Consider the following 143,119-nt stretch of genomic DNA (forward strand, 5'->3'; position numbering starts at 1 on the left):
GTCTACAAACTAAAACTACGAGCTAATGGTACCATTAATCGTTACAAGGCCCGCCTAGTAGCCAAGGGGTACACACAAGTTGAGGGACATGACTATCATGATACCTATGCACCTATTGCTAAACAGGTTACTCTTAGGTGCATACTTGCTCTTGGTGTCATCAAATGTTGGGAATTACATCCATTAGATGTCACCAATGCCATCTTACATGGTGACTTGGCTAACAAGATTTACATGAACCTTTCCTCCAAGGATTCTCATGCAAGGTAAAAACAAACTTTGTAAACTTCAAAAAGTCCTTATATGGATTTAACAAGAATCCCGTTATTAGTTTGAGAAGTTTGCTACTGCTCTCAAAGAGTATGGTTTCAAGCAATTTGTGGCTGGCAAATTACTCATTGTTCACATCCACCCAATCGGACTCCTATGTTGTGGTGCTTGTTTTATGTTGATGATAAAGTAATTGTGTGGAAATGATACTGCTCGAATCAATGATATCAAGACCTATCTTCATGGATGTTTTCATCTCAAAGATCTTGGTCATCTTCAGTATTTTCTCGGACTTGAGATCACATGCACCTCTTCTGGGATTTTTGTATGACAACATAAATATGTTGTTGACATCATAACCAAGACAGGAATGGTAGACTACAAAGTTGCTTCACACCCTATGGAAAAACAATGCCAAATTGTTGACACGGACAATCCTCTCTTAGATGATCCCTCACAATACAAGCATCTAGTCGGTTGACTTGTGTATCTGACCATAACTTGACCTGAGCTCACTTATCTTGTCTATATGCTATCTCAATTTTTTGCATGCTCCTCGTGAAGAACATTTACAGGCAGTTCGTCACATTGTGCGATATATAAAGGCCAATACTAGTCAAGGCATTTTTTTCCCAGCCTTTGTTGATTCTTTCCTCAAGGCATATTGTGATTCTGATTGGGCCACTTTTCCTCTCACATGGTGCTCAACCACCAGCTACGTCACTATGCTTGGCTCTTCACTTCTCTCATGGAAGACAAAGAAACAGGTTATAGTTTCTTGTTCTTCTGTTGAAGCTGAATACCGCGCCATGGTGGTGGTTACCAGTGAATTAGTGTGGCTGAAAAACATACTCCAAGATCTTGGTATTATAATTAACTATCAAATCCAACTCTTTTGTGACATTCAAGCGGCTATTCACATTGCCAATAATCCCATATTCCATGAACGAACTAAACATATTTACGTTGATTGCCACTTTGTTGGGTTCAGAACAAAGAAATTCAATTATGTCATCTCTCCACAAAATATTGTAGTCTGCTGATATCCTCACTAAGGCCTTGGGCGCTTACCAGTTTCAGTTCCTTTTACACAAGTGGGGCATTTCACGAGTGCCAACAGGGGGGTATTCGAGAATACTCGAAGAACATTCCAAGAATTTTGAGAATTCCCATGTGGGTTAAGTCGGTGATTATTGTGTATATATGCATATATGTGTATATTCATGTAAATGAAAATCATTCTGAAGTTTTTCTTTTACCCATCCCATTTTTTCAGGTGGTAAAAGACGGGAAGCCCTCTCCTCCTTCGGTTCAGACTGCTCTATCTCTTTCTTCTTCGTTTAATTTTTTAATGTTTAATAGGAAAAGGGTGTTTGACATCCGTTAACATTCTTTGCACTTACGACATTTACACATGATCCATGCTTATATGGAATCCTGCGATTGAATGATCAAGAACTTGTGCGTCCTTGAATCCTGCAATTGAATTCCGAACTCATTCAATCCACGGACAGAGTCGCTCAATGGACTACTGGTAGGGACAGAAAGATGGCCTTCGATTAATGAGTTTCATGAATCATGAATTCATGACCTAAACCAGTAGTCAATGAATTTTTGGAGTGTAGACATTTCAACCCTTTTCCTCCGGACGTTGAAGAGACCCTTCTATTCTTAGATGGTTACCAGATTACAACTTGGATTGGAATTTGAACCATTCCATTATTCAAGTCATAGGCATTGAAGAATCTGAACCTTTCTAGCACAACTACCTAGAGTCCTGGATTCAGGAGACTGGAAACCGGAATCAGGTAATAGGCATTCACAATGACTAACAATGTTCTAACTTGAAAGATAATCAGATAAGTTGCCAAAAAACAAAAAATTTGGCACCCGGAGAACTTATTATACAATTATTGATTTCTTTCCTAAAACAAAAAACTGATCTCAATTGTTTGATATGAAATTATATAATATAGTTATGTACAACGCAATCGGCCCGCAGTCTAGTTTTCATCTACGCCAAGACAAATTTCATGAGGCAGCAAGGACGAAGAAGCTTATAAAAACAAATTTCCCATTCCTGACATTCCATTAAAATGACAGCAACATCGCTAAGCAAATAAAGAACAAGACAACAATTTATCTAAATCCTAGACTAAGAAGTCTGTGTCTGTTAATTCCAGGACCTTGTGGGCACCTATTGGTTTTACACCTGGCCGGAATGCACTTCCTTCAATATACCTGCATCCAAATAGCAGAGTTAAAACCCATGTACCATGTCCGTAAACTGTGGTTTTAGGGCATGTTTGGGAGGGCTTAGATTTATATGTAGCTGCTTCAAAGAAGGCTAACGGGAGAGGATTGTATAAAGAGCTGCGATGACCAAAATTGGCTATCAGCATTCTTTTCACCAAACATTGCTTATAGGCAATGCCAAAAGCCACACAGCATAAAAGCCCTTCCAAACAAGCACTTAAAAAAGTCCAGTTGGCCGGGTTTTAGTTAAAACTTGAAAGGGGAAACTCACATTTCTTTTAAGAAAGGATGTTTATAGAAGGCATCTGGAATCCTCCCTGAAAATTGGTTGTGATCCAAATACCTGAAATTCCATCAAGAAATTATCAAGTCAGAAATTTTAAGAAAATTCCATGCAACGTCTAATAGATAATATGTATAAGTTGCACATTATAATCATATCCACATAAATAGGGATGCTCATTAAAAACCGAAAAACCAAACTGAACCAATGAAACCAAACCAAAAAATCCATTAACCAAACTGACCGGTATATATATAAATATATATAATATATTATAAATATGAAAAATCGAAGAACCGAACCAATCAACCGGTTAACCGATTTTTCGATTTGGTTTTGGTTTGCAGTTTTCCAAAAACCAAAGGAACAGTTCAGTTTGGAAAAAAGAAAGGCCCACAGTTTGGTTAACCAAACCATGAGCACCCCAACACATAAAGATGAGAAGGATTGCTTAAGAGTCTGACACTAAACTCAACCACACTTTCCTTCCACACCTCTCTGCAAATAAGCACTGCATATATTTTTGGTTGTCTACAAAATAAAGTCAAATAGTATGGTTTAACATGAGGGTGCCCAGTGCCCCTGAACTACGACTCCAAAACCCTGTAACCCTGCTCCCATTGTTTATGGGATTACAGTTTGGAAGCACCTCTGCCCTTAAAGCAGTGAACATCAAGTTAGAGAGCAACCATATAATCTGATTGTGTATCAGATTCTTATTGTCATCAACCAAAAGAGTTAACATCACTTCAGTATTTAAATATAATTATGATTAATGAATTATTAGTAGCAATTGAAAACAAAGTAGCAGCGAAATATGCATGCAAAAACTATAGCTTATTATAACCAAGAAACCAAGAATATTTTTTACATGACACGGACACAACATATGAATCCCACAGCAGGTAGAATAATGGAGGATGGGCACACCATTCAAACTCTACCCAGATAGTGAAATATATGCATTAATTGATCATTATTAGTAACAATAATAGCTAGGTATGTAAATGGGTCAGATTGGATCAAAGTCTGCCTATATTTGAATCCAATCCTAACAATGTCCGTATTCAAATTGGATCCAGATTTTGATTAGATTCAGATTGGAGTCAAGTATTATATATCATTAATAAGTTAAACTAAAATTTGGCCAAAATATTACATTTTATTCATAAAATGAATTACACATGACTTAGATATTATATACTATTAATACAATGATTTAAAAATAACTTCAAAGACATTTGAACTTGTAAGGCTTCAAAAAAAATATGATATTTAAGCCAATTTTACATAACTTTATATAGGCATATGCATATACGTACTAAATTACTAACATTGTCAGACTTGGATTTTAGTGATTGGGGTAGTACTATTAATACAATGATTTAAAAATAACTTCAATGACATTTGAACTTGTAAGGCTTCAAAAAAAATATGATATTTAAGCCAATTTTACATAACTTTATATAGGCATATGCATATACGTACTAAATTACTAACATTGTCAGACTTGGATTTTAGTGATTGGGGTAGATCCAGATCAAGTAGATCTGATTTTTTGGCATACAAATCTAGTTCAATCAAATCCAATTTAAAATTAGGTCTCAAATAATCAGGTATTAGTTGACAACCCTAACAATGGCTAAAAATAACATGCAGTCAAGACACCATACTGGAAAGAAGGTTTTCATCAGTGCAATAGGTTTTAAGCAGCCAATACCCGTCTATGCCCATTATGTACAAGATGGTTTAGACACAGAAGTCAATAGATTGTATACTAATATTCTAATTTGCAGTCCCTTCTATGGATCAGTTGCCCCTTCATTCTTCTTTCCTTTCTTTTCATGGCTGACCATCCAGAAGTTTGGACAGTCGGGGTATGTCTTGATCAGGAAATTACAAGAAACCCCTTACAAGAGGGTGTATTAGAAGCAGCTAAGAAATGTAGAGCATTGGTAGGTGAGGGTGCATTAGAAGTGGCTAAGAAACGTAAAGCATTGTCAGGCAAGATCCTCCCACCTTGATGTATCCATACTCAAACAAGACACTGAGCCTGAAAGTGTAAGTAGATTAAGATACAGAGAAAAAGACTTACAAGTAAGTTAATCGAGGAATATGGGCAACTCCTGAAGGAATTGTTCCAGACATCTTATTGTAAGATAGATACCTATTATCAAAACAGTAATTAGCTTTCTAATCTTAGCATAGCTAGAAAATCAATGAAATATAGCTATGAAAGGCACACCAAGTAGATATATGAGTTAGTATACTTACAAAATTTCCAAGTTAGTCAAGTTTGCAAGTTGTGCTGGTATTCCTCCAGTCAAAAAGTTGTTATTTATGTACCTAGAATACAGAATTAAAATTCTCAGATGTCAATTCAATAAGAGTCAATACTATGAAAGGAAAAGATGACAAGCCTATCACAAGGAATGAACATACAGATTACGCAAAGCAGGAAAACTTCCTTCAAAACGAATGAGCTCCCTTATGGTGCCCACCAAATGATTATTACCAACATCCCTGCAATTCAAAGGTATATCATGAACTAGCATCTGCTGAACTAGTAACAGATACAACAAAAAGAGGGATAGTTAATAGATAGAAAATTGGACCATTCAGGTAAACTTAGCAAAAGGACAGTGAATTATTACAAGTGCCGAAGATTTTGCAGTGTGCCCAACTCTGGCGGGATTCTCCCTGTAAAATGATTTTCATGAAGATAGAGATAACGAAGCTCAGGCAGATTTGCAAGCTCCTTAGGTATTTCCCCTTTGAAACTATTGAAGCTCAGGTGCCTGCCCAAATTTTATTTAAATAATCATTAAAATAGTAAATGGATTATATAAGAATGAGTGGCTTTGTTAAAACATCCTAACATGAACTGAGATTACTTACAGATGTGTCAGTTTCTTTAGTTCACCAATTTCAGGAGGAATGACATCTTGTAGCTTATTCCACCTTAAATTACTGAAAATGACCACAAGAAAACCATAAACACAAGTAGTTAAAGATGAACAAAACAAAAATAAGAAAAATATCAACAGCTTCAGAAAAAAAACAAAAAAAACAAAAAACTCCCAAAAGACCAGAGTTAAATTGTTGGCAGCAAACATTAGAGGCTTATGAAGATATGAAATGATGCATCTAGACAATTATGGTATTGCAAAATGAGAACTTGAGGTGTGCATGGAATAATGCAAAAAACTATGAACATAAAGCAACATGTCCTTGCTGTCATCTAGAAAATCCAATGTATATTAGATATCACAAGGGAAAACTGAGCTTGTGGATTGTATCAAGTTCAATGAGTTCTTAACCCATTGGCCTACTTATCATCAGTTACTTGTCAGGTCAAGTTCTCACATTCTAAAATTACATTTCTAAGCAGACAAGCAGTGAACATTTAAGAAAGAGTACCAGATTGACTCCGTCATATGGATTACATTAATAATTATCTTAAAACCCGCGTTGCATGGACACCCCCACCTTTGAAGGGGACTAGCGAGTCGACACATGACCATGAGTCAACTTGTGTCTAATTCTCCAAAATACATGTAGAACTCACTACAATGCAAATCAGGTAGATTTACCAAAATGCCCACCATCTTCAAATTATGAATCATCCCTTTAAATGCCTCCATTAATAGTGGTCCAACCATTTAAGTTGTCTAATAGGGCACTCTGGTATGTGTACTATCCAATTTACACATAATTTATGATCCATTGCTTATTGAATCTTTTCCGATTAACACCAAAATTAGGAAAACGATAAAAAAACAACTACTGTGGTCATGTGGCAAATAGGCAGGGGCTATGAGTTTAACTTGTCAGTTGTAAAAGTAATTCAACTATTTAAATTATTCTGATTATATAGTTCTATGAATATTAGAAATAATATTCAAAATATAATATTTAATATATAATAAAAGATTATTTATGTGAGATGTGTCCAAAATTCCTACTTTTTTGGGTTCACCAAATCAGACTTCTGGAAATCGATTCTAACTCCTGTGTCCAAGTCCATGCAACACTGCTTAAAGCTAGCAAGATATTTTTCATTTCGTTCAGATAAAGCAAGGTAATGTTAATATAAGGAAAGAACACCACCCAAAGCCATATAAAGCCCCAGAAAACCATGGCTGTTAAGCTAGTGCACCATTTTGAACATCTTAGAACCTACTTCAAATTTCCATCAATGAGATAAAAACAAGGAGTTGTATCAAGCATATCAGGATTCTTGGGAAGGGTAGTTTTTTGGTTTTTCATGCTGGGTTGGTCTTCCTTTTACTTTATTGAGGGTAACTTCTTATCATCTTCCTCTGTAATTTTATTTTCTTATTGAATGAATTTTATTTTTTATTTATCTTCAAATAAAAAGCCCACAATGTATAAATTTTATGCCATCATCATGAACACAAAGTGACACCGAAGAACTTGTTCTACCATCAAAATAAATCAATAATAAAAAAGAAAAGAAACATAAAACTCAAACAGTTTGGTCAATATAATTATTTCTAATGAATGAAGATGGCAAAGAGGGCAGAAATTTACAGAATTCTAAGATTTTTCAGACGTCCAATTTGAGGAGGGATTGGCCCAGTCAACTTGTTATTATGGAGATCCCTGTCATTTAAACATAATCAACAGGTCAAGCAACTTTTGAAGAAAAACCAGTTTGAATGGACAAAAACAGCATTATATTTCTTGATTGCACTTCTATAAGTTTTTTCCTTACAGATGAATTCCATGATATGATTTTCCTCAACATAAGTACACTTCCAGTTGGGAGAGGATAAAAGCTAAAAGAGTATATTTTCAAGAAATAGATGTTATGTTGTCATAGTAACCACTTAAGAAGCAGTTAGAAAATATCTCTCCAGCAATGTTAAAACTCTTTCTGATCATATAATCTTTTAATTGTTGATTCTCTTCATATTATAAGCACTTTTCACAAAAAAGTTCTTGCTGCTTGCAATTAACAGGAAAACCAAATACATGGATATTCATGTGGGAGGAAACCAAATACTAAAACATTTGCAGAGATCATCAGAATAAGAACAGCATAACATCCTAAATCATGTGCAGAATCAATTATTGTAGTTGTAGAACATTCCAAACAATCAGAAGGCAAAGATAACACAAGCAGGCACCACTAAGCACATGAAAGGATTTGGAATCAACCACCAGAAGACCAATGAGATGAAGGGCACTTACAGCCTTGTCAGTTCCAACAGATTGGTTACAGCAGTGGGAAAAGGCCCAACAATTGAGACTGCATACACTTCACTGCAATGGAAGAACATTCATAGTAAAGATCAGAAGCCAAATATCCACACTCAGAACTCTAATATCTAATACCACTCAAAACTTAGAACTTTTTTGCCAGCTAATTATTCCCTTGCATACTGATCGCTGATTCAAAACAATATCGGTCATGTAATATAATATTTCCAACCCTGCTATGCTTCCTTAAATTTATAAATTAATCATTTTGCTTGAAAATGTAAAAGAGTGAGCAAGATAACTAGATGAGAAAAGGGTGTCTTATTGGAGTAAAGAACCTCCCAGAAAAGGGAACTAACGGGCATAAAGAAACCAATTACAAAATAGTCCTACATCCCCCAGAAACATGCATGTAATTGGGAACATTGATAATGTAAAAGAGTTCCACTTACAGTTCTGTTACAACCCTATAGCCACCCTGTGTCGAACATGTGATCCCGGACCAAGGTGGTAGGTCACCATCTCCACAAGGGTCGTCTCCTATCCACGCGTAGACTACTCTCCACCCAAGAGATGACTTGATTTCATTCAAGGCTTTCACTGCAACCGGAGTATCATTTTCAACTCAATTATAATTTACAACAAAGCTCTTTGAAGATAATAAAAACCACTGCAGCTTTCATTTAAATGTTAATGAACAAATCCACCAAAAAGATACTCTACTTAACCAGGCTCAATTGTAGTTAACAAGCAGAAGAGAACTCAATTGAGATTCAACCCCGACGACCAAACACACACAATTCTAAGTTTCAACTTAAGAATCAGTTAAGAACAAAACCATAAGAAAACTGTACGCAACATAGTAATCCTTAATCTTCAAATCTAGTTCCTAGTTGAAAAATCTCACATGCCATAAACAAATCCTAGAAATCTAAGTTTCCATCTTCAACTTCCAGTACAAAAAAAAAAGGACAGAATAAAATCCTTAGATATCACGACTACTGAAGGATACAATTACAGAAAAAATAAGGAAAAAAAAAAAAAATTTAACCACCGTTTCTTAAAGTTCGATCTTCGACTCGACAGTCAAATGCACCATTATAACCGGAGAACTATCCTAATTGACAGCTTAGCCCAACGAAATTAAGGTAGAAGGATCTGAATATACCGTCTCTCTTTAGGGTTTTGCAGTGAATGACGCTAAGTAACAAGGAAAGAAAGCATAGTAAAGTAAATGCCGATGGAGACGCCATTCTGGGATCTCTGAGCAGAAAAACCAAAACAGGGAGCAGATCAAACAAATTATTTGCCGATTTCGAGATCCAAAAAGCACATTGCGGATCTGCTAAATCTCTTCTGTTCTACGCTAATTTTCCCTCGTTGCTTCTCAGTTCTCACTCTCTACAACAAAAACATAATTGTTTAAACCTTGAAAAAAATAAACAGCCGAGAAGAAAGAAAAACTGAACTTTTCTGTGTTTTCAACCTCTCAGCGAAAATACTCTGACAGAATTACCCGCAGTTTTGAGGAGAACCGTGCACGGGACGGGAGTTGTTCACCTGTTTGAACTGATACTTGGAGGAACCGTCCAACCTAGGTGTAATTTACACGGGGCAAGTGTGGTAAGTTGGGCGCCCACCTCTTCATGGTCCTACCAAGATGTCCTCCTAATCAATGTACCAAATGAAAAGATGAAACAGAAGATACTCAAAGTCAAAACAATAAGGCTACAAGAAAGAGCGACACCAGCAAATATTTCAGCGACCCGGATGTGCTGTGGGGCATTGTGGGTGTTGCCCCACAACACATCCCGACCTTGTATTGGGAATATCTCCCAATGATAAGTGATGAGACATTAATGGAAGATATTCCTAATACAAGGTCGGGATGTAGAGAATTGTGGGGCGCAGATGTGAACTCGACTCCATTCCCATTTCCAGATCTCCGCTACAAGCCTTTATAAAGGCTACAAGCAGCCAGATACTTTACCATCTATATAAGCTGACCGATTTAGGACGGCTTTCGACAATGGCTTCTTGGGCTGGTCAGTTGAAAATTTAAGCTATATTTGCTAAAAAATTAGAGCCGACTTTCTGATGAAATTCTTAAACTAGCTTTTGCAGAGCAGCTCAGTTACATAGACTTACATGAGGTGGCTTCTGTGAAGCTAGATTTAGTAGCTTGTGGCTTCTGTGAAGCTTATATTTAGTAGCTTCTTTAAAGGGAATCAATGTTGCAAGCCTGCAACCCGATATGTGCCGGCCCCATATCCCTAGGCCATGCTAGGTTTGGGTTATGAGGCCCACAGCTACAGTCCACACAGGACTGGTGTGATGTACAGACTTTGTTAGGAATGGCAATAGGGCTGATTCGGGGCGGGGGATCATATTTTCTGTCTCCGACCCCGATTCTGAAATTAATCCTATTCTCATTTTCAATATTTGTTGGGGATAAAATTTGTCCTCCATTCCCGATCCTCAATGGAGATGGGTTTCCACGTAGGAATGGCAATAGGGGAGGGCGGGGACGGGGAGTCTCTCCCCATCCTCGTCCCCACGAAAATTCCCATCCCCGTCCCTACTAACAGGGATCCCCATTCTCCATAATTTTTTATAATGTCAACCATTTTATTTCTGTTTTCAATTTTATTTAAAAAATTAAAAACAAAATAATTAAATTTATAATCCTATTAGAAAATATTCAACCATATTTTTAAAAATATTAATATATAGATGTATGTGTGGATATATACATATATATTAGTAGGGATCCCATGGGGGTGGGGATTGGGGTCCCCGTAGGGCTGGGAGTGCTCTCCCCGTCCCCACTAACAGGATGAAATTTTCTCCATCCTCGTCCCCATGGGGAGAAAAATCATCCCCATCCCCGCCCCATTTGGGGGGATCCCCACGGGGATCGGGGAAATGGGAAAAATTGTCATATCTATTCCCATGAAACCCAAATCCCCAAAATTTTTTTAGATAACAATATTTTTTGAAAAATAAATAAAAACCTAAATTATAAATAATGTTTTAATATATAAAAATAATATAATAATATACAATATAAATAACATTTAATATATATATATATATATTTATAATTGGGATCGAGGTGGGGTGGGGACCTCAATCCACATCCTATCGTGGATCGGAAAAATTGCCATCCCTATACTTTGTTAAGCAATACTGACGAAAGGAGTCTTATGACATTTATCCATGGATTTTGTTAAATGAAACTGAATCAAAATGAACCCTATGACACTCATGATTGAATTAAGCCTATGTAAATCAAACTTTTTGGGGTTTTGAATGTCGTGCAATGCATGGAAACTCTACTATCAACTGTTATGATGGAAGGAAAGAAGAAATAATTGAAAAAATCCTAGTTAATTTAAACCAACAACTGAGAAAAATCCAAAATAAATATATTAGCAACTTATTATTAATTAACTAAATAAGCATATGAATGATCTACTTAAGTTACTTAAATAGGTCAAATTAGAGGGGAGGTTGGTCAAGCTACAGGGATGGCTTATATAAATTAGATTGTCTTCATTTATATCAAAGTTTTGTTTAGAAAATTTTTTAGTTAATTACTACTAATTAGGAACAGCAATAGAACAGGTTTCAGTGGAAACCATATTCTCCCCATCCTTGTCCCCGACCCTTATCGAGGAGAAAAATGAATTTCCATCAACAATCTTCAATGGATGGAGAATGATTTTCCATCAAGGGGTTCAAATCCTCATTTTTTTTTTAATTAAAAGCTTGTTTTAGGGTAAAAGATTTACTTACAAGAAAGAAAAAAAAGCATTAATACAAATTGATTTAGCACTTAACTAACACAAAAGTAACCAACATGACATGAAAAATTGATATTTATCCAATATTTGTAATGGCATGTCGTCATTACGTAGAACTGTTTTCAAAATTTGATATTCCAAGGTTGGGATGGGGTGGGGACTTCACTCCCCATCTCAGATCAAGTCATCCCGATTAACAATTTTTTATTAATTTGTATTTTTTGTTAATTTTAAATGACTTTACATTTAATTATAAAATAAACAATTGTTGTTTTATTAATAAAATTTAAAAATTAATTTTAGAACTTAAAAAAATTAAATTTGATCAAATTTAAGTGGGTTTTAAATTATTGATATTTAATTATAAATTAACAATTGTAAATGGATTTAACAAATTTAATATACATTAATAATTAAATTTGATAGTTACAAATAATTATAAAATAACTATTAATAATTTATAATATTTAATTATAAATTAAATTTTATAAAGTTATTAATTATTGTTTTATTTTTAAATGGACTTAAAAATAATTATAAAATTAATAATTGCTGTTTTATTAATAAAATTTAGAAATAATTATAAGGCAATTAGATAACTAACCGATCTAGTTTAAGTAATTTATGCTAACTTTATTAGTTTGTTCAAATCTAATTTAAATAATTGACAATCTAAGATAATTAATTAATTAACTTATGGGATTTACTTATTAATCTAACTTTATTAAATTTATTATAAATTAGTACAATATCTAAGTAATTTAATTAATTTACGTTAACTCGATAGTTGGTTGACAATATAAGTTAAGTGAAATTGTTTTAAACGAAATCTAATTTAAGTTATTGGGTTGTGGGTTTTTGGGCTAACCCTCGTCATTAAATTTTGGGCCCAACAAACAAATTTGAGTTATTGGGTTGAGCCTCGTCAATCGTCATTAAATTATTGAGCCCAACAAACAAATGGAAGTTATTGGGTTGACCGGTTGAAGGAGAACATGGTCAATGAACTCGGACTCTGTTCAAAAACAGTGAGAAACAGGGGATTTAATGTTGAATGAGAACACATTCTTTGAGTATAGAAAAGATGATGCAGGTAATGAAGTTCTCAAAACAGGAGCATCAAGCAGTGAGTTTAGGGAAGAAAAGAAAGTCGGATTTAGGGAAAAAAAAAAAGAGGGAGGAAAATTTTGTAAGCATTATGGCAAGGTTCCAAAGGAAGTAGTATTCTTATTGTTTGTTTTTAGATGTATTTGATTATTAATATGCTAAGCTTGTAATGTTCTTACAAGATGCAGCTATCGCCAATTTAGGGCTTTAATTGGATCAGGTTCAACTACATCCAATGGTCCAATCCCAATCAGACCTCTATTCCCATAAATCAAATGGAGCCTTAGATTAAATTCAAACCCGACCTATTTTAAATTCCAGTTTATTGAAATGGTCCATTTTGATTTTAAATTATTTGATTGAGCGGAATTAGAATTACATTTTCATTCCTGCTTGAACCAAATAAACAATAGGAATAGACCATTCTGATTCTGATTCTGATTCTGATTCTAATGAATATACCCATTTCAATTTGAAGTTCAATTATGACTATAAATCAAATGGACCCTAAATTTACTTTGTCGTCATTATAATAAATTAATAAATTAATCTTAAAATGTTTTAAAATTTTAATAACTTTAAACGTATACAAGACTTAGACGATGTGGATCTAATCTATTTTATATATTTATTATATACATAACAAAGTACATAAATTACTTTTACTTTCGTATTTTTGCTATGAAAAATAGTTTAGGTAAAAAAATTATAAAGTATGTTTTACAAAACAGAAGCACCACTTCCCGTTTGGTAAAAGCATACTAAGAGTCATGTGATTCAGCTGATCTTACATGTGACTGGTTTTGAGCAACAGTGAACAATGTGATTCCGATGAAGAAGTAGCAGTGTCACCAACATATTGTGCTTCCGATGGGTTTGGTGGTCGAAGATAGACGACGACAGAAGGTCTACGGCTTGAAAACAACGGGCAAATGGGGAATCTTCGATCGAGGGGTTTTATCAAAAGGGTGGTTACACGTGACCACCATTCGCACGAAATGGAAACACAACTTCACCAAAAGCACGAAATAACGAAAGCAGAATTCATGCTTTTGGGGGTTTTCTATTTTTTAAAAATATATGAAAGTAGTAAGTATATATAGTGATTTTCGTACTTTCATATTTTTAAAAGTATAAAAATATTTTATAAAAGTTTATCCAAACAGGGCCTAATTTTTTCAAATTTTTTAGGACTGAATTCGGGTTCGGCTACGGGCAACGGCAATTGGCAGATGACAAATCGATAACAGGGGCAAAGAGGTCATTTTAGGGAAGCGTGTAGATATTGAAACTTTCCAATCCCATCGGCGTGAAGGAGAGCAGTAAAGAACCTGATCCTCTTTCTATCTATAGTCTATAGACGAAACTGTTGGACAGACAGATACTATTATTATCAATCTCCCATTCTCCCGCTAAGCCGGCCCTCTGTTCCGATCAGTGCCAAAGCCAAAGCTCTCTGTATTTGCAATGACCACAGCGGCTTCAGCCCCTTCGAGAGCTGAAGTTCTCTCTCTCTTCCGTTCTTTATTACGAGTTGCTCGACAATTCTCCGATTACAATATCAGAGAGTACACTAAGCGGAGAACGATCGACTCCTTCCGTCAGAATCGCGACCTAGCGGATCCTTCGACAATTTCGTCGGCCTTTTCTGATGGGAAATCTCAACTCGAAGTAGCGAGAAGACAGGCGGTCGTTTATTCATTATACGCGCCGAGAGTTAAGAGCGTCATGGAGATCGAGCATCGATGAAGAACTTTTTTGGTACTTGTAGCAGTTGATAGTTGATACCAATTTGAAGAACTTATTCTCTAGGTTCGTTTATCTCAACGGTATTTGATGTGATCCATTTTAAGGAAAACGCTGTTTTTTTTTTTTCCATTAATTTTGGGTTTCGGAATATGTAGTGTAGTCCTGTAGGACTATCGTACTGGTCTATAAAACTTTGCTGATTTTTGGGGTTTTACCCACTAGCTCGAATGTTTTTTTTTTGTTGATACTCATTGAGGAGAGAATCTAAACCTAATTTATTTCTTTGTTTGTTGTTGTCATTACTATTAATTGATTTCCGTTCAGTACTATGTGAATTTCAGTGTTAAGATTACTGGCGTGCATACAAATTTCTTATGGATTTCGAGTGTCTTGGATGAAATGAAATGGTTTGGTAGTTTGCGGCAATTTGAGTGTGCTTGCTAGGTCAAATAAAATAGGGAATTGGTTATCACATTGTACGATTTTCTTTAATCTGTGGTTGGGCGCATGTTTTACTGATTTAATTGGTCATGCACGTTGATATGATGGACATTCATGTTCATTTATTTATTTGTTTGTTTTTTTATTTTATGAGTTTATAAGCTTCAGTGATAAAATACATGTGGCCTCATAATTAATGGGGGATATGACCCCTGATAGAGTGGAACAGGATTTCTGTAGCAACGCCATATACTTTGGGACGAGGTTCTGTCTGGTTCAGTTTATTAAAAAAATAGTGTAAGATTACTTCGTTTGATTATGGTTCTCTCAGCAAAGTTGGTCATTCTTATTATAGAGGTTTTGAGATGTATTTATTGCCTAGGTTCACGCTGTTATTTATCAACAATTTTAAGTTTAAAGGCAGAGATTTTTTTTAGTCTAACATTAGTACTCCTAAAGCACCATAACTTTTCCCTACATGTTAGTGCTGAAGCTGGTTAACCCTAATTTGCTAATCCTTGATCTAAGAAGTGTGGACATTTTTTTGAAAGAAAAAGAGTGTGGAAATTGGACCAACCCTGGGGTCAGTCTTAGGGGTTCAAGTTCAACAACTTGGATTGGGCTATGGTTGACTTCAACCCGGACTAACTTGCACCCCTACTCAAAAGTAGTGGTGGGTTGGCTAACAGGAAGCAGTGTAAAATTGTGGCTGTGTAGATATGCAATGAAGAAAATTAGAAGCTTGAGATGTGAAATGAAAATCAAATTTTCCCAAGAGCAGCTAACTGTTTGATGGCAGGGGTCAATAATTCCACCCCCCCAAGAAACAGTTGTTAGTACAAGTAGTGTGAATAGTTAGGTGGCTGATGCCAGCTCACATTGGGAGATGCCTGACATGTAATTTAATTTTGTAATTCTTTTGTCATAATCAATAAAGTTTACTTTTACCAATCAAGAAATGTAAACCCTGTTTTTGTTTTTTTAGTTGATAGTTTTATACAGACATTTAATTTTGTTTTTAGTCATATATTGGAGAAAAGGGGTAATGGGTGATAACAACAAAATAAATCTTAGTGTTCTTTTCCTGCTAGTGAGAGAGTAATTCTTTAAATTTTAATAATAAACTGTTAGTCACTTGTCTTGGAATTTTGAGTGCCAAAAAAATGGTTAGGTAATTTCATTTGGTTGATCTCTCTCTCTCTCTCTCTCTCTCTCTCTAACACACGCACACACATACACACGCATGCACACATACACACGTTCCCACATAAATACCATATATGTGATAAGCTATGAAGAATGGGAATGGGTCTTCCTCTCATCATGGTTCAAAGTATCGATACACCCCAATATGCTGGAAGGGGTATATTGACACTTTGAACCATGGTCATGTTTTTTTCTTTTAGTTTTTTTTTTCTTCCAAAATTCCACAGAAAGCCTTGTTTTTATGTATATTTGAAAGAAGGTAAAGTATATTTGTATTTCTAAGTAAGGAGAGGGATAAGATCCCTATACTGACCTACTGTACAGCTCAGAGTGTATCACAAAAAGCTTTAAAAAAGTATACTAAGTACAGAGGGAAAAGAGATAAGCTGCTATGGTGAAACAAAACACTTGAAGTCATGAAGTCTATTCTAATCAATTAGGGTCACTGGATCAAGCAGAGCTTTAATTGCATTGTTTCTTCAAGCCTTGAAAAAAGGTCATTTGGAGATTAGCCTATGTCATTAGAAAGATTGGGGACCTGACCTCTATGATTGATATATGCCTTTCTTGCATTTTGAGTTCGATGAATTCTAGAGTTCACTCAGTAAAAGTGTCAATATTCTATGAGAAAGTTCTGTGTTGTGAGGTTGACGATCCTTTGGCTTAAAAAGAAAGTTTTTGCTTATGTGTTTTATGGAATGTTTTTTTAGTAATTTTAGAATTTGTAACTGCAATTTCTAGAATTCATGGCATGTCTGGTATATTTGATTATTAGAAGTATAACAGTTAGGAGGAGCTTTTGCTTGTTGTAATGGTAAAAAATAGAAGTGTAACAGGGTTACATCAATTATTATTGTACATGTATATTCATTGGCATTCCCCACCTTTCAACTATTTTTTTTTTCTCTGTAACTATCATTACCATTTTATGACGGAGATCTGTAGAAAAATGAATCCAAACTCTAGCAATACTAGAAACAACTTCTTGCAACTTAGCTTTTCACAGGTATAGAAGGTAATTGCATATTTTCATGTGTTATTTGGAATTTTCTTGGTCCGTGCATGAGGAGGGGAGTTGGGGGAGCCAGGGGTAAGGTACTGTTGAATGTAGAATTCAGGGAATCTCAGGGAACATTGATATCCTCGTGGAGTTAAAGCATTTCTGGATGAGAATGTTATTGTAAAGGGAGATGTTGATGGCCTGTGGAGCCATAGGCACAAAATAAGGGAGTGATGGTGAAAGGGGATTTGAAAACAATTGTAATCTGGTTGAAGGGAGATATGGATGGCCCTTGGAGCCCTAGGCACAAAATGAGGGAAAAAGATCATTATGTCTGAGGTACAATCAGAAATTTGTTGGGTTCCGAGGTCACCTAACTCACTGCTGGTTTCCTTGCCTGAGAAGGGGTAGATAGTGAGAATTTAAGGTGGGGAGAATACCCCCTGGGGTAAGCTGCAAGTGGTCTGGGGAGGGGCTCTTGATGGAGCATGTCGGTTTGTTCTCATTGTTGTGCTCAGTTTGTTTGCAGTGCAAACTTCATTTGCACTGGTGTAAATGCACGGGAGTACAAACAGATTGAGTGTAAATTCTAATTTACTTTTACTCTAGATTTCACTTTGTTTTATTTGTTTATGAGAATTAGAATAGGAAGTAAAACGAAAGGGTCCCTACTTTATATGAAAAAGAATGGAGATAAAAGGGTTATTTGTTTAGAGTGACTGTGAGGTAGGAAGTAAGATGATATGGTCACCACTTTATATGAGAGAGAATTGAGACAGGAGGAAGGTGGTATAAATTTTGCATCAGTTTTTGAAATGCAAAATTTGACTGCTAATGGGTGCATATGAGACGAAAAGTACAAATTTCGTATCAATTAGGAGTACAAATCATAGTTACAAAGAGATGTTAAAATGAACCGAATGCAAAATTTGTATTTGAACAAACAGAGCCTTATGTTACATCATCCCTTCTACAGTTCTACTCCCTCAAGGGTCTGCTTAGGAGGGCTGAACTTTGGTTCAACTGCTTTGAAGAAGCTACTAGAGTCTTGTAAGGACTATGGAGAGCCATCTAAATGGCTGTATGATGAACAAATTTGGCTCCTCATATTTTTAACCAAAATTTGACTTTCTAGGTGGGCCCAACCTTGCAATTCCAAAATCCACAACGTGAAAGACATCCCAAATGGGCACTATATACTACCTTTTTTCTTGAAAAAAATAAAAAAGTGTCATTCTTATGATGAATCAGTGAAGGATGTGTTTTTTCCATGGTGATTTCAAGGATGATATTGAAAAAGTGTGTCATTCTTTAATGGAGAGATGTATCATTGATGGTTGAAAAGTTGGAAAGCAGCTAGGAAATCTTTGTGCATGATACCGTTGTTGTGAACTCAAACGTGTTCAGTTTCAACAAAACCATAGAAAATGGATTTAGCTATTTTGTTGAATAAGATCTACAATGAATGCATCTGGATACGCCACTTTGTATCTATGTTTCAAAGGGGTCACTTTGTTTTTGATGCTAAAGTAAGGCAAAAGCCGCAAAGCAGATATTACTCTCTGTCAAAGTCAAACACTGAGTACTGTATATTTTGCAACACTATATAAGATTTGAGTAATTGAAAAACTCATCCGAAAGAAAAAAAAAAAAGGAATAAGACTTAGAATTTGACTATATATTAAAATTAATGTTCCTGTCTGTTGGCTTTCAGGGTCAGTTTATTCCACTTCAACATATATATATTTTTTTGATCAATAACTTCAACATATTCATCATTCATGTAGTTCTTATGCAGTTTTCCTTTTTGTTGGGTTTGTCGTTTTGTTTCTCTAGTCTCTACCAAATTTCTAATTTCAATTCGGAATTTCGGATGGCTTGCTTGCTGTGTTGCCCAAAGTTATATCGCTTGCTATACCTGGTAGGCATCTAGAGAGTGTGGGTAGCAGGTCCGGTCTCAAGATGATCTTATGAACACAATTACCCATATAGCAATTAGCAAGTCGATGATCTTATGAACACAGTCATCCAGGATGGTCAGAATCCACAACTCGAAGGAGAATGCTCTGCTCCACATGTAAGTAGGAAGAAGGTTTCTCAGTTTTGATGCTGTGAACCCACTCTTCAAGACTCAGAATCCTGTACCTGGTTAGGACTCTGGCCAACTGAAATGGGCTTCAGTGCTCACACCGTTCGCAGTCTTTACAGCTTTGCATTAAGAATATCTCCCCACGAAAAGGGGATATTCCCAATGCACGGCTGTGAAAGGCTGTGCGAACAGTGTGAACACCGAAGCCCATCTCTGGGCCTCTGGCTAACTACTCCGACGTATACTTGGGGAGTAGATTACTTAGCTCATCTTGGTATATCAGGAATTGGTTCTTTTATATCATTACAAAGAGTAGTATTATTTTACGACTAACACTTGAACTACCCCGTCATGTACTTTGTAAGTTTGTAGGATGTAGTCTGTAGCTGTAGGTACTCACTCACTCTTAAAATCGCTACTATTGAGAGAAGAATAACAGTGTGCAAATGAAGTGGGACCATCAACTTAAACCAACCCGATTTTGTTTCTATGGTTTCTTCTTCTTCTTCTTGTGGGGGGAATGGTTGACCTTGGGAGTGGTTGGTTTGAAGCCTATCTGCATCCGTATTCATATTTGCATATTCCAACAGGACTACAGGAGAGCACCAACTCATTGATCACTACTGGCCTATGGATCCAAGAATTACCCAACATTGAATTGGTGGAGTTACCACTTACCTTTGTGTGGTTCGGATCCATGAACGATGATAAAACTCAGGGCCCATTATTTACTTTTTTTCCCCCTGTTTGGGCATTACAGTGTCCTCTGTATTCATTCATGGCTCACACACGGGTTTACTAAATGCGACACCGACTGTACCACCTAATGTTATTCTCGTCACTTTGGACTTGCAGGCAAACTTAATTTCCTGGTAACATGAGCATTATGGAACTAAACTCTAAGGGTCTGTTTGGTTTACAGTCAAAATTGGAATCGGAATCGGAACAGTTTATTCCTTTTACCTGTTTGGTTATTGGAATTGGAGTCAGAATTGGCTGGAATGAGTTCTCATTCCCAGAATCCCAAGGAAGGGAGAAGGAATGGTCATTTCCTCATATGGGAGAATTCCATTCCACCAGAAATGGGAATATGGGATTTTGATTTCACCCAGCCAAACAGTTGGAATCGAAATGGACAAATCCAGACCTCTATTCCATTGAAATACAAATAAGTGAACCAACAAGCAAGGTTAATTAAATTTTGAATGACCTACTTCATCCCAACAAAGAAATTTTGATGAAAAACCAAAAATTAGTAAGTGGGGAGAGAGAGAGAAATGGTCAACAACAATGGGGGTCTATTGCAAGCAAGGAAAATGTCAATTCATATTCATAAATACACAAAAGAAAAAAGAAGAGAAAATGAGGCATGGTTATATTGAATGCAGATGGAGATTGCACCGCTAGAAGGCTAAAAAAGCCGATGTGTCAAGTTTCATGGAGTAAAGATCTGATGGGAACGCTGTCCTTGAGTAACCGTGAGATGAGAATTGAGAACCCTCCCGTGCTAGCTATTACATTATTTCATTCGCCCTAAAAAGTTCAGACAACAACAAAGAAAATTAGTAAACTTTTCTATTCTGAGATAATGACACACATATACACGCCAGCGTTCTCACGGGCCACGCAATGAGAGCGTTCACATCTGATCTTCCTGCTTAATGAAACTCATGGGCTTTCTCTACAACTCCCAAAAACAACAAGGGGAACAAGAAAGAAAAGAAGAGGAAAATTAAAACGAGAATGGAAGGAGTTAGTCCCACTAAATATAATTGACATCTCTCTTACCAAAAACTTCTTCCCTGTCGCCGGTTGACTGCGGCCACCGAAGATCTTCTGCCTTCTCTGCTAAAACAAATAAGATTAAACCCGCAACTCATATATTAATTCCACGATAGCTTCCAAGAAATGGATAGAAAGAAGAAACGTTGTAGCCAAATTTACAGACGGAAAACTCCAAAGTCAAATGTCGCCGTTTAAGTGAATGGTATGGATTAATTCTTCAGTTGTGCAGGGGGTTAGGCCCAGTGGGTACGAGTCGCTTCTCCACGCCGTATCTTGGATCGATTTCGTCATTAAGTGGTGACGGTGGCGGTGGCTGGCGGTGGAGTCTTTTGGGTTGGAAGCAAAGAGAAGGTGGGTATCGTTGTGAGGAGAAAGAATTGCACCCATGGCCATGGTGGCGACGGGAATGGTGGTGGGTCGAATGAGGTTCCAGCAACGCTGCGCTGCAGAATTTAACTCTTGGTGTCATGGAGAGGAGAAGGACGATGAAGACGACAAAGAGGCAGAAGCCACCAGAGGTGATGGTTGAAGTGGGGGGGCTCTTCATGCCGTGTAATATCTTTTCAAGCAATTGAAAACTCGAAAGAAAGATTGATTAGGAGACAGACAGAAGGGTCAAAGGGAGAAAAAGACTGGGCTGAGACGGAGAGTTGGAGAAGAAAGAGATGAGACGAAGGGAGGGAAGGAGGTGTCAGGTACTCAGGTGGTGATGATTTTATTTAACACAGCAGCACACAGGGCAACAAGAGACCCATGAACAGGTAGTAATTGCCCAGAAACCAACGCCAATTCTCTCTCTCCTCTCTCATCAACAAATTAATAAACCATGGAGATCTCTTTCCGTCATGACCGTTGGATTGGAATAAGTGTGTTTGTGGGTGGGCCCAACTTGCTCATTCCAATCCAACGGTTCTTAAGGGGCAGCTCCATACCTCCGTCGTACTTCCACGTCGTTATTACCTGTCACTATTCACTGGTTTTTACCTAGGACATCAACTGACACAAACTAAGACCATGTTCTGTAATTCTGATTCCTGCAAAAAGTCTGTGGAATTGGAAATGCCATCTGTGGACTTTTCTGTAGTCCACGTCTGAGATTAATCACAAGTTCACAACCACCACTGAGATCTGAGATTGATTGGACGGCTGTAATCGTCTAGTTGGTTTCTCATTTCTGGATGCCGGTTGGAGGGTCGCTAACTCGCTACTCGCCTAAGCAAAAAATCTGCCCATGCTTATGATGGATTGGACTTTGGAGAGGGGCCCAGCCGAGATTAGGATTTAGGAATACCATATTGAATGGGCCTAGGCTCAAGATGAAGCCCATCGACCTGTTGGGTCAAACCGTCAACGTGCAAACAAACCCAGAAGGGGACAAGCCGAAGTTTCTGAACTGTAGCTGCCCAGTGGACAGTGGAGGTCAATCGAAAAGCCGGCCGAGCTTTGCTTTCACTGGTTTTAGAGTTGACCTCGAACCGAACCCAAGTACGAAGCCAAAGTCCAAGCCCAACTACTACGGTTGGGGCATTGGGCCGTGGGTGGGTCCCTTGTTTTATTTTGAATGGTGGAAACCCAGATCACAGTTGGAAGTGGTGTTAGTGGCTGTGGGCCAAAGTGAGGGAAGGCGACCCGTGATCTTTGAAGGAGAAGGAGAGGAGGCCATTTAACATTTAATATTTATGCATGCACGCGTTGTACATGGCGCTGCGCTGGGAGTGTTGGAATTAATGGACTGAAGCCGAACATTACTTGTTTTCGTTCCCAATAATTAGATGAATAGAAGCCAATTGGTTGTTTGGGAGGAATTTGAATGCGGAATCAGAGGAAATGAATTTCTCTCAAAATTTCAAACCAATTTTGCTACTTCTTCTGCCTTGAAAATTTTCTGCTGGTACTCGATATGTATTGAGCAGTGACCTTTAAAGCGGTCATGTGGAAGTCATGAGGGTGGATTTTGGGCCACCCATCTGGGAGACATCCGAAGTCACGTTTATTTGGGTGTAGGGATTGGGTTGTGATGCCTTGACCCGAGTTGGATTTGGGTTTTACTGTGGGCCTGTTGCCACCTGTCAGGTCATGATGTTCTACATATATACAGAGAAATCGAGTTGGGGTCTGTATCGGGTTGAACCCTATAAGGTCACACGGGTTCAGAAAGTTAGTGATGAAGCACAATCCGGCCGATCTTAGCTGTCAACAATCTTGCCTCTGAACCGGGTGGCAGGGACCTGAAACGGAGGGAGAAGAGAAGCTCCGGGGAGAACCCGGCGTAAGGGCTCCGAAGCTCAAGTTAGAGTCTTTCAAAGGTAAGATAGACCAGATAGCGCAAAAGTTAGCATACCTCGTTCCTGGGGGGTAGGAGCCTTTTATAACCACCTCGTGCACTCACTTTCAGGCTTCCGTCAGATCGGGCATGATTACTTCTGGACTCCTGCCAGTTCGGATGTTGTTTCCTCTGGCAGGACAGAACCGCCACTGCTCCTTTTGTCGGAGCCATCTCTGCGGCTAGTAACGACGGTGGCAGGTGGCGGTAGCAGGAGGCCGTTTGAAGTGCGGCTGTCAGGCGTCAGATCCCAAATCAGTCAGGTGCGTCGCCCTTGGATACGGACGTCTTTGGCGTCAGGTACGTTTGGTCAGCCTGGTGTTTCGGAAGCGAAGTGTTGGAGTGGCGAGTGAGATGTCTTGAGTTCGGTTTGGGGAGTGTTCCGAGCTGCCATGGGCCAGCTCGGGTCATAGCTTTGTGAGGCTTGGGGCCCAATAAAGTTCGTGCTCCTTGCAGGGAGCTCGGGTTCTCAGTAGGGAGCTCGGGTTCTTAAAAGGGAGCCCGCTCTTAATAGGGAGCTCGAACTCCCAATAGGGAGCTCGGTCTCTTGGTAGGGAGCTCGGGCTCCTAGTAGAGCGGTCTGGAGTTCAGGCTCAGTAGTGAGCTTGGACTTGCTTTTGGTGCTCGTTTCGGGCGCTCTACTGCCCCGAGTTGCTTGTTTTTGCTACGTGTCGGGTGATTGTGAGGTCGGGCCAAATTTCCCTTCATCAATTGCCCCCCACTCCCCGCGGCAAGGGTCCTGTCTTGGCGCGGGGAGTTCGTAAGGTAGCAGGAGGGTTTTGGTCCGTGCTGAGGGCGCTCGCTTTAATTTGATTTTCGAAAGAGGGCGCGTGTTTGGGAGACGTGACGGCAGTCGTTTGAGAGTTGGGCTGCAGACGCTTTTATTACGAGGAGACGTGCGCCAACACCTCGTCAGTTTCGAGAAGGTGCGTGCTGACACCCGTCCTTTGACAGGACGTGCACGACGCCTCGTCAGTTTTGGAAAGACGTGCGCTGATTGGCCTCGGAAGACGTGCGGTTTAGCGCAGCTGTGGGCCGTTGGATTGGCTTCGATCTGGGCCGTCGCTTTCCGGCCGCTGTGGATATAAATAGCGTGCGGGGGGGGCCCATCCTTGCTACTGTTGTACCTCTTGAGCTCGCGCCTAAGTTTCAGTTCGCGTCTAGGCTCTTCAGCTCGCGTCCCAGGTTCCTTTCTTGTTCGAGCTTTCGTGGTCTACTTCAGTCTTCTTCCCGGGTGAGTGCTTTTGGAATCCCATTCCATTTTCTGATGTCTAGTTCGGAGGGTTCAAACTGTTCAAGCGGGTCTGATGTAGGTTCTACAAACCAATTTGCGTCCCCCGGTAGTTCAAGTGAGCCCGATGTAGGTTCTGAGGAAGGGGTTGAGCCTACAGCCCGAGGTGCTTCGGGTAGGTCGGCGTCCACCTCCCGTCGTGGCCGGGTTGTAGATCAGTTCGGCCCTTCGACTATGATGCCTGAGGGACTTCAATCCCTCATAGACTACTACTACTTGCCCGGGGAGCACGCCTACTTCATCCCTATGGGTAGCTTCCCTGGGGAACACGGTCCTGATGAGATCGTGATTTTCCGGGAACAGCTTGCTGCGGGGCTGCGACTGCCTTTTCATCCTCTTCTTGTCGAGGTTCTAAACCACTTCGGTGTGACGGTCGGCCAGCTTCACCCGAACTCCATTAGGAATTTAGTGGGGACGATCTCCTTATTTTGTGACGAGAACTTTCCTTTGGATCTAGAGATTTTCTCCTCTATTTTAGTGTTGAAAAAGCAAGCGGGCATACTACCCGTCTCCTCGCCTAGGCTTCAAGCTCTTACACGGATTCCCTAATAAAGTCCCGGCGTGGAAGCGGGACTATTTCGGGGTGCGAAGTGCGCTGGGGTGGCCGTTTCAGACCGGCTGGGGGATGGTCACTCCCGACTCCGGTGTCACACTCGATAAGGAGACGGCGAAGGGCCTCCGGCAATGGGCGCGGCTTGGGCTGGAGTGTCAACGGTATCTGACGGAGGCCAAGCTTATTGCTGCGGGCCTGAGTTCGGGTAGGTTCTTTCCCTAGCGATCCTGTCTTGCTCTTCTTTTACGTCTTACTGATGCCGAACTCCTTTTCGCAGGTACGATGGACTCTCGAGGGACCCGAGGTGGGCACTTGTTCCAGGGCATGAAGAGGAGAAAACGGGTGGCTAAGCGAGCTCGCGCCGAACCACCCCAGGGTGCGGAGCCCAAGGTGCCGGACTATTCGGCGAAAGAGCCCGAGATGGTTCCTCCTATGCAGGAGCCGGCGGGGGCTCCTTATGCCGAAACTACACACACAGGGCCTCCCGCTTACTCCGAGTCTGCCCATACGCGAGCTGGGCCATCGGGCTCGGAGGCCCCGGGGGACTTCAGGAGCGTGCTGTCGCCTGTTCATGCTCTTCAACGGAGTAAGGAGGCGATGTTTCCCGAGGAAGTTGCGGTGTGGACCGAGCTCCCTCTGCACCAAGTGGCCTGCCGTGCCGTTACTCATGCTATGGTGGTAAGTGCTCCCTTCTTTGGAGTTCGACTTTTATTCTTCTATTCGTTCCTTTGATCCCGTTTTCCTTTGACAGGTGAACTCTTCTATTCACGCCTTAGCGAACCAGGTGGAGAGATGCTCGAGGCAGGCGCGAGCTGCCGAGGAGACTGCTCGTGCTGTTGAGGCTGCTGCTCGCCTCAGAGAGATGCCGAGGCCATGGGAGTGGTGGTGAAGCATATGGTGGAATTGAAGCTAGACCTGTAGCACCAGGTCGAGTATCTTCAGGAGGATATCAGGGAGAGGACTCAAATCTTCTCTCAAGGCATCGAAGACACGAAGAAGAAAGCTGTTAGTGATTATATTGCTTCGCCGGATTTCGATGATCTGATGGTGGACTCCTATAGGAGGGGTTTCAAAATAAGCCGGTGGATGATCCGGAATACGTACCCCGAGCTCGATACCAGTGCCATATCCACTTCGCGCATTACTCAAGAGATGGCTAATGCTGCGGATGCCGAACCGGACTCCGAGGGGGAGGCAGGTCCTTCGGGTGTTGTCGAAGTGGCTTCTGATAATGATGAAGTAGCCCCTAGCTTGTAATGGCTTTTTTTTTTCTTGAATGTACACCTCTATCTGAAATGAAATGACTTTTTGTTCAAGTGCTGGTTGTCCTGTCTTCGAGCTGCGTTTTTTGCCGAACTGACCATTTCGGTCCTTCAGTTCGTTTTCTGACACCTTTATCTGAAATGAAATGGCTTTTTGTTTCTGGTTGTCCTGTCTTCGAGCTGCGTTTTTTGCCGAACTGACCATTTCGGTCCTTCAGTTCGTTTTCTACCTAGGCTTCGGGGTACTTGCCTTGGTAGTTTATAGGTAGTATCTTCTTAAGTTGACGACGTTCCATGCTCGGGGTACTTGTTTTCCTTCTAGGGTTCCGAGCTCGTATGCTCCCCCACCGAGTGCTTTCATTACTCTGTAGGGTCCTTCCCAGTTTGGTCCAAGTTTCCCTACGCCGGGTTCGGGCACCATGACCTTACGGAGAACCAAGTCGCCGACACGGAAGTTCCTCTTCTTTACTCGCGCGTTATAATACCGAGCTACCTTTTGTTGGTAGGCCGCAGTTCGGATGTGCGCGAGGTCTCTCACTTCGTCCAGTAGGTCGAGGTTGGTGCGTAACTCGCCCTCGTTTGTCTGTTCGTTGTATGCTTCTAGTCGCAACGTAGGCACTTCGATTTCCGCCGGGATCACCGCCTCGGTGCCGTAGGTGAGGTTGAAGGGGGTCTCTCTTGTGGCGGTTTTTTCCGTGGTTCGGTGAGCCCATAGAACACTTGGTAGTTCGTCTGCCCACAAACCTTTGGCTCGGTCTAGTCGTGCTTTCAGTCCGCGGAGGATGGCTCTGTTCATTACTTCTGTTTGGCCATTTGCCTGCGGGTGTGCGACCGACGTGAAGTTCTAACTAATTCCCATATTTTGGCACCATTCTTGGAACTTGATATCTTCGAACTGTTTGCCGTTGTCGGAGATCAGTACCCGAGGTAGCCCGAAGCGACATACAATGTTCTTCCAAAAGAAGTTTTGTATGTTTCGGGCTGTAACTATTGCTAGGGGTTCAGCTTCTATCCACTTTGTGAAGTAATCTACTGCCACCACTAGGAATTTTCTCCCGCCTGTCGCTGGTGGGAATGGCCCTAGGAGGTCGATGCCCCATTGGGCGAAGGGCCATGGGCTGGCAAGGTATTTGAGGTCGGCAGCGGGCTGATGGTGGATGTTGGCATGCTTCTGACACTTGTCGCATTTTCTGACGAGCTCGATTGCCTCTGTCTTCATCATTGGCCAGTAGTATCCTTGTCGAAGTGCTTTTTGGGCGAGGGCTCTGCCCCCCAGGTGTCTGCCGCACAAGCCTTCATGGGTGTCGCGGAGTACCAACTCGGTTTCGGCTGGGCGCAAGCATCGCAGGTAGGGGAGCGTGTAGGATCGTCGGTACAACCGTTTGTCTATCATGACGTATTTGGCTGCCTGGCGCTGCACCCTCTTGGCTGCGTTGCGGTCCGCGGGGAGGGTTCCGTCTAGCAGGAAGCTCGTGAGTGGGTTGATCCAGCTCGGCTCTGCTTCAGTGACGGGAGCGACCTCTTCTGCCCCACCGAGAATGCTGGGCCGAGGTAAGTCCTCTACGTACACGGTTCTCCTAGTGTTGTGGCTCGTGCTAGCTAGTCGGGAAAGGGCGTCGGCCTCAGCGTTCTCTGACCTCGGGATTTGCTTGATGAAGTGTGACTGGAAGTTGAGCAGAGCCTCCTTTACTTTTGCCAAATATGCAATCATTGTGAGCTCGCGCGCTTCGTATTCGCCTATAACTTGGTTGACCACGAGCTGGGAATCACTACAGATAACCATGTGCTTTGCTCCAACCTTGCGCGCTAGGTTTAGCCCGGCTATCAGTGCCTCGTACTCCGCCTCGTTGTTGGATGCCGCGAACTCAAAGCGTAGTGCGTATTCCAGTTTTGTTCCGCTCGGGCCGCGTAGCACTATTCCAGCCCCGCTGCCTTGTTGGTTCGAGGAGCCATCTACGTGAAGGATCCAGGGCTCCTCATCCCAGTTCGCGCTTGGTCTAACCAGGAGGGATGCCACACTGGCTGCTACTTCACGGGGTTCGGACTCGTTTGGCTTGGGAGCTCCGAGTTCGCCCGAACTGGGGATCTCGGGCTCGACCGGCTCAGGGGCTTCGAGGCTAAACGTGCATTCTGCGATAAAATCTGCCAAGGCTTGGGCCTTAATGGCAGTTCTTGGCTTGTATTGGAGGTCGTACTCGCTGAGTTCGATGGCCCACTTCGTCAGTCTGCCGGAAACCTCGGGTTTGAGTAAAACTTATCTCAGAGGTTTGTCGGTCAGGACGATGACGGTGTGAGCCTGGAAGTACGGGCGGAGTTTCCGTGCTGCTATCACCAGTGCGTATGCTAGCTTTTCTATCTGCGGGTACCTTGTCTCTGCTCCCTGCAAGATTTTACTAACATAATATATGGGTCGTTGGACCCGGTCTGCCTCCTTTACTAGTACCGAACTGACCACCTCGTCACTAGCCGAGAGGTACAGTTCTAAGACTTCGCCTTCCTTGGGCCGAGCTAAGGTTGGCACACTGGCAAGGTAACCTTTTAGCTCGTCAAATGCAAGCTGGCAGTCTTGGGTCCATTCGAACCCTTTGCCTTTGATTGCTTTGAAGAAGGGTAGGCAGCGATCTGCCGACTTGGACATGAAGGGGCTTAGAGCAGCTATGCGGCCGTTTAGCCTCTGAACTTCTTTTACTTTCCGAGGCGGTCTCATATCTAGGATGGCTTTTATCTTGTCCGGGTTGGCCTCGATACCGCGCCGATTGACGACGTAGCCTAGGAATTTGCCCGAGGTGACGCCAAAGACACATTTGTTGGGGTTCAATTTCATGCTAAACTGATGCAGGATTTGGAAGACAGAGTCCAAGTCTTTTATTAGTTCTTGTGAAAACCGTGTCTTGACGACCATGTCGTCTACATAACACTCTATCTTTGTGCCAATCAGGGGCCGAAACAGCCTATTTACAAGTCTTTGGAAGGTCGCCCCGGCATTTTTTAACCCGAAGGGCATGACCTTGTAACAGTATAGACCGAACTCGGTTATGAAGCTGGTTTTTTCCTCGTCAGACTGGTCCATCCGGATTTGGTTGTAGCCTGAGTAGGCATCCAGGAAGCTTAGCAATTCATGTCCCGAGGTCGCATCCACTAGGCGGTCGATCCTAGGAAGGGGGAAGCAGTCTTTCGGGCAAGCTCGGTTCAGGTCGGTGTAGTCGACGCACATGCGCCACTTGCCGTTCGTCTTTTTCACCAGCACAGGGTTGGCCACCCAGCTCGGGTAATGGACTTCCCTAATGAAGTCTGCCTCGAGGAGCTTCTCGACTTCCTCGTCGACCGCCTTCCAGCGCTCTGGGGCTAAGTTCCGTTTCTTTTGTCTAACGGGTCTGACTAAAGGGTCAGTGTTAAGTTTGTGAGTTATAAGACCAGGGTCAATACCGGGCATATCGGCCGTGGACCATGCAAAAATGTCTAAATTTTGAAGTAAAAAACTTACCAATTCGGTCCGTAGGGGTTCTTCAACGGAAGCACCGATCTGGAGTGTGCGAGCTAGGTCCGTAGGCGAGGTTGGGATCGCGACTGTTTCCTCTGTGGGCGAGGCTCGCTCTTCGCCTTGTTCCGCGGGCCGCTCCAGATCGAGGTCGCCGGCCGCCTTGGTCTTTCCCTTTAGGGCGGCAACGTAGCAGTTGTGGGACTCGAGCTGGTCGCCCCGCACTACCCCCACACCGAAGTCCGTAGGGAACTTCATGGCCAAATAGTAGGTGGAGACCACCGCCCGCAGGATATGCGTGATTGGCCGCCCTATTATGGCATTGTATGGGGAGGGGGTCGCGACCACCAGGAAGTCGTGGTTGTGTCTGACCGCACAAGGCCACGTGTTGACTTCCATAGGCACCGTTATTTTTCCAAGGGGCCTGACTTCCTCTCCGCTGAAGCCCACCAGGGGAGTGCTTGCGGGCTTTAGTTCGCTCCTCGGCAGCTGTAGCCGATCAAACGCCGATTTGAAGAGGATGTCCGCCGAGCTGCCCGAATCTACGAGTACGCGCCTAACCTCGAAGTCGCTGATCCTTAGTTTAATGACAAGCGCGTCATCGTGAGGGTAGCGAACTCCTCGCGCGTCGTCTTCTGTGAAGAGGATTGGCTCTTCGGTCTTTGGCCTTTTCGGAGGGTTCCGCTCCTCGAGGACCGCTTCGCGAACTGAAGTCCGGGCTGCCGCCGATGTACACCCCGCTACCACCGAACCTCCCACAATTACATGGATGGTTCCCCGAATTGGCCTTTCTGCCGGAGGCTGTCGCTGCATCGGTTCGGCAGGCCTGCTGCTAGTTTCGGGGGCGTCCTTTTCGTGCTCGCCTGGCCGATCCGCTTTATTGCTATTATTGTTGTGCTGTACAAAGTTTCTTAAGTATCCGCGACGAATGAGCCCCTCTATTTCGTCTCGGAGGTTATTGCACTGCTCGGTACTGTGACCATGGTCCCTATGGAAACTACAATACAAATTCTTGTTTCTTTCGTTTGGATTTCCCTTTAGGCGAGGTGGCCATTTCACGTACGGGGCGTCCTTAATCGTCATTAAGATCTTGGTCCGCCTCGTGTTCAGTGGCATGTAATCAGTCCGAACTGGCAGGGGAGCTCGGAACGACTAGTTCGGTTTTGGGTCCTGGGCCGGGTTTTTTCGGTCGGCTGAGTTAGAGGGCTCGCCATCCCTCTTTCTTTTCTCGTTTCCGCCCTCGGTTCGTTGGTTGATTTCCTCCTCCGTCCTCATGAACTTGTCCGCGAGCTTGAGGAACTCGGCCACGGTCGCGGGCTGGTTGGCTACCATGTGCCATTTGAACTCCTTGTGTGTCACCCCTCTTTTTGCTGCGGCGAGCTGCACCGCGGGGTCTAACCGCGGTATCTGTAAGCATGCTTCATTGAATCATTTGATGTAGCCCCGTATGGGTTCTCCTTCCCTTTGGACTACCCCGAAGATGCTTTCCTCTGCTCTGGGGCACCGTTTGCTGGTGACAAAGTGTGCAGTGAAGACCTGCACGAACTGAGCCCAACACTTTATCGACCCGGGGGCCAGGTTCCTATACCAAGTGCGGGCTACCCCCTTGAGGGTGGTGGTGAAAGCCACGCACATGCATGATTCGCTGGCTCTGGCGAGGTGCATTTGGGACTGGAAAGCGTCAACGTGGTCGTTGGGGTCGAAGGACCCGTCATACTTGTCTAGAGGTGGGAGCTTGAAATCTCTGGGCAAGGGGACTGCCAGGAGTTCTGACGCGAGGGGGGAAGGAACTGAGAGAATCGGGGCAACTCCTACCTCGTCCGAGCTCGTCTCGCCTTTGTCTCTGAGCTCTGACAGGACGCGGGTGGCGGTTCGTCGACCTCGACGGCGCCTTCGCTGCTGAGTGGGCCTTGTACTGGCGCTGCTGGCCTCCGTGTTGCCGAGCTCGATGGGCCCGGAGTGCTGGTAGTCCGCTGCTGCCAGTGCGCCGAATCGGTTTACCACGAGTGGGAACTCCGGTTTGGAGCCCCGAGGTGCCGATCTCGCGGGCGAGGTTCCCGACCCGCCTGCGAGCTACGAGGCGGGGATGACTTTTCTTTCTCTCCGGCCTAGGGACGAGGCCTGGCTGTTTGGGGGGTTCTGGGGCCTGGAGGCCTTTCCTTGGAGGCGCCCATCCTGCGGAGAGGCCTTGACCGGCTTCGGAGTAGGGTGGCGAGGTGGAAGTAGTTGTTGGTTCGGTGGCAGTTGGGGGAACTGCTGTTGATAGTGATACTGGGAGAGGTTGTGCAACACTTGGTGCCGGTGGAGCTAGTGTTGCTGGAATTGTTGCATCTGGGCTTGCATTGCCCGCATGCACTGCATTAGGTCGTCCAACCGATTTTGGCTAGCTGCCAGGGGGACGACGGTTGGTTCAGTGAAGGTAGTCTTGATGGGGAGAGGAAAGGGGATGTTTGTGGCAGGTAGGTTTACAGGCGCCACTGCTTGTGGCATATTCAGATTGGGAATTCCGTCCACCGAGAGGGGGATGGTGAACTACCCAACACACACCACGGGAACTTGAGGCTGTTCCCCGGTGGTGTTTGTCTATGTGCCGCATCCGGCGTTGCTGGAGGAGGCCATGAGTATTGAGTTTTTCAAAGAAGAAGAAAGGGGTATGAAAGTTTTGGAGGGAGGCCTTTTGAAGTGTTCCCACAGACGGTGCCAATTGATGAAGCACAATCCGGCCGATCTTAGCTGTCAACAATCTTGCCTCTGAACCGGGTGGCAGGGACCTGAAACGGAGGGAGAAGAGAAGCTCCGGGGAGAACCCGGCGTAAGGGCTCCGAAGCTCAAGTTAGAGTCTTTCAAAGGCAAGATAGACCAAATAGCGCAAAAGTTAGCATACCTCGTTCCTGGGGGGTAGGAGCCTTTTATAACCACCTCGCGCACTCACTTCCAGGCTTCCGTCAGATCGGGCATGATTACTTCTGGACTCCTACCAGTTCGGATGTCGTTTCCTCTGGCCGGACAGAACCGCCACTTCTCCTTTTGTCGGAGCCGTCTCTGCGGCTAGTAACGACGATGGCAGGTGGCGGTAGCAGGAGGCCGTTTGAAGTGCGGCTGTCAGGCGTCAGATCCCAAATCAGTCAGGTGCGTTGCCCTTGGATACGGACGTCTTTGGCGTCAGGTACGTTTGGTCAGCCTGGTGTTTCGGAAGCGAAGTGTTGGAGTGGCGAGCGAGATGTCTTGAGTTCGGTTTGGGGAGTGTTCCGAGCTGCCATGGGCCAGCTCGGGTCACAGCTTTGTGAGGCTTGGGGCCCAATAAAGTTCGTGCTCCTTGCAGGGAGCTCGGGTTCTTAAATGGGAGCCCGTTCTTAATAGGGAGCTCGAACTCCCAGTAGGGAGCTCGAACTCCCAGTAGGGAGCTCGGTCTCTTGGTAGGGAGCTCGGGCTCCTAGTAGAGCGGTCTGGAGTTCGGGCTCAGTAGTGAGCTTGGACTTGCTTTCGGTGCTCGCTTCGGGCGCTCTACTGCCCCGAGTTACTTGTTTTTGCTACGTGTCGGATGATTGCGAGGTCGGGCCAAATTCCCCTTCATCATTTAGGTTGGGTCAAAAACATCTCAAGGTCTGGCCAGGGCAAATTATCGACATCTCTAACTAAATTCCTATGTGTTTAAAATAAGCTAAAAGCAATAAATATGGATTCACCAATCAGCACTCTGAAATGTGACGAGGACCTGAACGTGTTTTCTCCATTTGGATGTGGCTTGCTACTCAAAATGTGGAATTGCAGGCTAAAATTCCACTACTTTACAAATTGTACTTGGCTAAAAATATGGATCCAAATTATGGGATCTGATTCTTTTTTTTTATTTTTTTGTAGAATAGATCCTAATTCTGCAATATTCCAAATACAGGCAAGGTAATGATTATACACACCTTTTCATTGAAGGGATGGCACCCACTTGTTAATAGTCAGATCAGACGATCGAGAACTTTCTTTTTTTTTTCTGAAAACCACAACATTCCCAATAGAAAATCAAAATTAATCTTATTTATTAAATCTGGTTAATATAAATAGAGATTGTTTTGCTTTTTACAGTTGGGTGTGCCCACTTGATAAAAAGGGATGATGTCACCACATCTCTAATTCTATATTCTCACCTCTTTAAGTCTCACTAGTGTTCCCTAGGCTGTGTTTGGTTGCAGTGCAATTTTATTTGCAATAGTACAAATGTATGGGAGTGCAAATACAAAAAATGTAAATTCTCATTTAATTTTATTTTGGGTTCTACTTTATTCTGCTTTATGTCTTAATTTACTTTATTTTTAATGCAATCAAACAAAATAAGTTAAAATTTAAAATAAAATTAGTCAGAATTTACACTCAAATCATTTACACGGCCACAGCTTCGCATCAATACAAATTTATTTGCATTGCAACCAAACACAGTCCTACTCTTTTATTTTTTTCTTCATGGGCTACACAAAGGAGGTGGTCACATCCCCTTTAACTCCCCAACCCTGGTGGCAGCATGCTACATCCAACCAACTGAGTTGCCATCAATTGACATATTCTCTATTTATTTTCTCATCAAACTATACTAGTGTAATAGTACATGTTTGTATCAACTATATGATATATTATGGTATTTGTATTTAAATTTTATGACCCACACAGAACCAAGACAAATATAGAGATAGATTGAGAGACGCTCCGCAATCCCCATTGATATTGTCTTTATATGTCTCTGGCCTCTGGGGCACATATACAGATGGCAAAGACTAATGAACTTATTATTTTTATCAGTGGATAGGGCCTAGTGGGGTTGTTGTTGGGCTTTCTGAGTATCATCATGGGCCATGGAAACCATATATCATGTACCTTCAATGTCCATGATGGGCCATGGACACCATATCGATTCTGTGCAAATCCAGTTTGTGATTGGCCATGAGTTCAAATATCTATTTCTGATATAGTCATATATGCTGCAACGCGACTTATGGTATTGGGAACTGGTAAGAGGGAAGCCTCAGTTAGACAGTTGGAGCTGATGCCCCTTACATCAGGATCAGCTTTGACTTGGACTGCATTCTGAGTTCCCCATAAATACCTTTCCCCTCTTGTTAGCAGTTGTTCTCGTCCATGGCCAAATCACCCACTAGCCAAGAATGAGATTCTATCTTCAGCCCCTCCACCCCTCTCCCTACTTTTCTCTGTAAAACCTAAACCAGCCTCTGAAGATAAGCATCATCTCTGCTCAAAATTTTTGGCAATGGCTCCTTCCAGACCCCTGCTATGTTTCTTGTTCATCTCTACGTTCTTGGCATTCTCATCTTCTTCTCCGGTGTCTATATCTTTTACACCGCAAACCCTGTCTAAATCTGGAGATGTGGTTAACATCCAGTGGGCTGGCATCGAGATGCCTTCTAATCTCGATTGGCTTGGTATCTACTCACCTCCCGATTCCACAGATGACAACTTCATTGGCTACGTCCACTTATCCACCTGCGACAATTGGGAGACGGGTTCTGGTTCCATCGATCTCCCTCTAGTCAACATCCGATCTAATTACGAGTTTCGGATCTTCAAGTGGATGGTGGAGAAGGATGCCAATGTGTCCCATCCCAACGATGACAGCAACCCTTTGCCCATGACAAAGCACTTATTGGCCAAGTCTGAGGAACTAAGTTTCGAGAGTGGTCATGGGCCAGAGCAGATACATCTGTCTTTTACAGAGGAGGATGACGAGATGAGGGTTATGTTCATTACGCCCAGAGGGGAGGTGAACCATGTGAAATATGGCGAGGATGAAGATAACTTGGATAAGGATGCAGTGGCAGAAGTAAAGAGGTATCAACAGTCAGACATGTGCCATTCTCCTGCAAATGATAGTATTGGCTGGAGGGATCCTGGGTTTGTTCAGGATGCAATCATGAAAAACTTGAAGAAAGGAAGGAGATACTACTACAAGGTAATTAAGGAAAGATACCTCTGTTTTATGTTTATTCTGTTAGAAACCTGCAACCTGGTTAGTTGTTGTTAGCTAGACATAATTGCAAAAACTTTTACAATTGATTAGCTGAATTCAGATAGTGAGGTCACTGTACTGAGTGGATTTCCACCTACGATCCATAACTATTAAACTGATAATATCATCATTCAGGGAGTTGACTTCAATGCGTGTGGAAACAGGTAGGAAATGATGGGGGAGGATGGAGCGAAACCCAGAGCTTTATGTCACGGGATGAAGACTCAGAGGAGACAACTGCATTCATATTTGGAGACATGGGGACTGCAACTCCATACACAACCTTTCGGAGGACACAGGAGGAAAGCAAATTAACCATGAAATGGGTCCTCCGAGACATTGAAAATCTTGGCGACAAGCCCGCCTTTGTGTCTCACATCGGAGACATCAGCTACGCAAGAGGCCACTCTTGGCTGTGGGACACATTCTTCACTCAGATCGAACCTGTAGCAAGCAAGGTGCCATACCTGGTGTGCATTGGCAATCACGATTATGACTGGCCCTCACAGCCATGGATACCAGACTGGGCTCAAACCATTTACAAGAGGGACAGTGGTGGCGAGTGTGGAGTCCCATACAGCTTCAGGTTCAACATGCCCGGGAACGCCTCGGTGCCAACAGGAACAGACACTCCACCCACAAGGAATGTTTACTACTCTGTCGATGTTGGAGTTGTGCATTTCTTGTATATATCGACTGAGACCAATTTCCTTCCAGGAGGCGAGCAATATGACTTCATCAAGCAAGATTTGGAGAGGGTTGATCGGCAGAAGACACCATTTGTGGTTGTCCAAGGCCATCGCCCCATGTACACAACAGGCAGCAATTTCAAGGATTCTCTATTGAGAGAGAAAATGCTGGAAAACTTGGAGCCTGTGTTTGTAAAGCACAAGGTGGACCTTATTCTCTGGGGACATGTCCATAGGTATGAGAGGTTCTGCCCCATGAAGAACTTCACCTGCGGAGAGGGTTTGCCTCTGCATGTTGTCGTTGGAATGGGGGGACAAGACTGGCAACCCGTTTGGGCACCACTGGTCGACCATCCCAAGGACCCAATTTTCCCGCAGCCTGATCTATCTCTGTACCGTTCCGGCGAGTTTGGTTACACCAGGCTTCATGCTACAAGGAAGAAGCTAACGCTTACTTATGTTGGAAACCACGACGGAGAGACCCATGACATGGTGGAGATCCCTGCACCAGATGCAGCTGTGAGTGCCTATGGAGAAGAGAGAATCAGAGTAGCTCCTGCCCAAGACACAGATGACGCCGGTGAGCCGGTGAAAACCTCCGTGTTTGTGAAGAAGGCTGTCAGCGGTGGTGCTGCTGCTAACGTGGGGGAGCCTGCATTGCCATGGTATGTGAAAGTGGGGAGTATGTTGGTCGTTGGGGGCTTTGTGGGTTGCCTTTTTGGGTTCATATCTCGGGCCAGAAGAGAGGCTGCCGCTGGTTCGAGGATGGTCTGGAGTCCTATAGATTCTAGCGTAGGTTGTGAGGATGTGTGAGTTCACGTTACGTGACACATGCGGTTGGGTTTGGGTTGGTGATTTCATTTCATTCATTGGCAACTGGTTTTTCCTTGATTGTTTAGTTTGGTTGGCTTTTAGATTATTGGTTTTCATATTATATATGCTCCAGTTGTACGTTGAAAGCATGTCACCCGAGTTCTTTTGCTTTTGCAAAGCAGAAAATCTATCACTTGTTTTTTGACTTTTTGCTTTGAAGCGAATGGTTATCAATCTCAGATCAGAATGCTATTTTCAGTGTTTTTTTTTTTATTTAACGAAGAGTAATTAATATAATTGCTTTACAGGTTGGTTGATGCTAGTTTTAACTTTTTAAATTTTTAGGGCTTGGCCATCCCGGGACAGACTTTATTTGATAGAAAAATAAAATACCCCAAAGCCCCTAAACTGCTTAATGAAAATTTTACTTTGTAAATTCTTAAAGTTAATTTCTCCTAGGCCTAATACATTAGGCAAATTAAGAGGTTATTAATTCAAACAATATTATGCCCTTTTTTAGACTTTTGGCAATAGCCATAGAAGTATCGTGAATCGTGATCAATCGTAAGATTTGCAATATTGGTTTTGTGACGTAGGTATTGAATTTAAATTCTGAACTTTGAACCTATCCTCAGGTTTACTTGGATGTATGACGATCTTATTTAGACTATGATCACTATGTTTATATGGAATCGACATGGACTACATGTTGTTACAGTCGAGAATGACTGTTCAGCCCAAGGTCAGAATTTTTAGGCCCAAAGTACATTTGGGTAGGTGTCGGTTCGGAATTGATGTTAATTTCAGGCATTGATGTATAGAGTGGGGGTATTTGACATTTTGACTGTTTATAGATATGCAGTGATATTCAAAAATTTCTAATGGGCATGTCCGTAGTCCGTACTTTTCGTTAATTGTTCGCTAGTTTTTTAAATCTTATGCAATAATAAAGTTAAGGGGGATGAGTCATTTTCTTTTTGGAATAACAACTAAGGCGTTGTTTGGCATTGACGCCGTTGCTCCAAAAAACGATAACATGTTTGGAATCGTTTGTCCATAAATTATAGTGCTCCAAACCATATCTTGAAAACCGAGAAGGTGCGGTATGGGGAAACGTCGAATTCTATGTTTTCTCAATTTGGAGCTCATTGATGCCAACAAGGACATGATGTGGCAGTGACATGGACTTCCTACAATGGGTACCAGTGCTGAAAACAGATATGGAGCACTGGTATCAAACAAAAGGTGATGCAAGATCGATGCCAAACATATACTAAGTGCATGTTTTGAAAATTTAAAGAATAGTCAATGCCATTTTTGTCCTCGAAACTTTTTCTATCGATCTTAACCATTAAATTCTTTAACAACATGTATTTAAGTAGTTTTGAAAACCATAGGATATATTAATAAAACCTTTGGGTGTATTTAAGTAATTAAAACCATGTGGTATATTTAAGTAATTAACCCTATTCTTTTATCAAAGTTTGAAGTATATCTAGTTAGGCAAGAAGTTATTCAAGCTTTGGTCCTTTGGGGACAATTGTTTATTTTAGGGATATTAACGCATGTGACAAATTTTTCTTTATATTAATTACTTGAATTTTAGATATATCATAGTTAACATAGAAATTGAAAATTAAAAAAAGTAACAATATGATTAAAAATAAACTTAAATATTTATTATTCAATTATGACATCATGCATTTTTTGAAAAGTTGGATCATTGACCCTCCATCTAGATAAGAAATAACATTGATTTTGGATTAGTTTTAAATTAGGGAAAATTATAGTCAGAGTCAATTGTACATTTAAAATTTGGTTACAAGTTGGTCCATAAACCAACAAAATTCTAAAAAACGGCTCTACATTTCAAGTTATAAAAACCCTCACCAGGTCATTGGAGGGCTATGTGGCAATTGCCAACATGGGACTTTGCCCTTTAATGTTAAGTGATTGGAAAATAAAAAAAGGGTTTTTAGTCTCTCTCTCTCTCTCTCTCTCTTTTAGTCTCCCTCACACTCTTTCACTCACAATCATATTTATCTGCTCAACCACTATATGATTTGAAAATAAATAAAAATGGTTTTTGGTTTTTGTATTTACGTTTTTTATATCAATTTCTCTCATTCTCTCTCTCTCTCTCTCTACCTATCGTTCTCCCTCAATCTCTCTCATTCTCTTTCTCGGCCGATCTCTCATTCTCTCTTAATTTCTATCGTTCTCCCTTAGTTTCTCTCCATCTCTCTCTCTCTCTCATTTTTTTTATTTTCTTATTATCTTATACACTTATATAGTATTAATTAGATCGTATAAAAGAACATGAGACCAACTTGGTATGGTTCAAAAATTATTACACCAATTTGATAAAATTCACAAGAAACTCTTGGCTATGAAATTTACACCAATTGGAGAACGATAGAGATTGAGGGAGAATGAGATTTTGATCGGGCGGGAGAGTGAGGGAGAAGAATGAGAAAGATTGAGGGAGAACAATAGAGAGAGAGGTTTTGATTTGGCTATAGACCGAAGTAGAGAGAGTGGGAGAGACAGAGAGAGCAGGAGATCGAGAGATGACTGTGAGAGTGAGAGAGAAGGGAAGGAGATCGATAGACAGAGGGAGTGGGAGAGAAATTGAACCAACCTACAACCTAATTTTAAATGTACAACCGACTTTGACTATAATTTTCCCTTTCAATTATATATTTCATTTACATTATATAAAATATTTTTTACTTATCACACTTAATTTTTGTTTGTCTATGGTATCATTTTACTCAAACCACTAACCCACTATCTAAAAATAATAATTGTTTGATTTCTAGGGTGACATTAAATTTTGTATTACATTTCCATCATTAAAAAAATCATTTCTTATGTATAAAACTTTTTTTTGTTCAATATAATGAATGTACAATATTAGAGATGTACCCAATATTTTATTTTTTATAAATATGTACCCAAAATTTTCTCTTATCTTTTTTTTTTTTAATTTTTGTGATTCTTTGTATGTTCTATTATTAAAAATTTATTATTTGACTATCACATCATTTAATTTCTAGGTAGATTTTGAAATTGGCTTTCCATTTTCATCATTAATAAAAATACTTCTTGCATTTCATAGTTATTTATTAATCAATTTGACCCCAAATGGTCAAATTGCTTGCCCACCACCGGGAGGGAAGAAAATGGTTTTGTTTTCAAATTACTTTTCAAAATATTTATTTTTATACTATTAAAATTAATATTGTGGATTTAATTACAAGAATTTAATGATGAGAAAAATATGTTTTAAATATAGGAATTAATGAGAGAGAATAGGAAAATATTTTTATTTCCAATTGGTGTTAAATTTTACATTCCATTTTCATCATTAATAAAAATATTTCTTATTTAACATACTTATTATTGTTTAATATGTATGTTAAAAATGTTCCCATTTTCATCATTAATAAAAATATTTCTTCTTCTTCTTCTTCTTCTTCTTCTTCTTCCTCCCTTCCTCTCTTCTCTACTGCTACAAACACCACTAAAAGATGACAGTAGTGTTTCAGAGTAGTTCGGATCAGGTAGGCACAACTTTGTAAGCACGGTAAATGAGCACTTAGAATTTTTTTGACACCCGTCCCTTAAAATACACCCCAGTCTACCATTGAAAAAGATTAATACCCACTTCTAACAGTTGTTAAAATATTTATCAAGTGCTCATTTAACATACTTACTTTGTTGTGCCTATTAGATCCAGTCCCATTCTTTTTCCCCTCTTTCTTCTTCTTTCTCCCTTCATTTTTCTCTACTGGTGCAAACACCACAAAATGACAATATTTTCAAAGCAAACACCACACTCTTTGTTTGCCTAGTTTGCCCCTTGTAAAAATTCCTATAAAAACTTTCTATTATCTATCTATCTATCTATATGACTATATATGTACACACACGTGCTAAAACAATGAAGTGTTTATTTTATTTTTTTTGAATTTTTGATTTTTTATTCCATGTCATTTTACAAACAACCAATAGATACTCCAATTCCCCTTTCATATTTTCCTCCAAAAAAAAAAAAAAAAACTTATTTACACTTCTCGTTTGTACAAACTTCTAAAGTATCTCCGATCCCCTTCTATTCTCTCCGCTTTAGGGCCCTACTTAATCATATTTGGGTTCCCAAATCAAAATCCCGAGGATTCTTTTTGGGATTTGTGAATTTTCCTTTTTGCTAATTTTTGGAAAACAATCTCCCGGAACCAATATAGGGGGGCATTCTGCTAAATATATTCGCTTTTAAATATACGGGTTAAGAAGATGAAGGTTCATATTCACCCGTTTAACTAACACGAGGGTCAACCCAATTAATTAATATAGCTATCTATAGTTCTAATATTCTATACATTATTTTCACTTTAGGTTAATATTTATTCATTTAAAGACAAATGAAAGTCAATCCAATCACATGTACAAGTGACCTTTTCTTATTATTTTTGAAGTATTAAACGCCATAATTTATTAATGAAAACTTAATTAAGTTATTAGCTATATAATTCTTCAATTAGTTAACTTCAAAAATAAATAATTTTTAACTCAATTATATTGACTTACTTAAAGTCATTACCTTAATTAAATTAATTAACTAAGATTAATTAATTAGTTATTGGCTAATTTTGTGTAGACCTAACATGGTTTTAATCGGTTACTTTATTTACTTAAGTTACTTTTATTAATTAAAGTAGGAGATTAGTAATTAACTTTCTTAATTTTATTAATTAAATTAGTAAATTTAAACATAATTATTATTAATTTAAAATCCACTAACCCATTTAAAAATAACAAAAACTAATACTAGATAAAAATTTAATGAAAGTAAAACAATTTAATAAAAAAAAAAAAACTAATACAATTAGGAATGTCACAATGCTCCCCCCTTCTTGAGTGGATTGGGTTGAGTTGAGGGTCAATACAAGCCCAACCCTAAGTCTCAAACCTTGAGCTCAAACTTGGCCCAACTCAAGGTTACTCCCTAGTTTACCAACCCAGGCCCAACCTGAGCATAATCTAATAGATCATGGGTTGGACATGAGCTTGGGATATTAAGCTTTGTAGCCCAATTTTCAGGTAGAATAAATTGATAATATGTAAATATGTATATTATAAAATGTTGAACAGGCTTAGATTGGACAAGGTCAGGCTAGTTCTACCCAAAGCCTCAAACCTAGGGATGACAATTTTCCCCATCCCTGTCGGGTACCCAATTTCTTCGCCCCGATGGGGTTAGGGATGGGGATTGCTTTGGCAGGGAAGAGGATTAATAGGGATCCCCAACCAGGGTTGTGGTTGGAGATGGGGCATGAAGTCCTCGCCTCGCCCTACCCCCGACTTCATCGGGATTCAGGTCCTTGCTAGGAACACCAATTCCATCGGGAATTGGGGATGAAGGATAACTTTTAACCCCAACATGGGATCGGAATTGGGGATGGAGAATATGATCCCTGCCCTAAACCTGCCGCGTTGCCATTCCTACTAAAATCAAGCCCAACTTAAGTTTAGATTTTTTTTGGGCAGAAAAACATGATTCATTAAAATAAGTCAACTGACACAATAACAAACAGGAAACTGAACCAAAGAGAACAGAAAGACAAAAGAAATAAACACAGAATTAATGGTTAACTAACAAAGAGTAACAGAGAAGAAAGACGAAGATGGATTGCTAAGTTAGATCCGAACTAATTACTAAAAAACCACATTTTGCTGCAGCATGGGCTGCAGTGTTTGCTTCCCTTAGACATTTAGGAAATCTGAAAATTTTCCCAAATAGCAAGAGTCTTGATGTCTTCACACAAAAACAATAGATCATTTGGAGTAGAACAAGAAGAACCCATAACATTGTCAATTAAGATAGAGTAGTCTAATTAAAAAACCACTATGCATAAGTCAATCTCAACCACAAAAAGAACAGCTTCCAAAAGAACCTTTGCCTCAGCCATGGGAGGAGAGATCACTAAAGACTGCCCAAAACCGGCTCCCTAACATACACAAACCACAAAACCAAAGGAATCCTTTTCCTTTCCTCGTAGTCTTTGAAGAGCTTTCTAATTTATGCTGAAAGATTTGAGATTTCTCCACTATTGACCTGTAAATCGTATTGACATCATTATATTAGGCGTGATTTTTTTGTCCAAACCTAATTTAGAAATTTAAAAACTCAAAACCCAACATGTGCAAAAGCATTGATTGAGCCGCATCATACTTGGGTTGGACCCGCGGAAGTTGCAACTGATGGTGCGCAATCCGGCTGGTCTTAGCTGTCAATGACCTTACCTCTGAACGGAGCTACAGGGAGCCTGAAACAGTGAAGATGAGGAAGCTCCGGGAGGAACCCAGTATGAATGCTCCGAAGCTCAAGTTAGAATTCTTTAAAAGGCAAGATAAAACCAGATGATGCAAAGTTCACGTACCTTGTTCTTGGGGGTAGGGAGCCTTTTATAGCCACCTCGTGCACTCACTCCTAAGCTTCTGTCAGGTCGGGTACGATTACCTCTGGTCTCCTGCCAGTTCGGGTGTCATCCCCTCTGCTGGTCAGAACCGCCACGGCTCCCTTTTGTCGGAGCCGTCTCTGCAACTGGCGATGACGGTGGCAGGTGGCAGTGGTAGGTGACCGTTGAAGTGCGACTGTCAAGCGTCAGATCCCAAGTCAGTCAGATGCGCCGCCCTTGGATACGGACCTCCTCGGTGTCAGGTATGGTACGTTTGTTCAGTTCGGCGTCTCGGAGGCGAAGTGCTGGAGTGGCGAACGAGGTGAAGTCTTGAGTTCGGATAGGGGAGTGTCCCGAACTGCCATGAGGCGGGCCAGTTCGGGTCACTGCCTTGTGTGGCTCGGGGCCTAAAGGAGAGTTCGGGCTCCTCGTAGGGAGGTCGGGATCCTCGTAGGGAGTTCGAGCTCTTAGTAGGGAGGTCGGGCTCCTCGTAGGGAGGTCGGGCTCCTCGTAGGGAGTTCGAGCTCTTAGTAGGGAGGTTGGGCTCCTCGTAGGGAGTTCGGGCTCCTCGTAGGGAGTTCAGGCTCCTCGTAGGGAGTTCAGGCTCCTCGTAGGGAGTTCAGGCTCCTCGAAGGGAGTTCGGACTGCTTGTTTCTTCCATTTGGTGCTTGCGCCCTGGGTGCGCTGTTTTAAGTGTCGAGCTATTTGCTTTTGCCACGTGGAGTGATTGTGAGGTCGGGCCAAATCTTCCTTCATCAGCAACCATACAACCCTACCTCCTTTTGCCTAGAAAACTAACAAAAATTTCCCATTAGAACCTTGTACTTTGGGCATAGTGTTTTGGTCCCCAAACTTTAAAATGCGGTAATTCGATACCTGAACTTTCAAGGTGTACCAATCCAGTACCTTTCATTTACCAGTCCGTTAACCAGTTGTTAAGTGGCATTTGAAAAGACACACATGACCTTCAAGTATCATCTATTTTTCTTTATCAACCATCCAAATGTTGATAAAAAAATCAGCAGTCCTAAATCTTTGCCTCTTCTATTCAAGAAAGTTGGGGTCACCAGAATGACCATTGAGACATGACCCGGACTTTCTTGAATAGAAGAGGCAAGGATTTGGGACTGTTCATTTTTGTCAACGTTTGGATGGTTAATAAAGAGAATTAGATGACACTCAAAGGGCATTTGTGTCTTTTCAAATGTCATTTAATGGTAAGTTAACAGATTGATTAAGAGCAAGTACTGAATTGATACGTTTTGAAAGTTCAGAATTGTCACATTTCAAATTCAAGGATTTTATTGTTTGGTCCAACTTTTAAATTTTTATGAATTTGTACATTTGAAAACGAGAGTACATCACAATTCAAGGGGTAGTGTAATGATTTGGAAAATACATTTAAAAACCCAACAAAAACTTACGAGGGGAGTGATAAGTTTTCCAAAAGCATTTATCAAAACCCATGCATTATAGGTATTAGTTTACTATTTATCGATAAATTTTTTAAACTACCTTTATGGTTTAGTTAATTGACTAACTCTAACCTTACTATTAGAGGTGGATTTGAGCTTAGCCGAGCTGAATAGTACGAGGTTGGAGCTTGACTCATCAAGGTAGTACAAGACTCGAGTTTAAGCTCAAGCCCAATTCAAGTTAAAACCTTAAACTTAAGTTTGATTTAAGAAAAATGTTTTATAAAAATAAAAAATTATATATAAAAATATTTTTTATTTGATATTTAAAAAAATTAAGAATTATAATATTTTTATTATATATATTATTTTCTATAATTTATTTTATATATATTCAAGCTTGAGTTGCGAGCCTCACGAGCTAAGCTCTGTTAGGCTTGAGCTTGAGCTCATTTATTAATCGACTCATACTCAACTTGAAAATCGGTTGAAATGGAGTGGATTTGGGCAATGAGCACTCGCCCTGCCAAACCACTCCCCATCTTCCACTGCAGTTAAACCGAAGACACCTTCTGAATTGCCTTCCGCTGTTTTCCTCCGGTTGTCGCCAGGCCTTGTCGACCGCCTCAAGCTTCTTGGCTTCGTCGGAATCCAAACCCCCTCTTCTCTCTTTCTTCACCGTTGGTCTGGTCAGCAGACTTGTACGGAAGGTCCAAGAGAATGGTGGCTTCGGTCGGAACCGAGTTGGGCTACCTCGCAGCTTCCAGCAGCATTTAATTTCAATCGAAAGTTCGTCATCTGTTTGGTCGACCGGAGGTTCCATGGAGAATATGACGGACTTGTTCCTCTCAAGATAAAAAATCAATGAAAAGCTCTTCTTTTCATGGAGAATGTGCTCGCACAGACATATGACGAACTTGCTACAGATGACGAATTTCTTGTAATATTGTCGCTACACACGCACGCACGGACATACCCAGATCTGAGTTCACCACTGTTGGAAATTTTTGTTGGATTTGTTTAATTGACAAGAACAAGCTATCCATCATTCAACATTGAGCGAGAAAAAACAGGGGGACCGCCCATAGTAGTTGTATTGCCCATAATACACGGCACTATCGACACACCAAACAAGAAAATTTGTTAGGACTGTAAAATCTTCTCAATCATCCAATTAAAATCAGCTGGGTCGATCGACTTGTGGCATCAGATGAGATATACCTCTGTATGGTTGGGTCGCCCTAATCATCCCATCCTTGAGGTAGTATCACACTTGACATGTAGGTTAGAGCAAAAACGACCCTAGAGTAAGGACACCATGGCCTTCCCAACACAGAAATTCCGACCCCGGTGCCAATATATCAGGAAGAGTTGGCTGGTCATGCAACCTCTCAGAAGCAAAAACCGCACCCTTTTCTCACCAAAGATTTGATTAGCGTGATTTCAATGCAGGAAAATTTACGGGTTTTCTTACCTGAAAATGATGGTATTCAGTTTGCAGAGGGGTTTGGTTGAACGATCAGAAAAGGCTACACGACGAATGAAACTCAGATCTGCCTGGGTTCAATGCTTCTAGTCCTATTGTTCTAATAATCCATTTGTTGATTTGGGTTCATTACAGACGACTAACGAAGCTTATGTTTTAATTGTAACTGATGCTGTCTCGTCTGAGGTGTTCTGAATCAAGATCACAATTACATAATTCTGTTAATTAGTAAAATCGAGGTGGAAGTAAGATCTGTAAGTAAGAAAGAGATCAGACGCTAGAGGAGTTATTTTCCGGGTAGGCAATCCGATGCTCAAGTCAGTTATGTACGAAATGAGTGGTCAGGAGTATGAAGGCCGAAGAGTAAAAACTCTATTATTTTGAGCGGTTTATAGTTTAAGATTTGAATCCGATTTGGATGAGACTTCCGATTATCAGGATGAGTCATCCGCAGAGGTGTTCGAGATAAATCTTAATCCCGGCGGAATTGTTACGAGACTTTTCTTCTTAATCGTGCTTATTCATCTTACTTGATATACACGTAGCTGAAGAGATAAGAGGAACACGGAGACGACCATGTGATATTTTGAAAATTTGAAGAATAGTAAAGGGTAACTTCGACATTTTATTTTTTCATTCGTTACTGAGAACAAAAATACGATAATGGTGAAATTCATCATTCGCTTCCTCATAATGGGCTGCGTTTCTCCCATCAAGAGATAGCTCGTCCGACCACATCTCCGCCTGGGTTTAGAGTCTCATTATCATCGGAGCTGTGATCGGCGGCTTTTTCTTCATTTTCAATTTTTTTATTGTAGAGTTATCAGTTAGCCAAACATAAGGTAGTTTAAAAAATTTGCCCTTTATTTTTTTAGTTAAGTTGGTCACTTGACGAAAGAGAAAATGAACAGCGCACGAAATGACGAAAGAAGTCAAAGAACTGACTCACTGCCTCGCAGAGTCGCAGTCGTCGCTTCCCTTTCCGACCCATTACCCATCATCAACTCCAACTTCCAACATCCAACTGAAATCAAATCTCCTCTCAAGGAACAAACAGTAGCACCAGCAACAGCTAACTGTGACTCTGAGAGACAGAGAGATCACTCACCCTGACCCAAAAAATCTCTTGCTTTAAAATTTTGCAATGGTCCCACCATCACTCCTCCGTTTCTTCCTCGTTTTCTTATTCATCTCCATACTCCTGCTAGACCTATCTATTTGTTCTCCTGTTTCTATATTTCTAAACCCCAGCATCCTATCCAAACCCGGTGACTCAGTCCGAATTCAGTGGACCGGTGTCGGCTCCCCTTCCTCCCTTGATTGGCTCGGTATCTACTCACCCCCTGATTCCCCTGATGACAATTTCATCGGCTATGTCTTCTTGTCTTCTTGCAACAATTGGCAATCCGGTTCGTGCTTCGTCGACCTCCCTCTGGTTAATCTTCGTTCCAACTATCAGTTCCGTATCTTCCGATGGACCGAGGACGAAGTCGACCGTTCCCGCCTCGACCATGATCACAACCCCTTACCCGGAACTAAGCACCTCTTGGCCAAATCGGAGGAGTTGGGTTTCGAGACCGGTCGTGGCCCGGAACAGATTCATTTGTCGTTCACCACCAAGGTTGATGAGATGAGAGTTATGTTTGTTACTGCGGATGGGAAGGAGAGTTTTGTGAAGTATGGGGAGAGAGAACATCGGTTGGATAACGTTGCTGTGACTGAGGTGAGGACGTATGAGCGCTTGGATATGTGTGATTCCCCTGCCAATGAGAGTATTGGGTGGAGGGATCCTGGGTTTATTCATGATGGGGTTATGACCAACTTGAAGAGTGGAATCAGATACTATTACAAGGTAATACGGATTTTACTTTCAGTTCCTTTAGTTGTTCGTTTGTTGAATCATCGATTTTCACTTTATTTGTTGTATTTACTGTTAATTATTTCTTGGGTTATAACAAGTCTTTCTTCCAGTCGTTGGAATGGATGATTTGCTTGACTTGTTTACAAATTTCCTGCCTGGTGCCTCCCCTGTTTTTATTCTCTAATTATTCGATTTTTAGTGGCTATGTTTTGCAATTTCCTTCCATACTTGCGCTGATAAAAAAAAAAAAAAATCCTTCCGTATATGGTCCCAGAGGTGTGTATTGATTTGCTATTTTCTTCCACCATGTTATCTTCCGTAACTTGTTAGTTAATTAATGTATCTTAGTTACTTCTATATACTGACATAGTACTGGAACCAATGAAGGTCTGATTGGACTCTTCCTTGTATCTAGTCAAGTTTCTCATGCTTACTATCTTTCCCAGTAATTGATATAAGATTTTCGTACATGGGTTAAAGTAATAAGAGAAAAATACATTTAAAATAGAGATCTCTTTGAAATTAAAGCCACCAAGAATTCTTCATGGGCTTGGAAAGAATTTTGCAGTATAAAATGTGCCTGAATAAGGGATTAATGTGGACTCTAGGCAATGGGGAAAAATCAATTTTTTGGACTGATAAATGGGCGTCAAACACTCCTCTCAAGGATAGGTTACTTCGTAGGGACTGGTCAACTGAGAACCTAGAGACTAAGGTAGCTGAGTTGATTAACAGAGAAACAAAGTGTTAGAATTTAGATAGAATCAAAAATGTCAAGTCTCCAAACAAGTATGGCAAACTGTGTTGGATCATCATTTGGTTCCTGGAATTAATGAAGATGCAGTTTCTTGGTGGAGAAAAATCAGACAGTTAAATGCCCAAGATCATCAAAGGTCTTTGAGGGAGAATCTTATATTTGGAAAAGTAGGAATGCAGAAACCTTTCAAAGCAAAGAAATGTACCCAGGTCAAATAATCAACTTAGCAGGAATTGCTAAAGCTGAATATTAGAGTTTAAATTTAAGCCTTGAAACTTCTAAAAGCACAAAATGGGTCTGAGCCAATTGGACCAACCCCCACCCCCACCCAAAATAGATGCTATATAAATAACGACATCCTTAAAATTAGATGTTATTGAGATCCATCACAAGCATTAGATGTTATTGGCTACTGAAATTCTTTTAGAGAGCAGAATGGGTTTGCGAGGGCTGGGTAGAAAAAATAGGCATTTCTAAAGCTGTGCAATATCCACTTTAACAAGCACCTAAAAATGGAGAGATTTAAGTTAATTATCCTTAATTAGGGACTATCTAGGTTGTTTTCCCCGTTTCCAATTGTATCAGCTCACGGATCTGACCAGAATTCTTTCTTATTCTCTGACATGGTATTAGACTCTTCTTGGTCATTTTTTATGTAGGTTGGAAGTGATAAAAGAGGATGGAGCAAAACTCATAGTTTTATCTCACGGGACTGGGACTCAGATGAAACAGTTGCTTTTCTGTTTGGAGATTTGGGGACCTCAATCCCATATGCAACCTTTCTTCGTACACAAGCAGAAAGCATATTGACCATGAAGTGGATCCTACGAGACATCAAAGCCCTTGGTGATAAACCCACCTTCATTTCACACATTGGTGACATCAGCTATGCAAGAGGCTATTCATGGTTGTGGGACACTTTTTTTACTCAGATTGAACCTATTGCTTCTAAGGTCCCATACCATGTCTGTATTGGCAACCATGAGTATAACTGGCCCTTACAGCCCTGGAGACCTGACTGGGCTCGGACTATCTATGGGAGAGATGGAGGTGGTGAATGTGGAGTCCCATACAGCCTTAGGTTCAATATGCCTGGAAACTCATCTTTCATAACTGGGACTCGAGCTCCAGCCACACGAAACCTTTATTACTCATTTGATGTTGGGGTTGTGCATTTCGTGTATATGTCAACAGAGACCAATTTCCTTCCAGGGAGTGACCAGTACAACTTCCTAAAACATGACTTGGAGACTGTTGATCGCAAGAAGACTCCTTTTGTTGTTGTGCAAGGTCATCGTCCTATGTACACGACAAGTAGTGGGGCGAAGGATGCACCCTTGAGAAAGAAAATGCTTGAGCATTTGGAACCTCTATTTGTGGAGTATAAGGTGACCCTTGCTCTATGGGGCCACGTCCACAGGTATGAGAGGTTCTGTCCAATGAAAAACTTCTCCTGTGCAGGCACAAGCCTCAACGGGAACGATACAGAGGATTTACCAGTGCACGCAGTAATTGGAATGGCTGGACAAGACTGGCAATCAATCTGGGATCCAAGGCCTGGCCATGTAAATGATCCAATCTACCCCCAACCCCACCAATCTTTGTACAGGACAGGTGAGTTTGGGTATACTAGGCTTGTTGCTACAAGAGAAAAGCTAACGCTGATTTATGTTGGAAACCATGATGGAGAGGTGCATGACATGGTTGAGATCCTGGCATCTGGCCAGGTTCTCAATGATGGTAGTAGCAGTGGCAAAGAGGTGATAGAATCTGAACTGTCATGGTTGAAGGGAGGGAGTATCCTCTTGTTTGGGGCATTCCTGGGTTATGTAACCGGATTTATATCACATGCAAGGAGGGAATCCATATTTAGAGGGAGCTGGACTGCTGTCAAGAAGCATGAAAGATGAGGCTTGTGATCATTTGTGCAATTGGTTGGCAAATCTCTACGATCTAGAGGCTAGACCATTGTGGATATTTCAAATTCCAAATCAACAGATGAAGCAGATTAAGCTCTTATCATCCTGTCGAGATAGGAGAAAAAGAAAACTGGCAGCCTTCAAATGTTTTTTGTTATACCATATAAACCTCTGAAAATCTGTGTGGAGTTTACCCTTTGTGATTAGTGATTCTGTATATTTATAATGTAATTTTTGTCAAACATGGATGTCCTTAAATTCCATTAATGTTTTTGTTTTAAGAAAACGGAATGGATGAATGTTTCTCTTCATTAGCATTATTATCTCCACGGAAAGCTTTAGCATGTTTTGTGAAGAAAGGCAACTCATTTTGAATTGTCGATGAATGTAGTATATATATATATATATATATATATATTAGAATTTTTGTGGCTTTTTAATATTTCTAAAAATAAAAAATTGAAAATGAGGCTATTTAAGCTCACCCACAACCATTTCGGTTGAAGAAACTATATGTAACAAGGACATCCTTTTAACACCAATCAATGCATCACAAAGGGTCTCCTGGAAAAACCAATTAACATGCTTATTCCAACTTGGTCTGTGCCTCCATGATCACCATAAAACTGGGACCTACCAGCGGACACAGATCATATTAGAATGTGTTGGGTTTGTTAAGAGTAGATCTTAGACTTGGCTTTATTTGTTCTGGGTCAGACCCAACAAACTCTAGTAAGCCCAAGTTATAATTGGGTAGGTTTGCTTAACCAAATCCAATAAAATAAGAATGGCAACAGGGCAGAGACCATATTCCCTCTTTTTATTTTGTTTTGTTTTGTTTATCAACAGCACAAGATTTATATTATAGATTTAAAAGATAGATACATGAGGTACAAGTTCCCATTCGAGCCATTTCTAACCGAAGAAAAGTCACATTATAAAAAATTACTTCTTTTTCATAATTCTAATTTACAAAGATTATTATGAAAATTTTTTGTACTATTACAAAGGGTATTTTGACAAAAATAATAATTTGTCTACCCATTAACAACCCAAAATATTGGGTTTGAGGGGAGAGAGAGAGAGAGAGAGAATCGATACGGTTTTGGGTCTATTTTTTGTTAGTAAATTATAATAAATAAATAAATAAACATTTATTGGAACAAGACTAGTACAAGCAATCCTAAACCCGACCCGACCGTTGACAGCTCTAAATATTGGGCTCACGAAGAAAGAAAAAATGAGAAAGAGAGAAGGAGAATGGATCAAGCCAGAGAGAAGAAAGAGATGACTTTTGTAATAAATTTTTGCTTTATATAGTGGCATAACTATAAATAATTAGATATTTCAGTACCAAATATGAAAGTGGGAGAGAGAATACATTTTGCAATGGCATTATCATAAATAATTAGATGTTTAACGGCACACTATATAGATATATAGACCCTCGGAAGAGGATAAATTTTAGAATTTATAAGGGCAAATTTTGAAAAAAAAAATTTACATCTTGGACAAAAGATTTCAAGACTCTATGGAACTATCTCTTCTAATATATGCATATGGGTATCATAGATTATTTGGTTGGCTTTTAAATTACATTTAATATTATGCTGCATTTGTACTTTGAAATCGAAAGCATGCCACCCTACTTCTTGTTCTTGATTCTTTGCTTTGAAGCAAATGGTATTTAGTAAATTAGGAGATAGACACAAATACATTTTGGACATGCATATATACAATGGAAAGATATAGATATGTTTAAATACATTGATCAAACTCTTGCAAATCCTACAAATTAAATAATAACACTAAATCTAAGATCGGAGATGGACAACACAAATACATTTCGGGTCTTACAAATCCTACAATTAAGAAAACATTCATTTTTGAAATAAATAATTCTAATAGATCATAATTCTTTCAAACAGTGCAAATCATTTCTTATAAATTTCTAAAATTTTCCACCTTTAGTGGTGCCATTGGGCCATTGGCCCTCAATTGTATTGTATTGTTTCACTTACGCCACATGCCTATTTCTTTTAGGCTATGTTTGATTTGAAGGAAAAGGAAAAGAAATGTAAATAAGGTTTGTAAAGATTTACTTATCTTTCTCTACTTTTTCCTTCAAACCAAGCACAAAATGCAATAAGTGTTCATCAGACTGTTAAATAAACCACTCAACCATTTAATTTTTCATTATGGCCGTATATATATGCTTTTTTACTGATACCCAATGCATATTTTTTATTTCCACTGCTGAGATAGGCTGAATGATTTTTTTCCCCTTTCTCACAATCTGCACAACAGCTATGCAGCATTCAGTTACTCCGATTTCTTCTTTACATATCTATATACGATATGGGTTCGATTGTTCGAACTTCGAAGGGCTCCATCTGCTACATAGCGGACTTGTTCTGTGCAGGCTCACACCATGTCTTGCCGCAGTTTGAGGGCATTTTTCGTATTTGCATTTATTATTCATTGGGAGATGTTTCCTACTGATACAGTAGTAGTAGAGAGTGAGATGTCGGGTGTGAGATCGGTGTAAGGCGCGTTCTGTGAGAAGGATATCACAATTCAGTGTCGACTGACATGATATATCGATAAGAATTCACCGGTGTCAATATTGTGTGAACTTCTGTTCTTTCCACCTCAGCCCGCATGAAAACGTGATCCAATTATCATGTGACACGTAATAGAATATTCTTTATCTAAGTTTGAAGAATATCCGTCATCCTAATTTTGGTCCGGCGGAGACGAAGATGTACAGTAACAATCCGAACTCCAAAGCCGTTGATTTTTTTTTTAAATAATCACGACAGAGCCTGGAGCAGCGTTTGAGTGACGGAACTCTCAGCTCAGGTGTTGAGTTAACTTGGAGGAAAGAGAAAAAGGAACAACGCACGAAAGAGCTCGTCGCTTCCGACTGAAATCAATTCTCCTCTCAACGATCAAACAATAGCACTAGCAGCAGCCACAAGCTCTTTTGCATTAAATCTTGCAATGATTCCTTCATCACTCCGTTTCTTCCTCGTTTTCTTATTCATCTCCGTACTCCTGCTAGACCCATCTCTTTGTTCTCCGGTTTCTATATGTCTAAGCCCCAGCATCCTATCCAAATCCGGCGACTCAGTCCGAGTCCATTGGGCCGGTGTCGACTCCCCTTCCTCCCTCGACTGGCTCGGTATCTATTCGCCTCCCGATTCCCCTGACGACAATTTCATCGGCTATGTCTTCTTGTCCTCTTGCAACAATTGGCAATCCGGTTCGTGCTCCGTCCACCTCCCTCTGGTCAATCTTCGTTCCAATTACCAGTTCCGTATCTTCCGATGGACCGAGGACGAGGTCGACCGTTCCCGCCTCGATCACGATCACAACCCCTTACCCGGAACCAAACACCTCCTGGCGAAATCGGAGGAGTTGGGGTTCGAGAGCGGTCGTGGCCCGGAACAGATTCATTTGGCCTTCACGACCAAGGTTGATGAGATGAGAGTTATGTTTGTTACTGCGGATGGGAAGGAGAGTTTTGTGAAGTATGGGAAGAGAGAACATCGGTTGGATTACGTTGCTGGGACTGAGGTGAGGACGTATGAGCGCTTGGATATGTGTGATTCCCCTGCTAATGAGAGTATTGGGTGGAGGGATCCTGGGTTTATTCATGATGGGGTTATGACCAACTTGAAGAGTGGAATGAGATACTATTACAAGGTAAAACCGATTTTGCTTTCAGTTCCTTAAGTTGTTCGTTTGTTGGATTATCATTTTTTCGCTTTATTTTTTTGCATTTATTTATTATTTATTTCTTGGGTTTCATAATAATAATTTTGCTTCAATTGTTGGAATCGATGATTTGCTTGACTTGTTTACAAATTGCCTGCTTTGTGCTTCTCATTTTCTTTTTTCTTTATTTCTTGGGTTTTCAGTGGCTATGTCTTGCAATTTCCTTCCATATTTGGTCTCAGAGGTTTGTTTTGATTTACTATTTTCTTCCACCATGTCATGTCACTAACCTTTTAATGATATTAATGTCTCTTAGTCACTTCTGATTGGACTCTTCCTTGTTTCTAGTCAGAGTCAAGTTTCTCATATTAAGGTTCTTGTTGCCATGTGTCATTGCTTCATTACTATCTCATTATCCTCGATTAGCCTGTCTTTCAAATTTCTTCTGTTGGATGCTTAACAACTGGTTCAAGGTAATTTCTTACTTTTGACCTGGATAATCAAGTATAAGAAAGTTTGTTTGAGAATTAGGTCTTGTTTTCCCTTTTTCTTTTCTTATCTGTTTCAATTTATGTGTGGTGAAGACAGAATATGAAATATTAGAAATCTAGCTACACATTGCTTCAGAGATAAAGTTGAATTGGACGAATGGCTTAGAAGGCAATCAAGAATGTTTCTCAAATCTCAATCAAGAGATCATAAGTTAATCAAGTATAACTAATACTGTAAGGGAAGCAATAAACATCATCTGTGTGCAAGTGCAACCAATCCTGCAATGTTTCTGTTCCAATCAAATTGCTTTTATCCTTTTATGAAAATATGGTTCAAGTAAGATTGCATGTAATAATGTAGTATTGATATATGTAGTTACGTAGACATAGTTTCTTAATAATATTTCTAAATCGCCTACTAGGAAAATGATGTTATCCTAACATTAGATGTTATAAATATCCATCAAAACAATTAGATGTTATTAAGTACTGAAATTCTTTTGGAGACTAGAATTGGTTTGCTAGGGCTGGGTAGATAAAAATAGATAGTTCCAAAGTTGTGTGATCACTTTAACAAACACCTAAAAACAGGGAGATTTAAGTTAATTATACTTAATTAGGGAATGCCCAAGTTGTTTTCTCTGTTTCTAATTGTATCGGTTCACAGATCCAACCATAATTCTCTCCTATTCTCTAACATGGTATTAAACTCTTTTTGGTCATTTTGTATGTAGGTTGGAAGTGATGAAAGAGGATGGAGCAAAACTCATAGTTTTATCTCACGAGACTGGGACTCAGATGAAACAGTTGCTTTTCTGTTTGGAGATTTGGGGACCTCAACCCCATATGCAACTTTTCTTCGTACACAAGCAGAAAGCATGTCAACCATGAAGTGGGTTCTACGTGACATTGAAGCCCTTGGTGATAAACCCACCTTCATTTCGCACATTGGTGATATCAGCTATGCAAGAGGCTATTCATGGTTGTGGGACACATTTTTTACTCAGATCGAACCTGTTGCTTCTAAGGTCCCATACCATGTTTGTATTGGCAATCATGAGTATAACTGGCCCTTACAGCCCTGGAGACCTGACTGGGCTCAGTCTGTCTACAGAACAGATGGAGGTGGTGAATGTGGAGTCCCATACAGCCTTAGATTCAATATGCCTGGAAACTCTTCTTTCATAACTGGGACTCGAGCCCCAGCCACACGAAACCTTTACTACTCATTTGATGTTGGGGTTGTGCATTTTGTGTATATATCAACCGAGACCAATTTCCTTCCACGGAGTGACCAATACAATTTCATAAAACATGACTTGCAGGCTGTTGACCGCAGGAAGACTCCTTTTGTTGTTGTACAAGGTCACCGTCCCATGTACACAACAAGTAATGGAGCCAGGGATGCACCCTTAAGAAAGAGAATGCTTGAGCATTTGGAGCCTCTATTTGTGGAGTATAAGGTAACCATTGCTCTATGGGGCCATGTCCATAGGTATGAGAGGTTCTGTCCAATGAAAAACTTCACCTGTGCAAGGGCAAGCCTTGATGGGAAGGATACAGAGGATTTACCGGTGCATGCAGTAATTGGAATGGCTGGACAAGACTGGCAACCAACCTGGGATCCAAGGCCTGACCATGTAAAGGATCCAATCTACCCCCAACCCCATCAATCTTTGTACAGGACAGGTGAGTTTGGGTATACTAGGCTTGTTGCTACAAGGGAAAAGCTAAAACTGATTTATGTTGGGAACCATGATGGAGAGGTGCATGACATGGTTGAGATCCTGGCTTCAGGCCAGGTTCTCAATGGTGGTGGTAGCAGTGGCAAAGAGGTTATGAAATCTACACTGTCGTGGCTGGTGAAGGGAGGGAGTATCCTGGTGCTTGGGGCATTCTTGGGTTATGTTACTGGATATATATCACATGCAAGGAGAGAGTCCATATCTAGGAGGGGCTGGACTGCTGTCAAGACTGAAGAGGCATGAAATGTGTGGGTTCTGATCATTTAAGCAAATTGGTTGTGTGATCTCTGCAATCATAGACTTTTGTTGACATTTCAAATTCCAAATTTACAGATGAAGCAGGTTAAGCTCTCATATCATCCTGCCACGCTGGGAGAAAACTGGCAGCCTTCAAACGTTTTGTTATACCATATAAACCTCTGGAAATCTGTGTAAAGTATGACCTTTGTGATTAGTTGTTTTGTATATTTATCAGGCAAAAGTTCTGTTCAATGTTTTTATCAAACATTGATGTCCTGAAATTCCATTAATTTTTGCTTTAAGAAAACTGAATGGATGAAAGTTTCACTTTCATTAAGATTATTTTCTCCACCGAAAGCTTTAGCATGTTGATGTGTGTACATGTATATGATTGATATTATTCATTTTACATAAACGATCACATCAATCAACTCCTCTGGTTTGAGGCTCTAAAGGAAAGGACCCGTGTTAAATTGCGTAGTGTTGTTCATGATGGGTAAACAATGCAACAGTTCTCATGAGTCATTATTGACAATTTTTTACTGCAATTGTTCAGAACCGCACTCCTGTAAGAGATAATCAGGAGGAGAATAGACTAGTAACTGGTATAAATGAACTTCTTTCGCATCTAAAAAAGGTATAAATTATCTACCATTTCCAAAGTAAACCTAGAGTAAATCCATTGAATTCTGTTCTTTAAAAATTCAAATAAATTCCACCGATGAAAATTTAGCTCAAATATTTCGATCTGAAAACATTTTCGGCCCATTCTATTCTGAAACACGGTCTTCATCTTCTCTTCTGGCTAAGAAGAGAGAAACAGAAGCCAGATGACATGAGTAATGGTCATCATTTCGGGTCAAGAAATCAACCCAAACCCAGACACTCGCCCGTCGTCCATTCTTAAAACACGTCTGATTGTCCAACTCCAAACAGATTTTTGAATTTTCTTTTTTTTAATCCACGTAATATCATCTAAACCAGGTAACGCATGAGACCGTTCGGACTTCTCAAGCATCTCCCACATATAATATTTTCATTTGGGGGCATTCTTTTTTCGGTTTTTGAGAGGGGGAACTTGGTCAATGGGATTTTAGTTCTCATTTGTCAAGAATCACATGTTCTTTTTTCAGATTTATGTGGGAATCAAGGAAAGTTTATTTTTATGGATAAGTGATATTCATCTCCTAAGTGGGTAAATAACTTTTCCATCTAGGGGGAAGTTGCCAACACTTGAATGGGACAAAAATACCCTTTTTAATAATGGACTTTTGTGGCTAAAATGGCCATTGCCTTATTTACATGAGAATAAAAAAAATGAGTAAATGCACTTATTAGATAAGTGCTTCCCAGGAAAAAATTACCCAAGTACCTACATTTATCCGGATAAATAACTTGTAACTTGTTGAAAAGTGAATGAGGTTTGAAATCTAGGCATTTCAAACGTCTCTACCTCCTTCCTCCAAACAAACTATTCACACTTTCTCTTCAAAATTGAAGTCTTGTAGAGACGTTTTAGAGTTGGGTAAGCTGTTGAGAACATTGCAAAGCTTTTCAGGTTAATATTTTCTATTTTTTTTCTTCATTTTTATTTTCTTCTCTTCAATATTGGATGTGCCATTTCTGAGACGTTTAGAGTTAGTTTTTGGGTTGCACAATCGGCTATAGATTATTTTTGCCGAGGGTTTCTTCTTTGGATTTTCATTTCCAGGATTGTTTTATTTTTCTTGTGATGGTGCGCAATCTGGCCGGTCCTAGTTGTCAGCGATCTTGCCCCGGGATGGAGTAGAAGGTGCTTGAAACGGAGGAGGAAGCGAGTAATCTCCGGGGAAGAACCCGGTGAGAATGCTCTGAAACTCAAGTTAGTATTTCCTCAAAGGCAAGATAAAACCAGATGGCGCAAAGTTATCACATACCTCTCTTCTTGGGGGGAAGGGGTCTTTTATAACCACTTCGCGCACTCACTCCTAAGCTTCTGTCAGGTCGAGTATGATTACCTCTGCGCTTCTGCCAGTTCGGGTGTCATCACCTCTGTTGGGGCAAAACCGCCACTGCTCTCTGTCGGAGCCGTCTCTGTAACTGGAGATGGCAGTGGCAAGGGGTCATTGAAGTGCGGCTGTCAAGCGTCAGATCCCAAGTCAGTCACGTGCGCCACCTCAGGATACGGACTCCTTCGGTGTCAGGTACGGTACGGTTGTTCAGTTCGGCGTCCTGGAGGCGAAGTGCTGGAGTGGTGTGCGAGATGGTCTTGAGTTCAGATAGAGGTGTGGTCCGAACTACCATGGGGCGGGCCAGTTCAGGTTGTTGCCCTTTGTGCTCGTAAGGCTCGGGGTCTAAGGGAGAGCTCGAGCTCCTTGTGGGGAGTTCGGACCGCGAGTTCCTCTTTTCGGAGCTCGCGCCTTGGGCGTACTGTTGTGCCGAGCTATTGCCTTTGCCACGTGTTGAGTGGTTACGAGGTCGGGCCAAATCTTCCTTCATCACCTTGGGTTACTTCTTTTTTGGTTTTTGCTTAATGGTTGAATACTTGGATATGTTGCTTCATGGGCGCTCTCTAGTTAAAAGAAAAAGGTTATGGCATTAAAGTTAGGGCTATTCATAAGAAGATCCAACCAGACCAAACCGGCCAACTCGGTCTGATCCAACCTGAGTCGACCGGGTTTTCTTCAACACCGGTTGGTTTTGGGTTATAAAAAATCATAAACTGATGATTCGGTTCAGTTTCGGTTTTCATGTGTGAAAACCAAAATCGACTCGACCCGAACCGAGTTAGTAATTACAACCTACTTAGTTCTTCACTACCGAGTTCATCAGGAGGTATGTTGTAAACATTAAAGATGACCCAAGACCCATCACTCCATTAGTGAATAAAAAATGAGTACATGAATAAATGTTTGCCTTAAAATTTCAGTATTTCACCACTACTTATCTATAGTAGTAGAGAGCATCTTCTTACCTTTTGTTGAATCCGACCGGCTTTGATAGTTTGATCCATCCATTATATAGTTTCCTGCAGATTGAAATCTTACTCCAGCAAATAGTACTCTCAAACTCTGCTCCCTCCACAAAAATCTAGATCCCTAGATGGGCCACAAAACATTAAGGAAATGTCGGTTTCCTTTGGGAATGTAGAGCCATAAATGAACAACAACTGAGTCACCACTACATAGAGCCAAAACCGACCCAAACTGACTCAAAATCGATCAAATCGGTTTTGCTTAACATGGGGTCGATTTTGGTTTCAATTTCAAGTAACCCAACCAAGTCGGATCGGTTGGAAAAATATCAGTAAACCAACCCTACTCGACCCGTGAACAGTCCTAGTTAAAGTTACAAAAAAAAAAGGGATTTAAAAAAAAATTGTACGATTTTTTCAACCACTAATGTTTTCGCGCTAAAAAATACATAAAAGACTTGTACATAACATCCAAACCAACCAATTACAAGTGAAAGAAATCCAAAAAACGAAAAAATGAAAAAAAAAAAAAACGAACCGGGGTCGTCACAGGACCCATTTTATCGTGCACGCGAAGAAGATGAATTGTGCGGGTCATCTTCTACCCGTTTTCGAAAACACAGTTTGAATCATGTAAACCCGAACCAGGTAGAACATGGATTGCTCAACCCGTATAATACACGGGTTGCATAATAATAATAATAAAGTTAAAATTAAACGAGGTAAGGAAATAAAGAATTGGCAAAAGGTTAAGCCATGACATGCTTGGCCTAGAAATTCTGAGTTTTGGCTAGGTTTTGTGTTTAGGTTGGGCTCGGGCCAATATCAAAATTCAAACTACAAATTTTAAGAATGAGCCTGTGACTATTACTTTAGTACAACCCGATAATGATTTTATTTATTACTACAACCTAATTTTAATTATTTTATTAAATTAAACTGTTATGACTAAAAAACGCTAATCTATAAATTATTTAATTATAACTACAATCTAATTTTATATAATTACTATGACTCAAAATGTAGAGTGCGAATTGGGACCTGTTTGACGGGTCAGATCAGATCAGGGTCCATCGGGTCGACCGGACCAAGGACGGGCCCACTGCCCACGTGTAACCCTTTATGCTAGAGCGACGAAAGAGAAGGATTGGGCATTGGGGCAAAGGGAAAGAGAATTTGTAGTTTCATTCATTTGCTTGCAAAGGTCGGCGTCCCCTCCACCTCCAGGCCTCCACTCTCTCTATGTTTCAGTAAAGACGCAATGCGAAGAAAGGAATTAAAAACAAAAAAGTGATCTGCCAAAAATTTTCTTCAATTGCTGGAATTTTCGAGCTCGATCAGCTAGCTTTTGGTAAGTCTCAAATCTCATAGCTTTTGTAAGAGTTAGTGGATTGTTCTTCTATTTTTTATGTTTAATCTATCGGGTTTCCATCCGATTGATGGCTGAATGTTTTTTTTTTTTATTATTATTATACTTTGTTGGATCAGTTAGGTTTTCGAGTTGTTTGGTTTGGTTTGGGAGTTTATGTGGATTTTAAGGAGCTGGCTTCTCCGTAATGCGTTATTTTCTTTCATTTTTTTGTATATGTACTGTGTTAACTCGGTTTCGGGAAGTTTTGATTTTTCTTTGGTTTCAACTCAAAGAGAAAGTCTGGAGATTGGGTGTTGGGTCAGGTTCTATTTTATGAGATTTTAACCTCTTGAGCTTTTCCTCTTTCTAAAAAGGAAGAAGAAAGAAAAGAGATATGGATTATGAGGCTTGGTGGTAGGATTTCTTTTTTTTTTTCTTTCTATTATCTGGTTCGATATGTAAAACTTTACTTTTTTTTTTTTTTCTGTTGATCTTTGAGGTTTTCGCGTTATGTTAGTTTTTGCTCGTTATGTAAACTTCTGTTTACTACCTTTTCCCCTTCTTCGCAACTTCGGTATCCAGTCTATCCCTCCAAAGGCCCTGGATATCCGGGATCAGCACTGAGTAATAGCCTTTTTAGTTTTACTTATTTATTTGGAAGGTGTGGTTGCGCACTTTTGTGTTGAATTTTGTTCGTTTTGAGGAGATGTAATAAAGATTGTTCATCGTTGATTTTCTAGTGTGGATGGGGGATTGTTTAATGGAGTTTTAGGCTGTTTTTGATATGTAAACACCTCTGACAATCATAGCTGTTGGTGGGAATTGGACATGATTCGTATATCCAACTCTCGTTGACAGACAAAAAAATGGAGTTATTACAGTACGTGCTTGAGAGCGCAGGCGCTTCAGGGACGTGAAGAATCCATACAGGAAACCTTCACGAGCTCAGTGTTTCTGATGTATAGACACTTTGGCAATACTGTGAAGGAATGGATATGTGGTAGAGACTGCCAGCATCTCACCAGATGGTGTTATTTAGGAATGTGGAATGCCTTATTGTTCAGCAGAAATAGAACCTTTGTGATATAAAATTGAAAACACAGTAAAGTAGATGTTGACAATTAGATGATACTGTAAGTAGAATAATAGTATCAGATGAACATATATTTTTCTTTCCAAATCTCCCTGACATAATGGTAATTAATGGAATTTAAAGCATCAGAAATTATGAAATAGGAGAAATATGAGTTTTGCATATCAGACTGGTTTTCATGGTCTCTTTTGAGGGGTATTAGTTTACTTGGGATTTTTTTGATCCATTTACTTGGGATTTTCAATTTGAAAGATCTCTTACCTTTTTACATGTCCATTTTTTATTCGATAAATAGGTATTTAACAAGCTTTAATTTTACCTGGGCTCTTCTCTATAACTATATTTATTTGGTATAGGTATAGGGGATGGTGGCTTTGCAACTCTCTACATTCTGCAGGGAGATGACCTAATCACTATGATCTGCTACACGTGGATTACTTGATTCTTAGAAAAATAATATCAAGACTGTCTAAGACAAGAAAAGTTTTTTTTTCTGCATCAATTAAACTAAGCCTTATTTCAAAATAAGTTGTTTTTAGGTTGGAATATAATATAGATATAGAAGTTAAAACATTATGCTCACCTCTACTTTTTGGAGTGCTTTGAAATTTGTGGTAATACACTATTCTCTATGTTAAACTTGTGGTGATATAACCAAATCCAAGCCAAACAGAACATGATTGATTCAAGTCATTTGATTGAGTTGCAACTAGAAATCTTGTGTGTGTGTGTGTGTTTCTATACTATTTTTATACTGTTTTGTGCGGAGGAGGAAGTAAAGGGTTGACTTTAACCCAGGTTTTGTGCGGAGGAGGAAGTAAAGGTGTGACATGAGTGTTCCACTACCTGGAGGCATGGGGTGTATTTTTTTTATTTATATCAGTAGGTGCATATTTTGTTAATAAAAGGAGACAAATTACAAAGGAGGAGAGATAAAATCTCTTAACTCTCCACAAAGACTAAAATAAAGTTACAGTTGAGCCCAAATTTCTTCCCACTCCTTGTTTTGCTAAGGCATCAGCAAACCATGAGCACTTATTTTAGCCCAATTTAATCTCACATCCATGCTTTGTGTCACCTATTTAAATTTCTTTCTTTCACTGTTGCAGTTCCAAAGTCCAGATTCTTCCTTTGGCATCCAACCCACCACCTGCTTTGAGTCCCCTTCTATAACCAACTTACTAATGTGCATGTATTTTTCTCTTTGCACACTATCCAACATGGCCAAAATCTCATCCCTCAAAGAATCCCCTTCACCTATTGGCATTGAAAATAGACCAATAATTCTGCCCTCCCCATTCTTGAAAACACCACCAATACCTAATGGACCTGGATTGCTTGCACTACTCCCGTCAAAATTAAGCTTAATAAAACCATGAACTGATGGAGACCATGTGAGGCTTGTAACAGACTTATGTCGGTCTGAACTGGCCACTTCCAATTTCTCATAATATCGCCTGCTGAAAAATCAGCAAATAACTCCAAAGATTTAACCCACTGAGCCATCCTAACATTGATAGTCTGAATAATAGCTTCTCTACTTGTTTCCCTATCTAAGAATATCCTTGAATTCCTTTCCTCCCAAATGGTTCAACTCAAAGCAGATCTTAAACATCTCCACATCAATCTTCTCCTCTTCTTTGGCTAACTAAAAAATGTAGAGGGAAACAAATTTTGCACATTAGGCAGGGGAATCCACCACCACCCCACACCCAAACAAGGAGAAAAACCATTTTCAAATGGAAATTACAAAGGAGCAGGAGATTAATAAGTGATAGCAAGACTCTCTAAAGCAAATCACAAGTATTTATTCTTTCTAGGAACACTTCCCAACAAAATCCTCCAAATCTGGGAGGGATAGGATTACTCCAAACCTCAATAGGGAAAGGTTGCCCCAAACTATTTGAGGGTTAAGACCTTGAAACAGGAAGCACAAGAGAAGGTAGCAGTGGAGGAGTGAGTCCAAATACAACTATCCGGTTTGGATGGGTCCAAGAAAACCCCTCAAGAAGAGTAGTAGTAAGCTGCAAAGAGGCTTATTTAGCCTCCTTGTATGCTTTCAAAAATATTGCTGAGGTGTACAAGAGGTGTATGCCTCATGCAACATGTGTTTTAATGCATACGCCTTCATGCATGAGGTGTATGCCTGAGATGCATCCGTGCTTCCAGCATGCACCTCAAGATGTTTGGAATCCACCTTGCCTGGTGCATGCCTCCAGGCATATGCTTCTTATGCCTTCTAAAACATTGTATGAACCTATATTGAGTAATCTGTTCTGTTGCTATGGGGTGTGAACTCCTTTTATGGGAAAGGATGGATTAGTTTCTGACTTTTCCATCATGCATTCGTCATTCATGTAACTGGAACTTGATGATACATTGTAGAATAGATTTCTGTGTTTGTGGCGAACTTTCTCAAGTCCCAAAACAAGTCCAATTATAGGATGGTTAGGGTGATCCTCAGTTGAGATTGTGCTGGCTCTTTTCTTCTTTGGTATTATTATGATGATTTTTTCTCTGTTTCTTGTATTGCTTTTATGAACTTTGTATATCTAACTCATATTTTTTTTATCTGTCTAGGAAGTTCAAATATTTATAACCAAAACATGATGTCTACTCCAATTACATCTGCAGCGGTGTTGTCTTCTGAATCTTTGGACGTCAATGGAGTCCAGACCGTAAATTTGAGCCTTCAACAAAGCAGGACCTCCTCACAGGGTTCAATCGCCATTCTTTGGGACATTGAAAACTGCCCTGTCCCAAGTGATGTCCGCCCTGAAGATGTAGCTGGAAACATCCGAATGGCATTGCGTGTCCATCCTGTTATTGAAGGAGCTGTTACAATGTTCTCTGCCTATGGCGATTTCAATGCATTTCCAAGGTGGCTTAGAGAGGGTTGCCAGAGGACTGGAGTGAAACTCATAGATGTTCCTAATGGAAGAAAAGATGCTGCTGACAAAGCTATTTTGGTTGACATGTTTCTGTTTGCCCTTGACAACCCTCCACCATCTTCAATTGTCCTCATCTCAGGAGATGTAGATTTTGCACCTGCATTGCACATTCTGGGCCAACGTGGATACACCATCATCCTTGTTATTCCTGCTGGAGTGGGTATCTCATCTGCCCTGAGTAACGCTGGGAGGTTTGTCTGGGACTGGCCTAGTGTGGTTCGTGGAGAAGGGTTTGTGCCCCCTAAGGGTCTAATATCTCATGGCCAGGCTGACATTTCTGCGTATCTTGTGGGTTGCCGTATTGGTGAAAATGCAGATGACCAAATTGAAGAAGAAGCAATTGTGTACAAAGGAATCTCAAAAAGTGAATCATCCATCCGGACTAACATTAACCAATTTTACCGTTTCAACTCTGGGGACTTAACAAGGACTTCACAGTCTTTGTCTGAATACAACAGTAATTTAATTAGCATGCCTTGTTTCCCCACGTCAAGATCCCATAGTCTCCCCTCTGGTTTGAGCAATGTTTCAGCAGGATCTGTTCGTGGTGATCAGAGTGAAGCACATGATCCAACATCTTGGGTCCAGCCTGGAGACTTGAATGGATTAAAGGGCCAGTTGGTGAAGCTACTTGAGATGTCTGGAGGAAGCCTACCACTTGTCCGTATTCCTGCAGAGTACCTTAAGATTTATGGTCGCCCCTTGTATGTCGCAGAGTATGGGGCTTCTGGGCTTGTAAATCTTCTCAAGAAGATGGCAGATGTAATGAATGTGGAACGTAGGGGCAATAGGAAGTATGTCTACCTCCGCAACCACATCAATCGAGTGGGGAAAACAGGATCCAGTACTTCATCAGGTCTAGCAAGGAGGGATAAGAAGGGGAAGGGACCTCAGGAGGAGAATGCAGATACTAGTGTGAATGTAGTTCCAGAATGCTCAAACTCATCAGATGAGTCTTCAGAAGATGATAAGTTGGGACATGAGGAGAGGAGTTCAAAGACTGTTTCAGTAATGATGAACCAAGAAATTAACAATCATCTCCAACGATTTAAACTGGAACTTCAGGAACTTCTTGTGAGCTACTCATGCCGTATCTTCCTGGGTTGTTTTGAGGAAATATATCGCCAACGGTACAAGAAATCATTGGACTACAGTAGTTTTGGTGTGTATGAGCTGGAGGAGTTGATTGACAAGGTGAAAGACATTGTGGTTTTACATGAAGAACAGGGTAGCAAGAGGAAATTCCTGGTTGCAGTAGGTGACTAGGAACTGGTACTATGTACCTGTATTCATTGGATCCAGTGTTTGGGGTCTGCTTTTATATGTACGGACCCATTCTCTTCTCTTCTTTCTACAAATGAACGGGAAGGAGAGGCACCATATGGATGTATTCTACTACATTATGTCCAAATCTAGAGCTTGTTTCCACAACATGCGTGCAAACAAAGGATAGCTCCCTCCATATGCATGGAGAGTCACTATAACTGATCAGCAGCAAATAAGAGATTTGTGAAATTTAACTTGCATTTGGTCTATCCAGGTTGTGAGCTCACCTGTGGCCATAGAGGTGTATGCGATATTACATTGTGTAATTTATTATTTCCTGGAACGAGGAATTTGACTAGTTAATGATAATAGGGGATTGGAATCCACTTTTTTTTAATGGATTCCACCTCGGCTATTTTCTAGTGTAAAATCAGCACCTTTGAGTCTCTTTTCATCTATTATTGTGATTGTGATAATTGGAGAGCGTGGGCATTTATTATCAGATGGGTGCGACTTATCACGCCAATGGTGCAACATGGAAGGAATATTGGATTCGAAGGTTTTAACCATCTTCACACCTGACTCTACATACTAATATTTTTTTTCTATTTTTTGACATGTAGCGGTCGATGGTGAAAACTGAAAAGTGCTCAAGGCGAGATTTCATCCTCACCAACTTAAGCCCTTCAGGCTCCTCGCCTTAATATGGAATTCACTTCTTTTGCAGCAGGGTTGGAGCTTTAAGCGAGCATGCAGACTGCAGAGAGAGGCTTGCTACTTCACACCATGCCAGGGCCAAGCAGCATCTCTATCAGTTTCCAAATTTCAAGGCTTGCAAGTTAGTGGCTTAACAACACAATCATTTAGTCCTATTTTCTTTTGGTGCAAACAAGTTAGTGGCTTAACAAAAAAATAAAAGATTCTTTGTGGTGCAAACAAGTTACAGCTATCCTGGATCAAATGAAAGAAAACCTATTCTGGCAGTTAAAAGATGGAAACTCAATTCACATCACTGACCCTTGGTTTCTTTCACTCCCAAATGGCTTTCCTAGAATCAAATCTGATCCACCACAGCAGACTAACATTCAGAAGGTAGATGAAGTTTGGAACCCGGAATCTTATTCTTCTAAGACATCTGTTTGAGGAAAGTATCTGTCATTTAACACATTCAAGTGGAACAACAGATACACAAACATACATTGCTCCGGAAAAGTTCAAAACAGAACACTAGCGTCCAAACAGGATACAAATATTTTGTAAGCTGTTGCCTTGAAATTCTGGATCAACTGAGTACTGGAACCTCGTCTGGAAAACAAAAGTACCTTTCGGGTTCCAAATATTCATGTGGAAGGCATATATATATATATATATATATATATATATATATATATATTGAATGAGGATGAAAGAATCTGCCCCTTATGCAAGCGCTCAAGCTGAATGGTGGGCAGCTATCTACGGTCTCAGAAAAGCTGTATCACTGAAACTCAGAACAGTGACTCTTTTGGCTGGCTCTCAAAAAGTCGTGAAAGGCATAAATGAGGAAGAAGGAATTGACTGGCAAACAGTGCACCTGAAAGATGAGATATCATTCTTGAAAAGTTTTTTGATTATATATAGATAAAGCATATTAGCAGGACTTCCAATACAGCTGCTCATGAACTAGCTTTATCATGCCTGTAAATATAATATATTTATGCAAAATATGGATCTTGGCTCATCATCATGTATGAAATGCTTACAAGATCAATGAAGTTTTATCTTTTGGAAAAAAAAAATTCTGAACAAGATTTGCATAAACCTGAGACTAAGAACATTCCCTTCCACCATCCCATTATCGGTTCGTGGCTTTCAATCAAGAGGAGTTGATAACCACCCAGATTATTTGTTTGGTTAGGTCACAGCCATGTGTATATGTTTGGCATTTTCTGCTGATACCCACAATTATCAGTTTCATTGTCCACACTGCACATTCATTTCTTTACCTTTTCCTTAGTCTTTACTGGGAATTTTTTTCCTGAACCAAGAGCCATGGGAATGCTTACCAGATCAATGAAGTCTTCTGACTTCTCCATTTTTCTTTTCTGCTTGGCGTGTATCAACGCAGAGGAGGGGTGGGGGAAGTCTAATGTTCATAACTGTAATGTATGGTTGAAGATAAGGTGTGTAACTTGGAAGAAAATCAGCAAACATCTCTAAGCCCAGAAGAAAATCAAATGGGTAGTAGTCAAAGTTGCTCACACCTTTTAATAAGAAAACAAAAAACAAAACAAAACAGGGGAAAATTGCTCATTCACTAGTTTCAGTGGTAAGTGAAAACAATCCATCTCTGACATTGGAGACACGAAACTACAAATAACTCACAGAAGCAGATGCCCTACCTAATGAAGAAGAGGGGTGAGCATGGTGAGACAACATCTCTGAACAAGAATTGAGACATTTGCAGAAAGGGAACCAAATAGAAGGCTAGAACTAGAAGCCTCTAAACTTTAAGATGAAGAGCCTGATCCAGGCAGCTGGCTTTAGCTATAGCTCACGGCTCTCAGAATCCTTTTCTGTTTCATCACATCAGTTCTTATGGGCTCCATTTGCACAGGTACTGGAGCGGAGAACATAAAATTACCATCCTGACCCTGTACTTCTCCTTCTATTCCATAGTTTATCACTGTCTTGATGTTCTTCCTAGGGTTTCTGTCACCATCGCTGACCTGAGAAGATCCTTCGCTCCCCGTGTGTGATCCTTCCTCATCGTCCTCAGAAACCCTAGAGAATCCCCCGATCTCTTCAACCTCCCTGCTTAGTCCCTCTACAAGCTCTCTCTGATCGTCATCTGTATTTGTCTCCTCGCTACTGATAAGAACCCTAGACAAATTCTCGTTCTCTGCGAAGCTCACACTTTTCTTTGCTTTAGAAGAACAAAGCCCATGCCTTTTTATCAAAATCCCACCGTAATTGAGGTTTCTGGGGTTCTCTTCATCGTCACTGATATGATGAAACGCTTCAAGTTCAACCTCTGCTTCCTCGTCGTTCTCGAAAGGGCGTTGGACCTCTTTAATCTGGTCGCTCAATTTCTCTATGAAAGGTCTCCGATCACCAGCAAAATCTCGACGGCTGGTACCAAAACCACTTCCGGTGTTTTTTATGCGTGGAAATGGATCGGTTCGGACACTGATAAAAGTTCTGGATTCCCTGCCATCCTCTGTAGATGTCGCATGCCTCGTCATTTTGGAAGAAAGTTGCTGCCTTTTCAGGGAAATTCCATCAACGAACTCCAAGAAGCGAACCAGTTCTCTGCTAATAGACTTTTTCCCATCCCTAATCATCGGATCGCCGTCCTGCAACGTGCAAGTTAATAAACGAAAAATGAAGAGCCCAAAGAAATGAACCCACAGTATATACGAATAAAAAATAATCTTTTTTTTTTCTTTCATTTACCTGAATGGCTTCAAGCTGTCGGAGCAAATCCATGGCTTTCTGGGAAAGAACATGCGGGTGGAGGAGGGCATCATCGGAGATAGACGATTTGAGCGTGATGAGCTCGGACTTGATAAGAGCAAGCTGCTTGAGGTGACGAAGGGTGCGGGATCTGCGGGCAAGAAAGGCACGGAAATGGGTTTGAATGGTGCGAGCGGCAATGTCTCGGAGAGAGTTTGAAGGAGGAGGTGGAGGAGAAACAGAGAGTTGGTTAAGGGAGGATTCGAGGGCGTCGATGCGACGGAAGAGAGAGGAGAGGAGAGTCTGGGTTTGCTGGTTTTGGAGGCGCTCTTGTTGCTGTTGTTTCTTGTGTTGCTGGTGGTGTTGCCGTAGTTGGGGTTTGAGGTGCTGAGTGGCGAGATGCGACTGGGAAGATTGAAGGAGTTGAGTAACGATTGCCTGAACAAGAGGGTCTGTGGGTGGCGGAGACTGAGAAGATTGGGCGGAAGATTGATGAGATGAGAGGCAACTACAGGAACAGCAGCAACTGTTGTTGTTGTTGTTGTTGGGCTGGCAGCTGTTCTGGTACTGATACTGGTAATAGTGGTGGTGGTGATGGTGTGAAGCCATGGCAGAGAAGGGTGAAGCCTGTATGGATTTGAGTGGGAGAGACAAGGGTGAACAGAAGAAAAGTGAGCAGTGAAAAAGAAGATGACTTTTAAGATCTTTTTTTTTGTTTTCGGGGGTAAACAGAAGATGACTTTAAGATCGATGCTCACAAAAAAAAAAATCATTTTATTCATCTAACTATATGTTTAATTCTGTCTGTGTGCGCTTCTGGGTGATGTGAGTTTGGTGGATGATAATACCAATGGCGTAGCATCTGTTGCTTTTAGAATTGAGTATCTTACTGTCAAGTTTGGAATTCCTTGAGTTGAGTCTGAGATTATCCAATTTGGCAAAATCAGCACCATTAATGGGTAAGACCGGATCTGCTTCTCACACCGAGGCGCCTCACATGCACATCCTAACATGCATTGGGAATATCTCCCGTACTTATTAATTATTACTCACGGGAGATGTTCTAAATGCACCGTGGGTGTGCATGTGAGACACCCATTTGTCAGGATCTGGATGGGTGTGCTCCCATGTGAGACGCCCATTTCCATGAATACATACAATGATACAAAACAATCATTACTTAGGATCTGCTCCTCACGCTTGGGCGCCTCACATACACATCAACCGAGCATTGGGAACATCTCCCGTGAAAAATAACTTACAAGTACGAGAGAGAGAGAGAGAGGGAGAGGGAGATGTTCCTGATGCATGGTAGGATGTGGCGTGTGAGGCACCCTATTTGAGGAGTAGATCCAATCAATACAATTATCATTTGAGGCCATGGTAATTTGGTAGAATGGGTTTGCCATTCACACTAACCTCACAACCATACAATTCACCTTGAATTGGAAACATCTCCCCATGAATAATAAATACAACTGTGGGAGATATTCCTGATGTACAACCAGTACATGCTGTAAGGCATGCACTGTGACAAGCAGATCCGAACTCAATTTAGTATACCAACGGAATATTGGTGAGACAACCATTGGATCGTGTTCGCATCTGCACCCCATAGATTTGCCCCCTAAAGACGTCCCACGGATTCACAATGCGCCGCGTGTCCTCCCACACATGAATGCATCTAACTCGTGTGGAGCTAATGGGACGATCGTTAGTTGGTTCCGTTAATTCCCACTTCGCCCAAAATAGGTAATCTCTCAATCTCGCTCACTCTCAAATCTCAGCCTTACTTGAACCCTCGACCTAGAGTGTGCGAACTAAAACCCAGCAGAGCTTGCCCCCCTTCGAGTTCCCTCGGTCGATGCCGACGATCGTTTTGGCAACTTTATTTACCGGAGGTAAGTTTCCCTCTTTATTCTCAATTCTCCCATTCTCGGATTTGTTTTTTTTTCTCATTTTTCTACCTTGTTTTTTTTTTTTTTTTGTATTTTGCAATAGAAAAAACACATTGAGAATGAGAAAAAACAGAGTACGCACCTTCTACGTTTTTTCTATTGCAAAAAAATCATACTATATTCAGCCCTAATCTTGCAACGAGGATCCAACACAACAACACAAGACAAAATCATACTATATTCAGCCCAATATTTATCAAATTTCTCCTTCATTTTTCTAACCATGTCAGTCATAAAATTCTGAGGTTCCTTACTCACTAACATCAAATGTCTATGAATCATCCACACTCCCTTGAAGTAAATGTTTGAAGTAGGGTACTTAGTGGCAGAAAACATGCAAGTAACATCATAAAAAACCTTTAAGAACTTGTGAAACTTATCCACTTTTCCCCATTCTTCTTCCGAAAGCATAAACATTTTAAAAATATTATCCCTTTGCCCCCAATGTTGTAAGACTTGCTTATAATAAATGGCATGTTCAAACATCAAATAAGTTGAATTCCATCTCACACACATATCTAACCTCAATCTTCTAGTTGTGTTTAAGTGAAAACTTTTTTTAGCAAGTTCATAAAATCTATGCTTCCAAGCAGCTGATTTCTTTATATTTTTCACACCATCCCAAATCTTACAAACAACATCATCAACAATATTCAAACCAGCTTGCACAATAAGATTCAAAATATGGATACAACAACAAACTTTGAAAAAATCACCACCACACACCAAAGATTTATGTATTGAAGATCTTAATTTCAAAGAGTTAGCCATCACATCATTGTAATTAGCATTATCTAATGTGATGCTAAAAATTTTTTGATCAATATTCCATTCGCTTAAGCACATGACCACCTCATCTGCTAAAGACAGTCCATCAAAAGGAGGTGCCAAAGCTTTAAAGCAAATAATTCTTTTCTGTAACTTCCAATTGTTGTCAATCCAATGAGCAATTATACACATGAATTCATCATCAGTGTGCTCAGATCTCCAATTATCGGAAGTTAAACAAATCCGACCAAGTGTATTAGACAAATCACTTTTCACACCCTCTCTCTCTTTCACATAACTAGACATGATATCTCTTTTAGCAATATGCCTACTCACATTTTTGAGGATTTATAGATTGAATAAAGAATCTAAAACCAAGTTCTTCAACAGTAGTAAAAGGGTGTTTTCCACATACAAGAAAAAATTGGTAATGCCCTACGAGACTCTTGTTGATCAAACTTGTAGTTTTTCAAAGTACTCCCATCAGTGTTTGATTGAGTAGTTACTTTGTACTGTCTAATATCCTGAATTCTACGTCTAGGGCAATGCTCTAAATGACGCTTCAAGTGAATAGTTCCCTTACTTGACTTACCTTGTAATATTTTCATGCAGTGCCTACATCGTGCCTTCTCCGAATTTATCTTTTCCATTTCTTCCCACACCTTAGATGTCAATCTTTTCTTAGTGGAAGTCTGGTCAAATTCTTGATAGTCATCATCAACTATATCTACTCCAACAGCCGCATTTTCACTTGCCATTGACATGATAATAATTATTAAATATGAAATAACCTGCATAATGAATTCTAATTTTATCAATAAGACAAGCATATATTAAATAAAAAACTAAAAGAAATTTCTACAATTTGTTTACATTAAAAAAGAATATAATTTCTGAATCTACAAAAAAAAAAAACCAATTGCAGATTATCCAATATAAATTCGGAATTCAATAATCAATATAAATTAGAATTTATTTACATTAAAAAAGAATATAATTTCAATATAAATTCTGAATTCAATAATCAATATAAATCAGAATTTATTTACATTAAAAAATAATATAAATTCTGAATTCAATAATCAATATAAATCAGAATTTATTTACATTAAAAAAGAATATAAATTCTGAATTCAATAATCAATATAAATCAAAATTTATTTACATTAAAAAAGAATATAAATTCAGTATAAATTCTAAATTCAATAATCAATATAAATCAAAATTTATTTACATTAAAAATAATATAAATTCTGAATTCAATAATCAAATAAATCAAAATTTATTTACATTAAAAAAATAATATAAATTCTGAATTCAAGACAAAATAATATAAATCAAAATTTATATAAATTCTAAAGGAGAGAAGACCAACATTACCTAGTAAATTTCTATTTCAAGACAAACAATAGCATTCAAGCAAGATGATAGCATTCGGCTATCACTATTGTTTCTTTGTGCATGTGAAGACTAACAGATTTTCACTCTTCCTCTTCTTCTATTTCTATCACTTTTCACTTGAGGTATGATGCTTAAGTCCCATGGGTTATAGAATTTTCAAGAAAAATGGCAATCAAACTTTATTAGTATTGTGATAAAGATGTTGTACAAATAGGAAAAGCCAACATTTCCCTCGTATTGGGCCAACACCTGCTACCCACCCATACACTGCCTTTTTGGGAAATAAACTATCAATACATTTGCTCCCTTCCCACCCCTTTTCTTGCAGGAGAATCAGCCACACAATTGGCTGATCTTGGTACTCATCTATAGTTAATTCTCAAATCTCTAGTCATAATTTTAATGTTTCTCATTGCATGTCTATACTGCCATGAACCTCCATTATCATTTCCTAATCAACCAACAACTACTTGAGAATAGATGGCGGGTGCTGTTCACGGTCGATCAGTATTCTGAATTTCTGACGTAGTTTCAACGGGAAAACCAAAAAGAAATAAGGGAAAAACAGAATATGCATTTTCTCAATGTTCGTAACTGGTACTAACAGAATATATTATCTCCAACAGTTATAATACATAAATCTCCAACAGTTATAACAGAATATATTATCTCTAACAGATTTTAAACAATACGGTGGTGTTTAAAATCAATATGGTTTTCTGATAAGTGTATGAAGTATGAACAGGTCTAAACATAATATATGGTACTAAGTCCCAAGTGTTTCCTGAATGAAGATTTTCAGTTATTCTACAACACCACTAATGGTGATCCCCAACTGATGATGTACTCCGATTCCGATGATACACCAATTTTTAACATATCTCTGCATGGGCAAGTGGCGACCACCATGTGGGCGGCTTCCGAATGTTATGTGGGTGAGGGCAATGACCTGGTAGTGATACTAGTGAATAGCCCTAACTGGGAACTTCTAGAAGCGGACACCAGAAACAGATTCATTACTGTCAGTTGCGACACCTCTGGAACTTTGTATGACTATAATGGCGAGGCATTCTACATGGGTTGCAGATCAGGTTGCCTGAATGATACGAAAGTGACGGGGTTATCATGCGACGATGGCCTTGGATGCTACCAGACCACCATACCCAAGGGCATCACTGATTTTCATATATACACAGGAAGCGTTTACAACTTCTCCTACACATGGAATATCTGCAGATGTGGGTATGCCTTTCTGTGTGACAAGGATTTGATGGCCTCACAAGTTTCACGCCTTTGGAGCATGAGAAGCGAAATGAAATATCTCGAAAATGTTGGCATCCAAACTCCAATAATACCGGATTGGGCAATTCAAAACAAGACTTGCGAGGACGCAAGAGGAATGGAAGATAATATTGTCTGTGGTACTACAAACAGAATTTGCAGAATATATGGTACTAATAAAATGGTAAAGAGGACTCATCGCCGCCGGTGATTGTATTCGCCGGAGAGTTCACGGTGAGTCGGTGACTGTGGTCTGTGAGCTGCGAGCCTGACCTGCGATTTTGACAATGTTCACTTGATCAGTTTGTGTCTGAGAAAGAAAGAGAGAGAGAGAGAGAGCTCACTACCGCCACCGGAGTTGTTGCGCCGGTGAACGTTCGCCGCCTCGCCGGTTGTGGCTGCCTAAGAGTGTGAGGATGAAGGGTTCGGCTGTGTTGGATGTGGAGATTGGAGATGAAGGGCTCGGTTGGAAAAAAGAATGGGAGGAGGCAAAGACCAAAGAGGTCTCGAATAGGGTTTTTACATAGTTTTAAGTTTTAACTATGGGTCGGGCCGGGCCGAACTCGGGCCGGGCTATTTTGGCAAATCCCGAGGTTAAGCTCGAATTTATTGCGGGCCAGGCTATTTGGCCCGAGGTTAAGCCCGCGGGCCCATATACTTGTTCAAGCCCGTCCGGGGGCCGGGCCGGCCCGTCGGGCCGCCCGACCCATGAACAGGTCTAGGGAGGACGTATGGTTGATGGACTTTACATGCTGGAGAATAAGTATGGTTTTCATGTTACAGAGTCTATGAGTCAGTCCTGTAAGAGTCAAGTTTATTTATGGCATTGTCGCCTTGGTCATTTGTCTTTTGAGTCTAAAAGTTGTGTTTCCAAAACTATTTAAGTCAGTGTCCGTTTCTGATTTCTCTTGTCAAACGTGTCTATTGAGTAAACATTGTAGAACTCATTTTCTTCAAAAAATAGTAAATCTAAATTTCCATTTCACATTGTTCATTCTGATGTGTGGGGCCCTGTTACTTTACCATCTGAGAGTGGTTACAAGTATTTTATTACCCTCATTGATGATTATTCTAGATATACTTGGGTATATCCCATGCGAACCTAGGTCCACTCATCTTGAAGCAGCAGAAAGAATCCTCCGATATCTTAAAAGGTTTCCTGGTGCTGGCTTGTTATTTCAAAGACACGGGCATTTGAAAGTTGAAGTGTATACTAATGTAGATTGGGCTAGATCTCAAAATGACAAAAAGTCTAATAGTGGCTACTGCACCTTTATAGGAGGAAACCTTGTTACTTGGAGAAGTAAAAAGCAAAGTGTGGTGGCTAGATCCAGTGCTGAAGCTAAATATCGTGCAATGGCTCACAGAGTGGCTGAAAGTATGTGGATAAAGAATTTGTTGGGTGAGTTGGGTTTCCCAGTGGACAAGCCTATGACCCTATTCTGTGATAACAAAGCAGCCATAAACATTACTGCTAATCTACATGATAGAACAAAACACATCGAAGTCGACAAGCATTTTATTAGAGAGAAAGTCATCATAGGCGAAGTGTGTACTCCCTATGTCAGCTCTGAGAACCAACTTGCAGACATCTTTACAGAAGGACTACACCACTCAAGACATCATGATCTTTGTGACAAGTTGGGCATGATTGATATCTATGCTCCAACTTGAGGGGGAGTGTTAACAGATATTATTTTATATATGTATGGTACCGCAGGGGTACTTTTATAATTTCTTTCTTATTTTAAGTTGTACGGTTGCCCTAGTATAAATAATAACATACTGCAAGCCTGTAGTATTCTTTTGGGCTCTCAGTCCTCTCGTCTCTCCTCTTCTCTCTCCTTTTCTCTTGTACAACAAAAACATTTGATTGATTTTGGAGGGCCACAATCATGAAAATTTGGGTCAATGAAAGCATCTAAAATGGAATATTTGTTCGGTGATATGGCAAATGGGTGAATTTTAGGTTGAAAATTTATGGGTAAATGTTTTTGGTGTGTCTAGGGTTCAATTGTATGGTCTAATTAATTCAAAGATGTTAGGATCATGGAGATTTGGGTTGTGGGTGCTTTAGGATAACGAAAAGGTTCGAAAGGGAATCTTGGTTTGATTAAAGAATAAATGGAGGGGATTTTTAGGAGGTCAAAAGTCTGATGATGGTGTTTGGGGATTTTTAGGTACTATGGAAGGATCGAAACAGTCTAATCAGGTGTTCGAGGTAAATTGGAGTTTCAACAGCAAATTGAGTAAAAACTAGGTGCTGACAATGAGGTTTCTAGAGGTATTGTTTTCTTGGATCATTTGGTGGGGTTTGATTGGTCCATAAATGGTATGGTCAAGGGCATTTAAGAAATGAATATCTTGGTTAATGAGATAGCCCAAATTAAAATCGTAGTGTGATGAAGGGTTAAATGGGGATGTTTGTGATGAAGTTTTGTGGTAAGGTGTTTATAAGTATCTAGGGCTCTTTAAAATCCCATTACTTCTAATTTGCAATTCGATTAAAAAAAAAAACTCATACATCACACGAGTTTTGATTAATATATATAATAAAGTAGAATGATGCCACGACATTGCATGAGCTTTCTCCATTACCCCAACAGAGAACTCTTAACCCCTCTCATTTTAGCCTTTCTTGCTCCCTCATGAAACCATCTCATCACTCCCTTCTCCCTCTTTCATAATAACACATCATGCCTATCTCACCCCTCTTTCCTAAAACTATTCCTAAAATCTCTCTCTACCAAAATCTAATCTAATCTAGCCAAGTGGCACCACTATCCCCCACTTTCTCCTAAATTATCTATAATTCTTATTTATCCTCTCCCCCACTTTTCATCTATATCAATCAAAATAAAGTTTGAATTAAAAATTTAAGAATTATTTAAATTTTATAATAAATTTATGTAATAACTTTAAAATATTTATCAAATACACAAAAATATCATGATTTAATAATATTTATATTATTAATAATTTTATACTTTTATGAAATTCATAACGAAATTTTATACTATATAAATTATAATTTTATGATTTATTCAATTTAAATATTATTCAAATAATAAAAAATATTATTTAAAATTTTCAATAACTAAATATTATAAATAAAAAAATATTATTCAAATAAGAAACCCCGGTGAGGGTTTTTTTCCCTCTTTCTTCCATTCAAACACAAGAGACGCAGGGGCAGCACACGAAACACCTTGGTGACCAGCAACGACCGACGGTGCAAAGAAAACGATTGGCGATTAGGTCATTTTGCTATTGTCCATCGTTTTATGCATTTCTTTTATTTGAAATAGTTTTCTAGAATTTTTTTTAATGCTTGAAACTCCTCTTTTTGTGTTCTCAGATATGTTTTGGGCGAGTTTAACGATGATGACCCATCGTACAGACACCAACGAACAAAGTTAATTTGCCCAAACAAACCCCCTCCATGTTTGATGTTGTTTGTTATGAATATTGGTTGAATCGATTTTATCAAATTTTCATAGATGAGAAATCCCAAATATTTATGTTGGGTTTTTTGTGCATTGTTCGTGTGATGATTCCTATGGATAAGTAGGATTTTTTGGGCATTTTTTGTTAAAGATCATGCAAAAAATTAATACGTTGAAATGTGGTTACTAAATTTTTTCTTGAATTTTTGCATGAATAATTAGTTAAATGTTTGCATTTTTTTGATTTGTGATTGCATTTTATCTTGGTTTTTATATGAATATCTGTGATGTTTTTTTTATATTTTGTTGTGATTAATAATTAGTTAAATTTTTGCATTTTCTTGATTTGTGATTGCATTTTTATTTTTATATGAATATTTGTGATGTTTTTTATATTTTGTTGTGATTAATAATTAATTAAATATTTACATGTTTTCTTGATTTGTGATTACATTTTTTCATGAATTTTTATATGAATATTTGTTAAATTCTCATTGTATTTTTATTTGTTAAATTTAATGGTGATGCTTTTTTAACTTTTTTGAATAACCCGAATTTTCATTTATTGATTTATTATTAATATCTATAATAAATTTTATCGTATTTTATTTTTCAACTCATCATTGCATATTGGGGATTTTTTTTTGTATTTTCTTTTGAATAATCAAAATTTTCATTTATTGTTTTATTATTAATATGTATAATAAATTTTGTCCTATTTTATTATTTAAGTTCTCATTGCATATTGGTGATGTTAAATTCTCCTTAAAAGTACTTTTTGGAAGTATTTTGTGAAAGTTGCTCATTGAAAGTACTTTTTGGAAGTATTTTGTGAAAAATGCTCATTGAAAGTACTTTCTAGAAGTATTTTGTGAAAATTGCTCCTTGATAGTACTTCTTGGAAGTATTTTATGAAAACAACTCCTTAAAAGTACTTTCTGGAAGCATTTTATGTAAACTACTCCTTGAAAATACTTTTTGGAAGTACTATTCAGTATTTGTTGTTTTTTATTATTACTATTATTATTGTTATTTATTATTATTATATTTTTGTTATTATTATTTATCAATATTATTTATTATTTCTTATTATTATTATTATTATTATTATTATTATTATTATTATTATTATTGTTGTTGTTGTTGTTGTTGTTGTTGTTGTTGTCTATGCTCATTTTGATAAGGGGAGATCCCGAGGCCTTTGAGAGAAAGAGCCAAAAGGTATTTGACTCTTATTTGGAACGGGGATCTTCAATTTGATATTGGTTATCAGGAGGGCGTTGCTGGGGGTTTGCAACATGTCATACAAGACCTTTCTAGGACGAAGTTTACTTTCGTCCAAGGATTCTCTTAGTGCACGTGTGCTAGTTCCTTTTGCGGGTCTCCTCTGTTAATATGGCGTGGGTGATGTCAGAGCTAATCTAACGTGTTGGCCTACTTGTTCTATCATCAGCTAGTTGTTTCATCACGAATAGTTTTGGCTTGTTGTAGACACACAACAATTCTTAAGTGTATCATAGGTATGGGTGGTTTTGAGCCGAGCCGAGCCGAATACTTGGCTATTCGAGCTAGGATCGCTGAAATAGTCTTAGGCTCGAGCTCGAGCTCAACTCAGTTCAAAGCCCACAAGTTCGAGCTCGGCTCGGCTTGAGCTTGACTATAAGCCAAGTTTTTTCTAAAAAATAAAAATTATACATATAATTTTTTTTACATACAAGAAAATAAGAATTATAAAAATTTCTTATTATTATACGTATAAAAAATAAAAAATATACATATAAAAAGTTTTTATTTTACATACAAAAAATAAGAATTATAAAAATATTTATTATTATACATAAAATGGAAAATTCTCAATAGGTACCCTATACTTTAGGCCGAGTGCCAATTTAGTACCCGAACTTTAAAACGTGACAATCTAGTATCTGAACTTTCATTTTGTGGCAATCTAGTACCTACCCTTAATGGACCGTTAGTTATGTATATCACGTACAATTTAAGACTTTTGAAAATGCCAAAATTACCCTTAAAACTTCTTTCTCAAGAAAATAAAACAATACTCTATGTATTGAACAGGGCTGTGATGCATCTCTTCTTTTGGATGACAATTCCACTACCGGCTTCCAAGGGGAGAAGACCGCTGTTCCCAACAATAACTCCATGAGAGGATTTGAAGTGATCGACGCCATTAAAATTAAACTGGAAACTACTGAGTGCCGCGGAGATGTTTCTTGTGCAGACATTCTAGCAGTAGCTGCTCCCGACGCCGTCATTACTGTAAGCAAAAGCTGCAATTAAAGTTTCATTTCACCATGGAAATTATTCGAATATCTTTTAATTTATAGCAATGTTTGGCGGTTTTCTTTAGTATAGATTTTGACACTGTTTTCTTTGCAATATAATTATCCCAGTTGGGTGGCACTTCATGGACAATGCAGTTAGGGAGAAGAGATTCAACAACTGCAAATTTTGCTCTGGCTGACATTGGTGGCCTCCCGTTTTTTTGACTCGGATCTCAGTACCCTCATAAAAAACTTTACAGACAAGGGGTTTACTGAAACTGAGTTCGTTGCTCTATCAGGTAGCTAGAGCTCCAGAACCAGAATTAATGGCGCTGTTTCTAACTACATGTTTATTGATCTGCTTAACTTTTGTCTTCTTTTTGTTTTTGAAGGAGCTCATTCAGTTGGTCTAGCCAAGTGCTCCACCTTAAGAAGTCGTATCGACAACGACGCCATTATAGACTCCACATTTCATGGATTCCTAAAATCCACCTGTAATAAGGAAGGTGCTGACTTCTTCCACAATCTTGACAACACAACTGATAGAACGTTCGATAATGCTTATTTCACCAACTTGTTGAACAACAAGGGTCTGCTGCACTCAGACCAAGAGCTCTTCAGTGGTGGCTCCACTGACGCTTAAGTTAGAGCTTACAACACCAACTCTGCAGCTTTCTTTTCCGATTTTGGGAACGCCATGATCAAGATGGGGAGCCTTGACGTATTGACTGGAACTGTTCACCATCTCCTCATCGTCTTCAGGAAGACCCCCAGCGTAGAATTTGCCACCGAGTTCCGGAACAAGTACGTGCCTGTCAATCTCCACCTCTGTTCTTCTCCAGTGCTCCCTCCCCTGGTTGTCCCTCACCAACAAACTGCAAAATCTTGGGTCTTGTATCATGATGGAGCTCTTGACTTGTTCTTTCAAGTAGTTAACATCGATGGGGTTCTTTAAAACCAGTGCGCAGTTGATCACCTGATCCATTTCTGGCCGCAGGAAAAACCACCAAGCTTTGCATACAGTGAAAGGCAGTCTTATAGCCGTCCGTCGATTTTGATATCGTTGCGTACGTTGATTGCTCATTTTGAAAGCACAAAGTTTTGGGATTCATTTGATAAAGAAAATTAGATGAAATTTAAGGGGCATTTATGTCTTTTCCCATGACACTTAACGGTGAATTAACGCTGGGTATTAGATTGTCGCAAAATGAAAGTTTGGGTACTAGATTGTCGCATTTTAAAGTTCAGGTACTAAATTGGCACTCGACATAAAGTACAGGGTGGAATTTTCCCTACATAAAATAAAAACATTATATAAAAAATATTATTATGTATATAATAAAAATGATTTATTATATATATATTTATTTATATATTTATATGTTTATGTATGCATGCATGCATATAATAAAAAATTATTTATTTATTATATTAGGCTTGTAAGCCTCACAAATCGAGTTTCACTGGGCTCGAGCTTGGCTCGATTAGCAAATGAGCCTATGTATCAAACTTGAGCTTGACTCAAAGCTCGGTTTAAACCAAGCCAAGCCGAGCTCGAATAGCTTGTGAGAAACTTGGCTCGTGGCCACCCCTAATCACAAGTCCGTAATGTTCTTGAGCTCATCGCGGGTCCATGACGAGTTATGGGATCATCGCAGATCCGCGTTTGCCTACGTGTCGCCATGGGTGTTTATGTGATTCCAATTTGGTACCTTCATTGTAATCACAGTCATAGTGAATATGTATTAAAATTATTATTATTATTATTTGGGTCCACGTGGCACTCAATGTGTGGGTCCATGTAGGTTCCTATTGAGACACATGGTGGTGAAGTGATTTTTCATTGAAATGTATAGTATAATATGTGAAAATCATTGTTTATATCTATGAGTGAAATGAGAACTAAAATTGTCATTTATGTTAATATGAACACTTAATAGAGATAGTAGCTCACCAAACATCCCACTCCAATAAGTGCTTAAAAAACACAATAAGTAATTTGGCAACTGAGTCAGCAAGCAGTCTTAAATGGTTATTGTGAACTTCCATTCCATTATGGGTACTTTTGAATTAATATTTTGAGGGGGTAAAATATGCCGTTTGCACCATTTATTAAAAACGGGAATGATCAATCACTACTTGAAGAATAGGGGTAGAGAAATCCAAAAACGTAAGAAGTGTAATTTACGCAGCTATAAGAAACAACAAATGCAGAAAACAAATTTTATAGCATATATCTGCCTGTATAGTGTATGCCAAGAAGGCTTTATAGGAAAAAGAAACAAAAGAGGGAAACAAGGAATAAGATGAGGATGTGTGAAGAAAAAAAAAAAAAACTAAGTGTCCCTTTTAAGCTGAGGAAGGTGAAAGGGGGAGTTAAGTAAATGTGCCGGTGGGACAGCAGCCTGGAGAGCCTATTTCCCAAGCAAACGACGCCCACGTTGATTTGCACCTCTGACCCGGGAATTTAGTTCGTCGACATCATCATGAACATAGTCTAAAGCTTTACTTTGCCTGTAAAGATGAACATGTAAAACAAATGAGACAAGATGATTATAGAAAAAAACCCTATGAAAACTCAAATTGACATATTATAATTATAAAACTCTTCATTGACCCAAAAGTGCAGCTAAGCCACTCTATAATTAGGAAGAAAAGAGTTTACAAGATCTGTACTAAAAATGGTTCTTCTGAATGAACCAAGATAGTCAGAACAAGTTGCTAGCAAACTAAAATTTGTATCTGATTTTGTTGGAGATTTATGCTACTCTTATTTATCAATGGCTTTGGCTTATCTGGTTCTCGCATATTGCTAGCACCATGATACAGCACAACAATACCCCTGTTTTGACAAAGCCCATAATGGATATCATAATAAAAGCAACAAAATTTACCTTTCGATCTCAGACCCCATGTCAACAGCCATTTCCTTCAGCTCACCCAAAATGTTACTTAAATCTGAAAGTGCATCATCTTGCTTTTCCTTCTCAACCTGTTCCCAGAAAAACCCAAACAGACAAGTAAATAATTCTGCAAATCTTTTTTTTTTTCATTCAAATAATCACATCACAACACAGACCTCAACTTTCTGTAATGCAGTTGTGGGTTCAGGAGGAGGTGATCGAGAGTTTGGCTTCCCCCTGGATGGAGGTGTCAAACCCAACTTTCCCAATTGCTCCAAGTGGCTGCCCCTCTTCTTTGATGGATCATCTGCAAAACAACCCAACAAATAAACCAATAGGAACACGAATGACTAATATGGACCAACAGTCAAGAGCCTGTATGATAAAAAAAAGCAGCCCAGTTCACAACGCTCCTGCCAATGCAGAGTATGATAAAAAAGAGCAGACCAACTTACTCCTGCTGGTCACCTAAGTTGCAATGGAACAACCCAACTGTTGAGCCAAGGCCAACCCTCAATCAAGAGTCTGTATGATATTTACCTTTTATTACTACTGGCCCTGCAATTTCACGAGTCTTTTTTGGCTTCCAAGTTTTAGAGAAGATGCCTCCAAGACTTCCGAGAAGTTTCTCACCCTGAAATCAAGAAGAAAACCTATTCATCATTATAACTGAAAGCACAAGTCAGCAATGCCTAAGATTTCCCTCTATACGTGTGCTAAAATATTAATATAATGCGCAAGTCAGTGATGCCAAAGCATCAAAAGTGCAAGGCCTTGTTCACAAGGCCAAAGTTTGAGTTCACTATTGGTTGTATTTCACATCAATGCCAAGTAAAATTATTGATGGAAAAGGCAAGATTTCGAATCAGATTTTTTTTCATAGATTAGCATATTCTCAATTCTCTCTCTCTCTCTCTCTCATTTGGACAAATGTTACCCCCGTCCCACCTAAAAGAAAGGTAATTATACTCTTACTCTGCATGGAGTCCATTCTCGTATAATGAAAAGAAAAAGGGAGCAGGGGAAAAAAGGATAATGAGCTAATGGTACAGGTAAAATATAAAACCAAATTGCTCCATGTATTTTGTTTTCTGATTGAGATTGAAAGTGGCCTTGGGCCTGATCTCACATGCTATGCATTTTGGATGATCATTATGAAGGAAAATACCAAATTCTTCCAAAAATTAAATAAATGTATGTTTAACAATTGATATGGCATTAAACAAAACGGAATGGTGATACAGGGTTCACGTAGCCGACCCCATATAGTTGGGATAAGGCTTGGGTGATGATGATGATGTCCAATCTTATTAAAGTAAAAACTTCTTGCATTAGGAATCCTAAATATGAGGGTCAAAAAGCATTTAATATAGGAAAATAAAAGCTTTTAGTATAACCACAATAGAGTATATTGGTTCGGAGAATTGCTTCTATACAGATAAGGTTTTACTTGTTTTTCCATAAGTTCATCCTTCTTATTTATTCCATTTTCTGTCCTACAAAAGATAAAGAAGACTTGAATAAGTTGCATACCCGGCTGAGATCCTGATCAATATCTACAGCAAGCATGTGGGTCCTTGTGATTTGCTCACCCTGCTGATGCAAGGTAACCAGAGTTTTTGTAGCATCATCTCTAATATCTTCGGCAATTTTGAGGCAATTGCTGACTGTCTTAGTAGTCTCCTCAGCCTTGTAAGCAGCATAATGCTCTAGTTCTTGCACACTCTGGTTCTCTAATCCTCCTGAGTCACGGAAATCATTCTTGTATTTGTTTCTTGCTGCTGAAGTGGCAGAATACGAAGATGAGGAGGCACCTCTTCCATCATCATCATCATCATCAAAAGGGTTGGAATTGAAATTTGGAGTCACGAGAGAAGGTTCAGAAGAGATTCTTCTTGAAGGTTTAAGGGTATGCTTGGCGTCAGTCTCAGAGTCTGAATCGAAAGGATTGGAACTATGCTTAGCAACCTTATTCGCGGATGGGGGTGTTTTCCTAAATCCAAACATTTTCCAAGCTAGGAAGGACTACAAAGCACAGCCGGGGACTTGATGAAAGATGGAATTCGTCTAGAAATTCAACAATAGTACCTGGAAACAAAATCAAGATGAACGCATGATATGATTGATGCTATAAGTGACTCAATAGCACAAACTTAGTTGCATGATTGAACAATACATCTAGGTGGATACTGGATACGATGCACAAAACAAGAACAACAAGATGATCTAAGTAGTTAAAAAATCGAATTATGTAGAAAATGAAGGGAAAATAAATAAATAAGATAACTATAAATGGATCAAGTACAAGGATAAGATGCGGAATCTGTTTGACAAACATAAAAGAATTAACAAGAATCAAGGCCAGAACTAACAATAGGCGGAATTAAGAGAAATTTCCTTTCTATTTTGGTTTAAGCTTTGAAGCACCTGAAATTTCCAAAACGAGGGAGTTCAAAACTGAAACCAGTGGCAGAGGAAATCAAAATACAAAATCAAAGAATAAAGCTTTTCTCTGGCAAGAAAAACCCTGAAAAGGGTAGAAAGGTACTATACATGAAAAGCACAAGAAATTAACATATACTCAATCTAAAAAGAAGAATATAAGCATAAAAATCGAAACCCTCAAACAGGAAAAGAAATCAAGAAGCGTAGGGAGACTACTATCAAATCAACTAAAAAAATTACCTGAATATGAACAAAGGGGAGTCTTGGATGAATCAAGGAGGAACAACAGCTTAGCTTATCAAACAGAGAGCTTTGAAATGGAAATCGAAGAGGGAAGACACGCAAACTCGTCAAGAAAAGTCGTGGTTGGAAACTGGTAGGAAAGACCGAGAGAGGGAGAAGAAACTCTCTCCCTCTTCGAACAAAATCAAATAGATGGTGAGACTAAAGAGAGCCGAAGGCGCTGAGCCGCTGAGAAAAGAAATATAGAACTGATTCAACTGAACCCACGTTTGACAAAAGAAATTAGACCGTTTGCCTCCAGTTGTCCTTTTCTTTTCTCTTTTTTTTTTTTTTTGCACTTTTTTCTTTTCTTATTTATTTTTTTATTATTTTATGGGAATTGGGAAATGCTTAAGTTGCTTAACGCCTTAACCTTCGCTTAATGGGTAAACGGGTGGTAGTTTATCCAAGCAAATTGAATCGGGAATCGTTCCGAGTCAACCCATCAGGTGGCCATGGCTAACCGTATGAATCATTCAATCAAAGTACTGACCCGCCGCGTCAATGGCAGCAACTCGCCCAAATTAAAGACTGCTTAACGAGTCTGTCGGTCATTCATTGTCATTCAATAGTTTTTCCTGGCATGCTCACGAGTCACGACAGGACAGTGAACCCGTACGAGATGCCCTAAATCCGGCCCGGTTAGTCCTTGGGTTAATGTGGACCCGGACCGAGAAGTCCTGCTGACCTGGTCAGGCTGGCAAGTCAGGTCAATTATTGCCGTCCACTTTCCGGCCGCTGGAACGTGATAGGCGCCTTGATGTTCCTCTTTAACCCTGTTGATTTTGTCTAAACACGTGCTATCTCATTAAAAAACTAACCGAAAGATGCCGATGCGATGCCCTTTTAAAATTATGTAAATCGGGTACGGAAATTGGATATTTGGATCCTTATTCCGCTCAAGTTTGTGAGCAAATGCGATTCTTTATTGAATAGGTCGTGACTTGTGACCAGACCAAGTCATCAAGTCCTCAGACACCTGTGAATTAAGATAAGAGTATGGCGTCGTCCCAACGGGGCAACGGGGACGGGGTGAGTCATGCACCGAGTGGCGATTACCGAGTGGTCACCATCTCAACGCCTGTCAACTTATCCCAACCATTTCTCCATGGCTACCCAAATCCTGTTATTCCGCGTGGAATGCTCTTAATAAATATTGCTGAAATTCTACCAACAACCAACCTTGTGTTTCATTTCAGACGCGTCGACCAAGCCAAATTTGAAAAATAGTTGGGTGCAGTTTTATTTTGAATTTTTCTTGGTAAAGCAATTTTTTGTAGATTTTGGCCAGTTATTTTATTATATTAAATTGATAATATAAATATAAGTATATTATAAGATGTTGGAAAATTTATTATGAAATAAATAGAATTTACTGAATCAATTCGTCCAAAATTGAAGTGAAGGGAACCTGTGTCTAGTGTTTATTATCCCAAGTTGACCCAATCCTCCTCATTGACTTGGACAAGTACACATCGACGTGATCATTGAATATTGACAATTACACCAAGGGAAAGAAAGATTTAAAGTTTTAGACTTTTTAAGCAACACTTAATAATTAATAAGCCCTTGATAATTGATAAGATTGCTTTTGGTTTATGGATGGTATAGCTATGGAGTTCAAACATTCCTCGTTTCCTCGTACCGACCTCATAGTATATCCTATCTCACAAGGAGAACATCTTTCGTATTGGGTAAATTTTTTAAACTATTCTTATAGTTTAGTGATGAAGGGTGATTTGACCCAAGGGGATATGTGGACGCGACCTGACTAAGAGATGATAGCTCAGCCTGATATGCCTATTTCGCAATAGTTGAGTTCGGACACTCAACCACCTCGGCACAAGGTTACTTTGGGACAAGGTCATCTCGGAACAAGGTCACCTTGGGGGCAAAACCACCTTAGCTCCAAGGCACTTCGACATTCAGTCCAGTTTGGAACTAAAAAGTATCAATTCGGGGATACCGACCAAGACCATTACGTGACGATCCCGAAAATCTCTCTAACAGACCTCAAACCTCACGGGATCACACCGCATAACGGCAAGCCTTATCTCCTCCCCGCCCGGTTTGGGAGGAATTGATAGCATTATCTCCCAATTAAAGCGGAAACAGATCCCATCTTGACGGAGATTACGAAATCAATCCACAAGACCCGCGAGAACTTAACTATATAAAGGCTCCAACCCCGTTGGCACAAGGTACGCGTGATTTCTCTGCTCTCTATCTCTCTACATTCTCAAAGCTATTCAACTCGCAACAACTTACTAACTTAAGCATCAGAGCGACCTCGCCGGGCTAGCCACCTCGGGTTCTCTGATCTTGTTCTGCATATTTACTTAGCTCGCCGTCCGACTGGAAGCCAGATCACCCTCCAACAGGGAGCAGTCAGATCGCGCAATATCAATTGGCATCGTCTATGGGAAGACGATCAAAAAGCCTTCTTCACAATTAACAGCTTTCATTTGAAATCAATGGCCTCTTCCAGTCATGCCGGACAAAGCAGTGAAATGAACGTCTCTGGGGGGCAACCTCAGTTTCCATCAGTGTGCATTGGTCAGTTCACCATACCGCTTACTGCGGTTGGGGTCCCAACACTGACCGCGCCACAAAACGCTACACACCCCGCTCCCTCCAATGGTGGGTGTAACCTTTGTTGAACCATCTGTGGTTCCCCCAGAGTCGAGCAATCCCAATTTGACAACTTGGTACACTGCGTGCGGGCCATTCAGGTCCAAATGCAACAGGTCCAACAATTCCAGGAATACCAGCAGCATGTGTTTTACTAGTACTACCAGCAGTAGTTCCCTCCACTACTGCAAAGCCAACAACCGGTTCCACCTCGGCACCCAGCAACTCAGCAAAACTGACCTCGGGTGCAGAACATCACTCGATCTCACCACCGAGGTGAGGAGACTTCCCAAGTCTCACTTCCAGAACTGGTGCACCAAGATGGGGATTCAAGAAAATTTCACTTTGGTAGCACACCTTCAAGCAAATGGACAGACCAAAGTGACGAACAGGGCTATCCTTTGCGGACTGAAAGCTCGCCTTGTGCGAGCTAAAGGGTTGTGTGGACGAGCTGCCCAGCATCCTTTGGGCCTATTAGACTACCATCAAGACCGCGACCGACAAAACACCCTTTAACCTCACGTATGGGATGAAAGTCGTGATTCCGACGGAGATGGAAGTACTGACGTTGCGGCTAGAAGCATACGACGAAGAGGCGAACAACAACGAGCTCTGAACTAACTTGGACCTTGTCGAGGAGGTACACGATCTGACCCACATTCGAACTATGGCTTACCAGCAGTGAGTAGCTCGGTATTATAACGCCTGGGTCAGGAAGCGACTATTCCGAGTTGGCGACCTAGTCCTTTGTAAGGTAATGGTACCTGAGCTCGGTGTGGGTAAACTCGGTCCGAACTAGGAAGGTCCATATCGGATGGGACGAGTGTTTGGAGGAGGAACCTATGAGCTCGAGACCATGAAAGGAAAACAGGTACCTCGAGCTTGGAACGTTGACAACCTAAGGAGATACTATTTGTGAAACCCCAATGCAATTGAAAAAATGACTAAGTCACAGGATCACCGAGCTGATCCTAAGGACGACGAACTGGAGAGAGGACCTTAAGTCACTCCCAGAAGTCTAAGGGCTATGGTGTCGAGCTGAAAAGAGAGGTTAGCACGATATAATACCCAATCGCCTCTTCGGCATGGGTAGAGAAATCCTATTCGCCTCTTTGGCATGGGCTCACTAAGACCTAGTCGCCTCTTCGGCATGGGCTCATTAAGACCTAGTCGCTTCAGCATGGGCAACTGAAAAACCTAGTCGCTTCGGCATGGGCAACTAAAAAACCTAGTCGTTTTGGCATGGGCAAGGCAAAGATGCCCGGGCACAAACAGGTCGGGCACGTACCCTATAGTGTCTGTTCACCCCGGCATACAATGACACTGAATTATCCCTATTCGAGTCTAGCTCACCAGCTCGGGAGTAATCTATACTTAGAATTTTTTTGCACACAAGAAATTTTACAAATGTTGTATTCCATTAATGAAGCATTTCGGGTACATAGCAAAAAAAAAACAACAACAAAAAGAACAGAAAGATTACAACTATATAACCGATCTTGGAGGCTCGGGACATTGAGTATTTACAAGGGGTCCAAGAAAAGAGGCATTAATCAACTCGGGGATCCTCATCCCCAACAAAGGCATCGACAGGCAGATCGGTCTCCATATGGTCCTTCGCGGCACCACCTCCCTCTCCCTCTTCTATTGTCTCATCACCGAGGAGGTCATCGTCGTTCTCCTCCTCAGAGTCCGAGTCCTTAGCAGTTTCGATGGCCATTTCCTTGGTGATCTTTGATGTTGTGATGACACTGAGGTCGAGATGGGGGAATTCATGCTGGGTCAACCATCTACTAAATTTAAAACCCTTGCGGTAGACCATTGTCCTGGCCTTGACTAGCAGCTCGCGATCTTCCGCCGAAGACTTGTACTCCTCGACGGCCTTGACCTTGGCCTCTTCCATTGCCTGGAGGATAATATTAGTCCACTCCTTCACCAACACCTCGAGGTTCTCATTCTCTCTCTTAAGAGTCGCCTCGCGCTCCTTTTTCTTCGCCATCAGTAGAGTCAGCAATTCCTTCTTAGCTCGTGCATCATTTTTCAATTGGTTGATTTCGTTGCGAGCTAGGTTCAGTTCGGAGTGGGCACTTTGAGAGGACTCCTCGGCCTTGAAAGCTCATTTCAGGTTCACCTTGGACTGGTAGGCTAAGGCATGGATCAAATAGTTCACCTGCCAAAAGAAGAAACAAAATCTAAGTGTAATATAGCCCAAAGGTTGAGTACTTACCACCATGCAATGTGTAGCCGCTCTGGCCCCGAGCTGAGCGACTGGTAAGTCAGCCCAGTGAGCAACTTCCTCGATGAAGAATGCGTCCTTGCTTTTGAGGAGACTGAACTTTAGAGTCAAAATGCTTCGAGCAAAGGTGTCGCTACTCGATGGAGTAGTCATTTGAGCGTGCTGGGGCTCAGAAGATGTGGTCTCCTCGGGCGGGTAGCTTTGCCTTGGTCCTCCTCGACCAAGTTGATCACTGGTGGCTACTTGGCAACTAGTGGGTGCTTGGGGATGGTGGCGCCAATGTCGGAGGTGGTGGTCTCTACGTGAAGGTGAGCCTTCTTGGAGGTCCTCTTCTTCTTCTTCCCCTTCTACATGCTCCTGAAGAGCTCATTGGCGGGGATGTCAGCCATGAGAGCTGCAAAAGATGATGAAAAGAGTTAGATACAACATCAAAGTAAAACAAGACGAAGAAAACAAGTACAACAGTTGTGATGACGACCTACTAGGAGGACTTAGCCCTACTTGTACGAGCTTCTCCTTGGTTACGAAGTTCTCAAACTTTAGCCCGAGCTTCACCCAAGATCGAACCTCCTCCCATGTCTTTTGGTCCAATCTGACGTCGAGGTCCTGGATGGCAGCCCTTTAGTGAGTCAGGAACGGCCACCCCTCAGTGTTACGGGCTACGGAATAACGCCTCTTCTAGGTTGGGACTTTGTTTGGGAGCTCGTGCGACAACTTGTACCCGGGGAGAGGAGACATATAATAGCTTTGCCTGTGCTCGGGTAGAACACAGGCTGAATTTTTCTTGATAAAAAAGATCGAAGAAAAAGTGTCAAGGTCTAGAGGTCAGTTATAGTCGTGAAAAAGGGAGATGGTACCTACGATGTTGTGGATAGAGTTTGGATGGAGATGGTCTATGGCGATATCAAAAAACTTGATGATCTTAACTATGAAGGGATGGAGTGGGAAGCACAACCCAACTATGAGCAACTCCTCGAAGACCACGATCTCGTCATAATTGTGATCCCAAGGAAAGTTGCCTAAGGGAATGCTGTACACTAAGTTGTTGGGGAGCCTATACCGAGCTACTAAAGACAAAAGCCAATCGACTGTCATTGAAGATGAGCCAAAGCTGTCCAGCAAACGACCCCGATGCGAAGTGGAGGCCAACCTGCTAGAAGCCTCGTGCTCTTGCCGAGGTGAGTCCGCCTCGGACTGGTTGGAGTCCACATCCTACGCTGAAGTGCCCACTCCGGTAGAATGAGACTCCGTGGCCTATGTCGAGGTGTCCACCTCGGCCCCACCCATCTAAAAGACTATCTAAGCTAAGGCTAGACATACTAAAGGAATGGATAACGGAATTGAAAACAAGGAAAGACGAACTCACCAAAGAAAACCGAAGAGAGCAAGATGACCTCGGACACGAGGATAGCTGACACCGAGTTGGAAGACTTGAACGTGATCTCAAAGAGCTCTGACACACAGTTTATGGCGAAGAAAATGGGCCCTTTCGGCCCCTATTTATAGCCATCATACCCAAGGATAAACGATCGAGATCTGCATGATCCAATGGCTCCTAGGAAAACTGGATGCACGCTACCCAAGGTTGAAATTAGTTGAGCGTGCGTTTTGACGTCCATAGAGTTTATAATCGGCATGGCATCCGCACATACCTAATACGCGATCTAGGTCATTTCCTGGTCGAGCCAAATGGTCATATAGGTCCAACCAAAGATTCGCCCTTTGTACCACCTAGACATCGTGCCAAATCCACCTAAGCTCGTCACGGACTCCCCGCGTTGGGTTAGGACCCCTGACACGAGGAGTGGGGGGCAATTGATGAGGGGTGATTTGACCCGACCTTGTAAGTAAGGTCACGTGGACACGACCTGCCAACAAGATGACAACTCGGCGAGGGGAGCCTAGTTAGCAGTTCGGAAGCCCGGGTGTTTGGGCACCTCGGCACCAAAGCCAGTTCGACACCCAAGTACCGAAGTGACACATAATCAACTCTAGAAGCTTCTCAGCGGACTTCAAATCTCCTGGGATCATGCCACGTAACGGCGGGCCTTATCCTCTCCCCGCCCGGATTGGACAGTAACGATAGACTTCATTGACTGGTACATTACTCTCCTTCTAAAGCAGAAACGGATCTCATCTACGCGGGCCGAGGATCCCGGAGTCATTTCGTGAGACCCACAACAGCTCGATTATAATAAGGGCATCAACCCCCCTAGGACCCAGGTACGTGCGATTTAGTGCATTCTAGCTCTCCTTGTTCTCAAATTCTCATCCCACATATACTATTATTGACTTCAGCATCAGAGCGACCTCACCAAGTTGGCCACCCCTGGTTCTCTGATACATCCCTTTCTTTACAGTTTGAGCGACCTACTTGGCGACAGGCATTCAAGCTGCCCTACAGCTAGGAGCATCTAGATTGCACACCATCAGGAATGTATCAGAGAATTGGAATGGGAATTGTAGTTTGAGCGACCCACTACTTGGCGACAGGCATCCAAATTATGGGAATTGGAATGGTCCATTCCCATAATCTGTTTAGTTCAGACAGGAATGGGAATGGGAATTGAAATAAACAGGAATGAGATTTCATTTATAAAGGAGGGGCTGGGAATGACCATTCACTCAAATTGGGGAATGCCATTCCACTAGGAATAGAAATAAGATTTCAATTCCACTCAACCAAACAGTTGGAACCGGAATAGCCGATTCCAATTCTGATTGTAGACCCCTATTTCTGCGAACCAAACGGGCTTTCCTTACCATTTACATTAAAACGAATAGGGACTGAGAAACAACTTTTAACTCAGTCTAGCTTCAAAACACTACAGTGAACAATCAAGGAACCGTCTTCAGCTGCAACAAACGAACCGGTGTTTGATCAGCTATACACCCATTGCTGAAAGTTTGAGAAGGCTATTGTAAGTATGGATTGAGTTAGGCCCAAGTTTGGGTCAGGTTAGCTTGTAGAGCAGTTGTTTTCGTTTCCTATAATTGGATGGGTGTCTCTCTTTATATCATCCAACTCTGGTATACCTACTGAATACCGAATGAACTTGCTGAGCCTGGCCCAATCTTAAATTTTTAAGTTCATTATGGATATGACCAACATCCTGTTTGGGGGCTGAAGTTTTGGTTGAGCTGAGCTTTAATTTGTAGAAGCTATAAAAGCCTTTTTTTGGACCCCATTTGGGAGGGCTTCTGCTTTGATTGAGCTGCATTAACCAAACGGCTTTGGAGAAGTTAGCAAAACCACCAAATAAGCATAGCTTAAGCCCATCTATTGTACAAACTTCTGAGCCAAACTTGAAGATAACACGTGGATTGATAAAACAAAATTCATGTAGCCGACCCCATATAGTGGGATAGCACATGGATGATGGTGATGATTAGTTTTTCAAGCTTTTGAGCCAAATTTGAACCAGAAAATAAAGGTTAAATCAAACTCAAACTCAAACTTGAATATAGGAGTACTTTAGTTGAACCGAGCAAAGACATGCCAAAATTTGGCTCAGCTTAATTTTATTGCACACCTAGTCAAGGATCAGCATTAAATACTTATCCAGTTGCCTTAGGGCTTACACCTTTCTTCCTCTTATTGAACGGCTTATCTAGTTTTCCCCCCTAAACATAATGCAAATTGGATTTCATTTTTTCAATATGAACCATGTAATATTGTGGCTCCTTTTAACATTTTCATTTTTAGTCACAAGAAGACCATCTACAATACTTGTTATAAGAAAAATGATCTAAGGGGTTAGAAGAGCTAGTGACAGATTTGAATGCCCAAAATTTAATGATTCATATGACATTGAACAAAAGGAATGATGATACAGGATTCATGAAGCGAATCCCATATAATTGGGATAAGGAAAAGATTATGATAATTTTCATTTCTAGCCACTAAAAGTGTATGTATTCACCAAGAAAAAACACTAAAAGGGTAGGGATATATGATGGAACAAACGTGTTTCCTATAGTTAGGGTGATGAAAATACTGAAAGTATGAGTTGGGATTTCTTTCTCTTCACCTTGGGCACCAATAGAGTGGAGCAGGGGAAAAGAAGGGAGTTGCATGATTAGTAAGGGCCTGTTTGGTTAGTGGGATAAGGGCTTGGAATTGGAATTGACCATTTTGATTCAAATTGTTTGGTTGGGTGGATTCAGAGTCCTATTTTCATTCCTAGTGGGATGACATCCCCTATTTGAGGGAATGACCATTCCCTCCCCCTCTCTAGGGAATGAAATTATGTTCCAACTTATTCCAATTTTGATTCCTGCTATTCCTGTCTAAATCAAACAAACTATAGGAATAGACCATTTCAATTTCAATTCTAAGAGATTTTGATTTTGATTCCAATCACAAATTAAACAGACCTAATTTCTAACCCTAACTTAATGTGCTTTCCCAACTTGGATGTGTGCATCATGGCTCCTAGTATTGGAATTTGACGATTTAACTTGGGGCTGTCGATGTTAAAGCATGTTATCTATCCTTTACGAGCCAAACCCATATTGTTTTATGAAGGGATTAGAGATTAAGAAGAGGAATAGCTGCAACGTTTTGAGAACTGGGCTGGACGGCCTGGTTGTAAGTTGCTACAAACAAAAATGTCAAGTTGCGAAAATTTGGTTTGAGGGCTAAGCTAATGTTTTAGAAAACGACTTAGAACCGGAATCATTCTGGCCACCAGCTTCTGGGTTGATGGTTTGATTGTCTAGTCTGAACGGATGGCCCGTTATCCGTTCAGACAAAATAAATTAAAAAATAAAAAATGGCCAAAAACCGTTGAACGGGTCAACTAATCGACCACCCGAGTCAACGAGTTGTGGACTGATTCAACGGTTTTTGGCTAGGAACCGAGTTTGGGGTAAAATGGAACCGATTGCCTAGATGGTTCCCGAGCCAAATGGTCTAACCGCCCAGATCAACGGCGGTTCGAAAACCATGGGTTAAATTGTGTTAAGGATGTAATCAAGATATTTCACATGCTTACCCTAAAACCAAATTATGTGATAAATTCCATAGAAGCCCTTGTTTTAATGTCTTATCTTTAGATTCCCCAAGTGCATGGTTCCTCAGCTTTCCCAATTACCTGAACTTTCAAAATGTGCCAATTTAGTACCTGTCGTTAATCAGCCCATTAACTAACCATTAAGTGGCATTTGAAAAGACAAAAAAATGCCCTTCAAATGCCATCTAATTCTCTTTACCAACTATCCAAACGTTGACAAAAAATGAATAGTCCCAAATCCTTTCCTCTTCTATTCAAGAAAGTTAGGGTCACGTCTCAGTGAACACTCTGATGACCCCAACTTTCTTGAATAGAAGAGGCAAAGATTTGGGACTATTCATTTTTTATCAACGTTTGGATGGTTGATAAAAAAAATTAGATGACACTGTAAGGGCATTTGTGTCTTTTCAAATGCCACTTAATAGTTGGTTAACAAACTGATTAACATTAGGTGCTAAGTTGGCACCTTTTGAAAGTTTGGGTATTGTCTCATTTCAAAGTTTAGGGACCAAAGTGGCACTAGGCCCAAAGTATAGGGTACTAATTGGGAAATTTCCCTTTATTGAAGTTAGATATTAGAAATATCTTAATGGATAAAATGCTAACACAATGTGGAAAATAGAATTCAATGAGATAACATGGTCTCATAATGTTGGTTGTTGAGAAATAGTGGGATGAGAAAGGAAAATTTTATTTTCTCATTTTTGGTCACTATGTTTGTTTGTTGAGACCCACTATCCTACAGAATTTGCTTCCAGCGTTTGGTTGATGAGATCTAATTAGATCCAAGAGCATATTTGCAAGAGAAGTTTATGTTGTTAGGACAAATAAATCATGAAAAAATTAAATTCATGTTAGATCTGTAACAAAATACTTTCGATTTAGTAGATCTATACAATGAACAGGGGTTTATAGCAACAAAAAAATAAAAGGGTTTTGGATTTGGCAATCCAATGGCAAAGGGTTAGCAAATGGAAAAGATATGGGAAGAAGATGAGGATGAAAACTAACCTTTGTAGAAGATGAGGATAAGAACTCCAGTCTCCAGAGATGAACTCGTGCTCCTTGTCCACTAAGCACTTGAAACACATGGAAGGAAAAACATTCTTGATAAAAAAATGCAAAAAAAAAAAAGTGAATGATGTGTGAAATGGAATCATGTCTCAGCAGAAAACGAAGACAAGGTTACCTGTGCCAAAGAAGACGAAGACAATATCCTATCTCCTTGTTGTCTAAGATCTGAGATCAAAGTTGATGGAATAAGAGAAGGATATTTTTGGTGGAACAAAACACCAAATAGCGTGAAAGGGGATGTGAGTACTTATAGGAGGCCATAAACCTCTCTGGAGATGAAAGATAAGGTGAGTACTTGGACCGTTGCAGAGGTGGGAGATGAGAACAATCCACCCTCAACAAAATTTTCACACTCGTCGCACAACTTTCATTTCTCACTGGGGTTGCACCTATTTGGTGAGACCTTGTGTCCCTTATTTTGAGAATACTAATCCCATTTCATCACATCATATCTCTTGAAACAAACATGAGAAAATAGGAATGTTCAGCAAATATTCCTATTTTCTCATCCACGTGGCATCATATTATCTTCTTCTTCTTCTTCTTCTTCTTCCATTTTGATAGGTAGAGGGAGTTATGCAATGAGTTGGGATCTGATAGCTTTCAACATTGATCTATAGTGGCCCATCTCAAATGAGCCTGGATCTCCTGCACAATACGACCTGCACATTTTCCTGTACATCCTATCATAATGTGCCAAGTCAGCATTATACATTTGAACTTTTAGATGTGTGAACCAATTAACGGATGTTGGGAAAATTTCTGTTTCCTTTGTTTTTTATTTTTTAAGTATTAAGATAAATTAAAACAAAAACGAGAAAAAAAAAACCCTAAAGGTTTTCAGGAAAAATTATTTCCCTGATCTCTCAAAATAAACTCTATTTCTAATCTACAAGAAAGGGAAAATGATAAGATTTGCAGTTTATTTTCACATTTCCTTTCTTTATTCTATCTACAACTAAGGAAAATCACTCAGATGCCCAGTCACAGTTCCTCTTTCATGATCTGAAACAAATCTCCACATGGGCATGGGTACGTGAACACTTGAAATGCTGAAACTCTTAACTTCACTCCATGTGTTCAATCTCCACGTCTTTGTACAACATCATCGCTGTTCATTACTTCCTTTCAACATCACAACTTGGGAGACGAAGAAAAGCTTGGCCAACGGAGCCTCCTATAATGTGTTTCAACTTTCTGGCTTTTGAGTCTGCTCCGGGCTGTTGCATTTGTCTTAATTTTTCCTCTTTGTAAAAGTCTTCTCATAGCAAATTAAACAGAGAATACAACCTTAACCTATACATAGATTTCCCTTCTTGAAAGGAAATGGAGGAGCTAAAACCTTCATCGAAGAAGAAAGGGTTTTTTATCATTTTTAATTTATTTTAATATTTAAAAATAAGGAAGTAAAAGAAACATAAGTTTTCCCAGCATCCGTTAACTAGTTCGCACATGTAAGAGTTAAACCGTGCAATATTGACGTGGCACATTATGACAGGATGTGCAGGAAAAATGTGCAGGTCAATTGTGCAGGAGATTTGGACTCATCTCAAATATGGTTGTTGTTTTAAAATTAAAAAAAAGTAATGAATCATGTTTGAGATGTGCGTGTGCACTTCATGTTGGAAGCTTTGTGGAATCGACTCTCTCTCCTTTTATAAAAGAGGAAATTGTTCTATTCACTATTGATGTTATAAGTTCATGAGCAGCCCTATTCATATCTCTATTTACATGAGATACACAAACAATATCAAAAAAGAAAAAAAAGGTAGAAGATCTGCGATTCTTTGCTTTATCGGTTTGATAAACCATTCCTCCTCACCATCTATATAGAAGTTCTTTACTAAGCTTTCTGAGTAAAAAAAACAGACCAAAGTCTTGAGATTTAAATAGTGGGCATATTGGAGTCCATGCAGGAGGGCCCACCATGCAGCTTGGAGTGGATTTGTTGCATTAAGTCTTCTACTACCTGAGAACATAGGAGAGCCATTTGCGGTCTGAATTTGGATTCCTGTTCCTGCCATTCCAAATGATGAAATAAAGGATCCATCAATGAACATTTTGTATGCTACAGATGATAATATATGCGAGTGCATGAACACTGAGTGGGAGATATGTGATTCCATTCTTGGTGGAAGATAACTTTGCATCCTCCCTCCAAGAGGTTGTTTGGGTGCATGATATTTTTTGTATGAAGAGTTGCATTTCTCATATCCCAGATCAGTCTAAAGAGTATGAAAAATTTTGCTATGAACAGTTGTTTCTCATCCCTCCTTAGTACGTTTAGCTTTGTTCCAATCCATTCCATGATGAAATAATGAAGCTCTTTTTCCTGTACTTGTTGTGGGTTGATACCCAGAGATGCAGTTAGCCATACTGAATGGGCATATGGGCATTCAAAAAATATGTGTCGCCAAGTGTCCAGTGACATTTGGCATAGAGAGCATTACTTTTCTTCGTCCTTCAGAAAAGGCATTTTTTCACATGAAGATTTGGAATCTCATAGGTATATTGCATTTCCATATGAGATTCCAATTTCGTTGCTGTCCTGACGTGGATGCTTGTATTGATCCGAAAAGCCTATAGCCATTCTTCACATCATACTCCCCTGACTTTGTGTTTTTCCAGATTAGTTTATCAGCTAAGATCTGGTGTGAAATAATGGTTTGATAGATATACTGCAATTCCTCCTCCTTGAAATGGGCTTTAACCTTTTGTTGATCCCAAGTGCCATCATCAAAGATGAATTCTTTGACTGTTAGCCCCATGCATGAAGATTTTAACTCTGGTTTTAGTTCTGGGTTTCCATTCGGTATTGAAGGTACCCAGGGGTCAGAGATGTATGCTACTTCCCCATCTTTTATTTGCCATGTTGTGTTTGGTTTCATTCTTTCCCATAAGGATAATACCTGTTTCCACCATGCCGAGTCTCCTGTTTGGAGAATAATGCCGATTTTACCAAAGTGGTTCTGCCTGCTTTGCTTTCCACAAGCTAAGCCGCGATTTTATTTTCTCCAACAGATCAGCTTGGTCGTTTCTATTTACACCACTTAGGGTAAGTTGGACCCCTAAATACTTCTCCACAGTTTTAAGCTTTCTCATGTGAAGGATCTGAAGTAGCAATTTTGCTTTTTCTCCTGGTGCACCCCCGGACTGAAATATACCCCCGACTTTGCTGTGTTTATTTTCTGTCCCGAACACTCCTCAAATTCCCGTAGCATTTTTAGAATCCGTTGAACTTGTGCCAATTCACCCTTACAAATCAGCATACAATCATCTGCAAATAAAAGGTGGGAGATTTTTGGGCCTGACCTACTAATTTTTATCCCCTGAATTTTATTTTTGGCTTCCTCCTTAGGCTATGTTTGGTTTGAAGGAAAATGTAGGGAAAAGAAGGGAAAGATCAAGGAATCCTATACAAGATTTGTAAAGGTTTCCCTGCCTTTTCCTTCCTTTCCCTACTTTTTCCTTCAAACCAAACGTAGCCTTAGAGAGCATGCATGATAGTATCTGCATTCCTACAATAAATAGGTATGGGGATAGGGGGTCTCCTTGCCTTAGCCCATTTTGTATGGAGAAGAATTCTTTATGGGTTCCATCTACTTTGGTTGAGAATTTTGGTGTTTCAATACACCATTTTTCTGGAAAACCCATTTTTTGTAGGATCTGAACTATAAGATCTCTTCTCATTCTATCATATGCATTTGACATGTCAATTTTGAGTAATAACCATTCAATTCCTTTTTTTTTTTTTTTTGTCTTTCCATCCTGTGCAGAATCTTCTTTTGTTAGTATCACATTATCCACACACTGTCTCCCCTTAATAAATGCATATTGATTTGGAGCAATCAATTTCTCCAGATGTTTTTGCATTCTTTGGACCAAGCATTTTGCTAAAATCTTATATATAACATTGCATACACTAACGGGTCTGAATTGGTTTATTTTTTCCGGTAACTTGACTTTTGGGATGTATACCAGATTCGTAGAATTTATTTCTGGAGGGAACTTTGCCGTGTTAAAGAAATCCCGAACCCAGTTACAAGCATCCAATTTGACAATGCTCCAAAACTTCTGATAAAAAAAGGAGTGAAGCCATCAGGTCCCAGGGCAGAATGGGTCTTCAAAGATTTTACTACAAGTTCAATTTCATCATCAGTAGGAGGGAGCAGCAGTTCTTTTGCTTCCTCCTCGGAGAGTTTCTCAAATATCAGGTCCTGAAATTCGGGGAGTTGGCTATGCTCACAATTTCCCACCTCCTCTGCCTGAGTTTTGAAAGCTTCTACTACTTCTTATGGTGTCATTATCTCTTCCTCTGATTTTTTTCACAAACTCCAAGGCATTTCTTCTTCTGTTCCAATTTGTGATTTGATGAAAATATCTAGTATTTCTATCCCCGTCCTTAAGCCAAAATTCCCTTGATTTTACTCTCCATAGTGACTTCTCTTTTCAGCCATTTCCCATATTCTCTCATTAGGGAGGCTTTTCTTTGCTGGCAATTCGTACTGTCTTCTTCTTCCAATTCTGATAACTGGACCTCTATTTCTCTGAGCTTTGTCTCGACTCTCCCAAATCTACAAGAGTTCCATTCCTTCAAAGCCTTTTTACATCTCCTCAGTTTTCTTGGGATTTCTACCTGTTCTGGAGAGGCCACCCATTGATCTTCAATTATTTTTTTACGTTCTTCCTCCTCGGCCCATATAGGTAAAAAGTGAAACTGTTTTGGGCCTGTTATTTTCTGAGGATTTGTTTCTAATGTTAGTAAAGCATGGTCAGAGAGGACAGTTTTCAATGAGGTTATCTTGGCTGATGAGTGAGATGCCAGCCAGTGAACAGTGGCTAAGCCCCGGTCTAATTTTTCTCTTACCTTTTCTTGACACCCCCCCCCCCCTTTTGTTGGACCAAGTGAATTGAATTTAGACCTCACCATTTCCACTTCTAAGAGAGAGTGGCTATCCATCAGAGAGTTAAACGAGGGTGAAATTCAATTGCAGGTCCTTCTTGATCCAATGTACTCACTCGGGTGAATAATCTCATTTAGATCCCCTAGTAATACCCACTTTGGAATATTTGTCATTTTCCTGTTTAATTCATCCCAAAATTGGGGCCTTTTATTTTTTTTCTGGGTGTCCATAGGCTAGGCAAAGATGCCATTCATGGGACGTTTGTGTTGGATTTATATGTAGTAAAATCCACCTATTGGTTATCTCTTGCATGATGATTGATTGTTCAGCTTTCCAGCATCAGAAAAGACCTCCTCAGAGACCTTGAGATGGATTGAAACATGTTTGAGAGTATCCCAACATCTTTCCTAGATGTTTTAATTTTTCCTCATCTAGTTTGGTTTCAAACAAGAATAGGATATCTGGGTTCAGTTTCCGAACCTGTTTTTTTAAGAATCGGACAGCGTGAGGGTAAAGAGAGCCCATCCTGGAACGGATCTATTTCCTCGAGGAGCAAAAGTTTTAAAGTGATATGGATAGCATCTTGTGGGTAAAGAGAGCCCATCCTCCAAACCCTTTTAACTCCACCCTCAATTCTGGTGAGAGTGGGAATAAATCTCACGTCTTCACCAATTGAGCTGACTGGCACTTATTTTGTATTTGGTTTCATATAAAACAAGGGAAGTTATCATGGAAATTTATCGCATGTTGCTGATCTGTTTATTAAAGGAGAATTTTTCACTCCCCATTTGATCTTTTCTCAAGCTTATGAGTACAAGGTATTCCCATTTGGTCCTTCTTTTCACTCATCTTGGGCGTCGAAGTCTCAACCCTTTTTATATCTTCTACTGGGTTTTCCCCCCCTGGCACTCGTGAGTATGGATCTTCTTTCTCAAACACAACCATTACAACCGCACATTGGGAATATTTCTTCAGTATTGTCTTAATTTCAATTCCGATTTGGAGGTCAGGAATGAAAATGGCATGATTCATACCATCTCGGGGAGAGGAGGATTTATGATTTTATGGGTTTGATTCTGCGCTAATCAACGGCGGCCCTTAGAGGAATTCCGGCGCATCACTCGTGTAGTGTTCATATTTATTTGCATTCTCACACTAATATTTATCAAAAAAACTTATCTTATATATAAGATTGGGATGCTCTCTTTGTGCAGGAAATGAAATCTATTCGTGCGAGTAGATTTTCACGTGAGAGCGACCTATTTCCTAATTGTTAGATAGTTATCTAATTATATTATTATATAATTATCTAATTATATAAATATATAATAATTATTATATCGAATCATTCGAACAGTTTTGTCAAAACGACCGACTGTTTGACTCGGTAACTAGACCCCTGACCGGTTTGGTCTTTGGGTCAGTTTTAAAAATTATGATGTTATGTCATTCGAGCATGTGACTTATATGACCTGAAAATGGAATCGTTCCAGCCATCAGTTTAAAGGGGTCAACATCGGTTTAAAAGCCATGATGTTATGTCATTTAAGCGTGTGACTCATACGACCCAAAAATGGAACCGTTCTGGCCACTGGTTTTCAAGTCGACGGTTGACCGTCCGGTTCGAACGGACATCCCATTCTGACAACAAAAATTAAAAAAGATAAAAAAAAACGACCAAAAATCATTGAACGGGTTGATGGTTCGACCACTCAAGTCAATGGGTCGTTGACCAATTCAATGGTTTTTGGCGAGGGACCAGGATTGGAGTAAAACGAAACTAGTTGCCTGGATACTTTTCAATTAAAAAAATAAAAAAAAAAAGGACAACCCATTCTAACAATAAAAATTGTAGGCACAAAATTGAGCGTGTGAGGTTCATTAAGTAGTATCATAATGTATTACGTCATTCGAGCATGTGACTCATACGACCTAAAAACGGAATCATTTTGGCCATCGGTTTTTTGGTCGACGGTTTGATTGTTCGGTTCGAATAGATGGCCCATTCTGACAATAAAAACTAAAAAATAAAAATAAAAAATGACCAGAAACCATTAAACGGGTCAATGGTTCGACTACCCGAGTCAATGGGCTGTTGATCGATTCAACGATTTTTGGCCAGGACCGAGATTAGAATAAAACGGAACTAGTTGCTTGGATGGTTCTGAATTAAAAAAAACGGCCAAAAACCATTTTACGGATTAACGAGTCAATAGTTCGACTACTCGAATCAATGGATCACTGACTGATTCAATGGTTTTTTGCCAAGACCGGATAAACATATCAACATATCGACAGTTCCATTCCAGCCCCTAGCCCCTCTGCTAGTTCTTATTATTTAAAAATAATATTTTTTTGGTAAAAGTAATATGACATCTTGGTTTTGAGTTCTCATTACCTAAAATATCCAAATTAAGACACGTTAGGTAGACCTGTTCATGGGCCGGTTCAGGCTCAGACTGAGCTTTCACTCTGTATTAACAGATTTTTCCAAGGCCCGAGCCCGGCCCGACCATCGGGCCTACAACTTGGGCCCGAGCCTGACCCTCATAAAAAGCCCGAAGCCTAGACCTGGGCCTGAGCCCGAAATTTAGCCCATGCTGTTACTACTACTGAAGCGGCTGAAAAGAGAGAGAGAGAGAGAGAAATTATAAAGAAAAAAAATAAAAAATGTATTTTATAAAATATATAATGTTGAGTGAGGCTGGGCCGAGCTCGGGCCGGGCTTTTTTGACAAATCCCAAGCCCGGCCTAAAACACAATCGGACTTACCGTGTTAGGCCCAAGATCAGGCCCACGGGCCTAATTACATGACCAAGCCCGACCAGGGTGCAGGTCGGGCCGGGCCGGACCATCGGGCTACCCGGCCCATGAACACGTCTAACGCTAGGATGTACTTGCTCACTAAACATGTGACGTCGAAACGTGCCCGAGGCCCAGTGGGTTGAGAGGATGGACCAATCATGGGCCCTACAACTCTGCCCACGCAATTGCCTTGCCCGCATTTCCCACTACACACTGCATAGATATTTTCCTTTTTCATTCTTTGGACTAGGACATTTAAACAAATTTTAAGATAATTCCTATGGAAGGGCCCGCTTTTCATTATTTCTCCCACTCTCTCTATTTATAATAAACGTTGGATTGGGATCTTATTTAACAATCACAATTCACAGATGGCTAAAATCAAAGCCGCGAGGATAATCTGAGGCGACTTTGAATTGGGATGAGGATTTTACGTGAGGATCTCTATAATGTGGGTCCTCAATCCTCATCACGTATACATATTTTCTGATTAAAATATAGGAACATGATGGGTTTTAATATGGACCGTGAATTGGAATCTTTTGTCTGTAGCTCTAGACACAGATATGAAACAAATAATTTATGTAGTAGATCTTACTCCGGCCACGAGCTTGCTACAGATCCAAATTTTCAACCAAGACGTTGAGTCATTGAGCAAGTTTTAATCGTAAAAATGGCATCTATTCTCCTAGATTCCTACGACCTACGCTGGGAGGGCCCACTGAAGAAAGACATTCTAAGCAAAGTGACAAATATTCAGAGACAGAGACAGAAAAAAGAGTAGAGCAAAAAGGGCGTATAACTAAAATAAAAAAGAAGAATCCATCAAGCCAAAGCCCAAAATATCTGGGCCACCGAGCAGCCAAAGCCCCACATATTTCTTTGATTGCCCATCTCTTCTATCCAAACCACCGAAACGCCACACTAGGCCCACTACCAAGTACCAATTACCAAACCATTTCCTTTAATTGCCACTCATTTGTTGTTTTCATTGGCAACGTTTGCTACTCTCAATTATTTTGTTTGTCGTGTCCCAAATTCCCCTAGAAAAGGATTCTGGACTCTAGATGTAGATCATTCACCTTTTTTCTGTTTCCGTGTGCATAAATATCATGGTACTCCTGTCATCCATCCATGTTTTCAAAATAATAATTCCATAATTCCACCCACGTTATTTCACTGAAGCATGGAATTACAAATAGGATGGATTTCGTTGGATAAATTCATTGCCAGTGTTTCGAACCGTGCCATTTTCTTGAAAAACGGTGCTATATCAGTATCACATCAGATCATTAATTATATGTTTTGTGGTGTTTTCTCTTTTTTTATAATTATTATTAGTAATAGTATATGCTGATGTGGCATTAAAAATGCTTATATCGCAGCAACCAGCAACGGTCTTAAATAAAAATAAAAAAAGATTTTTCAAAAAATAGCATACCAATGTAACACTGTTTTCTCAAAAAAAAAAAAAAAAAACAGAAAAAGAAAACCCTTCAGAAAAGTGCATTGGTTTCAAAATGTCCATAGTCACAACACAAAAACGTTTTAATAAAACACCTAATTAAGAATCGGTATTGTAATTTTGCACCAAAATGGGAAATCGTGCCAAGTGTCAGCTTCATATTCATTTGCACAGTTGATGAGGGAGTAGGTCCCCCAGTTTTGAATTGGTACACCAGTTGACGGTCAAATAAGAGTCCAACTGTCAATCAGGGATATTGCTACTTGTGGCAATTTGGTAATTTTGCAGTTAAAATTTGGCGTATTAGAGAAAAATATCTATTTTTTTGAGCGATTTGACGATGAGTTGGAGCATTATTAAATGCACATCACACAGAGTGAGTGAGTGAGGACCGTAAGTGAGCGACATCTATCGCAAGGCTTTGTTTTTTCGCTCGTGTTCAAACAAGGACGTCCAGAAGCCATCTCTGATATTAGTAGATGAGAGAGAGATTACGCAGGTAGCTAGCTGCCTGGGATCGTCAAGAAGACAAACCGTCTCTGTTTCTCTTTCTTGCATTCTCTCTCCCAGATCGTCCGTCGATCTGTGATTAGGGCAGGGGCTAACAATGGCGACTACACCATTCTCTGCAACTTCAGCCCGATCGGATGTCTTCATACCTTGCAGTTCCATCTCGAGATTTATCGATTTCCGCTCCAAGCACATTGCTTCTAGGTTGTTCTTCACCAGAACCTCCAATTCCCGTCGTTTCAGAAGATCTCTCTCCGTGAAGAACGTCGCCAGCGATCACAAACAACAATTGCAGGAGACGGTTCCCGATGAAGGTATTTGTTCTCTGTTTCGCTACCTCTCGTGTCCTGATCTTTTATTTTGATGGCAAAGTGTCTCTTGTTGTATTTTCTCATGTTCTTAAAAGTAACTTTTGGACGATTTCGTCCACTCTTTTGAAGATTTTAGGTATGGCTTTTGATTTTAAGATTTCACGTACAAGTTCTGAGATACGACACTGAAATCTCTAGGTAATTTTTCTCCTTTGTTATTGTGATTTGGGATTTGCAGGTTCTCTGGCTCCCTTCACGCCTGACTCTGCGTCCATTGCATCGAGTATTAAGTATCATGCTGAGTTTACGCCCGCCTTCTCTCCCGAACGGTTTGAGCTCCATAAGGCTTACTTTGCCACTGCTGAAAGTGTCCGTGACTCTCTCATCATAAATTGGAACGCAACGTATGACTACTATGATAAGATGAATGTGAAGCAAGCCTACTATTTGTCTATGGAATTTCTACAGGTTCGTATTGGGAGCATCAGTCATGGTTTAGAAAATTTCATCAGTCAAAATTCGTTTTTGCAACGAATTTTTAGCATGCTGCGTGATTTTGCAGGGTAGAGCACTGCTAAATGCAATTGGAAATTTAGAGCTAACGGGGGCTTATGCAGAGGCTCTGAAGAAGCTCGGGCATGATCTAGAGAATGTGGCTAGGCAGGTCAGATCAATTTACGCTATTCTACTTCTGCACTACTTTGCTTGATAAGATTTTGGCCACTATTTGTGTATCTGTACTGCTCTGCCAAAAACTCATATTCATCCGATCGATGGTATGCACCGTCCTTATTGCATGAATCTTGTTATCATTTATGAATGCATAAGTGTCAATCAGCACCTTTTTGGAGGGACGACCATTAATGAAAACAATCACAACAGTAAAAGGCCATTGCTCAATGTTGGTCCCAGCTACCTGGGGTCTTGGGAGGGGTGGATGGACACGGTCCTAACCTTAAGGCATTTTTTTTTTTTTTTGCACAAAGTGACTACTCTCAGGATGTGGCCTGCCTACAACGTGTTATTGAATATTGTTTGATGGAACCTGTAATTATTGGGATGGCTAATAGGAATTACAATTGTTATAGGATTTGGTAGTTGTCCTTCTGCAAAATTCTAATTGCAGGATTTATCCTGCCCAAGCCGTGTAAATTGTTTTTGAATAGATTTTGTAAATTCTCTTAATGTGCACATATTACCGATCTGAGTGTCTAAACTCCTGTCTTTTGGTTGATCAATAATAGGAACCCGATGCTGCACTTGGAAATGGTGGCCTAGGGCGGCTTGCATCCTGTTTTTTGGACTCTCTGGCAACATTGGATTACCCAGCCTGGGGTTATGGACTCAGATACAAGTATGGTTTGTTCAAACAGACCATTACAAAAGATGGTCAGGAGGAAGTTGCAGAAAATTGGCTTGAGGTTTGATTTCTGTATGCTCATTATTAATTACTTAATAATCTCTTTTGATTTAGGAAATCTTTTCTGTTTACATTCCTTGAACCTTGGAATAGTGTATGCTATGTTATTTTTCTAGTTACGGTTGCACACTCTTTTGGATTCCATTTTCTATTGATTGACCGCAGTATCTACTTGCAGATGGGCAACCCCTGGGAAATTGTAAGAAATGATGTTTCCTATCCCATCAAATTCTATGGCAAGGTTGTTCAAGGATCAGATGGAAAGAACCACTGGATTGGAGGTGAAGATGTAATTGCTGTGGCCCATGATGTCCCTATTCCAGGATATAAAACTAAAACCACAATCAACCTTCGGCTATGGTCCACAAAAGTTCCATCACAAGATTTTGATTTGCGTGCCTTTAATGCTGGAGAGCATTCCAAAGCGTATGAGGCCCAAACAAATGCTGAAAAGGTTTGCATTCTTTCAGAATAGAGTGCCACTTAAATGATGTCAACTTGATCCAGATGTTCATTTCCTGTTATTTCTACAGGCCAACAATATGGGTTGGGGTCCTGTGTGCCAGTGATAGAAACACTAAGCACATAAGTTGAGTGGGAGTTATATGTATGGGAAGTGGACAGAATACTATATTCAGTGCCTCCCTGTGTTATGTGCTTCCAAGATCCCACTTGTTGGGTTCTTATCCAAATACAAAATTCTGACTAATATTTGTTACCATTTCTTAAACCTGATTTGACAACTGAAATGGTGATCACTACGACTTTGTTTTATGATATCAGATTTGCTATATACTATACCCTGGGGATGAGTCAAAGGAGGGAAAAATTCTCCGTCTAAAACAACAATATACCCTGTGCTCAGCATCTCTTCAGGACATCATCACACGCTTTGAGAAAAGATCTGGAGAGACCGTTAATTGGGATCAATTCCCTGAGAAGGTTGCAGTGCAGATGAATGATACTCACCCAACACTCTGTATTCCGGAATTGATGAGAATATTGATAGATGTGAAGGGTTTGGCCTGGAATCAAGCTTGGGATATTACTAAAAGGTATGGTCTTACATTTGTATATTGACACAGTACACATGTTTCTATTTTTTTGTAGCATATTGCACAACTTTTACTTCTACAAGTTCCTTGAATATGCTTATTTGTCCAATCTATTTGATGTCTGTCTATCCCCATTGCTTGTCTGCTGGAAATAAAAATCATATATGCATGGGCACTTCACAAATGCACACAATTTTTTTGCATGATTGTTCAGTTTAGGTTCAAGTTGTGGTGATCAATCTGTAACTTGTCTTCTAGAACTGTTGCATACACAAACCACACAGTTCTGCCTGAAGCATTAGAAAAGTGGAGTTTGGAGCTTATGGAAAGTTTGCTTCCTCGACATGTAGAGATTATAAAAAAGATTGAAGAGGAGGTACTTTTAAATATGATGACATATCAAATTTATCCATATTTATGTGGTAATATTCTATTTGACATTTCTTCTAATGATGACTCCTCTATTTGATATTTGAATCAGCTGATTGATACCATAGTTGCAGAGTATGGTACAGATGATCTTGAGTTACTATACAACAAACTGAAAAATATGAGAATCTTGGACAATTTTGAATTTCCTGCCTCAGTTGTTGAATTATTTGTTAAATCACAAGAAAGTTCTGCTGCTGCATCTGTCGAAAAAGATGCTGATGCTGATTCTGTAAAAGAAGTTTCTGATTCTATTGAAGAAGTTGAAAAATCTGATGAAGAAGCTGAGACTACTGGTAGTGATGATGAATCTGAAGAAGAGGATACCAAGAAGAAACCAAAGCTATCATTAAAACCAGATCCGAAACAGCCAAAGGTGGTCAGAATGGCTAACCTTTGTGTTGTTGGTGGCCATGCAGTAAATGGAGTTGCTGAGATACATAGTGAAATTGTAAAGGAGGAAGTCTTCAATGATTTTTATAAGGTAATGCCACTTTTCTAAAATGCTTTTTTTCTTTTTTGTGTGCATTACAATGTGCTTCTGTTCCATGATTTAGTAGAACTGAACTACTTGGATTCCTTGTTTTCATGCTATTGCATTATTTTGGTATTGTTAACGATTCTTCAATATTATCATTTGGCAGTTGTGGCCTGAAAAATTCCAAAATAAAACAAATGGGGTGACACCGAGGAGATGGATCCGCTTTTGCAACCCAGATCTAAGTAAAATCATAACCAAATGGACTGGTAATGAGGATTGGGTTCTCAATACTGAAAAGTTGGCAGAACTTAGAAAGGTATTTTATTTTTAATTTCCAATTTCATTTTTCATATGAAAAATGGGTTTCCTTTTTTCTACTAATATGTATTCACTAGTGAAATAATTGATCTTTGATCAATTGTACTTTTACCGTGTCTTCCTTTGTTAACACAATGCTTTTTGCTAGTAATGGCAATACACAGTTTTCATGATTACCTTTCCTCAAAAGATTGCATGCTAGAAGGTTTGTTCTATATAATGAGGAAACTTGGAACATCTGATGATGCCAGACACATAAAGACATGGATACTTGCAAGGACATAGATGTGAGAAATGGGGATATGACTCCATCAGTGTTTTAAAAGTGCAAGGCACAAAGCGAGGCACACCTTTTTTTGAAGCACGGGACAAAAGTTTTAAAAAGTTCACAAAAATGCAAAAAAATAAGTGGAAAATTTCAAAATAAATCAAAATGATTAAAAATAGTATTAACTAAAAATGTAAAGTTTAATTGTAAACTGAATGATTTAAAAGCCATTAGCTCAAATTAAAATGCATAAGCATAACATATAAAACATATTCACAGTGAAGATGTAAAAATAAAATCAAACATAACATATAAAAGATATTCAAGCATGTGAAACGATCAATCTCTTTGTTTCTTTCCTAATCACATTATGCATTCCTAATTCTCTGTGTCAGCTTTGTATCAAACCCCTTGAGGCAAGCCCAAACAAGTCTATGCTAGGGTCTTAAATTCGTAATTTCCACTGTATATACTTTAAAAAGCATAAATTTATTGATTGGGAAAGCATACCATTTTACATATAAAAATTTTTTGATGTATGATTTGTTAAAATACCATTTTACATATTTTAAAAGTATATTAATGCCATAGAATGTACCTAGGAGTGTCCATGCAGTATCTAGTGTCATCTCGGGTACATAGGATTTGACCTTGGAACACTTGGCATTTGGTAGCATAAAGTAAAAAGCGCTCATAGAGATTGCCTGACTCCATTTTACATTATAAATGGAAAAATGAAAAGAAAAAGAAGAAAAGTAGAAGAACATTGTAACTTCCACTTAATATGTTACGTCATTGATGTAACTTTCTAACCAATGCTATTAGAGAAAGGATTTAAACTTTCTTATCATTTATTTACCTTGCTGGGTAGCTTTTGCTTGGATGATCTGTGTTAGAATCATTATACTTTGGCTTGATATTACACTGGACAGGGCTTTTAAGTTCTCATGGATTGAAAAGCAAGGGTGGGTTGATAATTGATACTCCTAAATGTTCCCTTAATATATACTTGTCTGCAATATTTTTGTCATTCATGTGCAATTCCTTTACTACTTTTACATTTATTTTCAAATTAAAATGTTATATTATGTACTTATAACATTACCTTCTTACTGTCATTTATCAGATTTTCTAACAACAGTATGCTTTTCCATAGTTTGCTGATAATGAAGATCTACAAACAGAGTGGAGAGCAGCAAAAAGGAGCAACAAGTTGAAGGTTGTGTCACTTATCAAAGAAAAAACAGGGTATATTGTTAGCCCTGATGCAATGTTTGATATACAGGTTATTCGCTAACTACAACTACATTCTCTTTCTTTTTCTTGTAGATTTAAAATGAAATTAATATTGAAATAAAAGATATGCACAATGAAATAGTGATCCTAGTATTAAAGGTATTACATTCTGATGAAAAAAATAAAGGTAACACATTGGTTGGGGGATCCTTTTGTCTTCGGATCAGTAGTTTCACTACCCTGTTCAGCATGGTTCTCAATTTATTACCTTCGAGCTCTACTAGGGTAGACAATATTGTCAAAATCTTACGGTTTACGATACAATTTATGATTTGTGATTTGAATCTTATGTCTGAATCATTTTCTGCATAATCCTCTGATTTGATTCATAAATGTTACAATTTCTATGGTTCACTACGATTCAAATAAATTCAATTAAGAATTAGTTCTCTACTTTTTTTTGGTTTATAAATAGTTTTGCCAAGGGAGTTTTTTTTAAAGTCCATACCATAAAATGATTTATTTACAATATTTAAGACTAGAAATTCAGTTTATTTTCCATCATATGTAGGTTAAAGAGTTCTTGTATGTAGATTTATTTGATTTTCAAGTCAAACTTGATTATATCATCTTAGGCTTCTATTATATAAGTGGTAAATTCTATTGTTTTAAGTACATATCTGGTAGATATAGATTAAAAATAGGTATGGTCACTTTCCTATATATTTAGCCTTTTAATATATCTATATTTAATTTTTTGACAAATTTGTAAAAAGTAGAAATAATCTTACGATTTACGACATGATTCACGATTCAATTCAACTTTCTCTACGATTTACAATACGATTATGATTTTCAAAACATTGGGGATAGGTGATTGGCCACATTGCAAACCTTATCTTGGTCTAGGTATCCTGACTTTAACCAAATTGCTTGTAGTTAGTGAGCTCCAAAGAAATGCCTGAAGCACTGAATGGGCCACTTTGTGTCTTTACTAAATGCTAAATCTCTGGAATACTATATGCTTTTGAAAGATACAAAAATAGTTGTTTAATGTTGATGAATTCTCAGGTGAAGCGCATCCATGAATACAAGCGTCAACTATTGAATATTTTGGGAATTGTCTACCGCTACAAAAAGATGAAAGAAATGAGTGCTGAAGAAAGGAAGGAAAAATTTGTTCCTCGAGTATGTATATTTGGGGGGAAAGCATTTGCAACATATGTGCAAGCAAAGAGGATAGTGAAATTCATCACAGATGTTGGAGCAACAGTAAATCATGACCCTGAAATAGGAGATCTATTGAAGGTATAGCTTGGCTGATAATCTTATGTTATTTTAAGTTGCTATTATGATCTTTAATTTTATGATTAGTTGAACAGTTGCCATTTTAGATCATTGTGAACAGTGCACTAATTCTGAAATGCAGATATTGACTGTTACAAGTGTCCCGAGATATATTTTTGCATTATTTGTTAAGTTAGTCAGTTGACTAAGTTGGATCAGTCAGTGTTACCACAGATCCCCTATAGAATCATCATCATCTAAGCCTTGTCCTAACTATATGGGGTCGGCTAGATGAATCCTGTTTCACCATTCCATTCGATTTAGTTCCATATCCATTTGGCATGGATAAATATGTGATTCTATTCCTATTTAGACCCCCTCCAGAATAAATAAAAAAGGGCAATCAATAGGGAAACTTGTTAGGTCTAAACATGTGATTCGATTCCTGGCATCAAGCTGGTTATGCTACTTATGTTTTCTTTTCTAATATTTTTTCTGTGTTTTCCAGGTGGTCTTTGTGCCTGACTACAATGTTAGTGCTGCAGAGTTGCTTATTCCTGCCAGTGAACTTTCACAGCATATCAGGTATTCTGAGGCTCCAAGCTGGATACCCCCCAGGGAACTTGTGCTACACTGTTCTCTTTTGCTCTTGTCATTGACTGATATCTTGTAATTGCAAAATCTAAATAGAAATGGTAAAGGTTTTAAGTAGGAAATGGTAACCGAAACTAAGCCTTCTAAAAGCAGTCCTTTGGATTCCTTCTGCAAATGCAATACTTTTGAATCAAGAGCCACTCCAAATTGTTAATCAACAACATGACTGAATAAATCTCCACATTGTTCTGCTGTTCATTTCAGAAGCATGGTGATTTTTAAAACAAACTAGTACGTGTGCATGTTCTTTACATGTGACAATTTTTAATGATGATGATGATATAGTAAATAATATGTTTCCAAAATTTTCTACAATTTTTTTTATATTTGTCTATAAAAACTACTCTTATTTGTCAAACGTATTGATGAATATACAATATTAGAGATGTGCCCAAATGTTTTCTACAATTTTTTTTTGTATTTTTTATACTTTGTGTGTTTTCCTATTTTTGAATTATTATTATTATTATTATTATTATGACATCAAAGGTTGACACATATGACGCAAAAGATTGAATTGTTGACTCACTACCAAACCGGAAAATAACTCCATTTTTGTGTTGGTTTTTTAAATTTGTATTTTATTTCTATCACCAATAAAAACAATTATTCTTTGTCACACTTATTTTTCTTTAATATGGTTAATCAAGGTTCAAAATATCGATACGCCCGATAAGCTAGTAGGGGCGTATCGGGCAATATCGATACTGTTTTTTTACTTTTTTTTATTTTTTTCAAAACCGGTTCAGGGGGGCCAGTTTAACACTCCTCCACCCCCTGAACCGGTCAGAACCCCAATACACCCACTGTAGGAGCGTATCGGGGAGGTCCCGGAATGATACGTATCGGCCAATACGGGCTATTATGTGTCGATACTTTGAACCTCGTGGTTAATTAATATAGGACTCAATGAAAGAATGGGAGTTGATAGCCTAGATAAGACTTAATGAGAGGGGATTAATGAAGAGAAATGTAGTAGTTCAAATTACATTTTGTGCCTAGGGACCAAATTCAAAAATAGGGGTATTCTAATCAAGAACAGGATTTCAATAAATGTTAATGAAAGTTAATACCTTAAATATAAGACTTAACAAGAGGGATCTGAATGAAGAGAAAAGTGGTTGTTCAAAGTACATTTTTGTCCTTACAATTAGAGAGGGATCAATTTAAAAAATTGGGGTATTTTAGTCAAAGAATCCACACTCTTATTAACACTTCTAATAGTAGTATAGATTTACGGCATTCCCATTCCCAATAGCTTTGTTTTCCTTTCATGGTTGTCTCAACAAACATGTTCAGTATGAAAATGTTAACAAAAGCACCTTTTGTTCATTCATCAAAAAAAAAAAAAACATCTTCTGTTCTCTTGGTGTTAGATATGCAAAGCATGTTTCAATTTTTGGTAATTAGCTCTAATCTTGTTTTCTCCTTTTCTTTATCTTGGGCAGTACTGCTGGTATGGAGGCCAGTGGAACCAGTAATATGAAATTTGCAATGAATGGTTGTGTCCTAATTGGAACCTTGGATGGGGCCAATGTTGAAATAAGGGAAGAGGTTGGAGAAGACAACTTTTTCCTATTTGGAGCTCGAGCTCATGAGATTGCTGGGCTAAGAAAAGAAAGGGCTGAGGGCAAGGTAAGGTTAAATAAAAAAAAGTAACTAATTAGGAAAGGGAGGAGGAATCACACATTCCTTCGGCTCAAACTCATTTTGCATGCTTGTCCTGTATATTTGATCCATGTCATCTTATATGCAGTTTGTGCCTGACCCTCGGTTTGAAGAAGTCAAGGAATATGTCAGAAGTGGGGTTTTTGGGTCCTATAACTATGATGAAATGATTGGATCTTTGGAAGGAAATGAAGGTTTTGGCCGTGCAGATTATTTCCTTGTTGGCAAGGACTTCCCCAGTTATCTGGAATGCCAAGAGAAGGTAGATGAGGCATATAAAGACCAGAAGGTATGTCTCCTCTGTTTCCTTGAAACATATCCAAGTTATATTACTTACACATTAGGCATATTGATAAATTCCTGTCACACATTAAGCAATAGCTCCGGCCTCATCTCCTTATGCCTGAGAAGAGGACCTTGGATTTTAGACCGACCATTCTTATAAAATCACATCAAAAGGGTGCTGTGAATATGGTTGTGGGGCCATTGCGGCATTGTCAAGTAGCTTTTTAACATGTATTGGTTGGGTTGGCACATTAATTCTAAAATTCAGAAGGGAATGTTGGTCTCTGCATTATTATCTCTCTATCTAGTCAGTAAGGGAAAGCCCTTATTGAAGAGGAATTGCTTAGGAAAGAGGATATTGAGGGAGAGCAAGAATGTCATTATGTTGTAGTCAATAATTAAAAATAAAAAAGAAAGTACAAGATAAAACCTAGAAGTTCTAATTTAGCTAATAACCCTAGAAGGCTGAATATTGAAAAGGTAATCTGGAGGGAAAATCTGTACTGATTTGGGAGATTGGGTTACAAAAAATAATATTATCATGTTGTGGATAGATGGACATCAGAGATGGGTGAATTTTAAATGCACAGTTCAGACATCTCTCTCTATAATTCTATATATAATATGTGCATGTGTACAGTTCAAAATTATTGTGCTTGTTAAATGTGCTTGAAGTTACCTCCCCTTTTTCAGCTTAGAGTGGGTAATGCCCAAAAGAACCTCTCTCTCTCTCTCTCTCTCTCTCTCTCTATATATATATATATATATAGTTCATCCCTTCCTCGCCTAGAAATCGGGAATTTATCCGGATTGTGTTGGAGAACTTAAGAACTGGATATGAATCTCACTTTTTTAGGGATTGGTTATCAATATTGGGATTTTATGATTTTGCCTTTGGGGGCTAATGAGAAATGACAGGTTGTTACCCAATGACCAATGTTGGTCCCAGCTAGCCATCCAAGATTGAGGGGGTTGACTGGATCAAGGTTCAAAATATCGATATGCCGGTAGAGGCGTATCAGGCAGTATTGGTTGTTCTTTTTAAGTTTTTTTTTTGTTTTTTTTTTCAAATCCAGTTCAGAGGGGCCGATTTAAGGTCTGTCCACCCTCTGAACCAGTCAAAACCCCGATACACCCTCTGTAGGGGCATATCGGGAAGCTCCCGATACGATACGTATTGGCTGATATGTGTCAATTTTTTTAACCTTGGACTGGATATGAACCTAACCTAGGAATTTTCTGCATGAAGTGGTCGCCTGAACTAGTGAGCCCCTAATAAACTAGGACTCGAACCTTCTTTAAAAAGAAAAAGAAGGTAAAAACCAAGTCATTCCATGCCCTAGCAAGCTTACCTTGGTCATGTACTCCCAATGACTACAATCATCGATGCATTGGATTGCAATTGCATGTACAATCTCTACATTAATTTGTTGGTGCATTTTCCTGACATTTATAAAATATATATTTGTGCAGAGATGGACGAAGATGGCAATTTTGAATACAGCCGGCTCATACAAGTTCAGCAGCGATCGAACTATTCATGAATATGCGAAAGATATATGGAACATTGCACCTGTTGAATTACCCTAGATCTGAACCCTCAGATAAATCATAAGTAGAGCGACGAGAAAAAAAAATGCTAAATGGTAGTTGTGTCAGGGCTCCTTGGTCCCATTTATATGAGACAATTAGAGCATTGCATTTTAGGTTCTTGTTCTTTGATGCCAATGTTAGTGGGTGTAAAGATATCAAAGAAGTGTACGGTGAATGTAGGTCAATAAAAGTAGTTGGGCTAATCGGTTTCATCCTTTTTGGGGAATTAATAAGAAAGAGCACCAGCATCATTTCTTTTGATAAAAGCATTTCTCAAGTGGGGATGGCCACAAGGGGTGTTCTTTTTCTAGATTATAAGGGGGAAAAGTTGGTCAATATGTGAAAAGTTTATTTTCCAGGTAAGTGATACTCAATTTCTATTGGGGTGCTCATAGTTCGGTTGATCGAACTGGGGTTATCGGTTTTTGAAAAACGGGTAATCGAAACCGAATTAAAGTTGATCGGTTAATTGGATGACCAGTTCAGTTTGTCAGTTTTTTATTATTTACAATATATATTATAAAATGTATATAAATATATGTATACTAATCAATTTGGTTAACCGCTGGTTTTTTATTTTGGTTAATCAAAATCGAATAAGTACTTTTGGTTTTTTTAAATTGTCGAACCAAAACTGAACTGATTGGTTTGGTTAATTGAATTTTTGGTTTTTTCGGTTGATTCGGTTTTTTCGATTTTTCTTGTTCACCCCTAATTTCTTAGGTGGGTAAATAATTTTCCCACCTGGGGAAAAATTGCCAACACTTGAATGGGACAAAAATACCCCTTTTAGTATTGGGTTTTTATGGTTAAAATGGCCATTGCCTTATTTACATGGGAAATAAAAGAACATGGGTAAATGTACTTACCCAAGTCAATCTTTCTTGGGAAGCACTTACCTGGGTAAGTGCATTTGCCCATGTAAGCAACTTATCAAAAAGCGAACGGGGCCTCAATGTATCTAGTGCAGCTCCGGATGGAAGCCATATGGTCTAGAAATGGTGGTATCATAAATCCTCAGCATCGTGGACCTCCAAGGGTCTTTAGACAATATCCTAGAGTGAGATGTCTTAAATAATGACAAGTTGATAACCCGATGTTTTTTTTTTAGAAACATCAAAAGATTAAGGGTCTTATATACAGAGATACGAGTTATGCCTCAGAGGGAGGGGTCTAAGGATCAAAATATGGGTTCAATTTACATTGGCCCTTTTTTCTATGTTATGAGCAGGGCCCACATCATTCCTGTTTACATACATCATTTTTAGTTCCATAGAAAAAGAATGCAGATACTTGATGTGCTCGATCAATGCCTATTCATTCCACCTTATGTTTCCTGTGGTTCTTTTAAGCTTTAGCAAAATTTCCTTTGCATCCGACATAATGGTAGCTTGACTGAAACCCAGCAAAATGAGTCTTTTAAGGCCTTGCATTGTTGTCCTTTTGCAATGCAAATATTGTGTGTGTGTAAGACAATAAGTATAAACCTGTAAAGGCTGAGCTAGTAGTTGTGTTCCAGGATCCGTCAACTATAATTACTGAATGGGAGGTTAGGGACAGCTGGTGAGTGAAAAGGGAGGTGTGTTCATGTTGGTGATGAGTCTGGAACCAGATTGGATCTTTTGTGTTTGGGATGTAAATGTTTGCTTTTTTCATGACTTCAAGGGGGTCCGAGGACTTTTCTTTGAAGATCACTTCATTTCTATGATCCCATAGTGCTCTCAGAAATCTTGGATATCTTTTTTCTCAGGATTCCTTTCTAGCCACTAGGTTAGGAAGTCTAGTGATCCTGATGCAAGGAAGGCATCTGGATTAAAGCCAATTTGAGCTGATATCCATACTGGTCTCGCTAGAGAACATTCAAAGAAGAGATGCGCCTGAGTTTCAGGAGCATTTCCACAAAGAACACACGAAGAGTCCCTCGAGTGCCGTAGGAACCAAGTTGATTGCTTCATTTTGATTCCATTCATCAAGACTTTATAGCCAAAAAGTTAGCATCGAATGGGAGCTTTTGTGGCCCACAACCTTGACCACTTGATTTGTTCTCTAGAAGGACCCACTGTTTTAATTCTTGAGAAGCTTCTATAGGCCAACCAGACTAAATAATTTCCATCCTTTGAATTCTTCCACAACAATTTGTCCCCTTGGTTTTGAGGGTTCAAGGGTATGTTTAGGACAGCCTCGGCTAAGGAGTCTTCGAAAACTTGGTGTAAGAGCTGGGAGTTCCATTCTCCCCTAGATGTGATGAAATCTTTCACCATCCAACGCCTGTCAGTGGAGAGTTGGGGATGTTAGGTTTGAGGTTTGTTGGTGGGGAGCTCGAGAATCCAAGGGTCCGTCTAGGAGTTTATTCTTGTTCCATCTCCAATTTTCCAACAAAGGTGAGGGGTTAGGATGTCCCTAACACTTTGGATGTTTCTTCACCAATAGGAATGAGACCTTTTGGGTTTGGCTTCGAAGATAGTCTTGTGTCTCAAGTATTTCGCCTGAATATGTTCCTTCCAAAGTTCATCATCTCTCTCAAGGAGTCGCCAGAATTGCTTGGCAAAGAGTGCCTTGTTCATTGGTTCCGCCTGCCCGAGTCCTAGACCTCCTGCTGATCTTGGTTTGCAGATTTTGTTCCAGGAGATATTGTGGTCCCCATGCTGATTTGTTTTCCCCCTGCCACCAGAAGTTTTGTTGGAGTTGGTCTAGTCTTTTTAGGATTTTCTTTGGAAATAAGGATGTAAGCATCTAGTAGCCTGGAATGTTTTGGGCTACTGCTTTTAACATAGTAATTCTACCTGCTTGGGAGAGTACTTTTGCTTTCCAAGTGTCCAACTGGTTTTCAACCTTTGAGAGAGTTTCTTCAAGCGGCTTGAAGAAAGAGATAGGGTGATAGAGGGATTCCAAAGAGGCTTTATTGATAATGAGACAGTCGTCAGCAAACAAGAGATGTGAGAGTGATTTGGAACTTCGGGCAAGTTTTATACCCTACAGTCTACCTTCCGATTCCTCTTTGTCCAATAGCTTTGTAAGGACCTGCATGCCAATTATAAAGAGATAGAGTGATAGAGGGTCTTCCTGCTGGAGCCCCTGTTAGTATGAAACATTTCAAGTGGGCTCCCATTGAGCTTTATTGAGAATGTGGCTGTAGTAATGCACTATTTAATTAAATTACACCATTTCTCTAGGAAACCTAGCCTTCTCAAAGTTTGGATAATGAAATCCCAATCCATTCTATCAAAAGCTTTTGCCATGTCAATTTTTAGGATTGCCCATCTAGTTTTTCCTTTCTAGTGCTTAACTTTATGGGTTATCTCCTTGGCTAGGATTATATTATCTGAAATATTCCCACCTTTGATGAAAGAAGCCAGATTGGAAGAAATTATTTTGGGTAATAGGGGTTTAAGTCTATTTGCCAAGACTTTGGCTAGCACCTTATAGACCACATTGCATAAACTGATAGACTGGTATTGATCCACAGTTTCAGCTCCTACTTTTTTTGGAATGAATATTAGATGAGTTTGGTTTAATTCTTTAAGCAGGTGCTGGCTATGAAAGAAATTTGCTATCAGGTTTGTCAGGTCCCTCCCTAGAATATGCCAGTACTTTGTGGGGGTTCATCTGAAAATGGCTGTTTTGACCTCTTCTCAGTAATGACAGGTGAAATCAATCCTTCTAGAGTGTTTACATTGAACTCTTCTTCCTATCCACTTATTCTAAGGATGTGCTCTTTGAAGGCCCTTCCTATCTACTCTCTTCCAGAAGTCCAATTTTGGCTCCCTAGCTTGATCCATTCAATGTTATTCCACCTCCTCCTGTGCTTTGTCTGAAGATAGAAGAAACTAGTGTTCCTATCCCCTTCTTTGAGCCAGAGTTCTCGAGAGTTTAATCTCCAAAGCTCCTCTTCATAATTGACTTTCCAGGTTCTGGAGCTCTTCTTGGGGGGAGGTGTTAGTTTGGTCTTGCTGAAGGAGGATCTAGTCTTCTAAGTGCTTGACCTTCTGAGTGGTATCTCCAAAGGTGAGCTTATTCCAGGATTTCAGCTCTTTCTTGATGAGTTTGTCTTTTTTATGGTTTTAAAGGCTGTAGATCCTAGAGTTGGTTGGTTCCAATTTCGGGCTATGATTTCTTCACAAGCTTCATGGTCTGCCCACATGGGGAGAAAATGGAAGGTTTTCTTTCCTTGTGGGTAGGTGGGAAGGGTATCGAGAAGGATGGGATTGTGGTCGGAGTTTATAGCCAGGAGAACCAAAACCTTGGAGTCTGGAAATATGTCTAGCCATTCTGTATTTGAAAAAGCTCTATCGAGTCTCTCCTTGACTAGATGCCAACCAGTTTGTTTGTTGGTCCAAGTAGGGATCTGAGCTGCCCACTTCAACAAGGGAAAAGAGGTCAATTACCCTTCTAAGGGAATAGAGGCCGAGTGAGTTGTACCAGATCCTTGATAATCCTAGGGGTAAAGAATGTCATTTAGGTCTCCCATCATAAGCCATGGTTTGGACTGGAGGTAGATTTTTGACTGCATGAAGAATTCCGAGAAAGTTGCTCGATCACCACTACAGGGACGTCCGTATAGGAAGAATAGGGACCAAGGTTTGCCTTGAGGTCCATGAGAAATTGATAGTTCAATGAGCAACCGGATGTTAAGACTATGCGAAAGTTATAGCAATTACGATCAACTTCTGAGTTTTGAGACGATTGAAAATTTTCTGTCTCGTCCAATTTTGAAACTGACGAACGAAAGGCTCTAATGGCAAGACGGACGCTAAAACTTTATGAAAAACAATTAACCCAAGCCAAATATCCTTTCCCGCTACTCTCTTCACCCTCACTAACATCAATAGCGTGAAACCCATTCACTGCTGCCATCTTGTCATTGATACCCTGCAATTGAGCCGCTGCCATCTTGTGCTGAGTTGTAACTGAACCGCTTCCCGTGGTGAAAGACGACCCTGCAACCCTCCATCGCTATTGCCATATTGCCGTTGATACCCTGCAACTGAGCCGCTGCAATTGAGACGCTTCCAATAGTGAAAGACAACCCTGCAACCCTCCATCGCCGCTGCTATCTTGCAGTTGAGCTACAACTTAGCCGCTTCCCGTAGTGAAAGATGACCCTGCAACCCTCCATCGCCGTTGCCATCATTCCATTCTATCGATTCCCCTCTCGAGAAAATAAAATAGATTCCTCATATATTTTTTTCCTGGGTTTGGTTGGGATTTGAAGAGGCAAATTAAGTCAAATAATCAAGTGCCCCAAGCTCGAACATACATGCGTTGGCTTAATACATTGGCTATTGCCTATTAATACACTCGATAATTTAGTAAACTTGAATGTCTAATCAGAAGCCAATACTGCTTTGGAGTTTTTAATCCAATTCGGGGCTTCATCCTCAGATCTTGGGCATTGCAAACTTTCCCTCAATTATAGAAGAGTTGGCATGGATACATTGGGACCCTCGGAGCTGCAGCAGAGCTGTCCATTCGAGTTTTGAGTTCTTAGTGTTTGGCGGATACTTGAAAAATCATCCTTTTACTGTATTTATCATACCATTCACATTATACAGAAACATGCACAAACTATACTAATTAAACTTTGAGTTGTAAAGTTTTATTGGATATTTAAATTTCCATGTTACTGCAACAATATTTGCCGTGGAGAGGGAGGGGAAGAGAACAGCGGAAAGGATATTTGGCTTGGGTTAATTGTTTTTCATAAAGCTTTAACATTTACCTTGCCATTAGAGTCTTTCATTCATCAATTTCAAATTGAGATGGAGATGGTGACGTGCTCAAATTAGATTGGACGGAACAGAAAATTTTCTGTCAATGCAAGGTCGTAGACCACAAGAAGTAGCAGAAGACTTAACTGCATTTGGAAGCGATGCAAATAAGTGTTTATGCAAATATACAGAGTGTAAAACAGTTCACATAAATTGTAAAGTTGGATTAGTTTTGCATTGACAAATTTATCTTCTTACCAAACAGATTTTTAGCTCTAATGGATGCAAACACGAATTCCAATAAAACATATATCTTTTTTTTTATCAAAAACCCACTTAAATGCAAATTTACTTCTTTTTTATTGATGTACTTTTACATCTTATTATCAATATAAATATAAATTGAAAAATGTATTTTCTGTCATTTGTCAATACATAAATGTAATATTGCTAAACACTAAAGTGAACCACAATACAAATTTACCCTGAACCAGAATTTACACTCCATTTGCATCATTTTCAAATGCACCCATGATCCGTCAGCGTATCACCTTTCATGGGCGCCACCATTTCTGTAGTCCGTTGAACTTTGTAGTAAACTGCTACACCTACCATCCGACATTCCGATGGCATTCTCGTAGCATATCAAATTATCCCCTTGAGCTAATCACCCTTCCCAATTTACTTTGCACATTTCACATGTACCCAAAACTACCTTTTATACCGAATAAGTAGCCACTAGCCACCAAGCACAAGTCACAACGACCAAAAACTGGCTTGAAGGCTTGACACACCTAAAATTTTCATTAAATGTTTTATGAGGTAGCGGCTTGTGGATTGACTCGACCAAGTGATGATCTCGTAGACGAGATGAGAATAGAGATAGATAGTTATCCACTGTGTGCATCTATCAGATTGAAGGTTGCTGCTAGACCTTGATGAACAAGAAAAGGAGGGTTGCTATTTGCTAAACATTTGGTTCACGGGAAATTCAATATAGACAACTTCCTACTGCACAGCAAGGCTGAAGCATCAGCTTCAGATCTAAGAATACAAGAATAGGCACAATATATAAGATTTAAGATTACAAATCACAACTCCTGTCCTGCAATTTGCTCTTCATTTCACGCCAATTTCTCGAAGACTTCTTGTCAAGAATTACACCACATGATGGTCATGAAGGTGAAGATGAACAATAAAGCCATCAAATGATTGCTCGAGATAAGAACCACCAAGTTCAATGTCAGTTACCTGAACTCATTTTTATGAGAATAGCTATTTGGAGCATTTTTCTGTTCATGATCATGACCCGTGAATTTCCTCCGGATGCCATGCTATTGCTTTTCTGGATAATATGTCATGACCAGCTGAATCTAATTCTGAAACTTGAGGTTCAACTGGCTCTTGGGATAGGCAACCTATGGAAGTACTCCTAAAAATCAAACAGTCTCCACAGGTGCAAACTTCATTTGTTTGTGGATATACCATTAGTCCCTACATGGGGCATTCAGAAGCTACAATTGTTAGGAAATCCCAAAGTTCGAGAGTTCATTCACAGGAAAATGGCATAAATACATAAAGGTGTGTGAATAACTTAGAAGAAAATATACTCTTCTTACTACCATGTCTTCAACCTGTGGTTGAACTGGTGGTCAGATTAGTCAACCCATCACCTAGCCAGGTTTCTGGGTCCATTTTGACCCCGAAGGGCCTGAACCCCCTTTCTTACAAAATGCATTGACTTGGTCAATGATCTAGTAACCCCCTCTTGTTGAACTGTTTGACCCATTCAGCAGGTCACGGGTTAAACATCAACTCTCCCTCTCTCTCTCTCTAGCCATTTTCATCATTATAACAATAATTTTCATTTATCACACTTAATTTTATTTAATATGATGAATATATAATATTCACACACTAGCGGAGGGGCCCTACTTAACCATTAACCCAATCCCTGGCCAAAATTGTTGAATTGGTCAACGACCCATTGACCCGAGCAATCGAACCGTTGACCCGTTCAATGGTTTTTGGCCATTTTTTTATTATTTTAATTGGGAACCATCCAGGCAACCGGTTCCATTTTATCCTAATCTCGGTCCCTGGCAAAAAATCGTTGAATCGGTCAACGACCCATTGACCCAGGCGGTCAAACCATTGACCCATTCAATGGTTTTTGGCCGTTTTTTATTTTTTTATTTTTGTTGTCAGAACGAGCCGTCCGCTCGAACCGAACAATCGAACCGTTAACCCGAAAACTGGTGCTAGAATGATTCCATTTTCGAGTCGTATGAGTCACACGCTCGAATGACATAACACGTATGATACTGCTTAATGGACCTCATACACAATTTTTTGCCTGTAATTTTTATTGTCAGAATGGGTCGTCCGTTCGAATCGGACGATCAAACCGTTAACCCAAAAACCGGTGGCCAGAACGATTCCGTAATTTTTTGCTTGTAATTTTTGTTGTCAGAATGGGCCATACGTTCGAACCAGACGGTCGAACTATCGGTTGTCAGAATGTTATTAACAACATTTATCAATAATAGCAAGTAATTATACTATTTAATTAAATAATCATTAATGATAGTTTTAATAATATTATTTAATTATTTTTAATATAATAGTAAATATTAAATTTATGAATAGGATTTATTAACAATATTCATTAAATTATTTAATTACCAAAATTAAATTAAATTAACAGTATTTATCAATAATAGTCAATAATTATAATATTTTATTAAATAATCAATAACAATACTTTTAATAACATTTTTAATTATTTTTAATATAACAATAATTACTAAATCTATTAACAGTATTTATTAATAACAATATTTATAATTTTAATTTAAAGTAAAATTAAAGTAAATATCTATTTATTAACAATATTTATAATAACAGTAATTATTAATTATAATCACTAATTATATATTTATTAAATTACTGTAATAATCAATAATTATTAAATTATAGTAATTGATTACTGTAATAATCAGTAATTACTGTTATTTATATGGCAGTAATTACTGGGTTGAATTCCATTTCCTGCACGGAGGGAGCACCCCTATCCTATATATATATAAAAGATAAGATGCCCAATTTTTTTTTCTGTAATTTCGTTTGTTATCAATTTTATTTTTCTTAAAGAAAGGTATAGTATATTTGCATTAAAATTCAAGAAGAGAATAGAAGCCCATATGTACACTCGGGGGCTGTACAATGGGAATGTACAGCCCTTGACCTGGCTGATCTGTATGGTTGAACCACTGACCCACCACCTGGAGCGAAAAGCAGTCTCATTTCTGGGTCATTTTTTAAAGCATTTCTTACTATGTTTCCCCTAAATATATATAAATTTAATGGCATACAGAGGTTCCCCTCCCCAACACCAAAAAACAGAAGAAATATGTTGAGTAAGCATTTAATTCACATTTTACATGTCAGCCTACAAAAATTACATATTAATCTTTTGTAGAGTGTGGTGCATCCAAGATTGTGAATGAGATGAAGTGTTTGTTCTCATGGGGGTTGATGAAGTAGATCCAAAAGTTAAATTCAAGAATAAGAATTAGCAAGAGCTATACCTCTAATACATTTTGTAATCGGTGCACCTCCATGGATCTTGATTCAGCTAATTTCTGGGCTTCACGAAAATGCCTGACAGCAATGAAGGATTTTTTTTGTTCTTTCCGTAGCTTGCACCAATGAAAGGAAAAAATCAGGAATTTAAAATACATAACCTCCCAAAGGTTCCTACTGAATTACCACAGAGCAAGACATAAGTACCTGTGCCTCTAACTCAGCTATTCTCTGTAAAGATGCTTGTTCAATGCAAGCACGGCGCTTGCACTCTTGTTCAAGCATATCTCTGGTTTGGTATCTTAGTTCAGCCATTTCTTGAGTTAAGTCCTCTGCTTCTTCCTTTGCCTTGCACTTTTCTTCTATCAGCTCTTCCTAGGACATACTGAGATTATTAATTAAATGCTGGCTAAGATACTACAAGTCAAAGCAGTCTTCAGTCTCGAAATGTAACTTGGCTTATCAAGGCAATTTATTCATGAAATTATACAAGACTTTGATTTCATCAATCTTTATCTGTAGCACTAAAACAAGCAGATTACCACTTACTAATCCAACCACGCTGAAACCTCACCAAGTCAAGTTGGAATTAACTGCAAGTATGAAAATAAGGCAGTACCTTGAGCTGCTTCACAAGAAGCTCAGATTTGTGGATCTGGCACAACATCTTCTCCATTGCAGCTTTCAAATCTTCATCTGATGCTGCCACAACAGCCAGCTTTGAAAGGAGTGGGCCCAGCACTTCCTCACAAGTGCTTCAAAAACAGAACTGAAATTTGGTAAGGATGTAAAGATGGAAATAAAAAGTAAAGTTCAAAATTAGTAAGAATGTAATGATGGAAATCTTGAGTAGGAATATGTTGTATAGTCTTATGTATACTTTTTGATGGCTTAGAACAAATACTTTTTACCTTTCAAGGAAGAAACAAGATGGAAATCTTCAAAGTCGATTTCAATATGTGAATATTGACAAAATGAAGCACAAAGAATGATTAATTTTCAGAAAACCACATCACCAACTTAGATGACCTATGAAATTATGTTACCCATATGGGCATTAAAATCACCTCCTCATACATCACATTTATATGTAAACAATTCTTCGGTTTAAATGTATTTTCTATGTTGAAAGTGTCAGCTAGCACCTAGCTTGCTGGTAAGTCTCTAGCTGGTTGTAATGGAGACCTGGGATCAAGTCCCACCTTCACCAGGTTTTAGGGGGTTTAGGGGTTTGGGGGAGGATACTCCCTGTTCTGTAGCCCATTGCAAGAGGCCAATCCCAAAATTGTTTGAAAAGCGAAAACATGTAGACTAATTATTATTGTTATTGTTATGTTCTCATTGTTGCTGTTGATCAGAAATGAAATGATCTTTTATTACCGACAATTAACGAAAGAAAGCACACCCACAAGAGAAGAAATGAAAGGTTACTTCAAGAAATGGGCAAAGCAGTCTGTTGTTGAGTAATCCAAGATAGAGTGTGTCAGTTGGGTTGGCTTGGGTTGACCATTTGTTAAATTTGGAATTGGTCCATTTCAAATGTATTTGAAATTCTTCAAATCGGGCAACTTGATTTTCACCCATAACCCATGACAATTTATATTGACGCAGCTTAGCAACCTCAAAGTGCAACAATGCACATCAGAAATGCTCTGTGCAGTTTATTTTTTGACAGAATCATTCAAAAAAGGTAATGGAAGAGAAGAATATCAGGTTCCAATTTCCTTGACCACTTGCAAATTGGGAAAATGAACTTTACATAAAAAATTGATCAGATCACAATGATAACTAATCCAGTAAGAAGTTTGTCCAGGAGAATCTAAAGGCAAGAACACAGAAAAATGTTAAAAATTTAATCCAATGTTAATGCATGTGTGCCATCTGTGAATTGCTAATCGATGGGGAGTTTTTTCCTTCTTCTCTCCATCTAAAGCAAATGGTTAACATAATTCAATGCAAGAAGCTACGGGTTGGAAGCTGACTAGCAGATAAAGAAGCCATAGCCACATACCTCATTTGTTTTGATGCAGGAAGCTTGCTCTCACGCTTACTGCAAGAAGACTGAAACGCAGCTTGTGAACTATACTTGTTTTCAAGCCAATGACCAAGGTTTTCTTCAACTTTCTGATAAGGTATTGATGCACCGCTCTCTGATGTTCCAAGCCTCCCTCTTAACTCTCTGTTCTCCTCTTCTAAACAACTAATCATTTTTTGTGCTTCCTGAAACTGGATTTCAAACTCTTCGATCAACCTATCCATCATAACTTTCTCATGGGCGGCTTCCTCTTGGAATTTCTTGGCCTCAAAACACCTTTGCTCCAAGGCCATTAGATCAATCCTCATGCTTTCTATTTCACACTGGGATTCCAATGCAATAGATGAAATTGACTCCTCCAGTTGGTCTACGCATAAAGATGAATTTTCGATCTCCATTTCCTTGTTCTCCAATTCCTGTGTCAAGAATAACCTCTCTGATTCAGATTTCACTAGTTCATCCTTCAGCCTGCTTACTTTCTCTTGCAAGCTTCTAAATTCCACTAGCTTAAGCTCAAGGCTGTGGACATGCTCACCCAAACAACTTGCCTCTATGTTTCTTAGGTTTAGTTGATCCTGCAAATGTTCTGTGAAAAGTGTCAACTGATTAAGCCCAAGAAGGCTATAGTCAACCATTGGACCATGCAGAAAGTGAGGTTTATGATTAAAAGATGATATATTACATCATAATGGGAAGCATGGGGACTCAGGATGCCAGTTACGTAACATCAAGGGTTATCAGGAACAACCATTCAGAAGCTCCCACCTAGGAGATCTTCTTGGTGAAAGTGAAAAACCAACCTGATTGCATGAATTTAATCATCTGTCATAGATAATGTTCCCGACAATCAGAAATGAAATAGCAATGAGTCAGCTAATTTATAAAATGATTACAAATATCTGATTTGGGTGAACATTTGAGGACTAAGATGTCCATGATAGACCCACTGAAAGGTGGCTCAATGTTTTGACCATTGCAATTGCACAGTGAAAATGGATTAACTTGAACTTAAGTGAAGTTGAATGATTTCACTAACAAAAATTCTTTTACAAGAAACTCCCTAGAAAGTATGATTTACATGAAAGGAGAAATAATTAACTTCTTATTTCTAAGGTAAATAATAAATCTCTCATAATTGATGATGAACCTAAGAAATAAATTCAAATAAAACAGAGTCCTAAGAAAAATGACAGAACAAATATAATGAGAATAGAATCCCAACCTATTTCCTGGGAGCAATTACTCAATTCTCTTTCCAACTTCTGGATATATTTCTTGTCCTCCGCGCGAGCTTCCACTAGTGACTTTATATCCAATTCTAATCTCTAAATTGAAAAAAAGAAAAAAGATGGAAGTTCATACAATTCTCTACTGGTATAAAATCCATGAACCTATTACAACATAAACATAAAAATAATTCCAAAGTTATTGGGAAACTAGTAGTCAGATACTCCAATAACAAACTAAGTACATTGCAGAGTGAAGTCAATTGGCTAGCCTCTTAAGAGCCATGACAAATAGACAATTGGTGTTTCTGTTTTGATAAAAGCATGGTTTGGAAGTTGTAACTTGGACCTATTCCTTCGTTGAACTTGATGATTGTAATCCAAAGCTGAAACTGAACCTAACCATCTTAAAAAAGACCTACCCTAAATCTGCAATGTTGCAGGCATAATTTTCTAGTGTAAAAGACCAAATATCTAGATTTCAGAATACATTACTTGATAAGAAGGAAAAGAAAAAGAGAAATCAAGATACACTTACTCTAATCAGTTCGGCACTTTGAGATAGTGATTCTCTTAGCATGTCCTTTTCTTTCCTCAGCTACACTCATAAAAATTAAGGGGGAATAAATAACATTAAATTCATTTGAATCAAGTGGCTGACAGGTTAGCTAAACATGGGCAGGGGAGGGATGTTTTGTATAGTGCAAATGTAATGCCTTACTAAATGATTTGGGCTCTTATTTCTCTTTTGTTTTCTGAAGGCCCTTATACATCATCTCATGTACACCCTTCCTCTTTTTGTTTAAAACAAGTTATCTTTCTTCAAAATAATAAAAAAAAAGCATTAAATTAAACTACATAGCTATGCCTACCAAAAAAAAATGCACATAAATATGAGTAATCATTGTTGGTTTTGTGTACACCACTGGAATAAATAAACAACCAGGAAGAAACATGTATGGCATTTAAACTTGGAAGCTTTACTATTCATGGCACACCTTAAATTTACAGGAGAAAATAAAACTAAGGAAAGAAAAGTTTTTCCTTATCATAACTCAACATAATCTCTTTCAATATCAATTCTGCCAGGGAAAAACACACAACTGCATTTTATGGATAACTTTATTAACACACTGTACACTGTTCATGATGATACATCAAAAAGGGTTCTATGATAGCAGAATGTTAATACCAAATTGTTAATCGCCATTATTGAACATCCACATATGAAGTACCGAATGCTGTTAATATCTGTTCCTACTTTTAAACCTTATGAATGCTTAGGAGGACAAAACATCTCCCCACAATATAAAAAATCAAGATATCATAAAATTACACAGTCTTCTTAGTATCACTGGATTCATAAACTCCTGCTTATCAAAAAACAAGGATTTATAAACTCCAAGGAGTAAGAAATTCCTCAAGTTATTATTTTCCAATGAAGACATTGTAGACCCTGAAATCAACAAATCAATTTGTTTCCTAATTGAGGCCCATCAATTTGATGCCCACAAGATCAACTGCTTGATTTTGGGAGAAAAAACAACAAGGCATGATAGGTGTCTTTTTTTAAGAACATAGCAAATTCTTGTTACTCAATAAATTCCAAGTTTCGGTAATATCTTCCATGATCTACATATCTTTTTACTAGACATTAAGAAATATACGGGATATGTCAATAAAAAAAAAAGGGCTTTTAGTTCTCAGGGCCCAACTGTATGCACCTAGGTACCCTTTTTTTTCTTAGGCTGTGTGGAAGGAGTGGAATGATTAGTACTATGAGAAAATAAGTTCCCCATTAAGAAAAGAAAGGAAGAAAAAGGCAGAACAGTACCTTTGTAGACATCGTCCAAAATATGCAACAAGAAAAGAAGAAGAATGGAATTATACCTCTCTACACATTGTTCCTATCTGCAAGAGTTCCTCAATGTCGACAGTGTAGTCACTATCACTCCTGAAGCTACTAGACATCTGTACAGTTGTAACGTGAGAATAAAAGTAACCAGTAAAAATCCTTTACCGTGAGAGGAAGCTAATAAACACCAATTTAATTAAAGAACCAAAAATTAAGAGAGAAAAAAGATGGAAATAAGGACTCCACTAAACCACCAAATACCCATAATATCAAATCCAAGACCATGACCAGGAACAAGGCAAAAGAAACGCATAATCAAATATGGGAACCCAATATTTGAAGCAAACAACCAGGCCCTTCAATACCACATGTCTAAAGAAGCGAATAACCACTCACCTCAAAAGGTTGAAAATCTATGGAAATCTCTGCGAGATCAGCTTATACAGACGCCAAACGATTTCAAACAGTGACCCGGTATGGGATTTTCAAATCCGCTTCCAGATATAATCAAATAGAGCTAAAGAGACAGAGAAGGAAGAGAATCTGCCTTTCCAGATTACCTTTCAAGGGTTTCTCGATTCAAATTTGGAGAAAAGTTTGGAATCAAAAGTGTGGAGAGTACTTTGGTAGACGACGAAGACCCTGTGAGTGTGAGACTGCGAAACGAGGAGCGCTGCTGCACCGCGCGCTAAATGCGAAAAGAGAGGGACAAAGTAGCAAACACAGAAGGCCACACAGGAGGAGGTTTCAAGTTTCAACTTACAACGCTACCCAGCAGAATTTTCGCATGCATCTCACCGTTCTAGTAGATTCTCATATTAAGATTTCACTATGACGGTGAGATGTCGTTGCCGTACGCTGTCAAAGAATTCTAGCGCTACGATTTCGTGGCGTCAAAGTTTAGCGGTTTGAGCTGGCGCTTCGAGAATGGGCTGGGCCGTGATTCGTGATTTCGTCCACCATCGGAGAGCAGCTGAGAAGGACAACTGAGAATTGGAAATTTGAAAATTCCCAGAAGGAGAGCTGCTAGTCTGTCTGTCCCAACACAGTGACACACCACTCACGATGCGAAAAAGATTCCACTCTGAACTCGCGGGCTTTTAAACGGTGTTAAATTCTGAAATTCACATGGGCTTGTGCTACAGCTGTAAATAAAGCAGGCCACCACAGATGGGCTAGTATAGGACCAATAGGCCCATAGTGGGCCTGAAAAACTTTCTGAGCCCTTAATCGGGGAATTTAAGGGTATGTTTGGTACTATTCTCGTTTCCAGCTGAAACCTTGCCACATCAGTGCCATTTAAGCGTTTTGAATTGCAATAGGAATTTTTTTATTTGATTGAGACTGTTCTAATTCAAAATAGTTAAAAAACGTTTTGTCTGAAAATAGCAACAATCAACAAGGAGGTGTTGGAGGAAGTGTCAAATTGAAATTTCCCCCAATAGCCATTGCGTCTTACAATGTTTTAGCTGATATGGCACTTACCTGTCATCCAATGTGGCATGGTGATGAATTGATACGGTCACACAACACTTTGAGCAAAACTATATAACCTCTGTCTTCTTCGCTGTACAGCTCTATCATCTTCTTCTTGATAATACTTTTACACAAGGTTTTTAAAACTGGACCGGACAGGGAACTCTTCTGGGTCTGGTTGCTGGATTGAACAGTCCAATCGTCCAGTCTGAACGGACAGTCCATTTTAACAAAAAAATTAAAAATTAAAAAAAAATGGCCATAAACTGTTCTCGGGTCAAATGGTTTGATGGTTTTATCTCCCGGGTCAGTAGTTTATTGACCAAATCAACAGTTTTTGGCCTGACCATCCAATCCGGTCCGGTTTTGAAAACATTACTTTTACACACATAACACCCCTGTACATTGGAAAAAAAATAAAATCTGATGAAATCCTGGATTTGGAAAATTCTTATCCATTAGATTGGCATAACCGTAATTGAAAGTGTGATTGATGTTGCATATAATTACATTACTGTTGAGACTATAAATATTAAGTGTTAACCAAACAGGTTTTTCCTCTAACCATTGAAACTTGCACTACCCACACTACTCAAAATGTTTCAACTTGAAATGGCGATCACATTGATTTGGACTAACAAAATCAACTAAAATGCCATTGATTTGGACTAACAAAATCAACTAAAAATGGCATCCATTAATCTGGGTACTGTTAACATCGAGTAAAAAGGAACCAAGGGCTTCTTCAAATCAAATAAAAATTACTTTTACGAGTATTGAACTTTTAGGCCGTGTTTGGTTGCTGTGCAATTTACTTGCACTAGAACAAATGTATAGGAGTGCAAATGTAAAAAATGCAAATTCTGGTTTAGTTTTGTTTTGAATTTTATTTTATCCTATTTCATGTGTTTAATTTATTTCATCCGTACTACAATCAAACAAAATAAGCTAAAATATGAAACAAAAATATGTTAGAATTTACACTCAAATCATTTGCACTATTATGGTTTTGCATCAATGCAAATTTATTTGCAATGCAACCAAACATAGCCTTTAAGATCCGTTTGTTTGCAATGCGGCACTACTGCTAATAAGGGAGTAAAAATTAAAAGAACATAAATTCTGATTAAATATTGCTTTAAGTTTCATTTTTTACTTTGCCTCGGGTTTTATTTTACCTCATTTACAATGGAAACAAACCAAACAGAGTGAAGTTTAAAAGAGAAGTAAATAAGAAATTGTTATCAATTTATTTGCACTCTCATACACTTACAAGGTACAAATGAAATTGCATTGCAAATAGACAAGGATTTAGGGTCCGTTTGGTTTGCAGTCAGAATCGGAATCGAAATCCTCTGGAATTGGAATCGGAATGGCCCATTCCCATAATCTGTTTGATTCAGACAGAAATGAGAATGGGAATTAAAATCAGCAGGAATGGGATTTCATTCCCAAAGGAAGGGCGAGAAATGGCCATTACCTTAAATGGGGGAGTGCCATTCCAGCAGGAAGGAGAATAGGATTCCGGTTCCGCCTAACCAAATAGTTGGAATCGGAATAACCCATTCTGATTCTGATTCCAGACCCCTATTCCTGCAAACCAAATGGGGCCTTATTATTTCAATTAAGAACACAATATTCCTAACACATATGACTTGGGCTTCAAAACAAAATAAAGAAAACACATATGACTTGAATTGTTCTATATTGGAATGACCCTCCCCTGCCGCTGCCGGATTGTTTATTGTCATCTGAATATGAACTGACTCCCATGTCTTGGGCTAGGCAAGCATTGTGATCTAATTTAATAGAAGTGGGTCACACAAATAGCCCATGGGTCTAACCCAACCCAGAGTATTCTGTTGTCGTCGTCACAATAAAGAACCATAAGCCACCGCCACCACCACCATCATCATCACCATTCACTATTCATCGTTCATGATTCATCATTATCATCATCACTAAGTCACTCTGTCAAGTTGCATCAATATTAGAACCTTCCCAACCCCACGGAGGGAAGTTTGCATCGATATTGGGACCTTAGACCTAATTTTTTTGCAAATTGCAATGCGATTTCATTTGCACGTGATTTGAATGCGAGTTTTGATTATTTTTGTTTCAGCTGTTGTCTTTGTTTGCATTGCAGATGAAGTAAAGTAAAATCCAGAACCAAAGTGAACCAAAATTTGCAGTTCAAGGTCTAAGGTCCCAAAATTTGCAAATTGCAAATCTGGAAAAAAGAGAGTCTGTCCCAAAGTGAACCAAAATTGTAAATTGCAGAAGAACATTATCTGGAAAACTGGGAACCGATCACTTTTTAGCCAAAAAATCGTTGATTTGGTCAGTAAATTGCTGACCCAAATGGTCAAACTGTCAAACTGTCAATGATTTTTGGTTATTTTTAATTTTTTTATATTTTTATTAGAACAGGTTATTCGTTTGGACCGGACGATTGAATCATTCAACCCAGAAACCGATCTCAGAAGTCAGAATGATTCCCTATCCAATCCGGTTTTAAACTTTGGTATATACAAGTGCAAAGCGAACCGATTTTCATTTATTATTATTATTCTGCTTGGTCGTTGTCCAAAAGAATCTGACTTGAACTGCCACACTCTCTTTTTTCCAGATAATGTTCTTCAATCAAATCCCAATCTCAAATCAATTTTGGGACAGACTCGAGGTGGGTAGCCCATTGGTCTCAAGTCTGATCCAACCATCTCATAGCCATAGGGCTTGACCCAAGGTCCAATTTAAAAGGTGTGTACTTTTTGTGGAAACAGGTGGGGGCGTCCGGCGTCCAGGCCCAGGGCCAACCAAATAACAAATGACAACCTACTTGTTGCAGAACATAGGGGGATGACCACTGGTCAGTTTCCATTTTAGCTTGAAGCCTAGAAAGCGAAGCATCGAAGCTAATTTGGGCAGGTCTATTTGTTTCTGTGATTCAAATTTCAAGGTAGTAATGCTCTGGACACAATTTATTGCATTCATGGATGGATCCTTTCATGTTTTTGCATCAGCATGAGCAGCAAGAGGCTGCAAGTGTGTGTTGTGTTGTCCAGTGTAAATGAATCAAGTGGTGTACAAAACTCCAAGAGCAAACATAGAAGATGACTGTTGGAGAATTAGGAGTCTAGACTAGGCTCTGCATCAATGATCAGAGATCTACTACTGCAGCTAGCTACAACTTCTACTACTACTACTATACTAATAATTGATGACAAATGGTGACAATTTCAGAATTGGGGATCAGAAAAGAACTCAACAATTTCGGTTTCTTTTGGTAAAAGATGAAGGACCAAACAAGTGTTGATGACAGGGATTGGAGTGGTTAGTTCAAAGATGAAAGCAGTGGAGCTTAAGTTCAGCTATGCTGGCAGCCAACCTCCTTTCCTTTTTAACTTCTTTCTGGAATGGTAGTGATATAAGCTGGTTGGGCCTGGGCCCATCAAGATTTTCTTAAATTTAAAAACCCATGATACATTATGAAGAAAATCCATCTTTTTTAGTTTTCTATTTGATGTATCCTATTATTTTAAGTTGGATTAGTGGGTGGAGGAGTTGTTTGCACCCCTCAATTTTGTCTCTTTAAGATATGTTTGTTTGCAATACGATTTCATTTGTACCAGTACAAATGGATGGCAATGCAAATTCTGGGTTATATTTGCTTCCACTTTTACTTTCTTTCGCTTTAGCTCTTATTTTAGGCGAAAAACAAAACAAAGTGAAATCTATAATAAAATTAGACCAAATTTTGAACTCTAACTCATTTACATTTCCATGCTTTTACACCAAAGCAAATAAAATTACACTGCAAGAAAACAGGGCTAAGTACTTCTGTTAACAGAAGAAACTACTCTTGCTAACAGAATAACCAAAATTCTATTTCAGGTTGAGTAGACCTCTTAAGAAAAAAGAAAGAAAGAAAGAAAAAACTTAGTTTTCTACTTTTCTTTGTGAGAAAGAAAAGAAAGGAAATGACAAGAAGAGATAACAAGGAAGCAGATTAGGAGACCAATTAGGCGTGGTTCCTGCATTGCCATTCATTGCCTCCGACAGTGGCCATAACCCTGCAGGCCTATATATATAGTTCCTTCAACAATCTAAGCTGTCCAATTTATGAGGCCCCAACCATTTCTTTCAGGACAAAATTTCAGGGCCCAACCATTCAATATTAACAGCTCAATTTGTTTCTTTTTGGAGAGCCAAGCTAAAAGCAATAAGACAGAGCACTTGACGTGAGAAGATTTGTTTATGGAATCACTAAATTGAAGTAAGTATTGAACAGTTTGGGATCTCTTGAACCCTTTTTTTAATATATCTATATTTTGAAACTCACTCATTTTTTACTGAAAACTCATCTTCAGATATTGATTATTTGGAGCACAATTTTAACCAAACATAACCTCAAATTGAAGATAATAGCTAATCCCTTTTTTGTGTTGCAAATGACACAATTACTACAAATTGGACCCAGTCTGTTGTATATCCATCAACTCATGAAAACGCTTGCTTGCTACTGTTGAGTGGTCAATAGTAACATTGAATGAATGAACCCCACCCACCTTGTGAATAATAATTAAAAAAAAAAGTTTTATAATTAGAGCTTATAATGAAGGTTGATTGATAAGACAAAACTGGCCCTAAACATTATATTCTAGGTATGAGACTAACCCACATGTCAATCCCCTCTTTCCCACCTCACTCCTCTAGATGTAGAGATTCCAGTCCACCAAAATCTGCATTGGACACTGAATTGCAACGAATTCCGACTGGTGCAAACAGACATTGGTTGATAAAATTATAATTTGGAACCAATCGTTTTGGTTAAGTCATTTTCAGCCTCATCTTCTCAATCACATTTCCACGAATAGGGGGCGTAGAGACACTAGGGTCTAGGCTCAGCCATCACAATATCAATGGAGAAACCACTACATTTCCAATAGCTTTAAAAAAAAAATATTCCTTCTTTCCTCCATGTGTCTTCTTTCAATTAACCTATTTTGAGTTCAACTATTTTGCTGAATTTTTTTTTTTTTTTGGGGGGGGGGGGGGAATTTCGATCATTACTTGCTCTTGTTCACACTTGACAGTTGCAATGGATTGGATTAGGAACTTGGGATTCCTTTCTTAATACCATATCCATCCATTGTATTGGATGGGTCCCTCGGTAGTTGATTCTCAACCAAACCAGCCCAAAGGCCCCACTCTCTCTCTCTGTTGGGTTATCCAAACCCATTGTGATTCTCCCGGGTGAGCTGGACCCTTTGAGGCTTTGACCCAACCCATTTGCTACTCCAGTTGACACAGGAGCTTGACCCTACAACTGCCTAAAACCAGAGAAGAACTTCAGTTGAGCAAATTACCAATAAATTAAGCAAAATGTCTACTTCATTTGGCAATTGGCATCTCTACTGTTTCAATAATTTGATGATATAAATGAAATGGATACAGTTATTGCATTATGAGGTTCATGAACTGTTTTCGGAGTAATTTGAGCAGTAGGAGATTGTGAATTGTGTTTTGAGTGAGTGTTTCCCAGAGCAATTCTATTGCAAGGTCACTTTCAAAACCTCAAGAGGGGCCATTCAAATGTTTCTCCAAGGATTATGGCTTTACCACTAACTTCTCTAACAACAGCAATACCAAATAATTACAGGAAACACAAGATGGTGGTGCTGATATCATTTCCATGCCTTCTTCTTCTTCATTTTAGGGACCATTTGGAAGGGCTGAGCTAAAGATTTAGCTAAACTGGTTCAGCTGCTTTGAAGTTCTCCGAATTAATTATTCAAAGAGAATGAAGCCAACAACCCTTCAAATAACTGACTGACAACCAATTTGGGCTCTTTCCATTTTCACCAATATAGTTTTATAAAACTGTCCATCTGTGGGGCCCATCCTGAAAAGCCAGAAGTCGCTGCGCTTCAGCTCTCCCAAACGGCACTTATTCTGTTTAATCAGCATCCAGCAGAAGATCCATGCAATCCGATTTCATCATGAATCTAGATAGCTAGGAAAAAATTAGGAAGGTGGTTTCCAGTATGATTTTTTTTTTTTAACTTTTTGTTTCTAAAATATGCTACACAGCAAAAAAGTGCTTTTAAATATGTGTTTTGTAAAAAAAAAAGCGAACAAAAATCAATTTGATTCAGAAAATAAACCTTTTTTTTTTAAAAGAAAAAAACAAAACCATGTTTTTATTTCTTTGTCTGATGGGTGTTTGGCAGTTGGCACACACAACAAAATGGATTTATATACACCCTCTTACAAAGTGCCAAGTCAAAGCTTCAATGCAACATATTAACCCATATTTAAATATGAATTTGGGTCCAAAGTAAAAAAAAAAAAAAGTGAAAAAAAAACATGCTTTCCAAAAACATAAATTCAAGAATGGATTTCTCATTTTAATATTGGAAACGAGAAACGCATTTTAACAACCAAGAAAACATGAATTTTGTGTTTTTGTTTTAAGAAACGATGTTTTCAGAAACCAGGTGTGGCCTGTGGGGGCTTTAGTTTTGCAACTTACATAAAAGGAAAAAAAAAATCACATTAGATTGTGATATACTGATATATGAGTTAGGCTGTGCTTAGTTGCAATACAAATAAATTTGCATTAATGCAAAATCATGGCAGTGCAAATGATTTGAGTGTAAATTTTGACCTATTTTATTTTAAAATTTACCTTGTTTTATTTGATTGTAATACGAATGAAATAAATTAAGATATGAAACATGATAAAGTAAAATCCAAAATAAAATTAAACAAGAATTTGCATTTTTTACATTTACATTCCTATGCATTTGTACTGATACAAATAAATTTGCAGTGGAACCAAACAGGCCGGAGAAAGTGGTTGGGCTTGTCTAATCAAGGATATTAATTTCAGATGATTCTTTATTGAATAGATGTTCAACCAATACTATTTTTGAGAACAGTACTCCAACTGAATCACTGTTCTGAATTAGTATCCAGGTGGGGAATTTACTGTACACTGAATTCCTTGTCAGTGCACATTAATCGTTTCTTCTTATGATACCAAACAATCAAGAATAGCCTAATTAAGGGCAAAATCTTACCAGACCAGTCCTTATTGGAAAAGGGCTCATGGACCCCAGATTGTATGAATGAAATTATTGCTCTCAAGCCAATGCAACGAGGTCATGGCGTGTAAATTTCTCTCCAAGAACCTATGGACGTGTAGATATATAAGCGGGTGGACAGCTTTTTGGAAAGCAAACAATATAGTAGAAGGTGAAGCATGCCACTTTGAGTTCATCCAAGGAATAGTTACAGGGAATTGGGAAAGTGATCACATGCGTCAATTTATTCCGAGCTGCGGGATTTGGAGAAATCTCCCACTTCTCTAATTGTTATACCTATGCCCTTCTCCGGCTTGCCCACTTCAACAGTGAAGATGTTAGTGTGTAACACAGAGGCCAATGTATCTGAAACTGATGCTGTTAGAATTTTATGTTCGATTCAATCAAGACCTGTTAGGTGGTCAAAAACCATTGTTTAATCTGGCCGGTTCAACTGTTGATCGAGTGATTGGGTCATGGGTTGTATACAAATTCTTTACCCAGTGACCGGTTCGCTATTTTTGCAAAAAAAAAAAAAAATCTTTTTTTTGACTTCAAATTGCAATTTTAATATTTTTTATAAATAAAAAAGAAAAACTGAATTAAAAAACATAAATTAAATATAAAATAATACATATAACATATTTATACATGTATATATATATATATATACATGGTCTGAACCGTTCGACCCGCAACCTAAAGGCAAAATCGGTTCAACCTCCGGATCGGTTTTAATACTGGGTTTCGTTGTTGCAGAAACCACTCATAGAGAGATTCTTCTCTCTTTATCTTAGCATAATGCGGGCTCTGTCCATTGATGTGCCTCAGCCTGGCTTTTCTTTATTTGAGTGGGAAGCACTCATACTGTGCGATTCTGAACAATGGTTCCATGCTGACTTTGGCCATTTCTTTACCTTTCTTTCCACGCGAATTTTGAGGTTTGGAACG

General features: G+C 39.4%; 9 protein-coding genes and 2 long non-coding RNA genes across 19 annotated transcripts; 6 read left to right on the top strand and 5 right to left on the bottom strand.

Annotated features, from left to right (window-relative positions):
• Positions 1-2,209: 2,209 nt before the first annotated feature.
• On the bottom strand, positions 2,210-9,636 carry LOC104597997 (uncharacterized). The gene is made up of 12 exons (XM_010259834.3): positions 9,522-9,636; positions 9,204-9,436; positions 8,488-8,635; positions 8,027-8,098; positions 7,364-7,435; positions 5,708-5,779; positions 5,464-5,607; positions 5,252-5,332; positions 5,084-5,155; positions 4,905-4,976; positions 2,798-2,869; positions 2,210-2,511 (listed from the first exon to the last, which is right to left on the bottom strand). The coding sequence occupies exons 2-12, from the start codon at positions 9,286-9,288 to the stop codon at positions 2,421-2,423; spliced, it is 981 nt and encodes a 326-aa protein (XP_010258136.1). The 5' UTR covers positions 9,289-9,436; positions 9,522-9,636; the 3' UTR covers positions 2,210-2,420.
• An 11,075-nt stretch (positions 9,637-20,711) lies between these two features.
• Positions 20,712-21,954, bottom strand: LOC148792066 (uncharacterized). The gene is made up of 2 exons (XR_016068548.1): positions 21,222-21,954; positions 20,712-20,966 (listed from the first exon to the last, which is right to left on the bottom strand). It is a non-coding gene; the product is annotated as an uncharacterized LOC148792066 (long non-coding RNA).
• Positions 21,955-35,231: 13,277 nt separating this feature from the next.
• LOC104597994 (putative inactive purple acid phosphatase 2) lies at positions 35,232-37,876 on the top strand. The gene is made up of 2 exons (XM_010259829.3): positions 35,232-36,078; positions 36,300-37,876. The coding sequence occupies exons 1-2, from the start codon at positions 35,380-35,382 to the stop codon at positions 37,635-37,637; spliced, it is 2,037 nt and encodes a 678-aa protein (XP_010258131.1). The 5' UTR covers positions 35,232-35,379; the 3' UTR covers positions 37,638-37,876.
• An 8,862-nt stretch (positions 37,877-46,738) lies between these two features.
• Positions 46,739-51,816, top strand: LOC104597993 (putative inactive purple acid phosphatase 2). The gene is made up of 3 exons (XM_010259827.3): positions 46,739-47,613; positions 47,878-48,854; positions 50,280-51,816. The coding sequence occupies exons 2-3, from the start codon at positions 48,147-48,149 to the stop codon at positions 51,528-51,530; spliced, it is 1,959 nt and encodes a 652-aa protein (XP_010258129.1). The 5' UTR covers positions 46,739-47,613; positions 47,878-48,146; the 3' UTR covers positions 51,531-51,816.
• A 2,316-nt stretch (positions 51,817-54,132) lies between these two features.
• On the top strand, positions 54,133-58,072 carry LOC104597992 (putative inactive purple acid phosphatase 2). The gene is made up of 2 exons (XM_010259826.3): positions 54,133-55,247; positions 56,485-58,072. The coding sequence occupies exons 1-2, from the start codon at positions 54,543-54,545 to the stop codon at positions 57,736-57,738; spliced, it is 1,959 nt and encodes a 652-aa protein (XP_010258128.1). The 5' UTR covers positions 54,133-54,542; the 3' UTR covers positions 57,739-58,072.
• Positions 58,073-61,838: 3,766 nt separating this feature from the next.
• Positions 61,839-67,779, top strand: LOC104597991 (uncharacterized). 2 transcript variants are annotated; one of them, XM_010259825.3, is made up of 2 exons: positions 61,839-62,039; positions 65,713-67,779. In XM_010259825.3, the coding sequence occupies exon 2, from the start codon at positions 65,739-65,741 to the stop codon at positions 67,347-67,349; it is 1,611 nt and encodes a 536-aa protein (XP_010258127.1). In that variant the 5' UTR covers positions 61,839-62,039; positions 65,713-65,738; the 3' UTR covers positions 67,350-67,779. The 2 variants fall into 2 exon arrangements, with proteins under 2 accessions (XP_010258127.1, XP_088759033.1); XM_088902907.1 differs by having other exon boundaries at positions 61,840-62,039; positions 65,767-67,779.
• Positions 67,780-68,269: 490 nt separating this feature from the next.
• LOC104597990 (calmodulin-binding protein-like protein) lies at positions 68,270-71,646 on the bottom strand. 2 transcript variants are annotated; one of them, XR_016085393.1, is made up of 3 exons: positions 70,785-71,646; positions 69,731-70,684; positions 68,270-68,922 (listed from the first exon to the last, which is right to left on the bottom strand). XR_016085393.1 is itself a non-coding variant. In XM_010259824.3 (2 exons), exons 1-2 carry the CDS (start codon positions 71,391-71,393, stop codon positions 69,872-69,874), a joined length of 1,422 nt encoding a protein of 473 aa, XP_010258126.1. In that variant the 5' UTR covers positions 71,394-71,646; the 3' UTR covers positions 69,546-69,871. The 2 variants fall into 2 exon arrangements, 1 of the variants encoding a protein (XP_010258126.1); XM_010259824.3 differs by lacking the exon at positions 68,270-68,922 and having other exon boundaries at positions 69,546-70,684.
• A 9,967-nt stretch (positions 71,647-81,613) lies between these two features.
• LOC104598179 (uncharacterized) lies at positions 81,614-83,343 on the top strand. The gene is made up of 3 exons (XR_016085394.1): positions 81,614-81,915; positions 82,050-82,219; positions 82,313-83,343. It is a non-coding gene; the product is annotated as an uncharacterized LOC104598179 (long non-coding RNA).
• Positions 83,344-84,129: 786 nt separating this feature from the next.
• Positions 84,130-87,751, bottom strand: LOC104597989 (SNAP25 homologous protein SNAP33-like). Of its 2 annotated transcripts, none has more exons than XM_010259823.3 (6): positions 87,509-87,751; positions 86,357-86,911; positions 85,364-85,457; positions 85,000-85,130; positions 84,815-84,912; positions 84,130-84,434 (listed from the first exon to the last, which is right to left on the bottom strand). In XM_010259823.3, the coding sequence occupies exons 2-6, from the start codon at positions 86,828-86,830 to the stop codon at positions 84,335-84,337; spliced, it is 897 nt and encodes a 298-aa protein (XP_010258125.1). In that variant the 5' UTR covers positions 86,831-86,911; positions 87,509-87,751; the 3' UTR covers positions 84,130-84,334. The 2 variants fall into 2 exon arrangements, with proteins under 2 accessions (XP_010258125.1, XP_088759034.1); XM_088902908.1 differs by lacking the exon at positions 87,509-87,751 and adding an exon at positions 87,251-87,458.
• Positions 87,752-108,027: 20,276 nt separating this feature from the next.
• Positions 108,028-119,461, top strand: LOC104597988 (Glycosyl transferase, family 35). Its single transcript, XM_010259822.3, has 15 exons — positions 108,028-108,504; positions 108,740-108,969; positions 109,064-109,165; positions 109,746-109,922; positions 110,100-110,375; positions 110,705-110,976; positions 111,235-111,352; positions 111,458-111,889; positions 112,050-112,202; positions 113,629-113,757; positions 114,780-115,016; positions 115,504-115,580; positions 117,098-117,284; positions 117,406-117,606; positions 119,076-119,461. Exons 1-15 carry the CDS (start codon positions 108,288-108,290, stop codon positions 119,190-119,192), a joined length of 2,925 nt encoding a protein of 974 aa, XP_010258124.1. The 5' UTR covers positions 108,028-108,287; the 3' UTR covers positions 119,193-119,461.
• A 5,387-nt stretch (positions 119,462-124,848) lies between these two features.
• On the bottom strand, positions 124,849-134,378 carry LOC104597987 (uncharacterized). 6 transcript variants are annotated; one of them, XM_088902912.1, is made up of 9 exons: positions 134,001-134,378; positions 133,640-133,720; positions 132,288-132,347; positions 131,746-131,848; positions 130,500-131,109; positions 129,108-129,243; positions 128,696-128,863; positions 128,494-128,604; positions 124,849-125,049 (listed from the first exon to the last, which is right to left on the bottom strand). In XM_088902912.1, the coding sequence occupies exons 2-9, from the start codon at positions 133,718-133,720 to the stop codon at positions 124,978-124,980; spliced, it is 1,341 nt and encodes a 446-aa protein (XP_088759038.1). In that variant the 5' UTR covers positions 134,001-134,378; the 3' UTR covers positions 124,849-124,977. The 6 variants fall into 6 exon arrangements, with proteins under 6 accessions (XP_088759038.1, XP_088759039.1, XP_010258121.1 ...); XM_088902913.1 differs by lacking the exon at positions 124,849-125,049 and adding an exon at positions 125,867-126,397 and having other exon boundaries at positions 128,494-128,594; XM_010259819.3 differs by lacking the exon at positions 124,849-125,049 and adding an exon at positions 125,867-126,397.
• Positions 134,379-143,119: the final 8,741 nt, after the last annotated feature.

Source organism: Nelumbo nucifera, chromosome 4 (assembly GCF_055504915.1).
Source record: "Nelumbo nucifera cultivar China Antique chromosome 4, China Antique-T2T, whole genome shotgun sequence".
Classification (NCBI taxonomy): domain Eukaryota; kingdom Viridiplantae; phylum Streptophyta; class Magnoliopsida; order Proteales; family Nelumbonaceae; genus Nelumbo; species Nelumbo nucifera.

Bases quoted from the DNA above. Each gene is read 5' to 3' on its own strand.
- LOC104597997 (XM_010259834.3), bottom strand. From the start codon at position 9,288: ATGGCGTCTCCATCGGCATTTACTTTACTATGCTTTCTTTCCTTGTTA. The intron at 8,636-9,203 runs GTATATTCAGAT...CTCCGGTTGCAG, and splicing joins CAAAACCCTAAAGAGAGACG to TGAAAGCCTTGAATGAAATC. The intron at 4,977-5,083 runs GTAAGTATACTA...TTTTGATAATAG, and splicing joins TTGACTAACTTGGAAATTTT to GTATCTATCTTACAATAAGA.
- LOC104597994 (XM_010259829.3), top strand. From the start codon at position 35,380: ATGGCTCCTTCCAGACCCCTGCTATGTTTCTTGTTCATCTCTACGTTC. The intron at 36,079-36,299 runs GTAATTAAGGAA...GTGTGGAAACAG, and splicing joins GAAGGAGATACTACTACAAG to GTAGGAAATGATGGGGGAGG.
- LOC104597990 (XM_010259824.3), bottom strand. From the start codon at position 71,393: ATGGCTTCACACCATCACCACCACCACTATTACCAGTATCAGTACCAG. The intron at 70,685-70,784 runs GTAAATGAAAGA...TGCACGTTGCAG, and splicing joins GACAGCTTGAAGCCATTCAG to GACGGCGATCCGATGATTAG.
- LOC104597991 (XM_010259825.3), top strand. From the start codon at position 65,739: ATGATGTCTACTCCAATTACATCTGCAGCGGTGTTGTCTTCTGAATCT.
- LOC104597993 (XM_010259827.3), top strand. From the start codon at position 48,147: ATGGTCCCACCATCACTCCTCCGTTTCTTCCTCGTTTTCTTATTCATC. The intron at 48,855-50,279 runs GTAATACGGATT...TTTTTTATGTAG, and splicing joins GAATCAGATACTATTACAAG to GTTGGAAGTGATAAAAGAGG.
- LOC104597989 (XM_010259823.3), bottom strand. From the start codon at position 86,830: ATGTTTGGATTTAGGAAAACACCCCCATCCGCGAATAAGGTTGCTAAG. The intron at 85,131-85,363 runs GTAAATATCATA...GTTGTTTTGCAG, and splicing joins AGGGCCAGTAGTAATAAAAG to ATGATCCATCAAAGAAGAGG. The intron at 84,435-84,814 runs GTAAATTTTGTT...TCATCTTTACAG, and splicing joins ATGGGGTCTGAGATCGAAAG to GCAAAGTAAAGCTTTAGACT.
- LOC104597992 (XM_010259826.3), top strand. From the start codon at position 54,543: ATGATTCCTTCATCACTCCGTTTCTTCCTCGTTTTCTTATTCATCTCC. The intron at 55,248-56,484 runs GTAAAACCGATT...TTTTGTATGTAG, and splicing joins GAATGAGATACTATTACAAG to GTTGGAAGTGATGAAAGAGG.
- LOC104597988 (XM_010259822.3), top strand. From the start codon at position 108,288: ATGGCGACTACACCATTCTCTGCAACTTCAGCCCGATCGGATGTCTTC. The intron at 110,376-110,704 runs GTTTGCATTCTT...TTATGATATCAG, and splicing joins CCCAAACAAATGCTGAAAAG to ATTTGCTATATACTATACCC. The intron at 110,977-111,234 runs GTATGGTCTTAC...CTTGTCTTCTAG, and splicing joins GCTTGGGATATTACTAAAAG to AACTGTTGCATACACAAACC.
- LOC104597987 (XM_010259819.3), bottom strand. From the start codon at position 133,720: ATGTCTAGTAGCTTCAGGAGTGATAGTGACTACACTGTCGACATTGAG. The intron at 131,110-131,745 runs GTTGGGATTCTA...CACTTTTCACAG, and splicing joins TAATTGCTCCCAGGAAATAG to AACATTTGCAGGATCAACTA. The intron at 128,605-128,695 runs GTACTTATGTCT...CATTGGTGCAAG, and splicing joins TAGCTGAGTTAGAGGCACAG to CTACGGAAAGAACAAAAAAA.